This window comes from Benincasa hispida, chromosome 4, assembly GCF_009727055.1.
Source record: "Benincasa hispida cultivar B227 chromosome 4, ASM972705v1, whole genome shotgun sequence".
Taxonomy (NCBI): Eukaryota; Viridiplantae; Streptophyta; class Magnoliopsida; order Cucurbitales; family Cucurbitaceae; genus Benincasa; species Benincasa hispida.
In genome coordinates, this window is record NC_052352.1 from 37,851,546 (window position 1) to 37,973,281 (window position 121,736).

A 121,736-nucleotide genomic window follows, 5' to 3' on the forward strand; every position below is an offset into this window, starting at 1 on the left:
TACATGGTTGTGAATGATTATAGACTAAGAAGATGAAGTACAATTGATGAACAAGAGTTAAAAACAGATATAGAAAGAGTGCCAATGTCTTGACACCGATCTGGATGGAGAGATTGCTTGCCAATGTAGTGGAGTGAATGGAAGGATGAGCTTCCCTCTCAGGGTATGCCCAACCAGTAGAGTTGATCTAGGTACAGAGCTTCACGGCGGATTTGGAATGATTTGCCCTGAGATCACCTCTCGGCCTTACCTTTTTTCTTCTGGATCTTCTCCGATCAACACTCAGATCAGCCTCTCTCTCATAGCCTCGTATCCATTATCCCCCGTTATCAAGTATATCTTTTCAGTGAATTCTCTAATATTTTATAGATGAATGCTCTGACTCTCTGCCGTGTGATCCCCACTTTATTGTTATGGAAATTCCGAAAATGTTAAAAAAATCACCAACAATCAAAATAAGACTGGCAAACAAATAAAAAATATTCCTTTTAGAATGCAAAAAGAAATGTAAAAACACACAAAAAGGGCATACAAATAAAACCCAAACAACAAACACCACCGAATCACCAACAAAAAAAAGAAAAAAAAAAACCCACTGCACTAACAGACCAAAAAAAAAAAAAAAAACACCGACCTACCTTCTGACTAGTCCACTAAACAATATAGGAAGCACAAATTAACGCGAAAAGAAGTTCTTAACAAAAAACAATCCATCCCCAAACGTAAACATAGTTAGAACACACGTAACACTGGCATCCGATTAACACTGCTACCCAAACACTCACACTCGACCCACGTAAAACACGCCAAACCTAAAAAAAACAAAAAACAAAAAACACACCAAAAAAAACACGAGTCCACAGCACCACAACCAGAAACGACCCACCAACACCACACCAACATAAGGATACGCAATGAGAAAAAAAAAAAAAAAGAAAATAAGGCACAAAAAAAAAAAAAACAAAACCCACAAACACAAAAAACCGAAGACAAAAAAAAATCCACAACAAAAAAAAACAAAAATGAACACAACAAAAAACAAACAAACACCAAAAAGCCAGGATAAGCCATATGTTACTATAATGATAACTAAACATTATCAAGCAACTTAATGAATCAAGGATATAGCATAAAGCATCACTAAAGGCACAAACCAATACACAACACAGCACCGACAAAAAAAAATTGACCCACAAATGAGACAATAAACAACACCACCACAAAAAACCACAACAGCCCGACCCTTGATAGACAATCAACCACCATAAGCTCTCTCCCAAGCCAGCCCAACCACCCAACCAACAAAACCACAAACACAACATACCAACACAGACAAAACCCATGCCCAAACAAGATACCCACCCAAACAAACAAAAAATACACATGATCACAAATAACTGAAACCACCCACAGTTGGACCAAATAAAAAAAAAATTATTCATACTCACACCAAAACTGCCCACAAAAAAAACATATAAGCAACACAAACAAAAAATATCCAAGATCCAGAACGATAAGGCAAAATCAGATAGCACACAACCACAAAAAACACCAACAAAACTGCAAAACAACGAAAAACAAAACAAAACCACGAATTTTAACATACCTAGTATATTCTAACATCAATGTAATGCCACAACAACCCAATCAAAAAAAACCCAAAAAAAAAAAACCAAAAAAAACAAAAAAAACCCAAAAAAACAAAAAACCAATCCACCAAACATGACCAACCCCCCCAACAACCAAAACCCCCAAACCAGTCCCCACCCGGTGACCTTATGCAATATCAAAATTCCCTCAGACACAAAACATTATACACTCTAGAACAATACCTCCTACAATTATATTCTACCCCAACCCTACTCCCCCCAAAGAAAAAAAACAAAACACCCAACCCCCCAACAAAAAAAAACAAAACCAAAACGAAAAAAAAAAAAAAACAACATAATTTAGGAAACTATCAAAAACAAACACAAAAAAAAAGATAACACACAAGAATAGAGAAAGCCAGAGAGAAAAAAAACCAAAAAAAAACAAACAAAACAGAAAAAAAAAAAAAACTCACAACCACACAACAAAACCAACCAAAATGACCATTGAACAACACGCAAAAAAAAAACACATATAAAAAAAAAATGACTAACTGAAAAAGTGAAATTGCATTAGCATAAAAATCACACAATATATATCCCCACACCACCAGGAAAAACATAAACAATATAGACAAAAACAACACAAAGAAACCAAAAAGCAAAAAACTCTTTCACTATACTTAAAACACTAACAAAAACAGAAAACCAAAACAAAACCCCAAAAACTTAACAAAGAAAGAGATAACATAACAACCAATATCTAACAAACCTACACGAAAACCAAAAAAACACACACACCAAAATAAAAAAAAAAAAACAACAAAAAAAAAAGACAAAAAAAAAAAAAAAAAGAAAGGAAAAACCCACTACTACAATACACAATCCAAACTAATGAATCCCATATACACTAACATGCGCAGACGCAATACCTATATCCACGCGAACACAGGACAAAACCACCCAAAAAACACAGAACAAAAGATACCACCCTTGAACCAAGGGAAAACAGATACGACCGCAAAAAAAAATTAGAAACAAAAAAAAAAAACAAAACAAAAACACACACACCACAAAATACCAACAGCCAAAATCGCTCGCCACACCATCGCATACCCACAGCAACTCAGCAATCACTAATAACACACCAATCACCACACACCCACCGACACAACTCGACAATATACCCACATTGACAAATTCAATAACAAGGAATACAATTTAAACAACACACACCAAACTCAAAACAAGCCAGACTCAATACCATGATAATTCACACAGGAATCACACAATCCCACCCAACACCAAAAACCCAACCCAACAACCAACGCCAGGCCACCCACACCCCCACCTCCACAAACATATCACACAATAAACAACACCAATCCCCCAAACCCAAAACACAACACACCAAAGCCACTCACCGCCAAACCAGAACCCAAAACACAAACAAAAAACATAAAACAAAACAAAAAAAGAACACAACAGAAAAACCCCAAAACAAAATCACCTAAAAAAAAACAAACACAACCAAACAACAAACAACACAACCAAACAACACCCAAAAACAACCAAACCAACGAAAACACAACAACCACAACAAAAACCAAATAAACAACAACATCCAAAGACAGAAGTAAAGGCCCACACGAAAAAATTAAGCCAAACAAAACAACATAAATCTAGAAACAGATAAACAAAAAACAAAAAAAGATAAAAACAACCCAAGGACAAACCAACCCATTAGCCCATGTAAACAAAAACAACAAAACACCAACAATAAGCACCCAACACCACAACATATTAGAAACCCCAAAACGCACAAACCAGAAACACCCTGAGCCAGCTAAAATATGTACACAAGGGAGAACGTGATAAACGTTAATGGGAAAAAGCTCCGGATTAAGGCAATCAAGAATCCCAAAAGATCGAGAAGAAAGAAGAGAAACCTCCTTGGGCATAAAAAGCCATAGATTGAAAAAAAAAAAAAAAAAAGAATAAGCGGTCTCTACATTGTTATGCGAATCAAACTCATCAGGGACGCAATCTTTTTTTGAAGTATCCTTTTAAATCTTCAGTTCATGAACTCATTCTACCTTTTTATATCCTTTTTTATATTTTGATACCATCATTTCTTAAAAAAAAAAAAAAGAAAAAAAAACTCTGTCTTTTATATTTTTACCCTTCGATGTTCTTTTACAACGATCGTGGTGAACAATTACGGGGGAGCACATGATAACTGAAAAATGCGACTAGTTCATTCCGCCATCGCAATCGAAGAATCGAATCGCCGCAAAAAAAGGATGGGATCCAAAGGATGCGGGCAATAGAAGCAAATTTAGGGGTTGTATCTTTCTTTGACTTTGTTTATTCCAAATTTTTCACTCTTGCATCTCATTCTTAACTTTGATAATTTATCATCGCATCCTCTTTAGTTAGCACAATCATTAAATATAGATTACTTTAGTTAGTCATCACAATATTTCGTACCAATTATGATTTCAATGATGAAACACATGCCTCTATTTCTCATCGCATGTACTAGAATCAACTTAATTTTAGAACAGTCAATTCATGAAATATTTCTAAAAGTTAGTGGTCCACCAGCTTTCTTTCAAACTAACTTTTACGAAACATCCTAAGAGCATCGCATGAATTCTTTCAGTCTCAGCAATGAGGACATTGTTGCATTAAATTTGGGGTGACGGTATTTATTTTCAACCTTGCTAGCCTAGAAATTTCAAAACTAATATAAATCATTTTAAAAAAAAAAAAAACTATAACATAGATATCGGATCCTACTCATAGTTGGATGTCCGCATGACACCCGTGGGGACAAGCCAAAACGAAGGTAGGAATCGTGATCAATGCATAAATAAAGTGATCGCAACTCTGCTGCCAAATGGGATGAGTTTAGACTGAGAAATAGTGCCTTGCTCGTAGTTGGATGCTCACATGACACCCATTGGGGCAAACCAAAACGAAGGCAAGGCACTTGGATCAACACAAGGTCATAAAAAGAATATCTAAACTACACAAGGATAAAAATCATTTGAAAACACCCCAGTTGAAAAAAGTTTTCTTGAAATAAATCATGTGATGTCCTGGAAATAAGTAAAATCTTTTTGAAGGTTAAACTTGCGGTCCCTAAATTTTAGAAATATTTTAAGAAGAGACAAGGATAGAAATTAAGGAGATTTTGGTTCATAGGATTTGAATAAGGCACCTCGAGAAATCTAGGTAAGGAAAAGTGGTTTGACTCTCTAAGGAAAATCTTTAGTTTATGCTTGAGGACAAACATTGTTTTAAATTTGGGGGTGAAAAAAATGGTGCGCCAGGCACATTATTACAACATTAAGATATAAAATAATGTGGGAATGCAATGGTAAAAACATGCAAATCGTGTCCAAAAGCATTAAGTTGAGAACATTGCGATCGCATGCGCCCATCGCATTAAAGCAGCTAATTTACATATTTTGTGCAGGAAAATGCATTGACGCAAAGCAAAATTGCGATCCAAGGAATGTGGTGCCCGAGAACATTAGAAGATTGCGACCGCAGAGCTACGCGATCGTATGCGCTCACAAAGATCTACTCAAGAAGGTGACCGCATAAAGACGGTACATCAAGGTGAAAGCTTAATAAATCATGATGGGACAAAAAGCTGATGACGGTCAAATCCAAATTTAGTTGACAAGCCGTTAACGACACACTATAACAAGTACATTCAACTTTTTGGTGACCATTAATCGGCGCATCAGACAAAGATTTAATGACTTCCCATCATTGCAATCATTTGAGAGAAAAACTCTTCACTCTGAAGCTCTATAAATACTGAAGGCCACCTTCGTTAAAGGAGTTCTAGTTCAGAAGTTCGGAGTTCCAATTTTTGCTAGTTCAAAATATACATAGTTCACCATATACATAAAGATAGATCATAGATAGTTGTTAGTCTGTAATTCATATACTTAGAAGGCGGAGGCGAGCGAAGAGAGAAGACGCTGAAAGATCATTCCTGGTTAACTTGAGAGACTGCTGAGAGGCACTGAGAACGGAGAGAGGGTTGACTCTTGCGAAAGCAAGAACATTCTTTTGGGCAGAGTGGAGTAAAACACAGTGTAAAAGCCTCGGGAAGCAAGACATTGCTACTGGGCTTCTTATCCCTACTTTACATTGTCGTTGTATTCTGATGTTACTTATAAAATGGAATTTGCATCTCTACATCTGTTCAATCTCTTCACATTGCACATGAGTAACTAAATTTCTGAATGGGTTGAGAAGCACTTAGCTAGCATGACCTAAGATCTTCATTTTATGCGATCATCTTGTCTTATGTATGCGTCCATCACCCTTTAGAGATACTTGAAAGAGTAGTCTAAGGAAAGAACCCAGACTTGAGAGAGTTAGGTTAGAATCTAGGCTTGAGAAAGTCAGACTAGAACCACATAAGCAAGAGATAGAAACTTAGAGATAAGTTCTGTTTGCTATCATGCATCGAATGCACCCTAGAAATAGGATACGATAGTATGCGATCGCCTTGTGTATGTGTGTATCATTCATCATCGCTAGACAAGAATAGAGGCTTAGACATAAGTCCTACAGACATTATCGTATACATCGCATGCATCCTAAAATTAGGAACTATGGCATTTGCATTGAGAGATGACATGTTGTTGTGTGTGTGTGTAGCATGATCGCATGACTTGAATGCAATCTTAGAGAATGTTAGTTAAACCCCTTCTTAACCCGTTCCCTCCATACTCATTGTAACTTTCACTGTCATTAACTCTTTAATCAATTCCACTGCATAGGATTTATACTTTACATAACATACCAACCAACTCAATGTTTTTGTCACCGCAAGGGAATCAAAATTTACCGTCGCATGTTGTCTCAGTAGTCCCTATGTTTGACCCTGGACTTACCAGGAAACCTAGTAGGATTTTACTAGGAAAACTTGCATGTGCAATGCATACACCACCGTCGCAATATATACCATCATTTCATCATATTCACAATGCATCAGGTACACCTCAGAAGAATGGTGTAGCAAAGAGGAGAAACATAACCTTGTTCGACATAGTTTGTCGATGATGAGTTACGTTTCCTTACCGGACTCGTTTTGGGGTTTTACAGTGGAGACTGCAGCTTATATCCTCAATTGTGTTCCTTCCAAGAGTGTTGCCAGAACACCTTTGGAGTTGTGGCACCGGCGTAAAGTTAGTTTGCGTCACTTCCGCTTATAGAATTGCCCAACACATGTGCTTGAGGCTAATCCAAAGAAATTGGAACCACGTTCAAGGCTGTGACTGTTTGTAGGCTACCCTAAAGGTACATGAGGGGGTTACTTTAATGATCCTAAGGACAACTGAGTGTTTGTGTTGATAAACGCTACCTTTCTAGAGGAGGATCATATTAGGGAGCACAGTCCACATAGTAGGATCGTGTTGCATGAACTTTCCAATGAAACTACTGAAGCTTCAACAAGAGTTGTTGAATGGCCTGTTCCATCAACAAGAGTTGTTAATGGAAGTTCATCTAGTAGGTCAGTTCCACCTCAAGAGTTGAGGGAACCTCAACGTAGCGAGAGGGTTGCAAACCCACCTGTTCGCTATATGGGTTTCACTGAAATCCTGGCTATGGTAGCCGATAGCGAGGTTGAGGATCCGTTGTCTTATCAGAAGGCAATGAAGAATGTTGACCGGGATGAATGGGTCAAAGCCATGGATCTCGAGATGGAATCTATGTACTTCAACACAGTATGGGATCTTGTAGATCAACCTAATAGGGTAAAACCTATAGGATGTAAATGGATCTACAAGAGGAAATAGGGTGTCGATGGGAAGGTGCAAACCTTCAAGGCTAGACTTGTGGCAAAGGGTTATACCCAAGTGGAGGGAGTCAACTATGAGGAGACTTTCTCGCCTGTTGCCATGTAAAAAGTCTATCTGCATCCTCCTGCCCAGTGCCTCATATTATGATGATGAGATATGGTAAATGGACGTCAAGACTACCTTTCTGAATGGTAATCTTGAAGAGACCATTTATATGGTGCAGCCTATGGATTCATAGACCAAGGTCAAGAGCAAAAGGTTTGCAAACTGAATCGATCCATTTATAGGCTGAAATAGGCGTCTCGATCTTGGAAAATTCAGTTTGATACTGCAATCAAATCGTACGGATTTGACCAAAATGTTGATGAGCCTTGTGTCTACAAGAAAATCATCAACAGTTCAGTAGTTTTTCTACTGTTATATGTAGACGATATCCTACTCACTGGGAATGATGTAGATCTACTGACATCAGTTAAGAACTAGCTAGCAACCCAATTCCAAATAAAAGATTTGGGAGAGGCTTAACTTGTTCTTGGTATTCAGATCTTTCGAGATCGGAAGAACAAAGTGCTAGCGTTGTCTCAGACATCGTACATTGACAAGATGTTGCTCAAGTACTTAATGCAGAACTCCAAAAAGGGCCTACTGCCTTTTCGGCATGGAGTTATATTGTCTAAGAAAATGTGTCCTAAGACACATCAAGAAGTTGAGGAGATGAGACGAGTCCCCTATGCATCTGTCGTTGGCAGTTTGATGTATGCGATGTTGTGTACTAGACCGAACATCTGCTACGTTATGGGGATAGTCAGTAGATATCAGTCTAATCCAGGAAGAGTTACTACGCCGCCGATCCTCAAGTATCTTCAAAGAACGAGGGACTACATGCTCGTTTATGGATCTAAGGATTTTATCCTTACTAAATACACGGACTCTGACTTTCAAATTGATAAGGATTCTCGGAAATCCACTTCAGGCTCAGTGTTCACTGTTAATGGAGGAGTTGTAGTGTGGCGAAGCACTAAGCAGGGGCGTATCCTAACTCCACGATGGAGGCCGAATATGTAGCGGCTTGTGAAGCTACTAAAGAGGTTGTTTGGCTCAGGAAGATCCTGACTGATCTGGAAGTTGTTCCAGACATGTCTAGGCTCATCATCTTTTATTGTGATAATAGTGGTGTTGTGGCAAACTCTAGGGAGCCTAAAAATCACAAGCGTAGCAAACATATAGAGCGAAAGTATCATCACATCCATAAGAGAGTGCATCGAGGGACGTGATAGTCACGAAGATCACTTCGGAGCACAACGTTGCTGACCCGTTTACGAAGGCTCTCACGGTACAGTTTTTTAGGGTCACCTTCAGAGCATGGGTCTATGGAATCGCTTGCGGCTAGACTAGGGTAAGTGGGAGATTTATGTACTGGGCTTTAGTGCCCTAGTTTATTGTTTTGTACTTATTGTTATCTTGTACACCACTCACTTTAGGACAAGTAGGAGATTATTGGGGTTGATACCCTAAATTCTCGTAGGATTCTGTAGTTTGTAAATACCTATATGAACAAATGCTTGTGATGTAATAATATGAGATATTTTCTTCACTGTTATCTATGAAATATGAGATATTTTATTTGCATTTACCACAAACCAATAAACTAAGATCCTTGGTTGTCGTTGTAACTTAAGCATGTATATGGAGACATACAAGTGGATCATGCCTTAAGTAATAACCAAAATGGTCTGTAGTATATGGATATAGGAGGGAGGCCTTATCCTAGTGACACTACGAATGTGACCCGCTTTGTAGATAGTTATAAGTATTGTGACGTGCTACAGATGGTTTGATCCTAATCATTCATGTGTAGACATGCGAGCAGGGGTGTTCTATACAAAGAAGTTTGTATAAGACTGAACCATGAAGTGTTTAGTCTTGTTATATAACGTCGTTCATAACAGAGACTTCATTTCACTAGGATGACTATAGGTAACATGACCTTAATCCTGAGTGAGTTGGGAACTCTTGCCTATGAGGACAGTTCTTTGATTTGCATGGGTGCGAGTGGCCATATTGCCGACTTAAACATACGACTTTGGGGATTCGTCTGATTAGGGAGCTGGGAACTTAGCTACATAAGATGGAATTCACTTCTTCCTCGAAGCAGGGGTAAATAGATAGATTGCTCCCTTAAGGGTTGATTTCGGGGCTTAAACGATGTGGCGCCACACACCTTCTCATGGCCCGAGAGGTGTCTACTCATAGTAGAACTATGATTTATTTTTCATTAGAGAGATTAGTGGTACTTAAAGAGTTATATGTAACTACAGAGGCAAAACAATGAATTGGCCCAACTGTACTTACGAGCTGTGAAGGGTTATCGTATTGTTGACTGGTTATATCCGATGGACACAGAAATATATCTGTAGTAAGAAGGGTTATCGTATTTGCCCAGTAGTTAACAAATGGTGGATCTCGTGACTAAAGAGTTTAGTCAGTTATTCACGTGCTGCTGGAGCTTCAAGTTACAGGTCCATAAGGTCCCCTTGGTAGCTCAATGGATTCAAGTTAAGAATCGATTTTTAGGTCAGTTTAAAGTGTTCAAATTGACAAGAGGGAGTTTGATTATATATGATATGACTAAAATGGTTCAGTTATATATGATATAATTGAAATGATGTATGAGATACATTAATTGGAGGAATTTGATATAAATACGATTTATATCAAGTAGAGGAGAAAATGACTATTGTTTAAATGTTACATATGATGTGATATTAAAACTATAGGTTATAAATATAATATGATAAGTTAGTTATTATATTTATTTATAATTAAAACAATTATGTGATAATTGTAGGTGGTTTCTCCTTAGCCGTGCTTGAAAGTGGGAGGTTATATTCAGTTTTCATAACTGAAGGATAAAATGAAAAATGTTTTCATTTTTTAAAGAATTGCTTCATTAAGTACACAGCTAATTATTTAGCTCACGAGAGATTACATGACAGCCTTCAAGTGTTTGTCTAAACGATCATGTACACGCACCATTCTCTGAACGATCGTGTAACATTTTATTAAATGATCGCGTGGCAAGCGAGATTCACTAAACGACTGTGTAAACGATCAAACCTGTTTTTCCAAATGATCGTGTACCTACTAAGATTTACTAAACGATCAAGCACACAAAGTCTACATGATAGACAGTATCTTTCTTCCACTTGCTTGGTCGTATAGTACGATCGTAGTTTCCTTCAACCCTCTACCAAATTCATAACATAGCCCACACCTCATGATTCTCACTCTGAGAATACCAATGTTACTAAGTGGGGGTGTCCGAGAAGTTACTTGTTCGTGGAGAATTTTGTTCGTGACTATTGGATGATTGGGTAGACGATCTGGGCGAGAGTGAGGTTATTGTTCCATACTCCACGAGAGCGAGAGAAATTCAGAAGATGAGCTCTTCAAATGCATGTATCTCGTTACTTTTGTATTTAATTTCTAATGCATGCCACAATTTTGTTAAAGACGTGTAACTGGCTTGTATATTTGTGAATGCTCGTAATTCTGTCACAATGAATTTGGATCGATCTTGTTTCTGCTCATGGATTCTCTTTGATAAGAGTTCCTTCATGTCGCATGCCAATGCTTGGTTGCTACCCATCAACACAGGCCAACCTCTTTCTAAGTGTCAATTGGCTTGTTTTAGGCCATTTATTTATTATTGAGATATTTTCAAGGCCAATTTGGTACTTTCACAATATTTATGCCTAAATGGAATCAATATGGATAAATTTGGACTTTAAAATAATTGGAATTATTCAAATCGAGTTATAAATTGGAGAATTAGGGATCCAAGTAGAGTCTGGAAAGGCTTGGAGGAAAAGAAATTCTTACCGATGATTATGAGTGGTTTATTTTCAATTGTTTTGAGCTATAATCTATCTATATAGTATTGTAGTATGAATAGTGAAAAAAACCTGATATGATATATTTTATTTGTAATCTTGTAAGTTTGAACTGTTTTGGAATTCTTTTTACTGCTTTATATATGATTTCTATAAAATTAATTGGTTTTCATTGGAATTTCAAAGTTTTGATTCTGATTACGAAAACTCATATTCTTAGTGGTCTTAATGGAAATAGATTTTAAACCATTGGATTATGTACCCGAGTAATGTCAGCGTGTCTTGTGTATATCTGATGGAAAATGTCGACATGTGTACATTAGACAGGTTGCCTTAACACTGTGTATGGGTTTGAGGTTTAATGTGGTTATGTGGAATTGGATGGGATTTATGTTGATTTTATCTCTGGTAAGTTTGAGAAAACTTATGATCATGCCATTGCACTAATTTTTATATGTTCAGAAGTTTATTGACTATGGTTATGGTTTAGAATTCTTTTCATTGTTTAATGCCTTGTAAAGATTTGAGATTGACTTAAATGGCTTTATAAATATTTTTTAAAAGGAAAAACCCTATGTTCATATTAAGATACCACCCACTAGGCTTCCCAACTCAGTATTTCTGTTTTGTCTTCCCTCCAGGTAGTGAAAGAGTTTCAGGTGCTAGATAAACAATGATAGTATCATTGTCTATCCCCAAACTGCATTGGACTTTCCATATAGTTCTAGTACCTCAGATTTCTGTTTGTATAAATAATTGATTATGAGACCTGAAAGATAACTCATATATGGTGGGGTGGATAGACATTAGTTGTGTAACTTGAATTTATATGAGTATTTATGTAAACTTGGGTTGTTAAATCATATTATTGTTAGAATAAATAGAATATGTTGAATATTAGGTTAAGCATATTTAGATGGACAATAAGTATCACAAAAGGGTTGGTATTTACAAATTGTTCATAATATTTCTATCCACTATAACTCAATGGAACAATAAGTTGGAGCCTTGGAAGTGAAAATTTTGGCTAAATGTTGGAAGTGAGAGTTGGATGTATGGCCATTGGAGAAGTGAAAATGTGACTAACTATGCTTTAAAAGGAGTTGAGAAACTTAGGAGAACCTCTAAGTGATGAAATTAGGCGTGCAAAAGTTAGGGAGGAAAGGTTGAATGCATGGTTAAGAAGTATGAACTTGACTAAATGTTGGAAACAAGAAGTTCAACTCGTAGCATAATTGAGTGGAACCCTAAAAGCACTATATTGAACGCATGCTAGGGCAAGAAAGGACCATCTTGGACGCATGCCTGAAACAACCTAGACGATTAGGGTTGAAATGAACGCATGGTGTGTTCGGGATAAGAATTTGGGAATTTGGTTAAGTGTTGGATGGCTCATTGGGCACACACCTTAGTAGGGGCATGTTGGATGTATAGAGGGTAGAAGATGGATTGGTTGAATGCGTGCTTTGAGGAACGAGCACAATAGAACGTATGATGGATGAGGATTGGGTTATGCATGCACTAGTTGGACCAAATTTCTAAGGAGGAGGTGGCTAACTCTGAGGTGGACATCTTAGGAAGTTAAATGGCAACATAGCATGAATTTGACTAAGTGTCAAAGCTAGAGGTGGACATCTTAGGAAGATAAGTGGTAGCATAGCATGAATTTTACTAAGTGTCAAAGCTCGAGGTGACGAATCCTGAGTGAAGTTTCACCTTAGTTGGACACTTAGAAATTTTAAGGTGGAGTTGGCAACCTTCATGGAGAAGAATGCTTGCTCGTGCATGATGAGGCCACTTGGTGTTAAGGTGTCATGCTTGGAGGAAGAGTTGGGATGACAAGAATGGCCTGAAATTGCCTATAAATACCCCAAAGAATCTCATTTCACCTCACAACTCAAAGTTCTTTAAAAAAAGACTAAAAAAGGGGAGTTTTGGAGAGAATTTGGGTTATGAGGGTAGACCATGCATTGGAGTGGACCAACCATGCATTCATAAAGAAGTCCAAGCATTGGGGAGAAGATCCAGGCATCCAACCGAGTCTGAGATGAGCTAAGAAGGAAGCCTATGCATCCAACTGACCTAGGAAGGCAACCACGCATCCAACTGGTGTTGAGGAAGGCTACCTTGCAACCACTACTATCCTATGTTGTTCCAAGGCCTAGTTTCATATCCATTGGAGTTGGTAAGCTAAGTTTAGGGTCAATAAGGTATTCTAGCCCTAAACATGAGTTTCTAAGCTAAAATTGGGCTAATGCAGGCCTGGGATTCAAGAAGGAACTAGGAAACTAGAAGGCTTGAAAAATGGAGAATATCTGCTAGTAAACTATGAGTGGTATTCCTTTAGATATTGTTGTAGATTCCCATACATGTATATGTGAATTTTTATAGGGATAAAGCATACATCGAGCGGATGGTTAGGGGGTCGTAAGGTCTAATTTCTAAGCCTGTGGAAAGAACCTCACGTGGGATGGTCAGAGGATCGACGGGTCTAGTTTATGAACCTATATGAGGTAGAGCTATGTGCACATAAGGAAATATGACTAATTGTCTACCATGTGTGTAGGGATAGTAGGAAACAGATACATTCAAGCCCGAGGTATAAAATAGTAACCTCATTGTGTTGTTATGTTGCCATTGAGTCGTTTGCTCTTAAGGGTTAAAAGAGACTCTATAGTTTGTTTACCACTCATTGGACATTCTTTTCTTTTATGTTTTTCTTCACAAGTAGCGAAAGAGAGGAGTAACAGAATGCTGCTGAGGTCAGGGTCTGTCACACTATAACCACGCTTCTAGATTAAAGTATGCTCTTTATGAATGATGTAACTTAGAAGTTAAAGTTTCTGGAGTTGTATAAACATTATACTGGTTTGTAATAAAATAAGTTAAGCCAAAGGGCTATTGTCATATGTACTTGACTATGAGTTTACTAAGCAGGATAGGTTGAGGTGGGCAGTAGGTACCACAAAATGGTGGTATTTGCCATCATGTCTTCTTTTAGGTGAAAGAGGTAACCTTTGGGGGGGGGGGTAGCCTCCATCACCTCTATTCAAAGAAAAAAAAATGATTTTTCTTTTATCATGAACTAATATATATTTATTAAAGGATTTTTTTTTTAAAACTCACAATTTATCTCTAACTAATATATACTTCACGTTCCTTTAAAAAAAAAAAAAAATTCATGTTAAGCAAATGGATTTTTTAAATCATACTTTATCTCTAACTGATATTTCACGTTAAATAAATGAAATATTAAAAAAAAATATTTTTTTCTTAAGGCATATTGTCTAGTTGAAATAGTTCTTTCAATTTATACGTGTATATTTCATTTTCAACATTGTGAAACATATGCAACACGTAGTTTCGATATTTAAATCGCCATTATTAACCTTCATTATATTTATTATACTTTTCAATGTATTTTCTTCATACAACCATGACATTTATCACAAAAAAGAAAAAAAGAAAAAAAAAAGAAAAGAAAAGAAAAGAGAAACAATGCCATTTATTTGTTAACCCTGGTGATAATTGACGGAGGACAGGCGACAAACCGCCGAAGAAGTAACTTGGTAACAAAAAGCAATAGGTGTCCAATAAAAGTATTCAATATACCTCATTAATAAGATAAGTGATTGAAAATAACAACGGATTCATTCACATCTATATAATTTTATAATATATCTTTTAAAAGACTTTTAGAATCACAATTCACGACATACCACCGAAATTTAGTTATAAAAATAATTTTTTTGGTACAAAAAAAGGTAAGAGAATTTAAACTACAAATTTCTTAAATCATTGAATCATAATTCATATTATACCACCGATTTAAATATAGTCTAGTTATAAAAACAATTTTTTTTAATATAATAGAAGGTAAGATAATTTAAACCACAAACTTCTTGATCACCATATTTGCATGACAATTGAGTTGTGCTTACTCTGACATTATAAAAACAAATTTTGACATTGTAAAAAAATCATATCATACCATGATGAGAGATTAAAATACCATTCTAATCAATGTATTTTGATAATTGTTTACTTTTAGTCCTCATATTGTTAAATGATTAATTTTAGTCAATGTATCGTCAATAAATCATAAATTTGATTCCTACTACTAGTATATTGTTGATTTTTTATAAAAATATTGCATTAAACCATCGTTAGTTAACCTAATTGTAAAAAGGAGACATGGTCTCCATAAATGACTAAGAGGTCGAGGGTTGACCTATTAGCATTACAAATATTATATTACCTATTAGCGTTTTTTACTATAAACTTGGGAATCATATTCACATACACAAATGAGATTATAATTATAATTTTAATATTATTTATACATTTATTTATTATATGATTAATATCACATAGAATATCAGAAAATAAGTAGTCTTGTATACAGGAGAGAATCTGAACCCAATAACTTTACATTGTTTCCTTAAGACAATTTTATTCACTTCAATGTCTGAGTTTTATGAGTAGTTGTCTCATATGGTAGAACATATTACCTTTATTACGGAAGCAACACTTCGTCTACAAGATCCAATAAACTATACTTTGTAGAAAAAGATCGAATTTGAACAAATTTATAAAAGGGAGAAATATTTTATGGAAGAAAAAGTGACTGAAAAAGTTATTAGATGCAATTTGAAGAATAAATATATTTACAATTATTCTTGCCATTTGAATAGTCATATATTTCTTTAAGTTGGTTAATTATAAAAAGAGAGGTTTATTTATAAAACAATGCATCTGTGCACAAATTGTCACATACTATTTATTCCAACATTATTTACTTTAAAATTCATAGAGTAGCGTCGTGGCCAAAACTCATATGTGTGCAAAAATTGGGTCAGAAAAAGATAATGGTTGAGAACAAGACAGATTGTTCGACGGTGGTAGGTTGAAAAAGTACAAATAGAATTATTTCAAAAATTCAAAAATTCAAAATCTACTTTACGTAAAAATCCGTTTGGCGGGGAAGACGCTCCCACGTAGCGCGTGGTGGCATTCAAACGAGTCGTTTTTAAGTAATTAAAAGGAAATAAATTCTTCAACGGAAAATAGAAAGAGGAGAAAATAGAAATGGGAAGAATAAAAGGAGACGTTGAGTGAATCGCCAGCTTAAAAAATAAACAAACAAAATAATGAAAGAAAAGAATCGAGTCCATGTACTGGGAGAGCAGTAGAGGGTGACGTGTCCATTACGGTATAAATATCTCGCCCAGTTTCACAATTTAATTTTTCTGGGTTATTATTTTCTTTTTTGAGAAACTCAAGTCTACACCTGTTAGAGAGCGGGAACCCAAAAGTTTCTCCAAAAACAATGTCTCTGCAAGTCCATTTCTTCTCTGCCTCTGTCTCTATCTTGTCCATTCTCTGTTCTTAGGGTTTCAATTTCAATCTTGCTTTGTTCGAAACCTCTTGATTTTGCTTTCTTTCTGCTCACGGTTCCATTGTAGCAACCAAAAATGAGCCTACGCAAGGGGTCTAAGGTTTGGGTGGAAGATAAAGATTTTGCTTGGGTGGCGGCTGAAGTCCTCGACTTCGTTGGCAAACAAGTTCGAGTTTCAACTGTTACTGGAAAGAAGGTGGTTTCCTTTCCCATCCTTCTATTAGGCGAGTTTTCAGAATTTTAAAGCGATAAGAAGTGATGTTCTTAATTGTATTTCTGCTTTGTCAACTGTAGGTGTTGGCTGTTCCTGAGAAGCTTTTGCCGAGGGACGCGGATGAGGATGACCATGGAGGAGTGGATGACATGACGAAGTTGACCTATTTGAATGAGCCTGGAGTGCTTTATAATCTTCAAAGAAGATATTCTCTCAATGACATATATGTAAGATGTAGTTAAGCTCTACTTTGATAGGTAGATAAATTAATTGTTAGTATGAGTTTTGGCCTTAAGATACTTAATTATGGGTCAAGTATAGTTAACTATAATTTATTGACGATAAGTTAGCTTATTAGTTGTTTTTATCACACGGAGTTATAGTCATAAAGGATTGGATATTGGGGTTCCTTGAGTATTTTGTCTCTGCAGTCTCGTGTCCGGCCTGTGGGTTTGATTTCTGTTTTTATTCGATGACTTAAGACCTCCATAAATGGTATGTTGCTAGTGCTTGAGTTTAACCAGCATTGGACAACTATGCAAGTAGGTATTATTCTATGAGTAAACTTTTACTTTGTTGGCAAAGATAGCTTATTTGCTAAGATGTCGATGGACATGACCGTTTAAATACTCGACCTTTAATAAATTAATTTATAGAGCTCTGTTTCTCTTTATACCACATCGTGATTGAGCATCAACTATTATTCTAAATCTTCATATATAGGACTTTCTACTTGAATCTTCTTTCGGGTTTTGGTTTTAGTTAGAAGTTGACCATACATGTCATGCTCTACTTGATCTTGGTGTTTAAGGAAAGGACCAAGATAAAAGGGCAGGAAAGCCTAAAAGTGAAAGGAAGTTATTTTTTTCAAATATTTGCCCATTGTAGGGTTTTTAACATCATCAATATGATCAAGTCTTGTCAATCCAGAATCATGGCAGAATCTATATTCTGGATAAATTACTCTATCTGCCATTGTAGTTGTTCAGATACCTTGTTTTAATTAATACTTTTTGGCATCACTATAAAACCGTTTGTGAACTTATATATACATGTTTGTTGCCTTTTGGTTTTTATTAGACATATACTGGTAGCATTTTGATTGCCGTTAATCCATTCACAAAGCTTCCCCATCTATACAACGTTCACATGATGGAGCAGTACAAGGGAGCGCCTTTTGGGGAACTGAGCCCTCATGTTTTTGCTGTTGCTGATGCATCATATAGGTAGGTAAAGTTTTAGGAAAATCAATTTAATGGATACCCGGACTACATGTAAATGTTTTTGCAGTTGCTAATGCATCATCTATAGAATTTTCACATGATGTAGCAGTAATGGGGCCCTCATTTATATTCTTTCATTTTTCAGAGCAATGATTAGCGAGGGTCGAAGCCAGTCTATATTGGTCAGTGGAGAGAGTGGGGCAGGGAAAACCGAGACAACAAAATTGATCATGCAGTATCTTACATTTGTTGGAGGTCGAGCATCAGGCAATGACAGAACTGTTGAGCAACAAGTTCTTGAAGTAAGGGTCACTGTCTGTCAGTCCAATTCCATACTGTACCATTTTGGTAAAGATTTATATGTGATCACAATAATTTTACTTTGTTTATTTTTTCTGGAGGTGAAGTTTTATTTAGCTTACGAGTAATTTTTGTTGTGAAGAGGATATGTGAAATATGTTTTGGATGGACGTAGTAAGTCTGATGTTGGAACATTGTTTTTCATTCCAAAAATATAAAATGCACATTTATGTTAAAAATCTAGGTTTTGATATAGTTGCACTGCATTAAGTTTCTATCCTCATCATACAGTAGTATTATTACTCTGTTAGTTATTCCTTATAGTATGAGCACGTTCAATTTTTGCCCCATGCAGTCAAATCCTTTACTGGAAGCATTTGGTAATGCAAGGACTGTTAGAAATGATAATTCAAGGTCGGTAATTTTTTTCTAGAACTTGTTATTATGTACTTTTTTCCAATTATTGTTGCTCTGAGTATCATTTAGCCTAGTTGAAGACGGGCCCTGCTGGTTTGTGAATCTTTACCCTGCTACATCGTTCTAATCTGTCATGAAACCTTGTTAGATTTTCTCCATCATCTACTGTCTTTTTGTTCTTCAAGACAAGGAATTTCATTCTCTTCAATTTCATGCATGAATGAATAGGGACGCAATATTGCTAAATGCCACATCACTAAGTATTTCATAGCAATTATATATTTAGTTATATTGTAAATCATAATGTTGCTTATCTTAAGTTATGATGAAAAATACAGAGTAGAGAAAGAAAAATAGCACACACTAGATTTACGTGGAAAACCCTAATCAGGGAGAAAAAACCACAGGAAGAAGGAATTTTATTATATGATTGATACACAGAATACACAGTGACTGACAGTTTAAATAGAAAAAAAGGAAACCCTAGGGTACAAGTATAAAGACAAAAATGTCCCTAGAGTAAAAAACCCTAATTTCAACACTCCCCCTCAAGTTGGGGCGTAGATGCCAATAAAACCCAACTTGCCTACACACGCGTCAAACAATTGTCTGGGTAGTCCCTTTGTTAGGACATCTGCAATTTGTTAGCTGGAAGGAACATAAGGAACACAGATCTTGCCACCATCAAGTCTCTCCTTGATGAAATGCCGATCAATCTCCACATGTTTTGTTCTGTCATGTTGAACTGGGTTATTTGCTATGCTTATTGCGGCTTTGTTATCACAATAAAGTTTCATTGGACTGGTATGATCTTGGTCAAGGTCTCTTAGAACTTTTTCAAGCCAAATTTCTTCATAGATTCCCAGACTAATGGCCCTGTACTCAGCTTCGGCACTGCTTCTGGCAACAACCCCTTGTTTTTTACTCCTCCATGTGACAAGGTTGCCCCACACAAAGGTACAATACCTTGATGTCGACTTTCTGTCTGCCACAGACCCTGTCCAATCTGCATCTGTGTATGCTTCGATGCATCGCCTTTCAGTTTTCCTGACCATCAAGCCTTTCCCTAGAGAAGTTTTCAGATATCTCAAAATGCACTCTACTGCCCTCATATGTTCTTCGTATGGAGACTACATAAACTAACTTACCATACTCACTGCATATGAAATGTCGGGCCTAGTACGGGAGAGATATATTAATTTCCCAACAAGTCGCTGATATCTTTCTTTGTTAACTGGAACACCTTCACTCATATCACTTAACTTTGCATTCGCTTCTATAGGAGTATCAACAGGTTTGCAGCCTGTCATACCTATTTCCTTAAGCAAGTCCAAAGTATATTTCCGTTAGGAAACTGAAATCCCTTCTCTTGATCGAGCTACCTCCATTCCAAGGAAGTACCTTAGTTTTCCAAGATTCTTGATTTCGAATTTCTCAGCCATCTTTGCCTTTAATCAGTCAATCTTTGAGGTATCATCACCTAAAATGACAATATCATCAACATAAACAATCAAAACAACAATCTTTCTAGATACTGACCTTTTAATGAAGAGAGAGATTTGAATGTCCTTGACTATACCCTTGTGACTTTACAAACAAAGTAAACCTGCCAAATCAGGTCCTTGGGGACGGTTTTAACCCATACAAGGACTTTCTTAGTCTACAAACTCGGTGGTTAAATTGTTTCTCGAATCCCGGGGGAGGACTCATGTAGACTTCTTCCTCCAATTCTTCGTTGAGAAAGGTATTCTTCACATCAAGCTGGTGAAGGGTCAATACTGTATTTAGCTTTGCAACTGGTGAAAAAATCTTGGAATAATCAACCTCGAATGTCTGAGTAAAACCCCTGGCAACCAATCTGGTCTTGTATCTATCAACTGCTCCATCGGGTCTATATTTTACTGGGAACACCCATTTACATCCGACTGCGTTATGACCATTTGGAAGAGTGACTTGGTCCCACGTATGATTTTTCTCGAGTGCCCCCATTTCTTCCATGACTGCGGCTTTCCACTCAGGAATTTCCAGTGCTGTGTGTATACCGGTTGGTATCACCACTGTGTCTAGGTTCGTAGTGAGGGCCTTGAACTCAAGAGACAAGTTACTATAGGACAAGTAACTTTGCAGAGGGTATTTCGTACATGATCTGATACCTTTAGGGCAATCGAGAGGTCAAGAGATGCATCTCTGTCTTTACTTCCTTCGGGTTCCATACTGTATTCACCCTCTTGCTCATACGTTTCATGTTCTGTCATTTTTCCACTTTCAACTGTGTTTTCAGCTGGAATAGGTGACATTTCTTATCCAGATTCAACAATATTCTTTGCTGGAACAAGTGTCTCACAATCATCATTTTCTGCCTCGATGACATCTTTGTTGTTATTGTCTTCCCTAATTTTGCCTTCACCATTTTCAACACAAGCATCAATTTTATCACATTTATTATCATTAGGGATAGAACTATTTATACCTGGAACTGTTCTCCGTTCTGACTCATGGACCGGAGTCGGAGAAATAACAGGCGGCGCCATTTCCTTCCTGAGATTCCTCCTATAGTATGTGATCCATGGGACTTGTTTGGTTGGTAGAATAGATTCATTGGTACTGATGTCAAGGATGGGTTCGGGTTCAGGCAGGACAGCGAGACTCGGACCCCAATTGGTTTCTTCACTAGTATTCTCCCCCTGAAGAGAACCACTGGGAAAGAATGGATGATCTTCGAAGAATGTTACATCCATGGAGACAAAGTATTTTTTGGAAGAGGGATGATAACACTTGTAACCACGTTGATGAAGTGGATGTCCCACAAAGACACATTTCTGAGCCCGAGGAGTAAACTTGGTTTGGTTAGGGCCATAAGTATGGACAAACACAACACAGCCAAAGACACGGAGGGGTACATCAGAAAGAAGTCGGACATTTGGGTATGACTCTTTGAAGGAATCTAAGGGGGTTTGAAACTTTAAAACCCGGGACGACATTCGATTTATCAGATGGGCTGCTGTCAAGACAGTATCACCCCATAAATAGGAAGGAAGGGAAGTTAACAACATAAGAGACCGAGCAACTTCGACTAGGTGACGGTTTTTCCGTTCGGCCACTCCATTTTGTTGAGGGATGTTCGCACAGGAACTCTGATAGACTATTCCTTTCGAGATTAGGAACTCTCTTAAGGAATTATTAAGGTATCCCCTACCATTATCACTCCAGAGAATAACGATTTTGGCATTAAACTGGGTTTTTATAGAGTTATAGAATTGTTGAAAGATCGATGTAACTTCGGATTTGTTGGTCAGAAGGAAAACCCATGTTAACCTAGTATGATCGTCAATAAAGGTTACAAACCATCGCTTTCCAGTGATGGTAGTAACAGGTGTTGGACCCCAAACATCGCATGGAACAAGGTGAATGGTTTCGATGGCTTATAAGGTTGAGACTTGAAAGAAACACGTGGCTGTTTGGCTTGGACACACACATCACATTTTAACTTAGAAATATTAATATTATGGAAAAGATGAGGAAATAAATAATTCATATACTGAAAGTTAGGGTGTCCAAGGCGATAGTGCCACAACATATAATCAGTTTCAGAAACAGAAAAATGAGATGAAAGCAAACTAGTCCTATCACATATCCTAAATGAGGCTTCTTCAGTGGAAATAGAGTCTTCTGTCATGCCGGACAGTGCCAATCGTCATCCTTGAGTTCAGATCCTGAAAAACAACAGCATCAGGTGAGAAGATAACACGACATTTCAAATCCCTTATAATTTTACTAACAGATAAAAGATTGTAAGAAATTTTTGGCACGTGTAACACATCTTGGAGAACTAAACCCTCAAAGGGTGACACCCGTCCTTTTCCAGCAACCGGGGCAAAGGGATCCATCAACAATCCTGATCCTTTCATTTCTAGCACTTGGTTGATAGGTGAGAAATTGGTCTGAGGAACCAATCAAGTGGTCTGTGGCCCCTGAATCTAAAATCTATGATTTATTACCAGTTATACTAACAAAGCCAAAGGAATGAGAAATACCTGATTGAGTGATTGCACTGACTCCTACTGGACCAGTAGTATTCTGACTGTTTTCCTGATTCTGAGGCTGTGTCTCCCCCGTTACCGATTCACTTACCAGTGCTCGGCCTGACTGTCATTTTTTACCATTTGGTGGACGACCATGTAATTTCCAACAATGATCTTTCGTGTGCCAGGGTTTCTTGCAATGTTCACAAACTGGTGGCGGCTTACTGTTCTGTTTATCAGGGCCTGAAGTTTTGAAAGCAGCTGAATCTATTGGGGTCACAATAGTATTATTCATTGCCCTAGGCCTTTCTTCCTCAAGACGTACTTCAGAACAGACCTCCATTAGGGACGGTATCGGATGGGTTCCCAATATACGATTGTGTACTGCATCAAACTTAGAATTCAGTCCGGCAAGGAAGTCGTATACACGATCGGTTTCCTCAGATTGATAGTGCAAAACTCCTCCACAAGGACAATTCCAAATCATCTAATGACACAAGTCCATCTCTTGCCAAAGAAGTGACAATTTATTGAAGCTGTAACATCCATTGCCCCCTGCTTACACTCGTGGACTTCTTACGTAAAGTATATAAACGCGAAGCGTTCTGTCTCCTTGAGTAAAGTTTTTGGACTGCCTCCCAAATATCTTGGGTTGTGGCCGCATATAATAGAGGTTTTCCAATTTGGGGTTCCATACTTCCTACCAGAATAGATCTCAGCAAAGAATTCTTCCCTTTCCAAATTTGTTCTTGGGGATCTCCTGGCCTTGGTTTCGGTATTTCTCTTGTCAGATACCCAAATTTGTGACGACCCTCAAGGGCCATTTTAATAGATTTGGACCAGGAAAAATAATTTTCACCATTTAACTTTTCTCCTATAATAAAGCTAGAAGAATTGCCTATGACTCCAGAGAATAAATTTGAAGAGTACGTAGGGAAAGAAGTTACTGAATTTCCAGGGTAAATCGGTTGATTCTGATTCAGATCTGACTGGACATTGGATACCAATCCCAATGCTTCTCCAATTGCAGCCATTTGTTGTTGGAACATCTTATTCTGCCTCTTAATCTGTAGTTGCAACTGAGTAAACCGGTCTTGGATTATAGTCCTCTGATCTCGACGGTGGGACGATGAATCTCTTCCAAATCCACCAATGATAGGTGATGACTGCCCCAAACTACTATTTGCATCCGGCTGGAAATCTCTGCCTGTACCTGCTTGAGGGATTGGCTGAAACCTACATGCCGAACTTGATGGGTCGATCCGCACAGAAGAGAAACTGCCAGGCTTGACTGGAAGAACAGCGTTACTTGGCTGGAAGTTCTGCAGAAGATCGCTGGTCGGTTGGAAGTTAGACTGGTTTGGTAGAAAGTCGCGGGTAGGCTGGGTCGACTTCATCTCGTGCAGTTCGGCGGCGGTCGACTGCGTCCCCTGAAGCGCGTCGACGGACAGATCTGGAGTGCGGCGCGGCACAGAAGCTATCGACCGGGTCTGCGGAGCTTCGAACTGGAGTTCGGTAGAAAATCGCGAAATCGGACAGACTGGGATGGTTGGATCTATTTGCCGACTGGTCGGATCTTTGAAAGTAGGGAAGAAGATCTTGGAAATATGGTCAATGGCATTTTGGATAATAGTGGCTATTTCTGTGCCAATGGTTTGAGATTCTCCTATTGGGTTTTCCTCAGTTGTGGCCAGGGTTTCGTCTCCATGCTCTAATACCATGATGAAAAATACAGAGTAGAGAAAGAAAAATAGCACACACTAGATTTACGTGGAAAACCCTAATCAGGGAGAAAAAACCATGAGAAGAAGGAATTTATTATATGACTGATACACAGAATACACAGTGACTGCCAGTTTAAATAGAAAAAAGGGAAACCCTAGGGTACAAGTATAAAGACAAAAATGCCCCTAGAGTAAAAAACCCTAATTTCAACAAGTTGTTATATCTAATACTTTTTCTTATTTCTTTTGACAATATATTGCCTTCACTGTCCTGGTGTTTGTTTCTGTTGATTGAAGGCTAACTTTGGATAAAAACTATAATCTTGAAAGATGGGTACATTTGCTCACCTCAAGTTATTTTGGAAAAAGCATATGGTATAGACCCCAATCTTAGTGAACATAATAGCTCGAATTCATGGATAATGCAAATGATCAGAGTCTATCTTTGCAATTATTGTTAGTCTGTCTGTACTGTAATGATGCTATATGTCGATGTGTGTATTTAATTCAACTCAAGATGTTGTTACTTATGGGATTGTTTTGTTCTTTTCTGATTGCAGTCGCTTTGGAAAGTTTGTTGAAATTCAATTTGATACCAATGGTAGAATATCGGGTGCTGCAATTAGAACTTATCTTCTAGAACGTTCTCGTGTTGTACAAATCACGAACCCTGAGAGGAACTATCATTGTTTTTATCAGCTATGTGCATCTGGAAGGGTAACACCTTTCACATTTGCCTTACATCTTACATCTCTTATTATTCTGTTGATTTTAATGTCCGTGCTATTATATATATTTTTTCTTAATGTGACTATTGTATTGACATCATTTCATGCTTTTGATGTTTAGTATGCTCTTCAAGAAGTATATATGTATTTTTTTTTTTTTATAACACTATAATGGTAAAAAAAAAGAAAGTAGTTAAAAGAGAATTTCTAAAATAGATATAAACAATTTTTTTTTTTTTTTGGTGTATTCATGTCTAGGATGCAGAGAAGTACAAGTTAGACCACCCAAGTCATTTTCGCTACTTAAATCAAAGCAAGACGTATGAATTAGATGGAGTGAGCAATGCTGAAGAGTATATTAGGACAAGGAGGGCAATGGACATAGTTGGTATAAGCCATGAGGATCAGGTTTGAGAGTGATATATCAATGAGTTTTCCTAGTCTTTTTACGGTAGATCTTACATGGCACAATCACTTGATGTATTCTGGTTTTATCATCTTATCAGGAAGCTATCTTTCGTACCTTGGCTGCGATTTTGCATCTGGGGAATGTTGAGTTTTCTCCCGGAAAAGAACACGACTCTTCAGTCTTGAAGGATGAAAAGTCTACCATTCATTTAGGGGTGGCTTCTAATCTTCTCATGTAGGTGATTATGGGTAGCCCGAAAAATGCTTTCCACACTTACCATGTTACGATATTTTAAATCGAATTGGTAGTTATTTTGGTGTATCTCTTTTTTTTTTTCTCTCCATAAATATAATATAATTTTTTAAATAAATACATAAAAGAAGTCTTTAATTTCTTGGTGTTCTTTTTGAGTGAATACCTACGCATGGTGCAAGGGGACATATGTCATCCTTGCCCTTAGGTTGTTCCCTTTTTCTCTTCGCATTGCATTCTCGGGTTTCTGTTATGGAAAGAAAAATATACGCATGGTGGAAAATATGTAGTCACGGTTTCAACTCTTCTTCTGATAACTACCCCTTATTTTTTATAATCTACAACTTGAGTTCCTGTGTTTTTTTTTTCTTTTGTGTTTTAGCTTTTGGTTGGTCTTGATTTTTTGTGGTTTCTTTTGTCTGTTTTTAACCTTGGGCAAAGATGGTCATGAACTGCTTTGATTGGGAATGTAATTTCCACTTTTTGAATAGTCTTGTAGACAACCGTCTAAAAGAAAGTAGCGTATATTAGGCAAAAGGATCTTTGACACCTCAATTGCCACGCCCTTTCACACATGCAAATGAAATCTATTTAGCCATTGCTTTGTTTAGGTTCATCAAGAAATTATTGTTTAAACAGAGCCTAGAACAAGCCCACCTTTGAAAGCAAGTGTAAATTGTGTCATAGTCATCATCGGTGTCAAATTAACTTGGTTTCCATCGTAATTTGACATCACATAACCTTCATTTAAGAACTGAGTGTGAAAGTGACGAGATGTAATACTAACCCTTATATATGCTCTATGTTATCCTGATCTCAAATGATGTAGTCAAAATAAGTCAGACTACACACTACGTAGAGATGAAAAACCCAACAACGTCTTGTGTCAGACAACATGGATGATGTAGTTAGAAGACACAACAATAACGTCTGAGTTAGTTATGTTAGACTACAACTAAACTCAAGAGATTAATTTGATGAATTAGAGTATATTTAATGCTATGTAGATATTCTTAATGCTCCCCTCCCTCCTGAGTCCAAATATTAGTGATTCATAAAGCTATGAACTATTAATATCAATTGGGGAGGAAATGATGTCACTAGGATTCAATTTACTACCTTGTAATCTTATACCATATTTAAGTAATTCTAAACTTCAAAACTTAGAGTAGGATGGATTTAATATTTTCTTACATAATCTTCACAAGTCATACTATAAAATAATGTGAAGGCTTATTTATTATTATTAATTGATAGAGAAAGGTTAAGCTACAAGTTTGTTCTTGAACTTTTAGGGTGGTGTCCAATATGTTCCTAAACTTTAAAAGAGTTCAATAAATCTCTAAACTTTCAAATTTGTATCGAATGTCTCTGAATTTTACAAGTTTTTAATAGGTTCCTAAACTTTCAAATCAATATTTAATAAATTTATAGCATATTCGATATATATATATATATATATATTTTAAAATTATCGAGTTGAATTTTGTGTCTAATAGGAACCTAACTTTCTATTTGGTATATAATAGATCTTTAAAATTCTAAAAATGTCAAATAGGTCAAGGACTAGTGGGACAAAAAAATATTGAAAATTCTAGGTACTATAAGACACTAAATTGGAAGTTTAGGGACTTATTAAACACTTAGGGGCCTATTAGGCACAAAATTGAAAACTCAGAGATATATGAGATGCAAACTTGAAAGGTCAAGAACTTAGCTCATCATTGAACCAAAGAGATACCATAACATCGGGCATGTATGCAATACATTTGGCCAGACTCTAATCCCAAGCCACTCTTTCTTTTTCCTACTATCCTTCCCATAACTTAATTCTCAAAAGCACTATGCTTGTCCTAGTCCCAATGTGTGTATTCTGTACTTGTGGTGTGGGAGCTAAGGTCTAAAATTGGAAAATCACGTTGGTTTGCTACTCCACGAGCCTACTTGCTTTTAATTTCTCGATTCCTTGCGCCTGCTTCTTCCAAACATCACCACCAACTTAACTATTGCCATTGCAACCCATTAGCTTTTTGCGCAACCCAAATCCTACTCATCCTTCCAGGTGCTTCAATTTTTGCCATTTTATTTTACAAATGATGAAGCTTTTATTGTTGTGATTAATTGCATGTCTGTATTACGAGTGTTTCTCCAATCACTTTTAGGACTTGCATCAATGAATAGTGTACTACAATCTGTTGTTCCTTTTAAGAATTTTCTGATAACATGAATGACCAATCAACTCACATTGATGTTCACTTTCCATCTTGATGTACTTTCTTTGCCAATCGCTAAATATGCATTCTCACAATTAGGTGTGATTCCAACCTCTTGGTCTCAGCCCTTTGTACTCGCTCAATTCAAACTCGTGAAGGAATTATTGTCAAAGCGCTAGATTGTGAAGGTGCTGTTGCTAGTCGGGATGCATTGGCAAAGACTGTTTATGCTCGTCTGTTTGATTGGTGATGGTCACTGGAACTTCAAATTTTTTGACTTACATTATGGCCACATCACATATTTTTCATGTGTTGTCGTTTCTTTCAGGCTTGTTGATAAGATTAACCGGTCTGTTGGGCAAGATTTGAATTCTCAATTTCAAATTGGGTTACTGGACATTTACGGTTTCGAATGCTTCAAGGACAACAGGTAATCTCCTTCCTCTCAACCTTATTTCTTTACATTTGGAGTTGCATTGTCAGCCTTATGATTTATTTGAAAGTACTGATTTCGTAATGCATTGAATTTGAAATGTAGCAGTTCAATTGTCTCGAGCATTATAAATTCTCATTAGAGCTTAATCGTATTTGCTTTTAGCTTATAATATTTTGTTAGATTCAAATCTCATCGAGTAGGGTATATTGACATTTTAACATTGAGAAGGTTTTTGGCTTGACTAGCTACATTCTCTGCTCTTAATTTGTTTATCTTATTTTATTGAGTGGTATCTTCTACAATTGTAATATATCTAAGTACTGGCATTTGTTTTGTTTTTGTTGTGGAGCTTCTTGATTAAGATTTAGATTTGTATAGTATGATATTGTCAGTGGAAAATGGTGTGAAATATGTTGAGTCGTAGACTTTAGGGAATCTTGGATGAAATAAAGCAATCCTGCTATTTGTGGCTCTGAACGTGGAATTGATATTTATTCCTTTTGATGGGGAACTGAGAATAACTTTTATCAGTTAAGAGCCAAACTTTACAAAAAAGGAGAAATGAGATTGATATTGAAGCTATGAAAAAACATCTGGTATTGTTGGGACTTATATATGTCATTTTGAGGTAGAAACTTAGGCTTATTTGCCTTAGGTTATTGTGATTGATTTGTACCTGGGCATTTTAAGTAGCCTATTGTAGTTCATTTTTCCTTTTTAGAAAGGCTTTTTTGTTGGGTTTGTTGTCTTTATTCTTCAAGTATAGATCTCGAAGTGTTAGATGATATATAATTAAATTTACCTTAACTTATTAGCTTAAGTTTGTGGGTCAATTGGTGATTCAAGATGGTATCAAAGCAAGTGGTTTAGGAAGGTCCTATGTTCAAGCCTCTGCAATGTTGTCTCCCCAATTAATATTCCACTATTGGGCCTTCATATTTCAAGCCCACAAGTGATGGAGAGATGATATATAATTAAATTTACCTTCACGCATTAGCTTAAGCTTGTGGGTCAATTGGTGATTTAAGATTAAGTTTATTTACCGTGCACAACAAATTATATATCTTTAAATACTTGTAGATGGCAATAGATATAGATTTTATCTTGGGTCTTGATGGTAAGTAATCAGTGAGTTTTTCAAAATGTATAATTTTTTGAAGTGGTGAAGTGAAAGTAGACATATGGTGGTCTCTGTAGTTCTATATTATTTCTACAAATGGATGGAAGTTGCTTTTACTTATCTTCAAGAACGTAATAGTAATAGAATGTTTCTCGAGTATTTTCCAGCATGAGAGATCTCGATGCTTGAAGAAATTCTTGTCTTGTTCCCACCTTTGTAATTGAAACTTCACTGTTTATCTGCTATAACTTCGTATTGCTTCTTTTTCGTTTGAATCTAATATTCGTCATGCATCCTTTTAGCTTAGAAAAAGAAATTTTCTAGTTTTCTCACAGTATCAAGTGTCTATCGAACTTGACTACTCAAAATGAATTGTTTTTGTGATCACAAATGATCTTTTGATTTGAATCTTGGCGTACCATCATTGTTGTTCATTGTTTCATTAACACATTCAATTTATACAGTTTTGAGCAGTTTTGCATCAATTTTGCAAATGAAAAGCTTCAGCAACATTTTAATGAGGTGTGCAGCTTTGTAATTTTTATTGTATTTTACTTATGAGGGACTTGTATTTAATCTTTTCTACTTTTTTCAGCATGTCTTTAAGATGGAACAGGAGGAGTATAGCAAAGAGGAAATAAATTGGAGCTACATTGAATTCATTGACAATCAGGATGTGTTGGATTTGATCGAGAAGGTTTTATCCTGTTTTCCTTTGATGCCTATTTTCCTGTTTGGGGGGTGATATCTAGGTTATTTAACTTCAAAAACTTTAGTGTGAGTTTACTTTTTGAGATTTCTTCCTTGGTTGAGGATGGAAACCATGTTCATAACTACGGTTGTGAGAACTGAGAAGTGACATTAAGAACGATGGTGCTCTTGACTTATATTTATCCTAGGGGCAATTGCATATATGGAAATATTACACAAAATAGTAGCACAATCTAGCCCAATCTAAAAGTATTTGCAAATATGACATGATTTGACTTTATCTGTATCTATAACTAATAAAGGTATATAAATGATGGACACAGTCAAATATCTTTCCACAGCCTCAAAGAATAAAGAGGTTTCCTGCCCGCCTGGGCCCACCTCCACCCCGCCGCCCCTCCCCCCCCCACGGGTCACCTTCTCTTCTCCGACAGCACTATGGTCATCATTCTATTCCGTGTTCCATTACTCCTTTATCAAATCTATAAAATGGAAATCCAAAGTTGCAAAGTGAATGGTTCTTTCTTCTGCATATGGTTGGATGAAGGAAACTTGTTTGTGGAAGATGTGGAGTTCAACAAGGTTTTTCCTTTGGCAAAGGCTCACCTAAAATGGTTTGTGGATCAGATTTCGGAATTACTTCAAGGGCAAGTCAATAACTTCTTTATTCGAAAAGCTAAAGGATGACGTGGGAGTTGTAAAACTATCAAAATTTAAAGGTATCTCAAGGTGGGTGATGAGATGTGTTGTTTGGCCTACTTCCGGTGGTCGGTCATTTATTCATGTGTCAATGGGTCTACCGCTTCGGGGTTGGAGGTTGTTCTCTGGTATGCTGAAAGGTTTTTTAACCACATCAGAAGGCGAAATGGTTTCTCCTCTTTAGTTGCCCTTGTTTGTCTTTACATTTTTGTTTCCATGTGTCCTCGAGCACTAGTCTCTTTTCATTCCCATAAGTTATCTTTCTTTCTTTCTTTCTTTTTTTTTTTTTTTTAAAAAACCAAATTGTCTATCAATGATAGATAAAAAGATTGTTTGTTAGTGATAGAAGTACATCAATGATAGACTATTAAAATGGTTGATCAGTGATAGATACCGATAGATTATATAGATGGTATATCGACGATAGATCTGAACATTTAACAAGTTGTCATATTTGTAAATTATTTATTTGTATGACATATTTGTGAATATGTCAACCATTTTTTCTAAGCATTACAATTATTCTTTATCTTATCCACATTTTCATGATCAAAGACTACTTATTGCACTTCTGGTAGTTAGCTCGTGGATGTGTTGCCAAATTGTTGGCTAATTTCCATGTTGATTTAAATCAATATATTTAGTTTAGAGAATCCCTCTCTCTCCCTCTTTCACACAGACGCATACATAAACCCATATTTCCAAGCCCGTGTTAATTGTTTGGGTTTTTTTTTTCCCACTTGCCTATTAACTTATCTCTATGACTTGCAGAAACCTATTGGGATCATTGGTTTGCTGGATGAGGCTTGGTACAGTCTGAGTTATTCCATATCAATTGGTGCGTGTTAGCTATAAGTTACTCTGCTGCACCATATCCTTATCCCTCATTTTTCTTTCCTTGCAGTATGTTCCCAAGATCAACTCATGAAACATTCTCAACCAAATTATTTCAGAATTTTCGTACTCATCCGAGGTTGGAAAGAACAAAATTTTCAGAAACAGATTTCACCCTTTCCCATTATGCTGGAAAGGTGTGTAGTATTTTAATGCAGATGTTTGATCTTATTGTTTGAAATAAATACTATTTACTTCATTTAGCTAAGGTTGCTGTCTTTTCCTCTTTCTGCAGGTCACTTATCATACGGATACCTTTTTAGATAAAAATCGTGATTATGTTGTGGTAGAGCATTGCAATCTATTGGCTTCTTCTAGATGCAATTTTGTTGCTGGCCTTTTCTCTTCCTTACCAGAGGAATCTTCAAGATCATCATATAAATTTTCTTCCGTAGCCTCAAGATTTAAGGTGAGACTCTGAAAAGTATTTTCAATCTATATACCGTGTACCAATTCTCAGTGTTCATAGTGTTGGTAGGTTGAAGCTTTGCTAATGATAATTTGGAGGTATTATATAGGAAAATATTTGTAGTTCTTCCAGGAAAGAGTTTGAAGACGTTTGGATAGTAACCCTTTGCGTGTTTGGATTTATTCAATAGCGTTATTATTTGTCCAAGTTGAGGACAAGAAAACAATGGTGTTCTGGATGAAAGGCGTGTTTTACTATAACTACAATGGTGTACTATTTGGATAGCTTTTTCTTTGAGTACAATTACTTAGATTTTTGTGCCTTTTTATTTAAAGAGCGATGCTCACAAGTCACGACAATGCTATATCTACTCAATAATTTTATTTGTTCTTTTTGCCACCTAATGTTCTGATCTACATTTTCCAAATTGTGGTGCTAATAGCAACAACTTCAAGCACTCATGGAGACACTGAATTCTACTGAGCCCCATTATGTACGCTGTGTGAAGCCAAACTCTCTTAATAGGCCTCAGAAGTTTGAGAACCTAAGCATTCTGCATCAATTACGTTGTGGGGTCAGTTTTCTGGAAATTTGATATCTTTTCTTTTGTCGGAACTTTCAACATGCAGATAGATACGTGATTAACCTTCCTATGCTAACTTGAGTTGCATTTTTGTAACCTATTGGCTGTTTACTTGGTGAGGTTGATTTTAGTTTCCAACTAATGATTTATACATTAAAATGGGATTTTGTTGTTTCCCTGTTTGAACTATGTACGCTTTTGTAAGAATAATTAGATCGTTTTAGGTTTTTGAGTTGCAAGTTCAGTTCACTGATTTATTTTTCTTTTTCTTTTTAATTTTTTGAAATGGAAGCAAAACTTTTCACTGATGAAATGAAAAGAGGCTAATGCTCACTTATTTATTCTTCAAGCTTATAAGACTTTTGAAAGTGGATCATAAGAAACACATCAAGTGTTTTAGGATTGAGCAGGTATATCTAAGGCTTATGATGTTGCATTTGAGTTATTTCTTCACTGCATTAACTCAAACTCATGTTGATGGTAAAAAGTTTGCATTTTTTTTTGGGAAGGAAACAACTTTTCATTGAATTAATGAGTTTGCATTAGTCTCTTTTCATAAATATAATGAAAAGAAAACAAGTCAAGTTTGCATTTTGCACTTGAGTTGTTTCTTCGCTGCATTGACGGAAACTCATATTGACGGCAAAAGGTTTGCATGGGTAAAATGGGTGGCAAAGGTGCACTAGCTTTGCGAAGATCCTGATGTAGGGTTCTTCTTGGGATTTCCCTTAATTGTTTAAAAGGGTTAAAGTCTCCTGTTTTTAAGTTTGATATTTGGGCGGGTTAGGTTATTTTTAAGTTTTAGTTGAATAGTTTTACCTTTAAAGCAAGTTGACGGTCCTTTATCCAGCTCATTTAAGAAGGCTTCTGTATTCAGTTTAGTTTTAATTTTAATGAGATCATTCTTCATGATTCTCCAAGACATTGAGTTTTTCTCAGATCCCCTTTTATCTTTTTAACTACCATGAAATTAAGAAAAATACAAAAGGGTGTAAATATGAATTTCATCTAAACCAAGACCAGAAAAGATTTGAAAAATCTTTCCAATTGGTCATGATGAGGGAATTTCTTATTTTTTTTTTTTTTGAAACGGAGACAAGACTTTATTCATTGAATTAATTAAAGGAGTCTAATGCTCAAATTACAACGAAACAAACAAAGAAATGAGAAAATACAATATTGAAATTGGACCAAACAAGGAAAAAAGAAAGACAAAGGATAACAACCCTTAAGACAACACCCAAAGAATAAAATATGGAACTGCCAAACTACTAGCAAAGTACAAGACTTGAGGCTTGAACAGGAGGCAAAGGACAAAACCACCCACGATAACATAATCTGTTTTAAAACCTCCTGAGTTGCTTTCTCTCTGCTGTGCCGGTCCATTGAGAAATACCTTTCAAGAGGAGAAACAAATGCGCAAGGTGCAACCAATCAAATATAGTTCCATATGCTCTGCGGCTGTTTGAGTTCAAAGCAATCCCTTGGAGAACTCTCAACAACCCAATCAATCAGGCTGACAAACACGTTCAAAAGTTTGTACTGTCCTTCTAATAGAGAATAAAACTTGGAGCATCTTCCAAGATTCAAATAAAATTTAAAACAAACATAAAACCTCCACTAGCTAGAAAGACCTCCAAAATCTCTTGTGCTTCACGGCAGAAACTTTAAAGAGGAAAAGACAAAAATAGCAACTCCAAAATCTCACAAACAGAAAAGGAAAAGACAAAACTTTAAAGGGAGTTTCTTATTTTGAAATCCTTTTTGAAGTGTCTTATAAAGAAAAGGTCATGATGATAAGGGAATAGTCTATAAACACTTTAGAGAGGTAACTCGTAACTGTGAAAGTTTCCTTTGAGAACGACACTGATGTATTTTAATCAATGATTCTTTATTTTCTGTCTTTTAGTTAAGTGCAGCAACCAATTCTTTAGGTTTTTGTCTTTAGATACCAGATTCTTTAAATGTTGACTTTTGTAATCTTGTTTCGTGAAAAGTTACTGTTGGTAACTTCTTAGCATTAGGCTGTACAGATTTTAGTATTTAAACTGAACTCTCCCTTCATTTCAATACAATTTTTCAGAAATATTATTCAGAAACTCTCTCTCTCTCTCTCTCTCTCTCTCTCTCTCAAACTTGTTTTATCAGACACTTTGTTGATCGAGTGGATCATTTTTGTTTGATCATTCTTGTCCCAATCCACTGAATACACATCTCTCTCTCTCAAATTATCCGAGCTGCTAAAATTTAAGAAGTTGAAATCTACGTACTTGGCTGGTAGAGATATATGTCAACATAAGTTTTGATTTACTAGACGTGAGAGAAGCTTTGATCAATAATGCCTGTGGGGTGGGAAAAGGCTACTGGATGTTGTGCTTGGGCCATTCATTTATTCAAAATTATATTTATATGTTTAAATAATATTTTTGTTTTAGTGGGAAGCTTATTAAGAGATTTGTGCATTTTATAGTGTCTGAAATAGTTTACTAGCAGTGTTGAACAGTCTTCAAGAAAGTAGCTTAGAAATCAAATACCAACATCATTTCTATATGCATATTATTTACCATGTGCAGTTGTTCTGGAGACACTAACAAAATATCTTTCCAGGATAATTTGTCGGTTGTGAGTACAAAGATAGAAATAGCAGAGATTGTGAAATGTGATAATGATTAAGAAAATTCTATTATGTAGACATGAACATTGACTTTTTCTATTTGGATCGTTTTCTTTTCTTTTTCTTTTTCTTTTTTTTGAAAGGATACAAAACTTCATTGAAAAAATGAAAAGAGACTAATCCTCAAAATACAAGGAATTTGGGTTCTTTTCTTGATTTGTAGATTTTCTATTTCTGTGTTCTATACATACATGCAGTTTGTTATTTGAGTCAAGTGCAATAATAGCATGTAGTCCTTGTTTTAGTCATATAGGATGCAATGTAATATATATATTTTTTAACTTGTTGAGTGAAGGGTGTTTTGGAGGCTGTTCGAATAAGTCTAGCAGGTTATCCCACCAGAAGAACTTATGCAGAGTTTATTGACCGTTTTGGTTTGTTGGCACCTGATTTATTGGATGGAAGGTTTGTTTTATTTGTATATTCTCTATTTTGATATATTTTGGTCCTATTCTTTTTATAATTATTTTGGTTTTTCTGCTTTCTGTTTCAAAAAAACAAAAACTTGTAATAATTTTTGGTTTTCTATTTGTAAGAACAAAAGAAACAAAACAAAAAAATTCATCTTGTAACTATGGTTCTCCCTCTCCCAACCCTCTCTCTCTTGTCCCATCCGCATTTGCTAACCCTAACTTTTTGACCTAACCCCAACAGCTACCGCCACCGGTCGTACTTTGCTGCCTTTCGTACGCCGGCTCCCTGTCAATTCCAATGTCGGCTCGTTGGTCCTTTTTGCTGATTTTCGTACATCGGCTCCACTCTCTAGTTTTTTAGCTTCTCTTCTTCTATCTCTCATTGTCTTCCTAGCCCTTCCTTGATCATCGGTTTCCCAACCCTCGTTGCGCTGTCCTTTCTTGCTGTAGCCTAACTCGCTATGCTCTGCCATTTTTACTTTGTTTTTCATTTTTTTTTTGGGTTTTTAGTTTTTCCACTGTTCTGCAGTTGTTTCGTGAGTTATTTTTCAAATCTTAGCTTTGCCACCATGAATTTGAAAAGTTGTTGCGGTCTCAACATCTACTACGATATTTGAGGTGCTAATGATCTGTTTTATATGGAAGAGATGGGACAACCAATAAGTTCCTATTTTAGCTTCTCGTTTTTGTTGACTTGAAGGTGCTATGGTTGAATGACTTCAGCTTTCAATTCGTTTTTTCTTTCAGAAGAAACTTAAGGATGATTTCGGTGTCATTCACTTATCTAAATTTAGATCATCTTTTGGATTCACCCATCTTCCCTTCTCGTAAAGTTTTAAGGAGTTGATGCAACTTGTTTTGTCAATTAGAGTTGAATTTTTGTTTCTAATAGAAATTGTCGAAGAAATTTCTTTGGTTTGCTCTTTAATGGGTGGCTTGGCTGGTTTCTTGTTTGCCGTTTTTGGAAGCTTTAAGTGGCGGCAGTTTAATTTTTCTTGTTGGGCTTTGTGTCATGCTCCTGTTGGAAGATTTTAAAGCATTGTGAGATTGTTTCTTTTCAAGTTTCTTGGTACTGGTTCATCAAAGGCTTCTTTCATTGGTCCTTAGTTCGTGCATCGTTGAAGAGTTTTCAGTCTACTCAGTCCACTCTTTGTTGGTTGGTGGTTGTTTTTTGGATTCCTTTGGTAGCTTGGTAGTACCCTTTGTTTTTCTACAGCTGAAGGCGAATTGTCGGTCGTAGTTGTTTGAAAGGTTATGTCTATTTGCTTGTATTTGTTTTTCGTTTTTTTCTCTCCTTGCAAGAGTTTGTATCTCCTAAACTTTTGGTCTTTTTCATTGCATCAATGAGTCGTTTATTGTTTAAAAAAACAAAAGAATCAAACATGTTTGTTTGTTTGTTCTTTGGATTATAATCAATTTTAGTTCAAGTAAAAAAGACTAAAAGAGAAAATATAGAAAGATTAATAAATATATAGAGAGCATAAACGAGAAGCTGCAAATAGAATTTTTTTAGTGAGGATTAGAATTTAGAGAGCGAGAGATGTGTTATATAGAAATTAGCTAGAGAGAGAATGGAGAGAAAGGAATGTGTTATAGTTAGATTAATTAGAGAGAGAGAGAGCGTATTTCTAATAAAGATTTGCTTTATTGGTCTTTCTTTAGGTTGCCTTCATCTTTTGTGGACTCTCTCTCTCTCTCTCTTTTTGGGTATGCCCATGTATTTTTTCATAGCTTGGTTGTTCATAAAGAAAAGAAAAAAGGAGCGAGGGGTGCAGATTCCCTTTGCTTATTCAAAAGGCCCTTTTGTTCATTATATATCCAAATCCTCCAAGGGATTGCTAAGATAAAATCTGCCCAAAGAATTTGAACTCTTTCTATCCCCTCAAAAAATTGGCCCACAGGGCGAGGACAATGCCTTTGGTAGCCAAAATAAGATAAAGAACCCACCTGTCTTTTAGGGATCTCACAACTACTAAATAAAGGATCTATACCATCTTAGCTTTTTCCTACATCGAGGTGACCGCGAATCCCAGTTAGGGCTCAATATGGCGACTGTGATTCTTTTGTGCAAAATATATTAACTTCACCATCACACAAAATGTCATTTTTGTAGAAACTTGAATTCCTGTATCTCTTGGAAACCATTACATGGTACATTTTGCGGAAGAGAGTATTGAAAAAAAAAATTTCCTCATTGCAACGGCCTTCAAGCTTGTACGAAGCACAATCCCTTTGGTTGCTTGTTACATGTGAAGTAAGAAGTTAATTGGGTAATTGGTTTATATTCTAGATTAATTCCTCTTTTACCCCCACTTGTAATAGAGCTCTATAAATAGGAGTCTTCCCCTCTTGTATGAGACAATATCATCACTTCAATAAAAGATGCACCAGATTGATTTTTGGAAGATTATTCCTTGAGAATGCTTAGGCTACATCAATTTGGTACCGAAGCAACTGCTTGGGCCAATGATGACGGTCATTGGTGGAAGACTAGAAAACTCTTGGCGATGCTGATTGCGAGATGGAGCTTAGAGTGTTTGCTCATTACCAAACAACCCACGTATATTTAGGCGGAACCCTTTAAAATTCAAGTCAAAAAAGAAGAAAAATTAAAGAATTATCAAGAATGGATTTTTATATCCTAAGAAGAATGTTCAAGGCCGAAAATTACTCTTTTGGTTATGAAACATGACCAAGAAAGGTTGGTTCCTATTCAAGAAAATCAAATAATCAGCTCTATATCTATTATGAGATGGAAACATACTCAAGAATCCAACAAAATGACTACTTTGATCCTATTGCATTTGAGAATGTAAAGAAAATAGCAAAAGAAATCCAATGTTCATTGGGAAAAGTGACCCAAAGTATAAATCAACTATCAAATCATTTGCAAGAATTCAAGAACAGATTGATTTTGTATATTGAAGAAAAGGAATCTCAGTTGGAAACTTTCCAAATAGAGAACCTTGATGACAATTTTGGTGAAAATCTCGTGGAGATTCATGAAATTGACGAAATTGAAGAAAATGGAAACAATTCAAGTAGAGAAAGTACGATTGAAGAAGTATGCCACCATGGGTGAATGGATTCAGAAAACATCAAAGCCCTAATTTCAGTTGATTGCGTGGAACCCATAAGGAAAGAAATTTTAGTACTTCCGACTTGAAGATTGTGCGACTCAGTCTGAAGGAAGATGAAGAAAATGATATTCATGAAGCCAAACCCATGGTTGAAGGTGATGGGAAGTGCCATCAAGACTTTTCCGACGAACTCTATGTCGTGTGCAACCGATTTCAACACACACTGTACAATTACGATTTCTTTAATGAAGAAAATATCTGCCTGGAAGTTGACCTACTCATTGACAGCTACGCAACTCAACCTAGATGAAACCTTGACCTTTTCATATTTTTGGCTCAATGCATCATGTGACCTGGCTTCAATTTCCAAAATTTTGACCCATTCCCTGTATAATCCGGCCCACAAATTTTATCCTAGCATAGACTCACAATTTTTAAACCAATTTGCAGCCCATTTTCTCAACCCAACCTATTTTGACCCTCATAATTGTCTCAAACCTTTGTTTTATAACAATTTCACATGACCCAAATTCTTTTCCACACATTTTCTTGATGGGTTCTTTAATCAGAATATTTTTGTTTAAGGTATAGGAGGTTGGTTTGGCCATATTCTGTTGAATGAGCTTATTTTATTTCTTGATTTTTTTCATTCTTTTCTTTTTAAAACTCGAGGACGAGTTTTATTTTTATGGAGGTAGCATGATTTAAGAAGAATAGGAGTTAATTGGGTAATTGAGTAATATTTTAGGTTAATTCCATTTTTACCCCACTTGTAATAAAACTCTATAAATTGGGGTCTTCTTCTCTTGTATGAGATAATTATTATCACTTCAATAAAAGATGCACAAGATTCATTCTTGGAAGATTATAACTTGCGAATACATAGGCTACATCAACATGTCTCTTGGGTTTTNCTCTTGTTCTCTTTTGGAATATAATCATTTTGTTTCCTACAAAAAAAGGATCTTGAGAAAAATTCCATTGTATATTAAAAAGATGGAATAATGAATTCCAACAAGCCAAAGCATATACAACTGGTACTACCTTTTAGGCTTAAAAATTAACACCTTGATGTCTTTGTCATTCTCTGTTTTCTTTGTGCGGGTTGTTCTCCCTCCCTCCCTCCCTCCCGGTTGTTTTTGTTTTCTGGGTTACATGATAATGTATTCTGCTCAACTTTGTTTTTGTAGCTACGATGAAAGATTGATTACAGAAAAGATTCTACAGAAGTTGAAGCTAAAAAATTTTCAGGTAAAGTTGTCATATGAATCTGTTCTTTTAATCGTTGCCTATATTGAATGAGTGCATGAATGTGGTGTGAATGTGAAGAAGTGATACATCAAGGAATAATTTGGAAAAATTGAAAGTTGAGATTTGTTCTTGTTCCCTGAGTAATCTGAATAAGATTAGTTTAAAATTCAAGTTTAGTCCTCAAATTTTTAGGGTGGTGTCTGATGATATTTATTAAAATCCGTGAACCTATCAGACAAACAATTTGGATTCAAAATGTAGGGATCTAGTAGACATTTATAAAGTTCAAGAACTTATGGACTAAACATGTAATTTAACCAAAAAATTATTATACTATACAGTTTAATGTTTTCTCTTGGATATTTCTGTGTTATAAATGTGCTTTTGATCGTTGTATCCATTTATGTGGCTGATCTGAAGGTTTTACCTTAAACAAACATGCAGCTGTTGAAATGTGTTCCTATTTTGTAAAATATTACTATATTGTAGTTGGGTAGGACCAAGGTGTTTCTTAGGGCTGGTCAAATTGGTATACTGGATGCTCGAAGAGCTGAAGTATTAGACAATGCTGCGAAGTGCATTCAACGCCGATTACGAACATATCATGCGCGCAGGGATTTTCTATTGATGCGTTCTACTGCAATTGCACTCCAAGCATATTGCAGAGGTCAGTGTACTTGTTTCCATTTTCCAATTTATTTATTCTATGAAGATCATATAATCGGCTGGGCTTCTCTACCCTATTCATATGTTTGTGATTCTTAGCATGGTCATCTCAAGTTTAACTGTTTAAGAGAGTAGCATTCATGGAGTTGAATGTCTTGTGTTGCTATAATTGTTTTGCTTGGTGTCATTAGAATAAGTTGAGTTTACCATGTCTGTCTTCAGCACGTAACAATTACCTAGCAATGCATTTGATGACAGTGGACCCCATAGATATCTTATAATTTCTTTTAGTCACTGAAATCTATTCTCCATTCATGCTCTTTCCTTGTGTCATTACCATAATTTTTTCTGGTTAAATGGGTAGCTTTAGACCATCATAAAGTTTAGCATGCCATACTACATAGAATGAAGACGAGAATAGATAACACATGTTTGGGAAAGAAATTAGAGTACTTAATTATAAAGTCAGAAATTTTAAAACAGCTCCGTATGGAGTTTTACTTTTACCACTAGGCCCTACTCAATATATAATCTGTCAGATAATGTTAGATCTACTTGTTAAAATTCATCTGTGACGAATCTTATTTTCTTGTAAAATTTTAATTTTGTTGCAACTCCAGGTTGCTGAGATGAAAAATGATATAAAAGAATGTGTAAAGTGCACATGTTTTAGAATTGAAATGTGGAGTGGCTCCATGAAAAATTTATTGGTTGATCCATTTGAGGCATTTCATTAAATTTGTTTTACTACTTGTAATGTAGGCATTATTCATTAGTTACTTCTACTGAAAATTTTACGTTTAATAGTAATTGTTTAGTGTCTATTTATGGGAAGGGGCAATAATCTGTATCTTTAAATATTTTAAAATTAGCTATGACTTTACCTACAGTAACTTGTATGTTAACATCATAACTAAATAAGCTACTAAAATGGTCGTGATGGGAACATGGATGATATTTGTGAGTTGTTGGACAACTGCGAGATTTTGGTCATGGGCGTTCTAGTGTGCTTAGTGATAATTTTAGATAGATTTTTATTTTCTCATCTTATTCCAAAAAGGACCCAATAATGGGTGAATGTAATACAAAAGTTCTAACTAAAGAAACTAATTATAAAAGGAAATGAAATCTAAAAATTAGTTAAGAGTTGTAAATTACTGATTAAAATGCAACTATATATACAAATCTACACTTCCCTTCAAGCTGGATTGTATATAGAATACAACCCAAGATTGGAATTAAATTCTTCAAAGCTTCTCCTTGATAAAGCTTTGGTGAGAACATTGGCGATTTGATGGCGAGATGGAACATAGTTTAGTTTCACTTTGTTCTTGTTGATCTTTTTAGATATGAAATGTCGATCTATCTCTATGTGTTTCGTTCTGTCATGTATAGGATTCTTTGCTATGCTGATTGCTGTTTGACTACAACAGAGTATTTAGAATGAACTTTGTGTTTTTATCCCTAGTTCTTCCAAAAGCTTATGAATCCACATCCCTTCACAAATTTCCAAAGTTAGAGCTCAATATTCAGCCTCAACACTACCTCTAGCTACAACTGATTGCTTTTTGCTTCTCCAAGTGACTAAGGTGCCCCATATATAAGAGTAATGTCCAGATGTAGATCTTTGATCAGTTAACTCTCCAACCCAACTAGCAGCAGTATAAAGTTCCATCATTCTGTTTGATGACTTTTTAAATAATAGCTCATGACTTGGAGTACCTTTCAAGTATCTTAAAATCCTATTAACTCCCCTAAGATGGTATTCATTTGGACTATTCATGTGCTGATTAACAATACTCACAAAATATGATATGTTTGGTCTTGTATGTGACAAGTAAATTAACTTTCCCAAAAGCTTTTGATACATGCCCTTGTCAATTGGACTAATCCCTTCACTTTGGTCTTGGTCTAAATTTGGATCCATAGTGTTTCAACAGGTCTACATCCAAGATTTCCATTGTCCTTTAACAAGTCCAGAATATATTTTTGTTGAGAAATGAAAATACCACCTTTAGATCTCGCCGCCTCACTTCCTAAAAAATATCTCAGACTTTCCAAATCCTTGATTTCAAATTCAGTTGCAAGCATCTTTTTCAAATTGAGGATCTTTCTTAGATCATTTCCTGTAATGATGATATCATCTACATATACAATCAAGATTGTTGTTTTGTTGTTAGTAGACTTCACTAATAGAGTATGATCAACTTGGCATTGGTGATAACCATTTTTCATCATAACTTTTCAAACCATTCTTCATCATAACTTTGGCAAACCATTTTTCATCATAACTTTGGCAAATTTGTCTGACCAAACATGAGGTGATTGTTTTAATCCATGTAACGACTTTCTCAACTTGTATACTAAGTTTCTGTTAGACTCATTTTCCATTCCAGGAGGAATGTGCATATAAAATTCTTCGAAATCACCATTCTAAAAGACATTTTTAACATCAAGTTGATGAAAGGGCCAATCTTGATTTACTATTAAAGATAAAAGGATACAAATAGTGTTTAATTTTGCAACAGGAACAAAGTCTCTTCATAAGATACCATATGATTGAGTGAAGTCCTTAGCCACAAGTCTTGCTTTAAATCTTTCAACACTACTATCTGACTTGTATTCAACTGTGAAAATCCATTTGCAGCCGACGAGATTCTTTCCAAGAGGAAGCGTTGTGAGAGTCCATGTTTCATTACTTTCAAGAGCTTTAATTTCCTCACGTACTACCTTTTTCCACTTAGGATCCTTTAGAGCATCTTGACTATTGTGTGGAATTTGAATATTGTCCAACTGAGTTACAAAGGTTCTATAAGACAAATGTAATTTCCCACGTCACATATTTTTCAATTGGATGACTCGTTTCATTGCTTTCAAGAGCTTTAATTTCCTTATGTACAACCTTTTTCCACTTAGGATCCTTTAGAGCATCTGGACTATTGTGTGGAAGTTGAATATTATCCAATTGAGTTACAAAGGATTTATAAGACAAATGTAATTTCCCACGTCACATATTTTTGAATTGGATGACTAGTACAGCTTTTCTAACACCTTTTCACCGAGCAATTTGGTCTTGATGTATCATCAAGACATGTTTTCAGAGGTGGAATTGAAGGAAAATGTGTCTGGTTTAGGTGATTGCCATTCAGAGTCTTGCAAGGTAACTCCTCTCCTTCTCGAGTAAACAATAGGAGTTCGACTTTTTGAGACTAAAGGTTCAAAAAATTGTGAGACTTCAGGTTCGGAAACAATAGGTAGGTCCGACACGGAAATAGGTGGCTCATCTAGAGGAGGAGCTAAAACTTCGGGTATGATGTGAGTAGGACATGTGGGACAAGTAGACTCAACTTTCCATGGCTCAAATTCTCTCACATTCTCCCTTTGAATTTGAGACTTGGTGAAAAAAGGTTGGTTTTCAAAGAAGGTAACATCCATAGAAGTGTACATTTTCCTAGTCATGGGAATAGCATTTATACCCCTTTTGATGTGGTGAATAACCTAGAAAAATGCACTTGATGGATTTTGGATAGAACAAAGTAGGAACATCCAAAACATCAAAGAGGTAATTTGTGGAGAAATTTGTAGTTGGTGTTAAAAGATAGAAAATAGAGAACACTAGGTTTACATTGAAAACCCTAGAATAGGGAGAAAAAACCATGATAGGGTCTCTTTTATTATTTTTAACACACAATGAAAGTTACAATAGAAGTCATATTTATAAGCTCTAGCAAGCCCTAAAATAAAAAAGGAAATAAACCTAGGGTAAAGTAAAATACTAAAATACCCTTGGGGCTATAAACTATCAACAAAGCCCCTTATTTCCAACACTGCCCCTCATGTTTAGGTGTAGATGTCAATCAAACCCAACTTGCTAACACGTGTCAAAATTTTTCCTGAGTAACTCTTTGGTGAGAACATCAACAACTTGTTGACTAGATGGAATATGCGGAATACAGATACTGTCATTGTCTAGTTTTCTTTTATAAAGTGTGTGTCAATCTCCACATGTTTCATTCTATCATGTTGTACAAGATTATTGGCTATGCTTATAACTGCTAATAGCTGCTTTATTATCACAATAGGGCTTCATAGGTAGAACACTATCTTCGGGTAGATCAGACAGAACTTTCTTCAACCAGATTTCTTCACAGATTCCCAAACTCATAGCTCTGTATTCAACTTCAACACTTCTTCTAGCAACAACACTTTGATTCTTATTTCTCCAAGTAACTAGGTTACCCCACACAAAAGTACAATATCGAGAGGTAGACTTTTTGTCAATAACTAATCCTGCCTAATTAGAAGAGAGACTAGAAATGCATTTTTCTAATTCACCATTTAGAAATGCATTTTTCACATCAAGTTGATGGAGAGACCAGTCTTTATTAATTGCAATAGAAAGGACCTAGACCGTGTTTAATTTCAGTACAGGGGAGAAAGTCTCAGAATAAACTATCCCATAAGTTTAAGTAAACCCTGTTGCTACAAGTCTGACCTTGTACCTGTCTAGAGTTCATATGATTTATACTTTAGAGTGAACACCCACTTGCACTCAACTGTTTTTTGCCATTTAGGAAGAGCAACAAGGTCCCACGTATTATTCTTTTCAAGAGCACTCATTTCTTCCATGACGACAGTCTTCCACTTAGGAATTTCCACAACCATATGTATGTTCTTCGGTATTGTTACTATATCAAGCCTGACAGCGAACGCCTTGAACCCAGAAGGCAGATTACTGTAAGACATACAACTATACATAGAGTACTTGGTGCAGGATCTGGTGCCCTTTCTTAATGCAATGAGCATGTCAAGAGAGAGATCATAATCCTCTGGTTTGGCTGATTCCTCATTTGTGATGGGATTTTGATTACATTTTCTAGCTTGATGAAGAATCTCACCCTCTTGTGTTTCTATTGAAGTCTTATCATTGCTTGCGACCCTATTATTCTCTGGAACTAACATATCATTCCTGTCATTCTCAGTTAAATCAACAATATCATCCTCAACACACAAGTTAGTATTATCAAGGCCAGCAGTACCTTGAGCTTGCGTTGGTTCAAATTCATGGACCGGAGTCGGCGGAGCAGTAGAGGACATCATTTCCTTTATGACATTTTTTCTATTGTAGGTTGTCCAAGGGACTTGTTTAGTAGGTAGAACGGTGTCATGGGCATTCAGGATGGGTTCAGGAAGGAGTTTAGGAAGGTTAGTAGGGACTGAAGTTGTAGACTACTTAGTCTCTTCACTAGTACTCTCCCCCTGAAGATGACTAACAGGAAAGAAAGGTCTTTTCTTAAGGAATGTTGCATCCATGGAGATGAAGCATTTCCAGGAAGAAGGGTGGAAGCATTTATAACCTCGCTGGTGAAGGGGATATCCAACGAAGACACATTTCTGAGCACCAGGGGTAAACTTAGTTTGTGTTAAAAATAAAAGAGTAAGGAAGAGAATAACAACACAATTACGTGGAAACCCTAGTACAGGGAGAAAAACCACGATAAACACTGATTTTTATTATTAATTCTGATACACAAAGTTCAAGAGAATAGGCCAAATAAATAGACTTGTGGGAAGCCCTAGGATACACACAATTACTAAAATGCCCCTAAGGTTACAAGCTGCTTTTTCGACACTCCCCCTCAAGTTGGGGTGTAAATATCAATAAGACCCAACTTGCTGGCATAGTAATCAAAGCTTTGTTTCAGTAATCCTTTTGTGAGCACATCTGCTATTTGCTGATTTGAGGGAACATAAGGAATGCATATACTTGTTGTCAAGTCTTTCCTTGATGAAGTGTTGGTCGATCTCAACGTGTTTTGTTCTGTCATGCTGAACAGGATTATTTGCAATACTTATTGCTGCCTTATTGTCACAAAACAGTTTCATTGGGTGCTCATTGTCTTGATGAAGATCTGACAACACTTTCATCAACCAGATCTCTTCACATATCCCTAAACTCATGGCTCGTTACTCAACTTCTGCACTACTTCTGGCCACAACTCCCTGTTTCTTGCTCCTCCAGGTCATAAGATTACCCCAAACAAATGTGCAATACCCTGATGTTGATTTTCTATCAACAACAGACCCTGCCCAATCAGAATCAGTGTAGGCTTCAATGTAGCGTTTATCAGACTTCTTGAACATTAACCCCTTACCTGGTGTACCTTTCAGAATATCAAAGGATGCGTTCAACTACTATCATGTGTTTCACAAGAGCCTGCATAAACTGACTGACGAACACTCACTGCATATAAATATCAGGTCTCGTATGAGATAGTATATCAATTTCCAACTAACCGCTGATACCTTTCTTATTGATCGGAACACTGTTAACTAGTATGTTGGAGTTTTGAATTATTCAACTGGGGTGTCAGCAGGTTTTGCACCCAGTCATTCCTATTTCGTTAGAAGATCAATCGTGTATTTCCGTTGGGACACTGAGATTCCGTCCCTAGACCGGGCTACTTCCATTCCGAGAAAGTATTTTTAACTTCCCAAGGTCTTTAATTTCAAACTCTTTGGCCATCTTTGCTTTGAGTTTTCACAATTTCCAACATCATCATCACCGGAGAGCACAATCGTCAACGTACACAATGAGAACTCTACCTTCCCTGAAGTTGACTTCTTTGTAAAAAAGTGTATGATCTGAGTGCCTTGGGTATACCCTTGTCCTTTGACAAAGGTGACAAATCTGTCAAACCAGGCTCTCGGAGATTGTTTCAACCCATATAGCAACTTTCTCAGCCGGCAGGACTTGCGGTTGAACTGATCTTCAAATCTGGGAGGAGGATTCATGTAGACTTCCTCCTCAAGTTCTCATTGAGAAAGCATTCTTTACATCCAGTTGATGCAAAGGCCAATCTTTGTTAACTGCAACTGATAGCAATACTCGGATAGTATTGAGTTTAGCTACGGGAGAGAATGTCTCGGAGTAATCTACTCCAAAGGTTGAGTAAAACCCTTTGGCAACTAACTGGCTTTGTACCGATCAACAATCCCATCTGACTTGTACTTTATAGTGAAAACTCATTTGCACCGAACGCGTCTTGTGCCCTTTAGGTAGGATCACCTGGTCCCATTGTTCATTTTTCTCCAGAGCTCTCATCTCCTCCATAACAACAGCTTTTCCAAACTTCGGTTCCCATTGCTTCCTGGTATGATAGTCGGTATCACCCCTGCATCCTAAACTAGTGGTAAAGGCCCTAAATCAGATGACAGGTTACTGTATGTCATGTAACTATGCATGGGGTACCTTGTACATGACCGAATACCTTTCCTCAGGGCTATTGGAAGATCAAGAGAAGCATCATATTCCTTCAAACTGTCAGAATTTCCATTGTGATCACTAGTCACCTCTTCCTGTTTCTCATCTTCAGAAATCACACCTTTTTCACCAATTATCTTTAGTATCACTCACATTTTCTAGAGCTGTGATCTAAATCGTCATTCACTGTCGTCTTCCCATCTGCTATGTGGTGCTATCAGCACCTTTCCTCCTTTTTCCCTCTTTGCACTCGTTAGTACAACGTATCAATCTCATTAATTTCAGGAATACAATGTACCTGATTTCGGGTTTGACTCATGGACACGGAGCCGGAGATGCAACAGGTGACGCTGCTTCCTTCCTGAGATTCTTCCTACAGTATGTTATCCATGGGACTTGATTGGTAGAAAGGATAGGACCAACATGTCGGAATAGGGCAGACTCCAAGGGAATTGTATATGTGGACCAGTTAGTCTCTTCACTAGAGGTCTCCCCCGAAGATGGCTAATAGGGAAGAAGGGTTGATCTCAGGAAGAATGATATTTTGGAAATGAAATATTTGCAAGAAGATGGATGGTAACATTTATACCCGCGCTGATGGAGTGGATACCCAACAAAGACGCACTTTTGAGCACGGGGGAAATTTCGTGTGGTTTGGACCATGGGAGTGAACAAAGGAAACACAGCCAAAAACTCGAAGTGGTACATCGGAGACCAAATGAGTCGTAGGGTATGACTCTTTTAAACAGTCTAAGGGGTTTTGAAAATTGAGGACCCGGGAAGGCATTCGGTTGATTAAGTGAGCAGCAGTAAGGATGACATCACCCCATAGGTAAGACGGGAGTGATGTGGATAGCTTTAAGGACCTACCAACTTCCACCAAATGACGATTTTTCCTCTCTGCTACCCCATTTTGTTGGGGAGTTTAGGCACACGAACTTTTGTGGATAATCCATTTGGAAGCAAGAAACTCCTGAAAGGAAGCGTTAAAGAATTCCCGCCCATTGTCACTTCTCAAAATACCAATCCTGGCATTAAACTGGGTTTCCACAGTGGCATAAAATTGCTGGAATACAGATAACACCTCAGACTTATCAGTGAAAAGAAAGACCCAAGTAAGCCGATTGTGGTCGTCTATAAAAGTGACAAACCAGCATTTCCCTGTGGAGGTTGTGGTTGGTGAGGGACCTCACTGTGGACTAAGGTGAAGGGTTTGGATGGTTTATAGGGCTGGGAGTGGAAGGAGACACGACTCTGTTTGGCACGAATACACACTTCACACTTTAAAGAAGACACATTAATATTGCGAAATAAATGTTTCATGTACTGAAAATTCGGATGCCCTAAGCGGTAATGCCATAATAGAAAAACATTCTCGGAGGTAGAAAAATTTAAGGAGACAAGGCTAGTCCTATAATCATTCCTAGAGGAAACATCATCAGTTAGGAAGTAGAGTCCCCCATCGTGTTGGGCAGTGCCAATCGTCGTCCCCAAGCTTAGATCCTAAAATAAAACAGAGTTGGGTGAAAAAACTGCTTGACAATTCAAATCTCTTGTAATCTTACTGATGGCTAACAAATTATATGAAATTTTAGGAACATGCGAAACGTCCCGCAAAACCAAACCCTCAAATGGCGATAAATCCCCTTTTCCTGCAACAGGTGTGAACGACCCATTTGCAATCCTAATTCGTTCGTTACCAGCACTTGGATAATATGAGAGAAACTGATCAGAGGTACCAGTAAGATGATCCGTCGCCCCTAAGTTAATAATCCAAGGTTTTTTACCATTCACACTAATAAGACCAAAAGATTGTATGTTGCCTGACTGGGCGATGGTATTGATTCCAACCGTACTCAGGCTGGTCGTACTGTCAACTGAGGGAAACACAGACAGGATATTTGTAGTAGGTAAAATAGGGAAAGAATTTATCGGGTTTTCATCTGGGTATTGGGTCGAGCCACAACCGGTTGGAAACGGGGCAGCCACTAATGGCTGGAAGGAGATCGACGGCTGGAAGGTAGTCGCCGGCTGGAAGGGGGTCACCGGCGGAAGGTGGTTGTCGGCTTGTTGGTCGAATGCGCCTAGGGCAGAATCGGAAAGGTGTTGTTCTCCTTGCCGGACGTGTGGGTTTGCTGGATTTGACGCGAAAACCCTAGGGTACGCCGGTGCGGTCAAGTTTTTTCTGGTCGATGTCGAAGCTCTAGGCGCGATCGGAAGCTGGATAGACGAACGCCCAGCCTGTTCGTCAAGAATCTATAGGTCGAAGGCGCGATCTGAAGCTGTCGAAGAGACTCTGTCTGCCGAAGGGTTGCTACAGATGCGAACGTCCCCGATTGGAGCCAGATCTGATCCACCTCACGGTGGGTCTGAGGGGTTGCTGCGGCCATACCTGATTTGAGTCGGATCAGTCGACGGTGGCGCGAGATGAGGCAGATCAACTCTGTTAGCGTATTCTTCAGATCTGTCCGTGTGCGGCTCCCATTGACGGCGGCTCTCTGTTGACTGCAACTGGACAGCAGAAATTAATTATGGTAAGACAGCTTGAAAATATTCCTTTACCGCGACCCGAATAGCAGTTTTCATATCAAAACTCGAAGATTCACCAGCTGAAGGCGACTGTGGATGGTTCTCTTCCATAATGGCTAGGGTTTCGTCCCCTTTCTCTAATACCATGTTAAAAATAAAAGAGTAGGGAAGAGAATAACAACACAGTTATGTGGAAACCCTAGTACAGGGAGAAAAATCACGATAGACACTGATTTTTATTATTAATTCTGATACACAAAGTACAAGAGAATAGGCCAAATTAGACTAGTGGGAAGCCCTAGGGTACACACAATTACTAAAATGCCCCTAGGGTTACAAGCTGCTTTTTCAACAGTTTGGTTAGGGCCATTACTATGGACAAAGGCAATGCACCCAAAAACTCGAAGAGGACCATCGGTAATAAGTCGTGTGGTAGGGTATGATTCCCTGAGGCATTCAAGAGGGGTTTGGAGTTGGAGGACACGGGAAGGCATTTGATTAATAAGATGAGTTGTAGTCAGAACTACATCCCCCATAAGTAAGAAAGAACTGAAGTAGACAGCATGAGAGACCGTGCAACCTCAAGAAGGTGACAATTTTTCCTTTCAGCCACCCCATTCTGTTGAGGTGTATAGGCACATGAACTTTGGTGGACAATGCCTTTAGAAGATAGAAAATCACGAAGAGTATTATTAAGGAACTCACGATCAGTATGACTACGAAGATAGCAATTTTGGTGTTGATCTGAGTCTCAACAGTAGTATAAAATTGTTGAAATATCGATTAAACCTCAGATTTATCAGTGAGGAGAAAACCCATGTAAGACGAGTATGATCATCAATAAAGGTCACAAACCAGGTAAGACTCAAGGGACCCAAACATCACTATGAATAAGGGTGAAGAGTTGAGAAGTTTTTAAGATTGAGACGGAAAGGTGACCTTATGCTGTTTTGCGTACACATCACAAGATAGAGAAGAGACATCAACTTTATTGAATAAATGAGGAAATATATATATTTCATATATTTAAAATTTGGATGACCAAGGTAAAAATGCCACAACATACCATCTTTTTCTAAAGTTGAAAAATAAGAAGACAACAAACTAGTCCTATAACAGTTCCTAGAAAAAGCATCATCATCAAGGTCATAGAGTCTCCTTTTGTTCCGGGCAGTGCCAATCGTCTTCCCCGAGCTCAAGTCTTGAAAAAAAAACATTATCTGGTGAGAAAGCAACTTGACAATTTAGATGTCTAGTTATCTTACTAATAAAATAGTAAATTGTAAGATATTTTGGGTACATACAGCACATTCTATAAAGTTAAACCATCAAAAGGAGAAATATGACCCTTGCTTGCAAGAGGAGCAAAGGACCCATATGTAGTTTGAATCGTTTTATTACCAACACTCGGAAGATATGATAGAAAATTATCAGAAGATCCAGTCAAATGATCTGTAGCCCCAAAATCAAGTATCCATGGTTTCTTACCATTTATGCCGAGAAGATTTAAGGATTGAGAAGTACCTGATTGTGCATCATCCCTATGGGAAGAGACACCAACGTCACTTTGGCAATTCACTTGAGGTTGTGACTGGGAGGCCTTTGTAGATTCACTCGTAAGAGCCCGACCAGGATTGGACCTGTCATTTGGAGGACGTCTTCTGCCATTCAGTGGTCTACCATATAACTTCCAGCACTGATCTTTTGTATGCCATGGTTTCTTGCAATGTTAACACACCGGGGTTTGTTTCCCATTTTTCTTGTTACTATCAAAACGAGATAATCTCATTCTAAAAGCAGCAACATCAGTAGTAGATAGAATCATGATGCTCATAGCACTGACTCTATCTTCCTCTAAATGAACCTCAGAACACACTTCCATAAGAGAAGGTATAGGCATCTCTCCCAGTATACTGCCTCGCACTGCGTCGAACTTGGAGTTCAAACCAGCTAGGAAATCATAGAGACGATCGAATTCCTCAATCTTGGAATACTGAATACCTCTACAAGGGAAATCCCAGATAATTTAACGACACATGTCCATCTCATGCCAGATTAAGGACAATTTTTTAAAGTATGAAGTGACATCCATCGTCCCTTATTTGCACTAGTGAGCCTGTTTACCCAGAGTGTAAAGACGAGACCCATTCTACCTCTTAGAATATAATTTTTGAACTGCTTCCCAGATATCTCAAGCAGTCACAACATACAACGGTTTCCTTGTCTGAGGTTCTATACTATTAATTAGCAGTGATCGAAGCAGGGAGTCTTCTCCTTTCCAAATGTGCTCTTGAGGATCCCTTGACCTAGGTCTTGGTATCTCACCAGTTAGATACCCAAACTTGTGATGCCCCTCAAGAGTCATTTTAATGGACTGAGGCCAGGAGAAATAATTCTGACCATTCAACTTTTCTCCTGCGATTAACTCTATGGAATTTCCCATAGATCCAGACAAATAGTTTGCAGTAGTTAAATTAGGGAAAGAGGTTATCGGATTCTCTATATACATCGGTAGACCGAAAGGAATATCAGAATTCACTGTACTAGAATTTAAGTTTGTGAAACACCTAGGGCCACCCCAAGAGCAACGATTTGTTGTGGAAAACATGCCTGAAGATCAGCCAACTGTTGTTGAATCATTACAGGAGATAAACCGATCGAACCTTGATGTTCATAACTAGGCGGCTCATGATGAGGAAGGCCTGGTGGCTGCAGATAGGTTGCTTGCGGCTAAAAGGGAAAGGAGTCGGGGATTCCCGGCATTGTAGCGGTAGGGGATTTACCTCTGTGGTAAAGGTGGACAACTCACCAATTCCGGCTTCAAGGTGTAGGTTTCGGCTATTGGCAGTGAGATTGGAGGGATAGGCAGCGAAAACTCTCGGTAACAAAGGAGGAACGCTGGCAACATTGTGAATAAAGGCGGTGGTGCTAGGGTTTCCATCAAAAGGTTGTGGTGGCGCTAGAGTTGAACAGATATGTAAGGACTGAAGATATCGATTAACCGCGGCTTGGACAACAACAACAATCACAGTATCGGTGGTGGGGGCGGGTGGCATTAGCGTTGGTGGTCAGAATCGGTAGTAGTGGGGCTCAGTGTTTTAAAAAGCCCTCTCGGGCATGTGCCTAGGCCCAAGGCACAAGTCTGGCGCCTTGCCTTCGAAAAGCGAGACTCACAAAATAAGGCACACCTTAGGCGTGCGCCTTTTGTGAAGCCCCAAGGATCAAAGCCTTGGGGGCTTTTCAATTATTTTGAAAAAAAATAGTATTAATTAAGGATTTTCCTTCTTTATTAACTAAAAGGATCAAGTTTTCCATTTCTTGTATTTTGGGTCCATTTTTTCCATATTTCCACTTCAATTATACTCTATCTTTTTAATGTAATATTTTTATATATAGTGCGCCTCACAAAAAAAAGTCTGCGCTTTTTTGTGCGCCTTGTGCCTAGGCTCCAGAGAGCCATTGCGCCTTAAGGCACCTTAGGCATTTAAAAACACTGGTGGGGCTGGTGCAGAACTAAGATTATCTTGCATCGGTTGGTTTTCGCCGATGGTGGCTAGGGTTTCGTCACCACTCTCTGATACTATGTTAGAAGATAAAAAATAAAGAAAACTAATTTTACGTGGAGAACCCTTGAACAAGGAGAAGAAACTGCAATACAATGTCTCTTTTATTATTTTTAATACACAATGAAAATTATAAATAGAAGTCATATTTATAGGCTCTAGCAAGCCCTAAAATTAAAAAGGAAATAAATCTAGGGTAAAGTAAAATATTAAAATACCCTTGGGGTTATAAACTATTAACGAAGCTCTTTATTTCCAATAGTTGGGAATGACTTTGGAGGAAGACATCACAGAGAGATTTGAATTTGAGGATTCAACTAGGCATTCGGTTTATGAGAAATGTTGCAGTAAGAATGGCTTCTTTCCTGAACAAATTAGGAACATCATTGGCAATGATAAGAGAACGAGCAACCTCAAGAAGGTGTCTATTTTACCTTTCAATAATCCCATTTTGTTAAGGATTGTCCACACAAGAACTAATGTGAACAATACCATGAGATGAAAGAAATGACCCAAGAGTGGAGTTGAAATAGTCTCGGCCATTATTTGTTCTAAGAACTTGAATATTCCTTTGAAATCAAGTGAGATCATAGAGCGAAAGGATTGAAAAATACTTGATGTTTCAGATTTGTCGTTGAGTATGATCATCAATAAAGGTTATGAACCAACATGTTCTAGATATATTTTTAACTCTAGAGGGCCCCTAAATATCACCGTGGATCAATGCGAAAGGTTTTGACGATTTGTAAGGCACACTTGGATAGGCATTTCTGGTATGTTCAGAAAGTTGGCAGATTTTGCGCCGAAAGTGACTCGATTTTTTGTTGATAAAGAGAAGGAAATAATGTTTCAAGGTACAAAAAAATTGGATGACCAAGATGAAAGTGCCATAACATAATTTGATTTTGACTGGACAAAGACCTAGAATGGGAAGAGGACTCGGGGATGAAACTAACAGAATTGGAAGAAGACTCACACCTGGGTTTTAAAGACAAACTTGGAACATGTTTTTCTTGGAAAAGATAGAGGCCACCATGCTACTGAGCAACGCAATCACCTTTCTCGAACCCAACTCCTGAAATTCACATAAGTTTGAATAGAATTTAGATATGCAGTTTAAGTCACTTGTAAGTTTACTAATAGACATCAAGTTACAACTCAATTTAGGAACATAAAGAATATTGGAGAGTAAGAGATCATTTGATTGTTTTATCGACCCTGTTTCTGTAACTTTAGAGAGAGACCCGTCTGCAATTAGGACTGAGGAATGACCAAGGTGTGATTTGAACTCGTGGAAAATACTGATGTCACCAGTCATGTGATTTGATGCGTTCAGAGAATTGATTTCAACCCAACGCTGCAACAAATCGACAATGGGATGGCTGATGGCTAACAAAAATTATATATATAGCTAGGTAGCCTTGTCGGAGTTGGTGTTAGTGAGATCTAAAACGCAAGGAGAGGATGGAGAGAAATACACCCATGGTGTGAACATTGAAGAAAGACAACTGAGTACCCTCGACACTGGAGAAAGACACCCACGGTGTGAATACTGAAGATCGATTGGACGAAGGCAATCAAAGCAACCGGATGGATGAAGAACGTGAATCAGTTGACATGGTTGCGAAGGATTGGCTGTTGCACGCGTGGTTGCAAGTTGAAGAATCGCAAAACTCCGATGCGATTGGGTGGTGCGTGTCCGTCGTTTGTGATAGATCGTCAGCATACAACGGTATATCAGTCGGATCTGAGGTGATGGCAGTGGCTGGTGTTGTGAGGAGACGGCGGCATCGGAAGATGAGGGGTGGCGGTGGTGGCAACAACTAGAGTTAGGGTTTTTTTTTTTTTTTTTTTTTTTTTCCAAATTGACCTTTAGGGTTTTAATTTTCCTGCTTTCATATCATGATAATTTTAGAGAGATTTTTATTTACTCATCTTATTCCAGGACCCAGTAATGGATAAATATAATACACAAGTTCTTACGAAGGAAACCAATTATAAAAGGAAATGACATCTAAAAATTTATTAAGAGGTGTAAATGACTAATTAAAATGCAACTATACTATATACAAATCTACACTTAGTACTGGTTGGATGACTGCACAAGTATACTCTTTAAGCCGGCTACCATGTCATTTTTATATGTGTGGTTTCATAATGAAGGACCTAATTCTTTTCTGCTATGGTATATTTTCTTTGTTTTTACTTGCAAACATATTATAGCTATGATGATTTAGTGATGATTTATTATATTTAGGATGCCTTGCCCGAAAGTTTTATGTAGCAAAACGAGAAAGCAGTGCTGCCACTACGATACAGAAATATATTCGCAGGTGGCTCTTCAGGAATATTTATTTGGAGCTCTATTCTGCTGCTTTAACCATTCAGTCCAGTATTCGTGGTTTTGCAACTCGCAATAGGTTTTTACAAGATAGAAGAAATAAAGCAGCGGTGTTAATTCAGGTAAATTAATCGATCTTTTATTCTTTAATGTTAATCAATGATATCTGTATCCCCTTCCCACAGGTTACTACTGATGGCCTTTGTGGGTGTGCTTCCAGAGTAATTTTTGGACCTTTTTTTTTTTAAAAAAAATATATTTTTAATTAATTAATTTTTTTTTTTAATTTTTTTTTTGAAATGGAAACGGGCATCTTCATTGATGTAATGAAATGAGACTAATGCTTAAAATGCAAGAGGATTATACAATGAGCAAAAAAGGCCTATGGATCAGGAGGGCGCACCTGGACATCTCTGTTATAATATGTATTTATATTGTAATTATGATTAGCTGTCCTTTATTGTAATTTTATATCTCCTAGATTAGTGTTTCTTAGTTGCCTATATATATGTGTCTTCAGTCTGATTAAATAATAAGATTATTATTCTCTCCAAAAGTATTGAGAACATGGTATTAGAGCAGTCTAAGGTTATTCGTTCGACGGCCATGGTAAGGTTTATACTTCTCACAAGGTTAGGGTTTGAGTTGAGTCATCAAGTTTGAGTGGTCGTTTGTCTACACCACCCATCCCAAGAGAAGCGCCATCATCGTCCGCTAGAGTCTACAGCCGTTAGTCATCGAAAAAGTCACGCGTGAGGTTCACGTCACGCACCACCACAAAGAGTTTCCTCCGTGCATGGGATCATCGTTCCACGTTTCATCAGTTGGGTTCTTCCCGGTTCATCTTTTCTGATCATTCTGCGCATTTGGTTCCGTTGAAATCTATTCGGTTATGAGTTATTAAAAAAAAAAAAAAAAACCTTTTGTGCTTAGGGTTTGTCGTTGTTTTGTTTCAATTTGGTTCTGTTTGCTCTTTGATTATCTTTAATTTCTATTTTGATTTGTTCTTCCTGCTCGTGAGATCTACAAACCATTTGTTAGCTCATAATGGATGAAGTGAAGCATGTGGTAGTATTTAATGTGATTCCCCTAGTGTCAAAGATAATTGAACACAAATTCAATGGGTCTAATTACTATAATTGGCGTCGGACGATTCAATTTTATTTGCTTAGTACAGATATGGATGACCATGTGACTGAAGAGCCACCAAAAGATAAGGCTTGGTTTTGCGATGACGCTTGACTTTATCATCAAATTAAGAATTTTATTGAAAGTGAGGTTGTTGGATTGGCAGATCATTGTGATTCTGTGAAGAAACTCTTAGAATTCTTAGAATTTCTATACTCTGGAAAAAAACACGTTTGTCGAATGTTTAATGTGGTTTGGTTTTGGTTTCGTTTTCTTTAAAGTTTTTATCTTAATTTGTATTTTGTACTTAGCATTGCAAATCTTGATCAGCGTGTAGACTTTAGTCATATTTATTGTACGCATTAGGTTGTTTTCCTTTCTCTTTATTTTTAATAACAAATTACGCTTTATTTTCAGCTTGGCCTGACCTTTTTACTTTTTTTTTTTTCTGTTTGGTAATGGAAATCTTAGGCTCGATGGAGGACATTCAAAGTCCGTTCTGTTTTCCATCGCCATCAAGCTTCTATTATTGCAATACAATGTCGATGGAGGCAAAAGCTTGCAAAAAGGGAACTTCGAAGACTTAAACAGGTAAGTATTCAGAAAATATTCAACGAGAAATACGAGTATTACAAGAAATGTGGAACTTAAATCATTTTATTTCTTGAATTTCATCATTGCACGTTTTCGTCATCTCTTTGGGCAGGAGGCTAATGAAGCTGGAGCATTGCGTTTAGCTAAAAACAAACTTGAGAAGCAGTTGGAAGATCTTACATGGCGGTTGCATTTGGAGAAAAGATTGCGGGTAATTTTAGTTACCTTGTGTACTTGTTCACTTAGTCTTTTTTCTTTCTTTTTTTTTTTTTCTTTTTAATAATGAAAATATCTAAAAAAAGGATATGTAAATCAGTTTTTGTTTAGTAATGTATATCAGAAGTATGTTATTTATACAGTGTTAAGCAAAGGTTCTCAAAACTGGTGCTTGAACTGCCGAATCATGTCTGTTATACATCTGAAGTGATCTGCTACATTTTTGGTTTGTTTGCTAAATTGGCCTTGACGTGGGATAGATTCTTCTTTCCATATTTCGCCTTTCTAATGTGTTCTCTCCCTCTCTTTATGGATTTATTTGATTTTGCATTCCCCAGCTTTTGGTTAGTTAGTAGTATCTTTCTCTTACAGATCAGTGTTATGGATGCAGGCTTCCAATGAAGAGGCCAAGTCAAATGAAATATTAAAATTGCAAAAGATGCTGCAATCCTTGAGTCTGGAGTTAGATGCAGCCAAATTGGCTGCAATCAACGAGTGCAACAAAAATGCTGTGCTGCAAAACCAAATGGAATTGTTGGCGAAGGAGAAGTATGGTTTTGAAAGAGAAATTGTAGCGGTCGTTGAATTAAGAAAAGAAAATGCTTTTCTCAAGGTGAGTTGTGCAATTGACCTTTCTGGTAATATGGTTCTGTTTGTGTTTCTTTATGTTTTTTGTCTTCTGTCACGATTCTTGGTAATAGTCTTTTTGGTATTTCCACCAATTGCAAACAAGATCGAACAGTTAAAATTTAAATTAATCGAATATGAATGGCAATTCCATTAGTTATGTCTAATCCTTCCACCTTTTTTCTTGTTTCAAGGATTCTTCTTTCTATCTTGCAATTTTGAATAAAGGATTTTTATCTATTATGAGGCCACGGCCGCTTCTTGTTCTCGCCCAGCCGCTAGAGAAACATTTGGAATCCTGTAGGTCGCAACTCTTTGGTCTTCACATTTCATCTTTGGAAGCATTATGATTAATGCTATTGAGGTAGTTAGGGATAATGGGGCATTAAAGATATGTATTTTTGAAATAAGAAACAATCTTTTCTTTTTCTTTTTTGTTAAAATAATGAAATGAGATCGATACACAAATTATAGAAGAATGAAAAGAACAACTAAGAAGGATTACAAAGGTTATAAATTAACAATCCAAATAATACTAACTCCTCGACAAAGGGTAATAATCCAAAAACCAAACGAAACAATCAAAATAGAGGCCAATAACTCTTAACTCTAAACATATTCATACCAAAGATATGGACCAAAAGCCGAACCTCTTAATAACATAATCAAAATCCAAAAAAGAGAACTAGCTAAAAAACACTTGAACACACTCAATTTCAAGCCACCAAAATAAAAGCCACCATAGATTTCCAAAAAACTTCCATAAACCAACCAGCAACCTTCGAACTTCAGAATGAAACTGAAAAAGATCTTCTAGACAACACAATAATAACCACCCCCAAAAACTTTTGAAAACTAAGCATTACTACACAATGCTAAACAACCATAACGTACTAGTGAAACATAATTTTAACTCGTGGTGACTGTGGTGTGAGGTGTGGTTTCTTTCATCTATAGTCCACAAACCTTAGTTAAGGAATGCAATTTTGGAAGAATTGAAGAATAAGAATACCTGACAACATACGTAGTTGATTGCAAAATGTCACCTGGATTTCTTCTATCATCAACCAAAAAAAGACTTTTGAGTACTTTTGCAAAATAGTCTTCAACAAGAAATTCAACAATCTCTATGTTGTCTAAATGTGCTTTGAATTCCTCATTGCTCATACTAACATTCGATGCTTCATCAGAATTGGTATCATGAACAATTGGAAAGAAGATAGGATCCATAGTTGTGGGAGAGCTAATGAGACCTTTGGTTAAAGTAACATTTGATCCCAGAGGAGTGACCGTGGAATGAGTGTATGAGTTGGTAGACTGCTGTAACTTTGGTGAGGAAGGGGGAACCAAACACAAGCTTCTTTCTAAGAGTTGTGGGCTTGCAATCTGGAAAACACAAAAACTGAAATGAAATTCACTGGCTTTCCTTCCAAAGAGAAAGATCACTTTCTTTGGCTTGCGGGGTGTGCACGTTATTGTGGGATCTTTGTGGAGAGAGCAACAATAGAGTGTTTTGTGGTCTGGAGAGAGATCCTAGTGAGGTTTGGTCTTTGGTGAGGTTTCATGTTTCTCTTTGGACTTCGATTTCGAAGATTTTTTTAATTATTCCCTAGGTAATATTTTACTTAGTTGGAAACCATTTCTCTAGGGGTTTTGTGGGTTTCTTTTTTTTTTTAAATCCCCTTGTATTCTTTCATTTTCAATAAAGTAGTTGTTTTTATAAAAAAATAAAAGACAATTGAAATTCATCTCTACTATCTTCGCCTTCCACCTAAGCTGTGCAGGAAAGGCCCAAAGTCAATCCCAGGGAACAGTGAAGCTTCATAGGGTCTTTCTGTCTTAATATCAGGGATTCTGCATCATAGTTATATCCCCTTGACACTGGGATGTGTAATGAATCATCACAGCTTTATCAAGAAAGGGGGTAAGCCTCCGTTATCAAATCGGTTGACATTCCAAATTGTACTTATTCCTTCTATCCATCCCAAAGGATGTCTCCTATATTCGAGTAAGGCGAAACGAAGGGCTAAATAGCGCCAGTGATTCTCTAAGCCGGTCTGGATTTCCAATGCCTCGGGAAACAATCTCAAAAGAATCCTGAGTTGGAATCCCTCTTTTTTCACCCTTAAAAGTTGAAGCATCTAAACTCTTCTTTTATACCACCTCTGTATAACTTTTGAGGAGATGATTATCTTTGACTAGCTCTAACTGCAATATTTCTCATTCTTCAACATGATTTGGAAAAATGAGAGATGGGTGTTAATTTTTCTCAACTCCTTTAGAGAAAATTTCTTTACATTTCCCAAAAACAACCGATCCTTTCTTTTCAACACCAACAATTACTTGTAATATCTCTTTACCTTCTCAAGGTGGCCAATATACACGTTCAAATTTCCAACTTTGGGGAGATCTAAACTTGGCCAAATGGATAAGTCCCAGAAGCCTTTGCAACTTGCTTACCAAAAAAAAAAAAAAAATGTGTGCACTGGATTTAGCAACTATTGAGTTGGAGAATTTTCAGATAAAAGAGAGGAATTTTCAACTTGTTCTTCAAGTCTTCAGGAAAACCCACATCATTTTCATTCCTGATGCAAAAGAATGTTAGAAAACAATTTGAACAAAATAGATTTTTAAGTATCAACAGACGGTCTTTGCTCTTTCTAAGAGGCCAGTTACTCTTCCCCCTCAAACTCAACATTTTAAATACTCTGTTCTCTCTAGTCCTAATTCGAAGGTTCAAATTTTGAGAGGCACACCATGCCTTCCTTCAGATTCTTCTTAAAAAAGGAAGTTTGAATCAGATACTGATTCTCCTATCAGTATTTGCCGTGAGGATTCAGAAGGCTTTGAGAATGGAGTTGATCTTGATGAACCAATGCAAGAGGAAAATCTTGAGGCGGATCTCAATACTTTGTTTTAAAATGAAGTTGATTTAAAAGATAATATATGATGGGTGCTGCTTGTTTCTCTCCAGTACCTCCTTCAGAAATCCCGACACATTTGAAGTCTATTGTTGAAGATCGTGGTTTAATCTTAGGTTGATCCTCCCCTCCTTGTTAGAATTTGTTTGAACTTATTCGCCCAAAATTCAGAAATGATAATTGATTCTTATAATGAAAAAACAAGAAGCCGTAGTGGAAAGTAGTAACAATGGGCCTTTAATGTTAAATGGCAATTGAGTTAGAGTAGCAGTGAAGGTGAGCCAAAAGAAGAGGTTATAGTGCACACAATCATATTGTCAAGTGTCAAATGAACGACAAAAATAGGGAGGTATGATATGGCTGAGACTTAGTTATATGGCTCCTCTGATACATGACCACTTTGCTATTTCATATTGGAATAATTTCACCCTTCCGGTTGTTTCTGGATTACCAATGTTAATCTCAAATTGGTTGCTCATAAATCCTCAGAGTGCTCTGGATGCCATGGAGAAACGGAACTCAGCTCTGGAAGTTAAGCTTGTTGAGGCACAAAAGGATGGTAGCCACACTGTTGAAAAGTTGCTGGATGTTGAACAGAAATGCAATAAGCTTCAACAGAATGTGAAAAGGTGTTGTTAATAGAAATGTTAAATGTTATATTTGCGTATCACTTGAGTTGCATGCTTTCTTCCCTTATTATTGTTTGACTTCTTAAACAATTTTATGGTAGGTTATTTTCTGATTGTATCTATGTTGTGCACCTTATGCTCATTGTGTTCTGTTTTATTTTTTTCTTACCTTACCTTATTTCTTTTTCTACTCTTGTTATAAAATATAGTCTTGAAGATAAACTCTCAGTTCTAGAGGACGAGAATCATGTATTGCGACAGAAAGCCTTAAGTGCAACTCCAAGGAGCATCCGGCCCAATTTTGTAAGGGCACTATCGGAGGTAAGACATTTTGTGAATAATATGTGAATAATCACATGCACTAATTTTGTGTACGTGCGAACTATATGGCTCTTCATTTGATAATATGACTTGTTTCATGACTTCGAATGATCGTTGATTTTTCTATGAAACAGAAATCCTCTAGTGCGCTTGTCCCTAATGCTGATCGGAAAACTTTATTTGTAAGATATTATATATTTATAATAGACTGGTAAATTGTTATGCTGTGTTATCCTTCTAAAAAAAGGAACGTCCTTTTTACAGGAGTCACCAACACCTACAAAATTGGTTGCACCTTTGTCACAAGGCCTTTCTGAATCACGGCGAACAAAATTAACTATAGAGAGACACCAGGTTTTTATACGATTCATTGAATACCGAGCTTTCAATTTAAAATTTCCATCCATGAAAATTCATGGCTAAAATATTTGTGAAAAGTTGTAGTCAAGTTATTTTAAATGTCACATGGTGGAACCTTTTCCATGGATGATAAAGAGCACTTTCTATGCAGGAAAACTATGAAGTCCTTTCTAGGTGCATTAAAGAAAATTTGGGGTTTAAAGGTGGCAAGCCACTGGCTGCTTGCATCATCTACAGATGCCTTCTTAACTGGCATGCCTTTGAATCAGAACGAACAGTTATTTTTGACTATATAATTGAAGGAATCAATGATGCCCTCAAGGTTATTCTCTTGTTTCAGTTTGATGAAATTTCTTAAGTGTCTCCTGTATTTATTCCAACTTGATTTTTTTTTGTTCCATCCTAGCTTTAACTTTTAGTTCTCTAATTTTTCTATAATGGCTCAGACTGGGGACGAGAATATTACCTTGCCATATTGGTTGTCAAATGCATCTGCATTACTATGTCTCTTGCAAAGAAATTTGAAGTCAAATGGTTTTTTGAGCACAGCTTCTCAACGCTCCACTGGTTCCGCTGGCTTAGCTAGCAGGATTTCTCAGGTGAGCTGAGCAATTTATTTTGGAGTTTGTGATTTTGTCTATTGCAAGAGTTAAATGGTTTACACTTTATGTTTTATATTTGTTAAATACGTGGATGCTTTTTGGAGAGCATGTATCTTAAAAGAGCAAAAAGCATGTATCTCAACAGTGGAAGAGATGTGATGCACAATTCAGTTGCAACCAATTATATATATTATCAGAACACGTCTGAGTGATTTTTGGTATAAACCAGAATGCTAATCTCTCAAATAAAAATATAATCATGCCTTCAATAGAATAAGCAACTCATATATATAGTGAAGGGCTAAAAGTACGATGAAGTGACCAATTAATCTAATAACCGAACCGATAATAACAAAATAACTAACTAAACAAACATGTCAAAAGGCCAAAGAGGAGATAAAATAATTTAATGGTCTAAACAGATGACATATGACTACTTCATATTCCACCCTCCTAAGATCAAACTCATCCTCGAGTTTTAAAAAGGACAAACAAATAGGATAAACAAATTACTAGAAAGAAAATAGTCGATGAGTTGACTTGCAACTTTGCTTGAGATTCTAGAAAATGGCGAGTCGGATGTGTTTTCTCAGTCATTTCTTCTTCTTCCTCACACATCTTATCTGTATTTTAGCACGTGAATTTTTCTTCTTTATTCAACTCGACTTCTTATTTCACTTTCAAATTTCTCTTCATCTTGTTCTTCGCGCGATTGGCCTCCCTCGCACAGTTTTTTTTTTCTTCATTTTTGTCGGCTTTTATTATGTGTTCTGTTTTTCGTGTTGATTTCTTTGTCTTCTTCGCTAGATGGATTGAACTCCTATCAATGTCTTCGTTGATAAACCTAGAGGCTTGGTCTTTCTTGAGTGACTAATAGGCAATTCTTGAAGGTTTCTTGATTTTTGAGGTCACGGAGGGTTAGGGTTATGCCTTTCTTGAAGTACCATTTTTTGTTGTGCTCTGTTTTCTTCGGCTGACAGCAAGCATTGAGTTGTTGTCTTCAGGGATAGGGTGGTGGTTTGCTTCACTTCCTTTTTGATGAGGTCATTGCCGCTGGCAAGCTAATCTCTCAAGTAAAAGTCAAATCATGCCTTCAACAGAATAAGCAGTATTATTTAAAGTAAATGGCTCTAATGAAGTGACTGGTTAATCTAATAACTGAACTGGTGATAACAAATTAACTGACTAAACAAACAAGCTAAAAGGCCAAAGAGGATATAAAATAATTAACTAGTCTAAAATGCTGACTTATGACTACATCAGTTTTGCAATAGGAAGAAATTCACCCTTTCTAAATTTCCGAACAATGTTAGAACTCTATTGGAAGAGATGGCATTGAACAAGAATGGAAGTAGAAGGAATGGTTAAAAAAAAACTTGTAAGAAGCGAATAGAATATATTTATTTACAATTGATAGAATCCTAAGGGAATAGGAACTGTGTTCATGAGGGGATTTGGCCCGAGTTAGTTTTGGAATGCCCATAGTCTTGGCACCTTCAAATAGGCATCTTCTGAATGGACCGAGATAGTTTTAGAATGGGCTTCAAATAGGCATCATGACCTCTTCCCTTTATTTAGTCTTTCCTTGCCCCTGAAACCTAAGTTGGTTGCTGTAATAGGTTTGTTTAATTTCTTGAAAGTGTTCATTGGTGGAAAATAGATCTGAACTACCTACCTTGTATAATTAGATGTCTAAACGACACTGCTTTACGTTTTTTGTTTTTTGTTCTGTTTTGTACTTTGGTTTTTTGGGTTTATAGTGGTTAGTCCGCCATATGGGCAGTCTTCTCTTTCCATTGTGGTGATCATGAATTTGTGGAAGGATTGTCGAAAAATGTTGGTGCAAAGAAATTTTCTTCTATATATATTATTATATTATATATGGTAAAAACTATTTAACTAAAAGTTTTATTATCAAATAATGGTTCTTATTTGAACATTGAAGGCATTTCTACTTTTTGATGTCATAGGTTTGGATCCCTCACACTGGGAAAAAATTCCAGTACTACGGGAGTACCAGACTCCCTTTGTTCACTGTAGATTTGTCTAAACTCCATCTTAATGTTAGTGGGTGCTACTCTATTTTTAAAAATCATGGTGACGTGGCACACAATAAATAGAATCTATACTCCCATTGTACTGGAAAATTTTCTCCCGACCTACATGTGATATAATATATGTATATGTATGTATCTATATATGTATATAAAAAGCAACAGTTGAGTCCTGCACCTGTTTCCATAATTATCAATGGTGCAAATCATTTCTTAAATTTAGCATCTTAACCAACATTGTTAAAATCGTACGATACCCAAGTTGTATCGACGATTCAAATCGAAACAAAGGGAAATCGATACAAATCCTGGGTTTGAATAAAAAATAATATGTACCTTTCGATTTGCGATCTTGAATCATGTTAATCATTCATTAATCAAATCGTTCGATTCAAGTAACAAAAAGAGTAAAAATAAAAAAACGAAGACGACAAAAAACCTCGTGGACGGTTGCAATTTTGAGTTTTAGGGTTTATTGTTGCAACATTGCTAGCCGAAGTAGATGACCTTGTGGATAGTTGTCAGTGATTACAAAAACGGAAAGAAACAGGAACTTGCAGCCGAGACTCAAAGAGGGATTGAAATTTGAAGAATGAAGATGAAGAGACTTGCGATTGAGGCAGGAAGAAAGAGATTAAAAGGAGATTAGAAGAAAGGAAATCTGAAAAGATACCTGTGATTTCTAAAATTGTTTAGTATTATTAATCAATTAAAAAATGTCACAATATTTACTTTTAATAAAAATATTTATTAAATCAGTCCTCCCTTTTCTCATGCCTACAACTGTCCCATGATTGTTGTAGTGTGACTTCTCAATTCTTCCAATCCTAACCATTTATTAATTTTTTATTCTTTTTTCGAATACTCTTCTCTCTTCAGTCTTCATGAACGTTTTTAAACTTTTTCTTAATTTTTTAGTATATTGTTTTTATTGTTTTTAAACTTTAAAGTTTCATACTTATTTTGGAGTTGGTTTATGTTTTATTTTCTTGCATATTTAGCAAAGTTGAAACTAAGGGACTTAGTTTGTAGTCTCGGGGGTATGATAGTAATTTATCTTACCCTAATTTTCTTTCCTTTTTTGTATTAAAGCTTGTTGGAGCCTATAAATAAGAACCCTCGTGTATCTTTTATATTATGTTAAAATCTAATAAAAAGGACACTCTTTATCATGATTTTTCCTCCCTGTTCTAGGGTTTTTCACCTAAACCTTGTATCTTCTATTTCTATCTTTTAATATGGTATCAGAGTATGGTGACAAAACCTTAGCCATCGTCGGCAAAAACCAACCGGTGCAAGATAACATTAGGTCTTCACCACCCTTGCTTTCACCACCGTCGCCGTTGATGGAAACTCCTAAACAGCCGCTAGCCGCCAACCGCATACCTGCCGCCGTTGGGATTTCTTTCTCCTACGCCGCCGAGCTATGAACACCAAGGATCAATGGGTCTATCTCCAACAATGGTTCAACAACAGTTGGCTAATCTTAAGGCGAGTTTTCAACAACAAATCGTTGCTCTTGGGGTGGCCCTAGGTTCTCTTACAAATTTAAATTCAAGTGTATTGAATTCAGACGTTCCTTTCGGTCTACCGATGTATCCAGAGAATCTGGTAACCTCTATCCCTGGTTTAACTACTACAAATTATTTGTCTGGATCTATGGAAAATTCCACAGGTTTAATTGTAGGAGAAAAGTTAAATGAATTATTTCTCTTGGTCTCAGTCCATTAAAATGGCTCTTAAGGGGTGTCACAGGTTTGGGTATCTAATTGGTGAGATATCTTGACCTAGACCAGGAGACCCTCAAGAGCGCATTTGGAAAGGAGAAGACTCCTTGCTACGGTCACTGCTGATTAATAGTATGGAGCCTCAGATAGGGAAACCATTGTTGTATGCTGCAACTGCTCGAGATATCTGGGATGTAGTTCATAAATTATATTCTAAGAGGCAAAATGCGTCTTGTCTTTACACTCAACGTAAACAAGTTCACTAGTTCAAACAGGAGACGATGGATGTCACTTCATACTTTAATAAATTGTCTTTAATCTGGCAGGAGATGGATTTGTGTCGTGAAATTATTTGGGATTGCCCTTGTAAAGGTGTCCAGTATTCTAAAATTTAGGAAGTAGATCGTGTATATGATTTTCTAGCTAGTTTGAACTCCAAATTCGATGCAGCGCGAGGCCGTATACTGGGACAAAGACCTATACCCTCTCTTGTAGAAGTGTGTTCTGAGGTTTGCCTTGAGGAGGACAGATCTAGTGCTATGAACATCACAATTGTGTCTGCTACTGATTCATCTGCTTTTAGTGCGAAATTATCTGGTAATGATGGTGACAAGAAAAATGGGAAACAGACTCCGGTGTGTGAACATTGCAAGAAAACCTGAATACAAAGGAACAATGCTGGAAATTACATGGTAGACCACTGAATGGAAGACGACGCCCTCCGAATGACAAACCCAATCCTGGTCAGGCTCTTGTGAGTGAATCTGCAAGTACTTCTCAGCCACAACCTTAGATGAATGGTCAAAATGACTTTGCTATCTCTTCCCTTAGGGCAATAGCTCAATCAGGTACATCACAATCCTTAAGTCTCCTAAGTATAAATGACAATAAACCATGGAGACTTGATCCCAGGGCTACAGATCATTTAATTGGGTCGTGTGATAACTTTTTATCGTATCTACCGTGTGCTGGTAATGAAAAGATTAGAATTCCAGATGGGTCTTTTGCTCCTATTCCGGGCAAGGGTCATATTTCTCCGTTTCATGGTTTAACTTTACAGAATGTGCTGCGTGTACCTAACATATCTTACAATCTCTTATCCATTAGTAAGATAACCAGAGATCTCAATTGTCAAGTTGCCTTCTCACCGGATAATATTTTCTTTCAAGACTTGAGTTCGGGGAGGATAATTGGCACTGCCCGGCACAGTAAGGGACTCTGCTTCCTTGATGGCGATGCTTCTTCTAGGAACAACTATAAGACTAATTTGTTATCTTCTTATTGTGACATTTTTGCCTTGGTCATCCAAATTTCCAATATATGAAATTTTTATTTCCTTATTTATTCAATAAAGTTGATGTCTTTTCTTTGTCTTGTGATGTGTGTATTCGTGTAAAATAGCGTAGGGTCACCTTTCCTTCTCAACCTTACAAACCTTCTCAGCCCTTTACTCATATTCGTAGTGATGTTTGGGGCCCCTTCAGTGTTACCACTTCTTCAGGAAAGTAGTGGTTTGTGACCTTTATCAATGATCATACCCGTCTTACATGGGTCTTTCTATTCATTGACAAATCAGAGATTTCATCGATATTTCAATAATTTTACACTACTATTGAGACTCAATTCAATATCAAAATTGCTATTCTTTAAAGTGACATTGGTCGTGAATTTCTCAATAATACACTTTGTGAATTTTTGTCTTCTAAAGGCATTGTTCACCAAAGTTTGTGTTCCTATACCCCTCAATAGAATGGGGTGGCTGAAAGGAAAAATCGTCATCTCCTCGAGGTTGTTCGGTCTCTCATGCTGTCTACTTCTCTTCCATCTTATTTGTGGGGAGATGCAGTTCTTACTGCAGCTCATCTTATTAATCGAAGCCTTCCTGTGTCCTCCAACTCCAAACTCCTCTTGAATGCCTCAAGGAGTCGTACCCGACCACACAGCTTATTCTTGATGTTCCTCTTTGGGTTTTCAGGTGCTCTGTCTTTGTTCATAGTCATGGCCCTAACCAAACTAAGTTTACCTCTCGTGTTCAAAAGTGTGTCTTCCTTGGATACCTCTTTCACCAGCGAGGTTATAAATGCTTCCATCATTCTTCCCGAAAGTACTTCATCTCCATGGATGTCACATTTCTCGAGGATAAACCCTTTTTCCTTGTTAGTCATCTTCAAAGGAGAGTACTTGTGAAGAGACTAATTGGTCAACATCTTTAGTCCTTATTGATCTTCCTGAACCTATCTTGAGTCCCATGATATTGTTCTTACCTACTAAACAGGTCTCTTGGCTAACATACTATAAGAAGAATCTTAGAAAGGAAATAGTGTCCCCTATCTTGAGTTTCCATGGCACTGTTCTACCTACTAAATAGGTCCCTTGGCTAACATAGTACAGGAAGAATCTCATAAAGGAAATAGTGTCCCTTACTGTTTTGTCGACTCTGGTCCATGAATCCGAACCAACACTCTGGCTGAAAGATGTGATCAGAATCCTACTATAGGTTGGAAAGTAGATAAGAAGTCAGACAACCCTGGGGATTATGATGATTCTCTTGACATGGTCATTGCCTTGAGAAAAGATACGAGGTCTTGCACTGAGTATCCTATGTATAGCTTTCTATCTTACAATAATCTGTCTTTCGAGTTCAAGGCTTTCACTGCCAGTCTTGACACAACAACAATACCAAAAAACATACAGGTGGCTATGGAAATTTCTGAGTGGAAAACTGTCGTTATGGAAGAAATGAGAGCTCTTGAAAAAAAATAATACATGGGACCTTGTTGCTCTTCCAAAAGGGCATAAAATAGTTGGGTGCAATGGGTATTTATTCTGAAGTATAAATCTGATGGAACTCTAGCTAGGTACAAAGCCTATGGGGTAGACTATTCAGAAACTTTCTCTCCAATAGCGAAGTTAAACACGATTAGGGTTCTTCTCTCTATTACAGTAAATAAAGATTGGCCTCTCCACCAACTTGATGTGAAAAATGTTTTTCTAAATGGTGAATTAGAAGAAGAGGTGTATATGAGCTCTCCTTCAGGTTTTGAAGCTCATTTTGATCATCAGGTGTGCAAACTCATGAAGTCTTTGTATGGTTTGATCCAGTCCCCAAGAGCTTGGTTTGACAAGTTTACTACCTTTGTTAAGTTCCGAGGATTCACTCAGGGACACTTTGATCATACATTGTTCACAAAAAGGTCAGTGTTTGGAAAAATTTCTATCCTAATCATATATGTGGATGATATCGTCTTGTCAAGAGATGATATTATTGAGATCACCAGACTGAAAAAGAAAGTGGCAGATGAGTTTGAAATTAAAGACCTTGGGAATCTAAAATATTTCCTTGGAATGGAACTGGCCCAAATCTCTGTCTCACAACGAAAACTAGGGATGGCAACGGGACCAGGGTAGGGCGGGGATGCACTCCCCATCCCTCCTCGTGGGGATTTTAATTCCTGTCCCCGCCCCATTCCTCGTTTTGGGGAGTCGGGTTTGGGGTCAGGGAAAATCCCGTTTGGGGATTCGGGTCCCTATGGGGAAAATCCTCGCTTTTATTCTATTATTTTTATTATTTAAAATTAACTAAATTCATATTTTTATTCTATTACCTTTGTTAAGTTTCGAGGATTCACTCAGGGACACTTTGATCATACATTGTTCACAAAAAGGCTAGTATTTGGAAAAAATTCTATACCTAATAGTATATGTGGATGATATTGTCTTGTCAGGAGATGTATATTGAGATCACCAGACTGAAAAAGAAAGTGGCAGATGAGTTTGAAATTAAAGACCTTGGGAATCTAAAATATTTCCTTGGAATGGAACTGGCTAAATCAAGGGAAGGATCTCTGTCTCACAACGAAAACTAGGGATGGCAACGGCCGGGGTAGGATGGGGATTTTTAATCCTTGTCCCCGCCCCATTCCTCGTTTTTGGGAGTCCGGTTTGGGATTTAGGGGAAACCCCGTTTGGGGATTCGGGTCCCTGCGGGGAAAATCCCCGCTTTTTATTCTATTATTTTTATTATTTAAAATTAACTAAATTTTATATTTATATTGAAATTGTAAACAAGCATGACTGGATGTAGACCTGCTGACACTCCTATAGAATTCGATGTTAAACTGGGAGATTCTGTTAACAAAGTTCCTGTTGATAAAGCGAGGTATCAACATCTAGTAGGAAAGCTAATTTACTTATCACATACTAGATCAAAAATTGCCTATGTTGTTAGCGTAGTCAGTTAGTTTATGCAGGCACCTTATGAAGAACATATAGAAGCTGTGAGTTGAATTCTGAGATATTTGAAAAGCACTCTTGGTAAAGGTCTAATGTTCAGAAAAACCGACAGAAATGCATTGAGACCTATATCGACTCTGACTGGGCAGGATCAGTTATTGACAAAAAGTCTACCTCAGGATACTGTACCTTTGTGTGGGCTAACCTAGTCACTTGGAGAAGTAAGAAGTAAAGTGTTGTTGCTAGAGGCTGAATACAGAGCTATGAGTTTGGAAATCTGTGGAGAAATTTGATTGAAAAAAGTATTGTTTGTTCTTCATCAAGATGGTGTCTTACCGATGAAACTCTATTGTGATAATAAAGCGGCTATAAGCATAGCCAATAATCTAGTACAACATGATCGTACGAAACATGTGGAGATTGACAAATACTTTACAAAAGAAAAACTTGACAATGATAGTACCTGTCTTATGTATATTCTATCAAATCAACAAATTGTTGATGTTCCTACGAAAGGGTTGTTCAGGCAAAATTTTGACTCATGTGTTAGCAAGTTGGGTTTGATTGACATCTATGTCCCAACTTGAGGGGGAGTGTTGAAACTAAGGGACTTAGTTTATAGCTCCGAGGGTATGATGGTAATTTACCTTACCCTAATTTTCTTTCCTTTTTTGTATTAAGGCTTATTGGAGCCTATAAATAAGAACCCTCGTGTATCTTTCATATTATGTTAAAAAATAATAAAAAGGAGACTCTCTATCGTGGTTTTTCCTCCCTGTTCTAGGGTTTTCTATGTAAACCTTGTGTCTTCTATTTCTATCTTGTAACGAGCACTTTTGGAGTTAGCTTATGTAATCATATTTTTTTGGAGTTATTTAATTATTTAACGTTTGGTTGTTTATTTCTCTATTTTAGGCTTTATTATTTATATTTTTTAATGCTATTTATCAAATGGTAACTTATGATACACCATAGTTACGATACAGTATACGATACAATAGAATTTCATTTCGATGTGTTCTATTTAACAAGTTAACCTTGAAAGTCTATTTTCTTCAATTTTGTGGAAGAGCTGTAATTTTGATTTATGTTAATGTGTTTTACTTTTAACTTCTTAATAGTGGAGATACTGCTTGATTTTGTATTCTAGTGGTCGATAAATTAACGTGGTTATCTTTCTGTCACTCTCTTAATAATTACTTGTTCATCTTTGGTGGAAGTATATATGTTTTCAGCTGAAGTTTGCTTGTTTGAATGTCAGGGACTAAAATCACCCTTCAAATATATTGGGTTTGAAGATGGGATTTCTCATCTTGAAGCAAGATATCCAGCAATATTGTTTAAACAGCAATTAACTGCTTGTGTGGAGAAGATTTTCGGCTTGATCCGTGATAATTTGAAGAAAGAGTTATCTCCATTGTTGAGCTCATGTATTCAGGTCATTGTTCTGTTCCTGAATGATAATCATGATAATGCATTAACAGGCTAATGAAAGAATAAGCTAGAGAAGGCTTTATCCGGCTCCTTGGCCTTTTTAGGATCATGAACCCACTCGGTGAAATGTGAACTTGTAGCTAGTTTAAATACTAGTTGAGTTTCAGGTTAACTAAAAAGTGACAACTGGAATTTTTTTATCTTCATCTCATTTATTTCAGGAATTGTGCATGGGTGCCTTGGCTTTTGCTGGTTTTATTTTATGATTAGAACACCATAAGAATAGTTGAAGTATCTTTGCGGTCTTCGGCTCTTTGCCATTGAAAAAGTATACCTGTTATCTCAAATTTATGTGTTCAATTTGTTTGGACGTTTGGACACTTCTTTTGTTTTCAATTGTCCTTTGGAAGTGATGAATGTAACTGTCATGTCATCGTTGACTGCTTTGCTTTTCCTTCAAAGTTAATGCTGCTCATTCTTTTTTTCATGCCCAATTAAAAGTTTTCGAGGAAATGTTTGAGAGTAGATTTGAAATGAATACTTTTCTTACTAGCACAAAGTTTATTGTTAAATGATTCCTAGAAGTTGTTTTATAGTAGTTTTTAAATGCTTAAAAATACTTAACTGGATTTTTTTTCTTTATCCTATATTTATGATATTTTATGCATGCCTATTTTTTGATCTTGCTGCATGGACCCACTTTGTTCGCGTTTCTTTTTATATAGATTCAGTGTGTTCTATGGCATATCCTCTATGGGGATAACCACTTCATATTTTTCATCTCATTTATTCTTGTCTAAATTTTATTGCTTGAATTTTATTTTCAAAGTCATTAGACAAAGGTATTGCATAACATAACATTTTTTTAATGTCAGGCACCAAAAGCTGCACGAGTACATGCTGGGAAGTCCTCTAGATCGCCTGGTGTTCCCCAGCCATCTACAAGTAGTCCATGGGATAACATAATAAAGTTTTTGGATTCTTTGATGAGTCGATTACGTGCGAATCATGTATGTCTTTGAAATAATCCTCATGAGGTTTTTGATTTATTTTAGTTTTGAACCAGAAAAAACTTTTCATCTTAGAAAAAGTTCAAGATAACAAGCAACCAAAACAAAAGGGATAGAATGCCAAGGAGCAGGAAAAAAAAAAAAAAAAAACAAGATTTGAGATTGAAAGAAACTTTTGCCATGTTAATTTTCAGTTTAGCAGATGTAATGTTGAAAACATTACCACTTTTAAAGATGTTCCAACACTTTTTAACAGCATCACTAAAATCTAGCCACTCTGAGATTTTCCATTATCCTCCTGGCTACTCATTAACATATTTCATCTTCAGGAAAGGGTGGTCATAAGTTCAACAAATATTTCTCGAAACATAATGTGCATTGACAAACTTCTACATCCTTCATCTATTGTTCATACACGACCTACAAACAACTCCTTAGAAAAGGAAACCTCCTAGCAATTCACATTCATCTACTGATCTCCCCACCCAACTCCATCCACTGACCTTTTTCTATTTTTTGTCCAACTCCTTCGAAGGTCTTAAGCAATCCTCATGCACCCAATTGTTTTGGTTATTCTGTAACTCTACACGTAGCTCCCTATCAACAGATGCCTATAAACAATTCAGTATATGAGTCTAGTCAGCTCAGCCAGTCTTTCATGCCTCTCTTTTCTTTCTCTTGAAATGCTTACTTCTGCAGAGCTTATCAGTTTTGTTTATAGCATTAATAACAACAAATGTTCAACTTTATATTTAACTTTTTATGTGAGGGAATTGACAAATATGAACGTGTACTAGCCATGAAATTTTTCTTTGTATTATTGGTTGACCTGAAGATTCCTTGTGTCAGGTACCATCTTTCTTCATTCGTAAATTGATTACTCAGGTGTTCTCATTCATCAACATTTCGCTTTTTAATAGGTATGGGGTTGCAGTTTTCTGTCCCTTCGAGGCTGTGATGAAGTTTATTAAATTTGGATGTGATGTTTTGTTTTGTAGCCTTCTACTAAGACGTGAATGTTGTACGTTTTCAAATGGGGAGTACGTGAAATCTGGTCTTGCAGAACTAGAAAAGTGGATTGGCAATGCAACAGATGAGGTAATAAATGTATATCATAGTCGGGTTGATATTACAACTTTTAATCTGAATTTGGATGTAGAACTTATATTTTAAATTGGAAATTTTAGTATTCAGGGACCTCTTGGCACGAGCTAAACTATATAAGGCAAGCTGTCGGGTTTCTGGTATGTATGCTTCCTGAACTCCCCTTCCCCTTTCTACAGTCGTAGGACTGAGGTTAATATCGATGTCATTTTGCATTATATGTAGGTAATACATCAGAAGCGAAAGAAATCACTAGAAGAGATAAGACAGGATCTTTGCCCTGTATGGTCTTTACTCTTTTATTAGTTTGTTTGACTTATTTATTGACTGTTTAAAATTTTTACTTTTGTCCGTTTTCTTGAGGAATCATTTCTATTGGAATTTGGCTTTTCTTATGTTGAGTACTGAACACAGGCATTGACAGTGAGACAAATTTATCGCATCAGTACTATGTATTGGGATGATAAATACGGGACACAGAGTGTGTCGAATGAGGCAAGTTTTATTATTCCCTATTTCTAGTTGCTTGATGAATTTTGTTTCTTGGCCAATTGTGTAATCGATGGCGCATGGTTTAGGTGGTTGCTCAAATGAGGGAAATTCTGAACAAGGACAATCAGAACTTGACCTCAAATTCATTTTTATTGGACGATGATCTAAGGTAACTTTCTTACATCTTCATATCGTGATTGGATAAATTTTAGCCATTGCTTTCCTAAAAGCTTATGAACGAAGTCGGTTGCTCTCCTTTTCCCTTCCCTTTTCACCTTTTTTTCATGTTAATAATTCTTTTAATCATTATATGCTGATTGCAGCATCCCATTCTCTACTGAAGACATTGACATGGCTCTTCCCGCCATTGAACCTTCAGACATTGAACTTCCCACTTTCCTGTCGGAATACCCCTGTGCACAATTTCTGGTCGAGCAGTAAAGTAGTTAGTTAGCTTACAACACGTAAACAAACGATTATTCCGACGGTAACCTGGGATCAACTAATCGATTTGATAGATTCAACTAAATCTTTTTTTTCAATTGGATATGATCTTTCATTATATCATGAAAGCTTCTCTGCATAAGCTTGAAGATATCCGAAACCATGCATACTTCAAATTTGGGGTCGAGATTTGACGATTGAGAAGCAAAGAAAACTGATTTCTTACATTACTCAAACTTTGTGCTGATGATGAGACTGGTCTCATTTCTCCATTCATTCGATTAAAGTAGCTAGTAGTATATAGTGCTTACAAAAATAGGAAGTAGAATAGCTTTGCTAGGAAGGCTTCCATTCATGTGAAGCTGACTCATTTCTTCAATTTGTAAATGATTTCACTTGCAATCCATTCGTTGTAGTAGGATGCTGAGAACAGCAGTTTATGTAAATATGTAAATCTAGGACCTCCCAAAGCTTCAGATGGGACATTGTTAGGACCTAATGTTTGAACATTTGCTTAATGTTCAGTCGATGTAACTTTCTATAACACATTATGCAAATGTTCCTTCAGTTTTTGTGAGAGTTCTTTCTTGCATTTATATTTAAAAAATATATATTTTTCCTTCAATTATAAGGTGGGAGATTAAATCTTCTCTTTTAGAAAAAGTAGTAAATGATGAATAAAATTAGCTGATTCGAAAAAGAAATTTTATATCCTTTCGTAGCCAAGTTTTATTATGAGCCACATCTTTCTAGTTAAGTTCATTTATTATTGAGTTTGTCATGTATCACATCTTGAGATTATGTTAATTTATTAACGGATTTTCATTTTTACAATTGACCGAACTGAATTTTCATTGTAATTTATTTTGAATAGAAGAATGAGAGATATCAATTTTTTCTATATAAAAAAAGTTGTTTCTTGGGTTTTATTTTTGTTTTTTTTTCTATTGAATCACATCCAAAAACTTTAAATCGATCCATTAATCCTTTAATCCTTGTAGTTTATTAAGTGTGTAATCATGTCTTTGTATTAGTTGATCTTCAACTAAAAGCTATGAAGTATAGATACTTCAAAATGTGGAGAGTCGATATTAGATATGTATTTGATATTGATACTTTTAGATATATAGGAGAGATGTGAGATATGTAAAATAGAGTATTTGATTTTATTATTTTAAGACACGCTTATTCCCTTCTAGATTTGTGAAGGGAATACGACAATACACAATTAAAATAATTGGGTTCAATTTCGATCCCACAACCACCAATCCATTTTATTTCATGATTATCAGCAGCCTACAATCCACAAGCCGACTTCATTTCATAATTATTGATTACCAAATAACTAAAAGATATCTTTTAAGGAAAAAAAAAAAAAAGAAGAAGAAAGAAAAACCAGATTTCCCTGATGCATAGCTCACCCCTACGATCTCCTCTTCTTCCCAGTCCCATCCATTCGATTGCTAACCTTAAAATCCGTGAAGCATCTCCTCGTCTTCAATGAGTCATGCCGGATTTCATCTTCTTTCCATTTATTGTACTATCTGCTGCGCCTCACCGATCTCATCTTCTTTGCATGAACGCTCAAGGTTTTTCTAGTTTCTAGTATACTTTGTACTAAGAACTTTGTAATATGTATTTGGAGGATTAAATTTTCTTTAGGTTGTTATTTGGTATTTTATGCTTTGATGGATTATATTTAATATATATATATAAACGTATTCCTAAACATATTCGTATCTTAATTTTTTAGAAATTGATGAATCATTGTATTTTATCATATTCGTGTTTATGCTTCATAGACTAAAAAGAAGCAAATTTGTCATTTACTCAATATTTCTCTCTTAAAAAACCTTACCCACATTGTTCACACAGGGGGACAAGAGATCGGATTTTCCATGGTTGTTTACGACAGCGAGAATGCAATGAAACGGACTGTTCCCTTCTACCACTCGTTCTTTTTGCTGCTTTCCCATGAGATGAAAAACATGGAACACAACTCATTTTTCTCTCTTTTTTTCCACAAATCTCAATTTTGTTTCTATCAACAATATAATAATATCCCCACAATCTCAAAAAATCAATCAAGTAAAACCCAAATGGATTTTTTTTTCCTCTCTTTTTGAGGAAAATTTCACACAAGGATCCAAAAGTAAAAATTTTTCTATGATTGACCTCTTTCTAAAAATTTTATTACCATCTATGAAATACAGATATTTTATCAAAGAATCCGTATCAGACACGTATCAGATACCGATACTTTTGGATATTTATCTGACACATGATTTGACGTATCTATTTTTACTTTTACATTTTTTTTAAAGAAAAAAAGATAAGCAACTTGTTTAGTCTTTCCCAATCTAAAACTAGAATCTATTAAAAAAGCTCACTATTTGAGACAAAAACTAAAAGAAAAAGAAAAATAAAAGACAAAACCTAGAATCATTTAATTTTCATCTTCACATTTGAGTCCCCACAATGTCCACTAAAATATAACCCACTTGATTCAACAATTCAACGAAGTTCTTATACTTCTCCCTCTAATCTTCTTCTTCTTCTCTAATCAATATGAGTCACTTTTTCAATTGTATTTTATTGACTATCTTAGATATAGCTTTTTGTATGGTATTACCGTTGTATTTTATACTATTGTCATTAACTTATATGCTAAGTTTTTCTATATCCTATATTTTTTTTAAGGAAAAAAAATCGTATCTTCGACGTATCAATATCCTAGTTTTTTAGAAATTGGTGTATCGTTATATCCTATCGTATTCATATCTCCGTGTTTGTGCTTCATAGATTGCCATTGACCTTTATGCCATGTGAAATACCATATCTACCCCCAAATTGAAAATCTCTTCTCAACCCACCCACTTTCTTCCTCCTTGGATGATTTCTTCACCGATTTAACAGATGTATTTAATGCAACACCAACATTCCATCAAAATATTTCACTCATACCAACAACATTGAATGTTATTGATATCAAGAATAAAAGATCACTCTCAGTTATTCACTTTCAGTCAAACTTTTGAACTTCTTTTCCCATTGTTCTCTCAGAGTTTCAGTCCAACATTCTCATTGTCGATCGTTTTCTTCTTCGTTTAGTTCATTTTGTCATTGGTTATAGAGCAAGAACATTCATCAAAACTGGAAACGACGAGAATGTAAGCATTTACGTAGTATTTTTCTTCCAAGATCGCTTTCATAAAAATAAGAGATCACCCACCATAATGTAAGTGATCATTTAGTATTATATAAACGACTGCTTATATACAACTAAATGATCACTTACATTAATATGGGCAATCACTTATAATTCATTGGGCAATCACTTATAACTTGTTGGACGATCTATATAACTTGCTAGGTGATCTATTATAACTTGTTGGACGATTGCTTACATTAATAAAAATTCAAATCCAATTATCAATTTTCTAATTGCAGATCAATGACGGTAGTTCGCATTTTTGTACGATTTGATAGGGAATAGAACCAGTCCGGAAGCAATTATGTTGGAGGTCATATGAAAGATCTGAAGGTCAGAAATGTTATAACGTGTAGTGAACTAATGAATATTCTACACCAAAGACTGAATATCGATCCGGATATGTTTTATATACATATCAAATGTTGTTACAATGATCCCAACTAACCCAAATTGGCATAATCGATGATGAAGACCTCAACTTTTTTGTAAAAGGCAGTGATGCATCCCGGATTTCATTTGTATTGAAAAGAACCAATGAAGGTCCTTGAGCGGAACCAAGAATCAAATCCAAATCCCAATTTTGCAGAACATGAAATTTACAGTAACAAAACAAAAACTTTATGCATTAAATTTAAATTACAACATGCTAAATGAAAATAAGAAAAGATATGGGGAAAAAAATACTAACCCTTGAAGATTTAATCTTCTTCATGCAATCCTCTTCTCCAAAATCACGATCAACTGCAACGTGCTCGAAACCCTAGCCACCACCAATCAGAATCTCCTATATTCTCTGGGTTAAGAATCCAATAAGTTGTGGACTCTTGGTATTTTAAAAAAGAGGGATAGAGATTGTAAGAAGAAGGGTTATGGTATCCTGAGAACTTTTCTTAGAGAGATTTTGTGCGTAGATAGGTTTTCACTGATTGCTCTGTCAAAATCTAGAAGAGGAAGAAGATGATCAATTAACCAACCATCTGCACCCCACTTTCACATAGTAGAGAGAAAAAAAGGGGGAGGCAAAATGATTTTTTTAAAAAAATTTACAATAAAATAAATTTATTTAATAAAACAAATAATATATATTTATTTGATAACCATTTTATCATATACTATATATATTAATCTATATGTTATATCAAATATAACATGTAATTTATAGTTTAATATTGTATCAAATACAATATAACTTATAGTTTTTCATTCTCTTATTAATGTACAGTATTTAATATAAATTTCATTTATACTAAATTTCATTATATGAATCCAATTCACATAATTAATATTTGAATCAAATTCAAATATTTATTTCATTTCAAATAAACTTTATATTATAATGCATCAAACACATTATAGTAATTATATCATATATATTAAATTAATTAATTATATCACATGAATAGGGTCTATTTCGGAGGCAAATTCATACCATCCTATAGGATCTGAAAATGGCGGGTCACACTTATAAGAATTACTAAGTTGTTAGTAAAGATCTTGACCAAAAACGATAACTAAACAACTATAGGAATAAGAGTTATTCCAGAGACAGTAGGAATAAGAGTTATTTTGGGAGTAATGTTTGGTCAAAATTGTTTGTTTTAGTGAATAAGTATCTGATTGCCCCTCGGTAACACATATTCTGACTCACTAAAATATTGTTGCAAATAAATAATGGTTATGGGTACATTATTACTTTTTTCTAAAACTTGACTTTGGATTTAGTTACAATATGCTAATTAGAATTTGTTTGAATTTTATCAGCATGTCGAATTCTAGTATACTCGCTTCCGATGTACATAACAGTAAAATCAAATCAACAAACAAATTACTAGCAGTTGATTATACCAAAAGAATTTTAACAGAGAGTTGTCCTTTATCTCCCAACTCATCTAAAATTATGAATTATGTAGATGAGGATGTTGAATTCGAACAACAAGATAAATATGATTTACTTGTTATCGAAGAATGTTTAGTGGAAAACGATAAAATCTGGATAATTGATTCAGGTGCTGCTAATCATGTATGTACTATCTCACAAGAAACAAGTTCCTGGAGACAGTTGATAGATGGTGAAACAATCTTTAAGGTAGGGATCGGGGAGATTGTTTCAGCCAAAGCAGTGGGAGATATAAAGTTATTTATAGGAGATAAGTACATTTATTTGAAAAATGTATATTATATTCCTTTTATGAAAAGGAATCTAATATCTGTTTCCTATGCTAGAACAAAATTATAAAGTTTATTTCGAAAATGGTGAAGTATTCATCAATATGGTAAATAAACAGATCTGCTATGAAAAATTAGAAAATAACTTGTACATGTTAAAACCAACTGAGGTCAAAGCTGTTTTGAGCATAGAGATGTTTAAAACTGCTGGGACTCATAAGAAAATGAAGATTTCTCCAAATGCCTATCTTTGGCACTTGAGATTGGGTCACATAAATCTCAACAGGATTGCGAGATTGGTTAACGATGGTCTTTTAAACAAGTTGGAAGACAATTCATTACCACCATGTGAGTCCTGTCTTGAGGGTAAAATGACAAAAAAATCTTTTTCTGGAAAAGATCTTAGAGCCAAAGAACCCCTAGAGCTGATTCATTCAAACCTTTGTGGGCCTCTAAATGTTAGAGCAAGAGAAGGGTATGAATATTTCATTACTTTTATAGATGATTATTCAAGGTATGGGCATGTTTACCTAATACACTAAAGTCTGAAACTTTTGAAAAGTTCAAAGAGTATAAGGCTGAAGTTGAAAACCAATTAGATAAAAAGATTAAAACACATCAATCGGATCGAGGTGGAGAGTATATGGACATAGAATTCCAGAACTATTTAATAGAACATGGAATTCAATCTCAACTGACAGCCCCTGGCACACCTCAGCAGAACAGTGTGGTAGAGAGGAGAAACAGAACCTTGTTGGACATGGTTCGTTCCATGATGAGTTACGCTTAATTACCAAATCCTTTTTGGGGACACACAGTTGGGACTGTAGTGTATATTTTGAACATGTTTCCCTCGAAAAGTGTTTCTGAAACACCTTATGAGCTCTGGAGAGGACGTAAAGGAAATTTATATCACTTCAGAATTTGGGTTGTCTAGCACATGTGTTGGTGCAAAATCCTTAAAAGTTGGAACACCATTCAAAAGTATGCCTATTTGTAGGCTACTCAAAAGAAACTAAAGGTGGTCTCTTTTATGATCCTCGGGAAGATAAAGTATTTGTATCAATAAATACAACCTTCCTGGAGGAAGATTATATAAAGAACCATCAACCTCGCAGTAAGCTAGTAAAAGAAAAAATGTCCAGAGAAACGAAAAATGTATCAACAAGAGTTGTTGATCGAGTAGGTCCTTCAACAAGAGTTGTTGATAGAGCAGGTCTGTCAACAAGAGTTGCTAATGAAACTAATACTTCACATCCTTCTCAAGAGTTGAGAATGCCTCGTCATAGTGGGAGGGTTGTGCAACAGCCTGACCAGTACATGGGTTTAATTGAAACTCAAGTCATTATACCAGATGATGGTTTAGAGGATTCGTTGTCTTTTAATCAAGCAATGAACGATGTGGACAAAGACCAATGGATTAAAGCCATGGACCTTGAAAGAGAATCTATGTATTGCAATTATGTCTGGGATCTTGTAGATCAACCAGAAGGGGTAAAACCCATCGGTTGCAAATGGATCTACAAGAGAAAATGAGACCAAGCTGGTAAGGTGCATACCTACAAAGCTAGACTTGTGGCAAAAGGTTTTACCCAAAGAGAGGGGTTAGATTTTGAAGAAACCTTCTCTCCAGTTGCCATGATAAAGTCTATTAGAATACTCTTTTCCATAGCCACATTTTATGATTATGAAATATGGAAAATTGATGTCAAGACAGCTTTTCTGAATAGCTATCTTGAAGAGAGTATCTATATGTCTCAACTAGAAGGGTTTATACAGCAGGGTCAAGAGCAAAAAGTTTGCAAGCTTAATCAATCCATTTATGGATTAAAACAAGCTTCTAGATCCTTGAATATGAGATTTGACGCTGCGATCAAATCTTATGGCTTTGAACAAAATATTGACGAACCCTGTGTCTACAAGAAAATCGTCAACAAAACTATCGCTTTTCTAGTGTTGTATGTTGATGATATTCTACTCATTGGGAATGAGGTAGAATATCTAGCTGGCGTTAAGAGATGGTTGGCTTCATAATTCCAAATGAAAGATTTGGGAGAAGCACAGTATGTTTTTGGAATCCAGATAGTTCAGAATCGCAAGAACAGAACATTGACATTATCTCAAGCATCTTATATAGACAAGATGTTGTCTAGGTATAAAATGAAAAATTCCAAGAAAGGATCTTTACCTTTCAGGCATAGAATTCACTTGTCTAAGGAGCAGAGTCCTGAGACACCTCTAGAGGTTGAGGAGATGAATCGAATTCCATATGCATCTGCAGTTGGGAGTTTGATGTATGCAATGTTGTGTACTCGTCCCGACATATGCTATGTAGTAGGAATTATCAGCAGATTTCAATCCAATCCTGGTCATGACCATTGGATTGCTGTTAAAAACACTCTCAAATATCTTCAGAGAACGAGAGATTATATGCTCGTGTATGGTCCTAAGGAGCTTATCCTTATTGGATACACTGATTCTGACTTTCAGACCGATATTGATTCAAGGAAATCAACTTCGGGGTCAATATTCACTCTGAACGGAGGAGCAGTTGTGTGGAGAAGCATCAAGCAAGGTTGTATTACGGACTCCACAATGGAAGTTGAGTATGTTGCTATAAGTGAATCAGCAAAAGAAACATAGCTGATCCATTTACGAAGGCCCTCTCGGCTAAAGTGTTCGTGGGTCACCTAGTAGGACTAGGTCTACGAGTTTTGTATCACTAGGACAAGTGGGAGAATTTATGGGTATTGTAATGCCCTAGTTTATTGTATTTGTACATTTTATTCTCTCCATGTAAACTCAACATTGTATATATTTTCATATATTGATCCACTGGAGTTTTAGTCCAAGTAGGAGTATTGTTGGGTTTTATGTCCTAAAACTCGCAGTTTGTAAAATGATAAACATTTTCTATTATCAATATACTTGTTATTGATCTCATAAATTGTATGAAAGTATAAATCCAATAAACTAAGACCCATGACTATTGTATGAGTACTTGAACTTTATGTGGAGACATAAGAATGGATCGGGTTCGAGTAAATAGTCAAAATGATCTATGGTACATGAATGAGGTTGGGTACCTTATTCTGGTAACACCATTGAATGCGGTCTACTCTGTAGTTGTTACAAAGAGTTGTAAAGTGCTACATACGATGTGATCCTAATTCGTACATGTTATGACATGAGAAATGGGGTCGTCCTATGCAATGAGTTTGCATAAGATCATGACCAAGAAATAAGTCACTCTTACTTTGTAATGCTGTTTACTGTTTAAGACTAACTATTTCACCTAGATGACCTAGGTAACTCGATCTTAATCCTGAGCTAACTATAAACTCCTGTTTATTCGAGATTGTCCTTAGATTTACATAGTTGAGGGTTGGCTCAATAACGCCTGCTCAATAAGGCTCCCATTTCACGGGTAAGACCGGATAGATAGCTGGGGACATAGGGTGCAAGATGAAGTTCACACCTACCCGATTTAGGGATAGGAGAAGGTTTGTTCTCTCAAGTACTGAATCCAGGTCTTGAACAAAGGGTCTCACCCTCTCACTGGGCTGAGAGAGTTTGGTTTGGTGATTGGATCACAAACCAGTTGTTTATTAGAGGATCAGTAAGGACTTGAGAAATGAGACGTAATCTCGAGGATAAAATAGATATTTGACCCAGTCGTTATTACGAACAACCTGTGAAGGGTCGACTTGCTGATTATGGTTAAATCATGTGGACATAATGTATCTACAGTGAGGGGAGTGCAATTATGGGCTTTAATGGAGTGACTCATTAGTTAACGAATGGAGATTAATTTGGTCTAATGAGTTTAGCCAATTAATCTCGGATCGTTGGAGACCATGGTCTGTAGGTCCGCGAGGTCCCCCTACTAGCTCGTAACGGACTAACTCTAGAATAGCGTGATAAGTTAATTTGAAACGTTCAAATTAGAATTAAGGGATTTAGTAATTATATGAGATATAATTATGTTTAATTTTAGAATTAAACGGAATAGGAAAATTTATATATTTAAATATATAAAGATGGTATGTGTTAAAATTAATTTAATATTTGATATTAAATTAATTAATTAATTACTTTATGAAATTAATTAATTTTAATTTTTAAAATCAAATAGATTTTTTAAATCAAAATTTGATTTTTGGATAAAATTGAAAAATTGGAAAACTAAAACACTTAAATGGAAAAATGATTTTTTCCATTATCCATCTTTGAACTAGCTCACACATGAAGCAATATATTTGCTTTGTCTTCTCCAAACATGAGCTGCAACTCATGCAACTCTTCTCTTTGCATGTTGATCTACAATATAATGAGAAGATTGAAGTGAAAATCGGGCATGCAATCTATAGAATTTTGAGAGAAAATTGATTTGAAGAAGGGTTCTTTAACAAAGGTTGCTGCAGTGAGCTTTTCTCCTTTATCCCTTGATTCAAGCTTGTTTTGAGTCCCACAACTCAATCTAGAGCACCAAGAGAATAGTGGGGAAGATCTTAAGGTGGTCTACAACAAGATATGGAGAAAATTGCAGCTGGAGAAGGGGCTTTGAAGAAGTTTTACAAGAGGTATGTCTTGAAACCCATTTTTCTGCAAAAGCATGCTTTATATTTTTCCAAAATTAGTGAATTTGAATGCTTAGATGATCCTTGTGCTTCCGCTGCAATTGATACAATTCTACAGGAATGACAGAAGTGAAGCTTGGATTGGTCACAATATCCAATCTAGATACTCCCCAATTTGATATTGACCATATATACGAACAATCTTCAGAACCACAAACAATTCTAACACCTTCCATTCATATTCTAACCCTACCTGCTCCCATCCCACAAGAGATGATGCCTTCTATTCCAATGCATTCCATTATTGCAACCTAACTATTTGTAGATATATCCATACCATCCAAGGGTCCATCATATGATGACCTTATTACAATACCTCACAATGATCAGAGTGACGATGATATGAAGGTTGGTCAATTTTTTTTTTTTTTTGAAATATAATTTATCAGTTAAATTGCTAATGTTTGCAATAAGAAATAACTTTAACTACCATGTAAAGGAGTCGAAAAAGAGCTTGCTAACTATAGGGTGTTTGTTGGGGGAATGCAAGTGGATGGTTCATGTAAAAAAAATTATAAGGAAGTGATTCCCTCAAAGTGACGAAGTATCGAAGTGTCCATACACGCGCTCTTGAAATGAGAATGGGTAATCATCGACAAGCAAAATTGGACACTTAATCAAGCCCAAATACGATCAAGTTGGTTGAACATACCACCCAAAGGGATATAATTGAAGCTATTCGACGAGATTATGGGGTGAATATAAACTACGAGCGGGCTTATCGTGTAAGAGAGTATGCATTGGTGCACGAGGATCGCTGGAAGGATCATATGCTCTTGTGGCATATAGCGAGATACTGAAGCTTTCAAATTCAGGCACGATCTTTGAGATTGAAGTAGAAGACGAACAATACTTTAAGTACGTCTTAATGGCATTCAATCTGTGTATTAGGAGATTCTTAAACTACATCCACCTATAATCATTGTTGACGAGACCTATTTGCTGAGAAATACAAAGGTATGTTGTTAATAGCAACGTTTATTAATCGCAATAACAACATATATCCTATCGCGTTCAATATTGTAGAGGTGAGAATGATGCACTAGTTCATGACTTATTTGAAGCCTTCGATTGGAGACATTTTGAATTTAGTGATTATATCATATCGTCTCATCTTCATGCGAAAAGTTGTCTCAAGTATATTCCCTGAGGTATTTCATGCCCTATGTATATACCACATTCGAAATAATTTGTTGGATAGATTCAAGAATAAGGACATAATCCCACACTTCTATCTTGTGGCCAAAGCTTATAGGATGTCTGAGTTTCATATATCTTGAGCTAAGCTCCATCAATATCCCAGAGTGACAGCCTATCTTGAGGAAGTTGGATTACAACGATGGGCAAGGTTTACCAAGTTCATTGTAGGTATGACAACATGATGATAAATATAGTAAAATGTCTCAATGGAGTATTAAAAGATGCATGAAAACTTCCAATCACGAAGCTATTGGAGCACATCCATGAGTGGGTACAAGGTTGGTTCTATATCCGACATTATGTGCAATGGCATTCACTAACATTGTAATTGAGTACGCGATGACTGTTCTCAAGGAGGCAGAATTGATGTCTAGAACACATCGTGTTTCTCCGGAAGACTAGCATGTAATTAACATGGATGATGGATATTTAGGGGAGTTTGTTGATCTTCATTCACGGACATGTACTACTATAGAGTTCAATTGCACAGAGATCCCATGCTACCATGCAATAGCTACGATAGCCCTTCGAAACATTAACACTCAAAGATTATGCACAAATTGGTTTATTGTTGAGTGTGTGCTTGATGTTTACACCAAATAGATCTACCTCGTTAGACATAGACAAGAATGGAACTGGAGACAAGAGTTTGAAGACTTTGAAATTCTACCACCATGAAACATACCGAGTGTCGGTCGACGTCAAACAATTAGAATACCTTCTACTGGGGAGGAGCCATAAAAAATCCATAGGTGTATGTGATGTGGTCAGAAAAGAAATAACAAGAAAATGTGCAAACACTGATAACACCTGACATGGATCCATCTAGGTTGTAGGATATGTAGTAGGAGCTAAATGGTCATCCACAGTTGACATGCGATCTCATACATAATATAAGTGATCTCATATTAAATTATGGGCGACTGCCCATCACTAAGTACAAGATCTCCCATCATTGTGTACGAGATCGCTTAACAAATTTGGGCGATCGCCTAACAAATAGTAAATGATCACCCAGTGTTGAACATGTGATCTTGTACTTAATTGTATGCAATCTCGTACTTAATGATGGGTGATCTCATTTCAGTGCTTGTATTTAGTGCTTAATTATATTTTTTTATTATTATTATTCGATTGAACTTAATTACAATGTAATAGTTATAAAATATTGACAATGTAAGTGTAAAATATACAATTTCATTCAACCTAACCACAAAATTACCATAATTTATTTCCACACAACTGGGCAACATATTGTTTCCTAAACAGTTTCATATGATCTTGTTTTAGGCTAGCCCTATCCTTTTTCGTTACAATATATTCAACGAATTTCACACAAAAAATGTCGCAGTCAAGAGATTTGTCCACTTGGAGAGTGACCTTCGATAGCTTCACTTCCCACAACCCATACTTAAACTTCTAATGATGTTTATTATACTCAATGGCTATCAAGATGGATGATATTCATCTGACCACGAGTTGTAGACATTTACGATGTCATCACCAATATAGTTTGGCATGGAGTCGAAAACGTATATCCTGCATGAATATAAGTCAATGGCAGCCATGAGCCAATGTTGTCTGATGTTGATTGGCCCAAATTTGAAGTCTACTTTCATCCATGCATGTTGTCCAAGAACATAGTAAAAAAAGTATTCACCGTCTGTCCACAACTTCATATGTGCTCCCTGGTTTGTCCAGACTGACACTTGTTGCTAAAGCATAAAGAGTAACTCCAATTGCATAATACATACCATGAAGCTCAAATCTACCATAGTGAACCGATATTGGCAAAATTTAGGTCTGGAATGTAGCTTAAGGTGCACATGCAGTAGTAGAATGTCTATATTCCAAGACAAATAATTAACAGACAATATCATTGTAAGTGATCGAGTGTATAAATCATGTATAAAACAATAAACGATCATAGATAATCCTAGATGATCTTTAAATAATCCTCAACGATCGCTTCGATTATCCTCAACAATCATTTAGATAATCATAAACGATCTTTTAAAGAATCCTACACGACCGTCTAGTTAATTCCAAAGATTGTATATATAAAAACTAAATGATCGAGTGTTAAAACATAAACGATCGTTTATGGTTTTTGAAATGACTGCTTATCTTTACATAAGCAATCTATAATTTATATCAAATAAAGGGATTTAGAAATACTTCCATCCCCAATAATCCATGTATTCTTTTCAAGTGTTTGGAAGAACTCCTTGGTCTCATTATAAGAAAAACGCTCTTTGTTGATGCATAAAATCAGCATCGGGAAAAAATAGTTGGGAGAAAGGATTTTTGTCGATGGAGATTTAAGGCATCGGGAGTTTAAATACAACTCCCAACTGAGCCGAATCCAATAGTGTTACCCGGATGAGATATTTAATTTCATCCATATACTTATAGACCATTTAGGCTATATATTATTAACTTGATCCTGTTTATGTCACCACATAAAGTTAAAGTATTCATACTATAGCCACGGATATGTTTATTGGATTTTCATAATAGAATGCAAATCAACAACTTTATTGCTTAAGATACTTAGTAATATTTTATTGATAAATAGAATGTTTAATACAAAATTTACGAACTACGAGTTCTAGGACATTCCCAACAACTTAAACATGTATGTAGAGACTGAAGAAACTCTCATACAAGAGTACCTTTGTATGTAGAGACTGAAGGAACTCTCATACAAGAGTACCTTTGAGCGAAAGCGGGTCTTTCTAAAGACATTGTGACAAATTTACATTCAAACAGACAGATATGCATCATACTACAAAATTACCAGCATGTTTAAAGATTAACAAACAAGAGAACAAGAAAACTTACCAGTTGAAGAACCTTTCTCCACAACAAACTCTTTCTCTCAAAGTGAATTGATGCTCTCGCTCTTACTGAAACGTCAAGTAATCGTTCACCCACACCCGGACATCTACTCACAATCAGTCTCCACACGAACAAAACAAAGATGGAGATGGCACCACCACTTGGAACCCTCGGTATTCTTGGTGTGGGAATCCAAAGAGTGGGCTCTGTTAGAATTTGGTAGAGAGGAGGAGCATCTGAAGATTGTATACAACGATCAAGTGGGAGAAGGGTCGGGTCTATCGTATAGACTATGCTTGATCGTTTAGAAGAATGTACAAAATCGTGTAGTAAATAGGTTGCGATCATTTATATGATTGTTTAGTAAACGCTCGGCGCTAGACGATTGTTGAGAGAAACGTAGGGGATCGTTTAGAAAGATGCGCGCTTGTATACTATCGTGTAGCAACAATGAGCTATCGTATAATCTCTCAATTAGCTAAGCGTGGGCAATATACACTATGCTTGAGCGAATTATGTGATCTTTTGCAAAATGAAAACGAATTTCATTTTATTCTTCAATTACGAAAACTGATTGGAACTTCTCACTATCACACGATTACGAAGAAAATGGCATGCACAATTATCCCATAATTTTCAAATTAAAATAATAAATATAATCATATTATATTTATTAACCTATAGTTTAATATCACATATAAACCATAGTGTTTTCTCCTCCACTAGATATAAATCATATTTATATCCATTTTCCTCTAATTATTGTATATCATACATAAAGTCAATCATATCATATATAATTAACCAGTTCAATCATATCATATATAATCGAACTCCCTCTTGTCAATTTGAATATTTCAAACTGACCCAAAAACTGATTCTCAATTTGAATCCATTGAGTTACCAAGGGGACCTTATGAACTTATGGCTCGAAGCTCCAATAGTACGCGAATAGCTGACTAAACTCTTTAGCCACGAGATCCACCATTCGTTAACTGTCAGGCATTCCACTAAAGACCGACAGCTAAACTCTTCTTACCATAAATATATTTCTGCGTCCATCTGATATAACCTATCAACAGTACGATAACCCTTCACAGATACTTATAAGTATAGTTGGGCCAATTTATCGTTTTTCCCCTGTAGTTACATCTAACTCCTTAAGTACCACTGATTCATCTAATGAATAATACAACATAGTCCTACTATGTATGGACATCTCGCGAGCCATGAGAAGATGTGTGGCGCCACATCGTTCAAGTCCCGAGATCAACCCTTAAGGGAGTAATTTATCTACTTACCCCTGCTTCAGGGACGGAGTGAATTCTATCTTATGTACCTGAGTTCCCAGCTCCCAGATCAGACGAATTCTCAAAGTGGTAGGTTTGAGTCGGCAATCAGGCCACTCGCACCCATGCAAATCAAAGGACCACCCTCAAAGGCAAGAGTTCCCAATTCACTCAAGATTGAGGTCATGTTACCTATGGTCATCCTAATGAAGTGAAGTCTCTGTCATGAACGGCATATATAATGAGATGTTAACACTTCGTGGTCAGGTCTTATACAAACTCTTTATATGAGATGCCCCCGCTCGCACATCCCTGCATGAATTATGAGGATCAAACCATCTGTAGCAAGTCATAACATTTGTAACTATTCTACAAAGAGGACAGCATCCGTAGCATTACCAGGATAAGGTTTCCCTCCTATATTCATATACTATAGACCATTTTGGATATCACTTAAGACATTATCCACTTGTATGTCACCACATACATACTTAAGTTACATAATGACAACCAGGGACTTTAGTTTATTGGTTTGTGGTATAGTAAATAAAACGTCCAATGTTCAAAGACAAGTAGTGAAGAAAATATCATATATTATACATCACAAGCATTCGTACAAACTGTGTTTACAAACTACAGGACACGAGAGTTTAGGGCATCATCCTCAACAAAGACATACAGATCATGTTTAAGTAATAATCTAAATGGCCTATAGTAGATGGATAAGGTTAGGTATCTTATCTTTGTGGTACTACAAATACGACCTGCTTTGTAAATGTTACAATTATTGTAAAGTGCTACAGATGATTTGATCCTAATAGCTCATGTGGAGACATGCAAGTGGAGGTATTCTATACAAAAAGTTTGTATAAGACCGGACCGCGAAATGAATAATCTCTCTATATAACACCATTGCTAGAAGAGACTTAGATTTCACTAGGATGACCATAGGTGACTTGACCTTAATCCTAAGTGAGTTGTGAATTCCTGTCTATGAGGGCAATCCTTTGATTTGTATGGGTGAGAGTGGCCTTCTTAGCTGACTTAACAAGTCAACCATTTTGGGGACTTGTCCGAGTAGGGAGCTAGGAACATAACTACACGAGATGGAATTCACTAGGATGACCATAGGTGACTTGACCTTAATCCTATAGTTGGGTCTTGAACATTGAAGCCTCAACCTCTCACTGGCCTGAGAAGTATTAGTTTATAATTGGACTATAAACTGTTTGTTCATTAGAGGAATTGGTGGTATTTAAGGAGTTAGATGTAACTACAAGGGTAAAACGTTATTTTAACCCAACTATAGTTATGAGCAATTTGTGAAGGGTCGACTCACTGTTGATTTGTTATGTCTGCAGACACATAAATAAATCTATAGTGCAAAGAGTGCAACTATCGATCGTTAATGAAGTGACCGGCAGTTAATGAAAATTGATTAATTTAACCAAAGAGTTTAACTCATTAACTTTATAAAATTGGAGCTTCTAATATGTAGTAGATCCATAAGGTCCCCTTGTTAGCTCACTAAAAAATATATAAGAGGAACGGTTTGAATTGTTCAAATCAATTGCATATTAATGAGACTAATATAATATGGTTAATTATAGGTGTGATCTATAATTAAGAGAGAAAAATATTTGAATAAGATTCAAATATTAAAGAGATGTATACATATAAATATGTGATAATTATATGTTGATTCATTCTATATTAAATATGATTTAATATAGTCGTTTAATTGATTAATTAATGGTTAATTAATTAACTTTTTGTTGGTGTTGACAAAAAGCGGAAGGAATTTAGATCTTAAACACTCTAATTCCATTAATTTTAGCAATCAAGCAAACATGTTCATCAACTTAGAAGTAGGGTTTCAGAAATTACCTTTGAAGAATCCTCCTCCAGCTGCAATTTCGATTGAATTTATTCGCTCCAATGCTTGAATACTACTACTTGATCTTCCCTACTATTCTCGAGGACCTTAGATTGGAAGGTGGATTTCAAAATGAGGTTGAATCAAGGGTATTGGAGAATTTTTCTGGGTTTTTTTTTCTGTCAAGAACTAGAGAGAAATAATTTCTCTCAAAATTCAGATGTTGCATCCATCATCTCATCAGCTCAAGTTTTGTTTTTGTCTTCCTTCATCATGCAACTCAATTGCCCAAGAGGATGACACCCAAGCTTCAATAATTTTGGGTGGAAATGTGAGTGTTAAAAGTGGAATAAACCCACTTAGAGTTTTCTTTAATTGTAATTGATTTTTAACCCAAAAAAAAAATCAATTTCAAATTTTGAAATCCAATTTAAAAAATTATAAAGAAAAAATATAAAATATTAATTCAATAATTAATATTATATAAATTCATTAGCTTTAAACAAAATTAATTCCATAATTAATTTTGTATGAATTTAATTTTTAAATTAATTAACTTAATAATTATATTAATTATATTAATTTAATATCAAATATTAAATTAATTAAACACCAATTCTTCAAACATGAATCCTTATTCATGTTATTGATATTTTAATCATATTTAAATATTATCCAATTCTCAAATTTCGTTTAATTTGTAATTAAACGTTTAATTATATCACATATAATTAATAATTCTCTTAATTCTAGTCTGAACGTTTCAAATTTTCTCATCCCACTAGCTTACAAATGGAATAAACCTTAGGTCAATGGACCTATAGATCACGAGCTCCAATGATCCGAGATTAATTGGCTAAACTTTTTAAACCGAATTAATCACCATTTGTTAACTATTGGATCACTCCACTAAAGCCCAGTAGCTGCACTCTCCTCACTGTAGATATATTTCTTTCCACTTGATTTAACCATGATCAGTAAGTTGACCTTTCACAGGTTGTTCGTATTAACAACTGGACCAATATTACCGTTTTATTTCTGTAATATATCTTGCTCCTTAAGTCCACTAATGAAGAATTGGTTTATTATTCTACCAATAAATCGAAGCTCTCTCAGTCATAGAGAGGTCGGGTCCCTTTGTTCAAGAATAGGAGTTAGTATTTAATGGAACAACCTATCTACTAACCCTAAAGTGGGTAGGAGTGAGTTTCATCTTGTAGGATTATGTCCCCAGCTATCTACTCGGTTTTCCTCCTAAAATGGGAAGCATATTGAGCGGCTCTGTTGAGCCACTCTCACCTATGCAGATTAAAAGATAATCCCGAATAAACAGAAGTTCATAGTTAGCTTAGGATTGAGATCGAGTCATCTTAAGTCATTAGATTGAGATAATCAGTTTTAATAGTAAATGTAGTTATAAAGAAAAAGTGACTATTTTTTTGTCCGTTCTTATGCAACATCTTTTGCATAGGATGCCCTCACTCACGTGTCTATACATGAATGATTTTGGGATCACATCGTTTGTATTAAATATAAAGCAGACCGCATCCATAGTGTCTCCAGGATAAGTTACCCAACCTTGTCCTTATACTTATAGACCATTTTGGTTATATATCCAAACCTGATCATCTTTTATATCTCCACATAAAGTTTAAGTATTCATACTATAGCCAGGTGTTCATTAGTTTATTGAATTTTAGGTTTTGCAAGTGCAATTTACATATTCAATAACATCTTTATTGAATAAACCTCAATAATATCTTTATTGTAAATAGAATATGTTTAATTTTACAAACTACGAGTTTTAGGACATACAACTCAACATTTTTTAGAAGTAGAGATAAATAAACATGTGATGTTTATTTATTTATTTATTATATTAAATTGGATCTAATATATATGGTTATTTAATTATTTGACTAATTACTTAAATAAAAGTTATTTAATTAAATTAGAACTAGAGTAGAAATAGGAAGACTAGGAGAACGGGGTCACCCCTCCTCTCTTATAAATGGGTCTTCTTGGCCCATGTTTGTGACACAGTTGAATTGAGAATTTTGAATCCTAGTCTCTTCTACTTCTCTCAAAATCTCTCTTCTTTTCTCTACTACTTCTTCTTCCTCTTCCAAATCTTGGAGACCACACATCCAATTCTTAGGATCCTAGAGAATAACAAAGTTTCACTTACGGTGGTGTCCCTTGATCATTAAAGAAATGTTTCGGAGAAGACATGGAGGGAATCGTGAAGAATTTGGGAATCTACAAAGGTAAGGTTTAGCTATTTCCTCTTTTCTTCTTTTAAATGCATTCTAATCTTGATTGTTTATCAATTATGTTATTATTCTTTTACCGTATTTTGTTTATGTAAAATCGAAAATGAAATTGCCAGGCAATCACACGCTTCCGTTTGGGATTCGATCCCTTCAGACCCAACGTTAAAATGCGTGGGCAGAAGCTCTGCCGACAGACTTCTGTCCACGTAAGAAAACATTGGCAGAGGCTTTGCCCACGCGTTTCTTAAGATCTATCAAGCATTTTTTTGTGCCGGAAACGACCAAAATTCTTGTAGTGTAGATTAAGATTTCTAATTAAGTCTTAAACTCTTTGTTTGTAGTTCTAGATTGTTTGAACTAAGTTTTGAGGCTCTTGTCAAGGTAAGAACATCTCCTTTTAGCTTGATGAATATCTTGTACTATATATTATGAGTGTTATGTTTTGATTGTGGCAAGGATGAGACTTTTGTTGGGTTGTTAGTAGATAAAAATGTAATATTTCAATATTTTGAATAACATTTGATTATATTCTTTCCAATAAAGAAGTGTGGGTTTTCCTATCTTGTAGAAGTAGGTTTGATATCAATATTTCGAGCAAGATTGATATTTGATGGGTTGGGAAGATAATGAACATTAAGAAGGTATTATACTTTATGGATATTACTATTATTTCTGACATTGATATGTATTGAGTTGAGTTCTAAAATGAATGTTATTTTTTACTAGGTTTTGTGCAAATCCATTGAAGTGAAGGAATTGCCAAGCAAGTTATTTATATATTTGTTCTTTATGTTGGGATAGTACTATCACTTTTTTTTTTTTTTTTTTTTTGCAACATTTGTTGTATTTAGTTTCTTTGTAAATAACTTAACCAAATTTTGGTTACTAGTTTTCTTCTATATAGTTTCTTTGTATAGTTGACTAATCTTATTGTTATATATGAAAGTTAATATTTGTGGTTGCGTACATATTTTTTTTCCAAAATTAGATAAAAACATATGTATAATGATAGGTATAAAGCAAATAGTTATCCATTACTATAAGCATTTTTTTGACAACTAATGTCATAAGATGTATTATATGACATTGATATACTATCATCAATCGAACTTCAATAACTATAAATAAATGTCAATATATGTAATTCAATGAAGTTTAGAAAGTGTCAAAATTAAGGCATTATTGACATTGCATATGTGTCATTATTAATATTTTTGTGACAGATTTTCATTGTTAAGGCAAATGTTTAATCAAGAAAAAAAGTCAACTTTTGGATCTTTTATTTACAATGATAAATTGTCATAGAAAATGTTACCATAATACATAATAAATGTCAATAAATGTTTATCATTGTCTAAATTGAAAAGTCATGAAACAACCAATAATGATAGAATTTTCGTGAGTTATTTATATACTTTTCTTGATGGTGGATTAAAAAACTAAGAAAAAAGAGTCAAGAAATACGGCAATCCTGTTTTGTTGTAGTGAATGCAATGAAGGTTAGGATATAAGTGGAACTTACAAAAGAATATGAGACTAATAGCCTAGAGATAAGTTGTCATGTAACCTTAGACATAGATTGCATGAAGTAATCTAAGTTTCAATTAACTATAGAGATATTGAACTAGCTATTTAGCCTCCTAAAAGAACTTGTGAAACAAAATTGAGTAGGAGTAATTCTCCATTCATAGTTGGTTGACGCAATTAAGATGCGGTCGCATAGCTCAAAGTAAATTGTCAATAGATCGAAACTTAATCTCTAATCCTCATTATCATCTACTATTTTCTTTACTATTAACAACCAACTACAAGTTCACCTATTTTTACTAATTACCCTTGGTTTGCATTGAAAAGTATTGTCTTAAAAAGAATCAAATTGCTTACTAGTCCCGTGGGATATGATACTTGAAATACTCCTAGATTACTACTTGTTATATTATATACTTGCACTAGACCTTACAAATTCATTACCATATCACTCATACACATTTCTGTCATCAATAGTCGACCGAAAACTATTGTCGACAACAATCATGACAATCGATTTGTGAAGAATTTGGCTAGCAACGATTGTCAACAGACACTACATCTAATTATAAGAGGTAGGAGATGAAGATAGAACTTTTCCATACCCTATCATTCATTAAAATCCCATCTTCCAAACCCATGGACTTAGTTTATCATTCCCATGAATTTGATTCTATGTGCCCAACCATGGATTTGACTTCAAAAGCCGAAATCCCCATTTACAAATCTATGAGCCAGATACCTCCTTTAAAAAAAACAAAGATTGGATGAGTGAAATATTTATTATGGATAAGATAAACATAAAGGTAAGAAAATATACCTCAAATCTAAAATTGAATAGTTACAAATATTTGGCCTGAAAATATGATTTTAAAACAATCCATTTAGCTAAATTTTCAATATTTCTATTTCAATCAATCCCTATTGCGATTACACGAAAATGTTTGTTGGTAAACACGTCCTTATTCTCTGCTAACATTCTCTCTAGATATTGCAAAAATATGTTGTGCATTTTCTTGAATGAAAGATTATTATTATTATTATATAACCAATTTTAATAATTTTAACTTTGGATAAGGTCAACAAAATCATTAAACCAGACTCAGATAGAATGAAACTCAAAAATAGATCACAATAATATTTTAACAAAAAAAAATTATTAAAAAAAGGTTGAATTAAAAATTTAATCTATGGAAAAAGTTCAAATATAGCGCACTGGTTTATAATTAGAATAAATGGTGGGAATTATTTATCAAGTGCCCTGGTTTATAATTAGAATAAGTGGTGAAAATTATTTATCAAAGTGTAATGACTGAATTCCGCCTTTTAAAAAATAAGAACTATATTTTAATGGCTAAATTTTTCTGAACTAAATTTATAATTTAATCAAAATAAAATATACATATCTTTTTTTTTTTTCCTTTGGATCCACTGGATGGGTAACCCAAATTTAAGAAGAAAAAGACACTTTTCCTATTTCTTAAAATTGAGTTTTTTTTACTCATGGTTGATGATAGGGATATTCAAATAACCCGACAACCTAAACAATCCGAACTATTCAATCCAAAATATAAAGGTTGGGTTGGATTAAATTTTTTTCTATTTTTATTGGATTGGATCGGATCATGGATTGGCTAAAAAAATTTGGATTAACCTAACTCAACCCAAATTTTATATATATAAATAAAATGTAATATATATTTCTCTTTGTTTAAAATTTAATTATTTTGTATTGATTAATTTGTAAATTTTAAATATTTTTATTTTAAAATTATTATGATATTTGTTTTTATTTGAAGTTTACAATAAATATTTTAGATATAATTGACATTTTAATTTTATGAGATTTTAGTTATTAGTCATGTATATAAATTTATATATTTTTAATTAAAAAGAAAAAAATAAATTATAATCCGACAACCCAACCCAACCCGAATTTTATGGGTTGGATTAGATTAGAGACTTTATTTAAGTTCTTTATATTGTCAATCTAATCAACCGGGTTGGTCCAAAAACCCTCAACCCAACCCAACCCAATCTATGCACCCATAAAATTCGAATGCAATTATCGAAACAAAATCTCATACACGCAAATTAACCCTTTCACTCTCTCGGTCCCTTCCCTCGCTCACGTAAATCGCTCTTTGACTCACGATCTCACTCTTTAACACAAACTGAACAGAGAGAGATCAAATAGGGTAGAGACATGCACTCAAAGAAAGAAGAGGAAAAAGAAACTAAAGGTAATTTTGTAAATTTGGCCAAAAAGTCAAAATTCTTCTTTTCCTTTCATCTATTAAAACAAACGTTTAGTTCTAATTAGATTGAATTGGAAAAATTCTCTTGATGCTTCTAATTCCATTTTAGTCCATTAGGTCCATGTTCTTTACAACGTACCCTATCCATGTTCTTTACAACGTACCCTAAATTGGACCATAATCACTATCTCCACACAATTCCTGAGACCATTGACATTGACACTTCATTATGATTCGTTTTCAACTTTCCCCAAAGTTTCTGCTACACAATAATCTGTATGTTTGCTCGAACTTTATCCGGAAAACAACTCTCGCATCTCTCAATTTGCTAATTCAAATTCTATAAACAAACAGATATCGATTTATTCGATTCGATGGATGAACTGCTATTCTTTTTCTCTTTTCAATTTACATACATACAAAAAGGGAAAAAAAAAAAACAGAATCGCTGCAAAAGGAAGTAAGATCGTGGACAATTTGAAAGAAAATGAGTTATTCGTGAGAAACCAATTTGAAGAAAATCGGTTTCGCAAGGTCAAGTTAGTCTTTGATGGTGATTAGCTTCCATGGAGGCGGCCACGGAAAAACCCTTACCCTACGTTACTGTATATTGGCTAAGGAGTATGATCGCCAAGAGGGGAATTTACAGAGAAGAGGAACTGGAGAACCTGAATTGCTACGAGATGCTCGTCCGTTGGGGTGCAATGGAGGACGAATCGGCGGGGACAATCTTGAGTTCAGATCGTTACTGTTGTGGCTTTCAGAACTGCTCAGGACGACGGCCAACGCTAACGAGCTTCGACTTGAATTAATAATCGGTCGCTTTGATATGCCGCCAGCGATGAGATTAGATGCAAGAAGATTTCTTCGTTTCCGAGAAAAAGCGTTTTCAGGCTTTGCTATGTCTTTAATGGAGGAAGAAGAGGAAGCGTCTGCCAAGCTTGTGAAGGATTTCGATTTTCCGTTGTAAAAATTTGAAATTCCTCTCCTGCATAACATTCACAGGATGATATAATGTGTTAAAATTCAACTGAATCTCGTAATTAAGAACCTTCAGAAACGAAATCGAAAAGCGATGGATCAAGATCAAGTTGCCCTAAATCTAGAAACCATGGAGAAGAAGATTAGGACGAACAAAAATACAAATCACAATCGCTAACCTGATAGGCAAAACTTCTTCCAGCGATTCCATTCCTAGAGGTCCTTTATACGAACTTTCAGCCTCATTATCCTCTCCATTGTCATTATCCGACGATCGTACAGAGAAACCGCTGTTTTCTCCGATCGACGACGATGAAGACGAACTACATCCATCCACCTCTGCCGCCACCGCATCACCAACAGCGGCTGCCTCTTGTCGAACTACCGGAATCCTTCCCGTCGTATTCAAGACGGAGCAGTACGACGGCAAGCCACTTTGCGAGAAAACGGACGGCGGAATCCTGCTATTGCTTTCCAAAGCAATTGACATGATTGTGATTCAAATCCAAAGGGACGAACAAGATAAACCAAAATGATCACGGTTTTTAACTGAAGAGATTGTGCATATAATTTTACATATATATATATATTCACGGAAAATACTAAGTTGAAGGATATGATAATGTAATCAATGGAAGAAGAAGAAGAAGAAGAAGAAGAAGAAGAAGAAGACCGCCATGGGAGTGCAAATCAGAGATTCAATGGAGAGATTGTCTAAAGAAGATCAGGCAACAATTTAAATATAGAAAATTATGGATTTGGAAACAATTAATGAACGAAAACAGTAAAATCATCATCGATGAGAGAGTTAATGAAAGGATAAAGAACTCAGATAAGGAAAGCCGAAGGTCTTATCCTCATCTGCCGGGCTTCCATTCATCACATTATTTTTCATTTTTTCTTGTAATTTTAATATTTTTGGTTTTTGTTCGCTGCCTGTGCTTCCATCGCACTTTCATGTTCCGCTCTCACCTTTATATCCTTTTCCTTAAATTTCTAACCTACTTTTCAATTATTAAACCTAACTTGGCTGAATTTGTCATACCATTTTTAATCTTCTTACTATATGCAAAAATAGCTCTGAGAATATTTGGACCAAGGTTTAAGAGGTTGATGTCAATGTAAATATTGGTGAAATTATTGATAAAATGTCAAATTAGATAGATATTTCTCTAAAATATTGTCAAACAAAAATGTCAACAAAAATATTTAAATTGGTAAAACATTTCACAGTTTTAAAACAATTAAATAAGTTTACTATTGACATTTCTTCGTTTTTTTTATGATATAATAAAAACTTTTAATTACCTCTCATGTCAATTTTGAATTCATGAAAATGTGAAAATATTGATAAATGTCACCATGTTAACAAAAACTTAATACCATAATTTGGACCCAAATTTATATTTTAAAGAAAATATATTTTTATCTACATACAGATGATAATAATAATAATAATTTCTCTTTTTTAAAAAAATTATGGTGAGACTTTCTTATAGGATGTTCGTAGTAGATAGTAAAATAAGGGAAAAATCTGAAAATATATCATATCGTTCAAATATTTGTAAATATAGAAGTGTTGACTATTTAACTTTTGAATTTTTTTTCTAATTTTTAATTTTGTCTTCCCTTATCTTGTCTTATATATTCTTTTTCTCTTAATTTTTTTTATTTTTATTTTTTATTCTCTTTCTTTTCTTCCATTTTTTACTCTTTCTTTTTTTTTCTTTTTTATTTTTTTTTCCTTTCTCCTGTTTTCTTCTTCATTTTCAATTTTTTTTTTCATTTTCTTAATTTTCTTTCGTTTCTCCGATATTTGTTTCTTCCCTTTTTTTATTTTTATTTTTTTATCCGATTTTTGCTTCTATTTTTTATTTTCTTTTCCTTTCTCCAATTTTTGCTTCTTTTTTATTTTTAATTTTCCTTCCTTTCTCTAGTTTTTGCTTCTTCTCTATTTTTTTTTAATTTTCTTTTATTTATCCGTTTTTTACTTCTTCCTTTTTTTTTCATAAGAATTATGAGCTGAGTTTCGTACCCAAGACTTGAAAGTACCAAATTCATAAATGACTTAACATCAACAAAAATAATAATCAAGTTTGATTATTATAACGAAACATTAAATATAAATAAAAAATGAAAACAGATTTGAAAAAAGCTATTTTGTTAGTCTACTAATTTGCACAATTTTTAAAAACATTTCTTAAAATTTTGAAATAAGAAACGAGGATAGTTATTAAACAAGTTTACGTATTAAAATTTGAGAAATGCAAACGATATTAGACAGGCCAATAGTTTTTTTTTTTTCTTTTTATAGGACTTTAAGAGTGTGATGTTTCCCACGAATTAACTTGAAAAAATGGCATATATGGTCCAAAATGAAGGGCATAAATTGAAGTATTTGTGTATTTGCGTACTGTAATATTTGGTTATAAAATCAAACGAAGAAGAAGTTTGGTTTGGTTATTCATTGTTTTTACGAAGGTGTCTTTGAGAGGTATCGAAAAGAAAAGGGACCATACTAATGTTTGTAAAGGACAAAGAAAGGGAAAGTAAGGTATTCAGTAGCTATCATTGATAGAAGATACCGTTGATAGCATATTATCGGTGATAGAAGCTAACATTGATAACATGTTATCGGTGATAGAAGTTGATAACATGTTATCGATGATATAAGCTACCACTAATAACACATTATTAGTGATAAAAGTCATCACTGATAACATGTTATCGATGATAGAGAGCTATCATTGATAACATGATACCAATGAGATCATTGATAACATGATAGTAGTGAAATCATGGATAACATCTTATTAGTGATGTTATCAGTGAAAGAAGCTATCACTGATAACTACAATATGATTGATATTAGTGATATCGGTGATAGAAGTTAGGCAAAATTTGTATATCGAGTTTCTTTGAAAGTTCATAACTAGTTATAAAAGTCTATCATTGCTAGCCTTAAGCGTTAATATTTCAAGGTTGATTCTAATTAATAAAAGTCTATCAGTGATAGCGACTGATAGTTGCTATTAATGATAGCCACAATAGAAAATTATTGGTGATAACTATTGTGTTAATCTTTCAAAGTTGATAATCATTCATGATAATTTATCAGTGATTGCCACTAATAGTTTTTCATCAATGGTATAACTCAATCTTTCAAAGTTGGCTTTCTTTCAATGTTGATAACTACTTATAAAAACTCTATCATTAATAGCCGTTGTTGACCTTAACTATTAATATTTAAATGTTGATTCAAATTAATGAAAATGTATCAATGATAGCCACTGAATAATTAATAGCAAATTAAAAGCTAATATTTTAAGATTGTATCAATATTTCACAAATTGAAAGATACTATTGATAGCAGCTATCAGTGATGACAATTGATAGGAGCTATAAATGATAACAACTGATAGCAGCTATCAGTGCTATCACCGATACCTGCTATCAGTGGTAGCTTTCAATTTGAGAAAATCGAGAAGAAACAAGCAAAATGGTGGTTAGGCATAGGTTATTTAATCTTTTACCATTTTTTATTCTATATATACAATTATTTTATTCTTGTACTATAGATTCTATTATTTTGGATTTGAATTTCATTTGTGCAACTAGCCCTTTTTTATATGGTCATGGAAGAAAAAGATGCTTGTGAAATGGAGACATTTTACAGAATTTAACTTGTGATTAGAAAACTAAAACAATGGAATTAGTAATCTTATTCTTTTCTAGTTCAATTATAACATAATATTTTTAAGAGATGGTATCTCTTAAAGAACAGTATAATACTATTTTATTAAAAATAATAGAATATAATCTACATAAATAAAGAAGAATTAAAATAGTATAAAATTTCAACTTTTTGATTCAAAATCAACCGTTAAAGTATTAAGATAATTTCGGATTGATTAAAAAAGCTCTTGTTTGATTTTAGTAATAAATTGGATTTTTTAAATTTTATCTCCACTCCGTCAAAGAAATATTAAAGAAAGGTGAAAGATATGAAAAATTGTAAGCATGTGATTGGAAGAGAGCAGAAGTATAGGGTGGACCTTTCAGCAGTAGATAATTTAGGTAAAAAAGATAGTGCCACGTAAGCAGGTTGGAAAAATGAACGGTGTAAGAAACAGACACGTTGAGGATCGTGGTCGGTCAGTGTGATAAGAGAGAGAGAGAGAGATAGAGGTTTCTTGAAATTGGATTGGGTGGACTGACGTGGCAATGACCAACTGAAGTAAGTTTCGGTAAGCCTTATCCAAATATGGGAGGGAAATTGTGGGCCCCCCACTCCCTCCTTTCTTCGATGTTCTTTCTTTCCACACGCCCACGATCATCACTGCCAGCTGTCCCTTGCGATTCGGCTCAGCTTCATTCGGCTAGCCCTCCAACTAGTCGGTATATGAATTTAAAATTACACTAGATGCTATCAGACACAACTAAAAATTTTAAAATGTATTCAACAAAAATTTCAGTTTACAACATGGGTGGATTAAGTTGGTAAAAATTATCAACTCAATATTTGACCTATCAATTTTAAATATTTGTATAGTTGAATTGGTTGCTTTTACCAATTTATTAAAACTCCTAACTTTTCCCCCCTCCAATATTTTCAATGGTTTCATGTTTTGGGTATCATCGATCATTATCGTTACCATACTTCAATGACATAAGTCGACAACCAATTCCAATGACCAACTATGGATCTAACGACTACCTCTAATGATTAACTTTAACAATGATCACCTTTGGGCAGCCAGCCTCGACAATCACCTCGAGTGATCAACTTCAAAACTACTAACTCTGTCGTTTATCTCTAGCAACTAAATCTAATAACCAACTTGATTGATAATATATTAAAAGAAAAAAAATCAATTGGCAAAAGTATTTTTAAAATATAAATTTGAAATTATTAGTTTATTGTGTTTAGTAGTCGCCTTTTATAGTAATTAATAATCGTCCTTATATAGACCTACTTGTTACAAATATCTAGAAGATAGACTATTTTTTAACGGTCCTATCACAATCTAAAAAGACATATCGTATGCATCAACTCGGTAGGACTGACTAGCTTGACTATCTTAATTAACAATATATATATATATATAATTGATTAATTGTTGGTTACATAAATAATAGTATTTTGTCTACATTAAGTGCAATTGTTACATGTAACAATTTGTAATATATGTGTTTTTGTATTAAGTTCACATCTCAAACGAGTATTAAGAATTAGTGAGAATATGTGGATAGTTGATTGGTATAACAAAAAGTTAAGAAAAAAAACAAAAACAAAAACAACAACGAAACAGTAACAAACAAAAAAAAGCCCATAAAAATGCATGTTTTTTTTTAGGTTACAAAAAATTACACCATTATAAATCAACTATACACCCAAACACATAGAATTCTAAAACCAACTCTATTCAACTTTACATCCTAAATACGGATAATTATTACCCATAAATAGTCATTATCAACTCAATTAAACCTAACTCTAGACACCAAACATATCCTTCAAAGTTTTATTATTTATTTAATTTGTTTTTGTTATTCATAATAGACACAAATCTTAAATTCATGACCTATTTAAAACCTCAAAGATTTCCAGTCATAACTAATTTTAAACAAATTACTATTTGTTACTAAAAAAGAAAATAATTTTAAAATTTGAAGTAATTTCAAATCCTAATTTTACCTTTTAACAGAAAACCTTTCATGACTATAAATCGAATTTAACAGGAATTTATTGAATCTAGAAATAAATTACTACTATAACATTGTCATAATCTAATCTTCAATTAGTATTTCCAGAGTTAAAAAGCCTATACTAACTAATTCTTAACTTTTTTTTCCTTGATCAGTCGCAATTCGAATTCATAATTTCAAATATATTTAATTCAAACATTTTTTGTTCAAAACAAAGAAATTAATTTAAAATTATTTTTCGTACTTTCTTTTTTTTTGTTTTTTAAATCCGAATGAAGAGTTAATGTTTAAATCGATGAAATCAAATTTTGATTATAGATACAATCTCACAAGCTTAGTTGTTTTTGCCTTTTGTTTATTATTATTATTATTATTTGAAAACATTTTACTTGAGTAGGAAACTTTACGATCTAACCATTTAAAAAGGAAAGGAAAAATATAAGTCTCAATTTGTAAGGGATGGTTTAGTTGAAGATCTTTTTTACAAGAATTGACACAAACATTCAATTCTCATGTTTATTTCATAGTTTTTCAACATTTGTCTGAAATAAGTTATCTCAAGCATTCTCATTTGCCACAGACAAGAGTTTTATATTCCCTTCCAAAATTGTGAGTTTTCTTTTTTTCTTCTTCATTTGTTTTTATTTTATATATAATTTCACCTTGAATATAGTTAATTAGTTAAGTAATTAATATTAATTTAATAAAAATAATATAAATATTTATTTTAATAATTAATGGTAATCTATTAAAATATTTAGTTAACTTATTTTGTTAATAAAATTTTATTAAATGAATGCAATTGCTTTTTTTTACATAAATTAATAATTTATCAGATAATAATATCTTTAATTAGTAAATTAGGATTAGTTAAATTTAATTAGTACAACAATTCTATTTCTATAATAATAGTTTATTACTTTATTTTTTTTAATAACCAAGTAATTATTTATTGAGATTATTTTTAATTTGATCATTTATTATGAACAAGTAATCAATTAATTATTTATTGTTATTAACTTTATTACTTCATTCATTATTAATCTATCATATTAAAAAAAATAGTATTATTATTACTAATCATATTTTTATTTTTATTTTTTACTTTTTATAAAATATTTGGTTTATTAAAATATATCCTTATATTATTTAATTAAAAATTAAAATTACTAATTTTGAAATTAATTATAAAGATGATTAGTTATTAGATTATAATTAGTATGACGTTCATTAAATATATTAATTGGTTAATTTTTAATTATAAATATTTATTTTTCAAATATTTATAATAATTTATTCATAATTAATTAATTTTTATTATCGATACATTGAATATTTTAGTTAATATATTAATCTATTATGATTATAAAATATTTTCATACTTATTTTTATAAATTAAATACAAACATAATTTTTATTCCTATAATTTTGATAATATTTTCATTCACAACCAAATATAACTATATTTAATCCTCAAATATCTTAAGCATGACATCATTTATTCTTAATTATCTACAAAATTTTAAATCAAACCGCTCTAAAGAAAAAAAGTAAAAGGAAAAAGGGAAAGGGAAAGAGAGAGAAAAGAAAAAGGAGGGCGTGGAGCGTGCGGAGTACGTATTTTGAACTGGAAAGGTAGATTGATTGATTTTACATTAATATCCGAATCAAATCCTTCGATTTTGGAAGTGGGCCCATTAATAATGAATTGGACGGACCCAATTTCGTGGATAAAACTTATTGGTCCACGTGTCAAAGCACTTCAGTCTAATCGAATAATTGGGCAGGTTCGATTCCTGGTTTTGCTTTTGCACGGGCTGACCCGTCGCTTTCACCTCCATATAGGAAGTTGTTGGAAAATTATCCAACACCCTAACATTATTATTTTGTATTAATTTAACTGAATAAATAGAACAACTAAAGAAAGGTATACCAACTTTAGGGAAAAAAATCCATTTAAATGATTGCAGAAATTAATATCTTAAAAAAGTTACAGAAGAAGTAGCTAAGCTAATGAAATTTACCAGCTAAAAAGTAAGCTATTATTTCTCACGTCAAATTTAAAAGCAACCTTAGTAGTTCTTAAAATGAGTTGTTTTTCTCGGTTTAAATTAAGTTAGTTCTTAGGATTTATTATTAAATGTGATTTTTGGCAGATAATTGAGCATAAGAAGTCATTGGGATGTGTTATGTGCATTTTGGAGTTGAATGAAGCATTGAGGGGTCAATTAGACCAATGAGGTTAAAAAAATGTGCAAAAAAACCAAAATACCCTAGAAGAATAGAGTCGCAATGCTAGGAAACACTCGTCCACAATGTTGCAAGACAATAACGTGGCGTCGAGACGCTATTGAGAAAATCTTAAGCGCGACGTCACTAGAGACTTTTTTTAGCAGCGTCACAATGCTCTCACACTAGTATTAATGCTTCCTTTTCATTTTTAGGCCAATTATCTCGGGCTTCCATCACTCTCCCTCCACTCTCTTAGCTTTTAAAGTTTTTTCTTTGGGATTTCTTTGTAATCAAGTTGAATGACGCCTGGTCTTAACTTTCACATCATTATAGGTGTTGGGCCTTAAATCTAGTGGGTTCTAATATATAAACGACGATATTTATTTATTTAATAAAAAAAGATGTTTTATTTGATATTTAGAATTGTGTAACTCAATCCAATAAATTAGATTCAGGTTATTTAATATAACTTCATGTATGTGGTTGACATACAAGTGGATCATGCTTAAGTAATGACCTAAATGGTATGTAGTATATGGATAAGGTTGGGTGCCTTATCTTAGTGACACTACAAACACAACTCACTTTGTAATTGTTACAATAGTTGTAAACGATTTGTGCCTTATCGTTCACGTTGAGACAACGATTTGCTCCATCCGATCATAGGGTAAGTAGAGAATTGTTTCCTTAAGGGTTGATTTTGGATATTGAACGATGAGGTACCTCACTCTCTCATTGGCCAGAGAGAGGTCTAGTTTATAGTTGGACTATAACTAATTGTTCATTAGAGAGATCAGTGGTTCTTAAGGAGTTAGATATAACAATAGGGGTACAATGGTAATTTTGACCCAGCTGTAGTTACGAGCGATTCGTGAAGGATCAACTCACTATTGATTGGTTATATCCATGGACATAGAAATATATATACAGTGCGAAGAGTGTAGCTATCGATCTTCAGTGTAGTCACCGACAGTTAATGAATGTTGATTAATTAATTAAAAAGTTTAATTAATTCATCTCGTATCATTGGAACATCTAATCTGTAGGTCCATCAGGTCCCCTTACTAGCTCACTAAAGATAAAATAGTGAATAAATAGTTTTAGAATAATTTGAATTAGGGGTGCTCAAAAAACCTAGTAATCTGACCAACCCGGACCACCCAACCCAAACCGCAAGTGTTGGGTTGGGTTGGATTGGGTTAAAAAGGTTAAATTCAGGTTAGGTCTGGGGTTACCCCATTTTAGGATCGGGTCAACCCGACCCGAATATATATAATAAGTTAAAAAAGTCAAACTAAAAAAAAAAAGAACCGGTGACCTAACCTGAAAATTTTGGTTGGGTTGGGTTGACCATCCAAAAAAGAACTAATAGGGTTCACTATTAGTCAACCCGAATTTTTGGTTGGTCCACAAAAATCTTCCAACCCGGCCCAACTCGGTCTATGTACACCCTAATTTGAATTGTTCAAATTATTTAAGGGAAATTTTATATTAATGTGATTAATATAAAGTATAATGTATATTGATACATTATAATACATAGTTAATTATAAATATGATATATAATTAATATTATGTATTATGGATTAATATAGTGTATATTGACACATTATAATGTATTATGAATATAATTATAATCAATAAGAGAGAAAATATTGAATGAGATTCAAATTGATATAATGTATATTGGTACATTATAATATATAGTTAATTATAAATATGATTTATAATTAATACTATATAATATATGAGTGATATATTTGAACAAGATTCAAATGTTAATTATATGCCATACCATTCATTAAATTAATGAGAAATTCTGATCATCAAATTTGAGACCAACTAGGAGGGTGACATGCCTCCCAAATTGAAGTTGAAGACAAAGTCCAATGACATCACGTGGTTTCATCGTGACCGTTGAATTAGATAAGATTATTTTGGCCCAATTTGATATTATTATTTGGGTTAAAATTCAACTTAGCCCAAAAATAGGTTGAATTGACCCGAATGTTAAATAAGACCCAAATCCAATTAATTAGGCCCAAAGGCCAGGCCCATGGACCAACCAAGCCCAATTTGAGCCCAAACCCATGTAAGACTCATAAGAAACCTCTATAAATAGAGGCCCTACCTCTTCATTTAGGGAGAGGAATTGAAGGCAAAATCTCTCTGAAGATTTGAAGTCTGAAGCTCTAAAGATCTAAAGAATATAACTCCTTCAAAGATTTGAAGATTAGAAGACATTAAAGCTCTAAAGATTAGAAGACATATCAAAGTTTTGAAGACCGAAGTCCTTTGAAGATACAAGCATTCTGACCACGCTTGAAGACTGAAGTCCTTTGAAGATACAAGCATTCTGAAGACCGAAGTCCTTTGGAGATACAAGCATTCTTCCAAGACTTCAACTCCAAGATCATCACGCGATTCGCTTCCTCAAATCAAGCGTACACATTCAACTGAGAGAGAATCGGAGGATCAAGTACTAGAGATCAAACCACATACATCAAATCAACATCAACATCAACACCAACTCAAGTTCAACTCCACGAAACAAGTTTCTCCAGAAGCCCCGTGCGAACACTAATTCTCTAAGAAGATCAACAAGCCCAAAGGCCGATCGTCCAAGAAGATCACAAGCTCAAAGGTCGATCGTTCAAGAAGATCATCAAGCCCAAAGGCTGATCATCCAAGAAGATCAACAAGCCCAAGTCAATAAATTGGCACGCCCAGTGGGATATCTCTACCTCGCATCTCTCTCTCATCATCCAAGTCAATAAATCTACAAATGGCACCAAAGAAACCTGCATCCAAAGTTGCCGTCACTAGTGACACTAACATAAGCTCTGTCATCATGGAAAAGCTAATGGAATCTCCTAAAGGTGGGATCGTTATCAGAGAAAATCCCTTGTTCGACAACTATGTTTCTGCTACTGATCCATCAGATAAAAAATCACACTTGGATGTCGTATCTGTTATGGTGACTGATGTAACGACTGAGTCAACCATGGCAGAGATAGAAAGAAAGATAAATTTCCTAATGAAAGCTATAGAAGAGCGAGATCATGAAATCACTACTTTAAGAGATCAAATACAGGCTTAAGAAACCGCTCAGTCAATCTCCAACTACAAAAGCCAATGATAAAGGAAATACTATTTTGCAGGAAGACTAACCACAACAATCTACCTCTGTTGCCGCCCTGTCAGCTCAACAACTGTAGAATATGATTACAAACTCCATAAGGGCGCAATATGGAGGACCATCACAATCTTCCTTTATGTACTCCAAGTTGTACACTATGACAATCGACAACCTAAGAATGCTAGCTGGGTATCAGCCTCCAAAGTTCCAGCAGTTCGATGGAAAGAGTAATCCGAAACAACATGCTGCTCACTTCATTGAAATATGTGAAAATGTAGGAACTAGAGAAGATCAGTTAATCAAACAGTCCATCCGTACCTTGAAAGGAAACGCTTTCGATTGGTATATTGATTTAGAGCCAGAAGCGATTAACAGGTGAGAACAGTTGGAAAGAGAGTTCCTCAACCGCTTCTATAGCATAAGGTGCACCATTAGCATCATGGAGCTGACGAACACAAAACAGCGGAAGGAAGAGCTGATCATCGGTTACATCAACCGATGGAGAGCTCTAACTCTGGATTGCAAAGATAGACTCATTGAATTATCTGTAGTGGAGATGTGCACCCAAGGCATGCACTAGGAACTTCTCTACATTTTGTAAGGGATAAAGCCTCGTACATTTGAGGAGTTGGCAACACGAGTTCATGATATGGAGCTGAGCATCGCCAACAGAGGAACTAAAGATTTCCTAGTCCCTAAAGAAAGAAAGGATAAGGAAGAAATTAAGGGCACTAAAAAGATCATAAGTAGTGCCGCAAGAGAATCTATGGTCATTCAGATGACCCCACTGAAATTTTCCTCCAAAGGAAAAGAAACAAAGTTTGAAAAAAGCATGATGGTGACCAGAAGTGTCGCCCAACTCTCAAAGAAAGACAAAAGAAGGTTTATCCATTCCCTGACTTTGATATTACCGACATGTTAGAGAAATTATTAGAGAAACAACTTATTCAACTGATGGAATGCAAGCGACCAGAATAAGCAAGAAAAGTAGTGATCCTAACTACCGTAAGTATCGTTGAGTCATTAGTCACTTGAAAGTGCTTCATGTTGAAGGAGCTGATTCTAAAGTTGGCTCGTGAAAAGAAGATTGAGCTGAAGCTTGATGAAATAGCTCAAACAAATCATGCAACAATAGCGATGACTTGAAGTGTCCTAACACCGTCTGTGTCTCATGATCAAAGAGAAAACTTCATCCAGTTTGAGACTTTTGAGCCTATAGTCGTTCGGTTCCAACAAAAGATTCTAACAACATATTTTTGAAGCAAAGATGGTCTTGTTGAAGATGACAATGAAGGGTAGATAGTTGTGACTCATTGAAAAAGAAGACAGCTAAATTCCACCCAGAAAGAGTCACACTCCTACCAAAGCTATAGAAGAAGGAACAAGACTCATAAAAAGAAAGGGAAAAAGGAGGCATGGAAGGCTAAGGAAGAAAAAGAAAACTTTCCTCAACTTCAACGACCGTTGACTTTGTCAGAATTTCTCCCAAAACGCTTTCTCAATAATCATTCAGAGGAAGTATCAGAAGTTATTAGATGTCATGCTGTCAGCATAGTGAAAGTTGATAACAACCATATAACTATTAAAGAAGTCAATGATTCAAAAGAAACCGAGCAAAGAGTTTCTGTCTTGGATCGTATCAAGCCTTCAACTACTCAATCTCCCGTCTTCCAAAGATTGATGGCCACGATAGAAGAAGGAACCAATGTCCAATGTCTACTGCAATTCGAACTTCAGCTTTCAAGAGGCTAAGTATCTTCATATCAAAGAAAGATCGACCTTCAACATCTTCTTTTGATCGTCTTAAGACAACAATCGATCAACATAAAGGAAGGATAAATTTTTTGAAGGCAACATCATTTCATGAAGAAAACAATGACGAAAAGACTCATAGTCGTGTTTCTTCACATATGAAGAGGAAATTTTCTGTTGATATAAATACAAAAGGTTCTTTGATAATGAAGTCAAGACTCATCATATTGACAAATCCTACAAATAAAAAGAATGATCAAAGCCATGATGAAATAATAGCTTCTGAAATTTAAATGTAGAAGCTCCTTATCACAAGAGCCTAAACTGCATGGTGCTCCTGGCCCGCATGAGCTTAAAAGGTGAACGACCCAAAAAAATCTTTTCATTGAACTACGTTATGACTTGATCCCTATCGTTGTAAAGGGAATGTAGATGTAACTTGTAGAAATACAAGTTATTTTGGCTTTTAAGTTGGAACAACTAAGGTTTTTAATGATAAATTCTCTTCATTTTTAGAAGAAACGCATGGAATTACTCAAACATTAGCAAACTCATGCAAAATAATGTTTAATACTTAAATACTGTGGCACTAATGCATTATATTACAGGATTTCAACAAGAGGCTAACGCATGATTAAGAAAGTGTCGCAGGCAAGTTCTAACGCATGGGCCATGCGTCAGAGGGATTTAATGCAAGGAAGATTCATCGATTCAGGCTGTTTGTGTCAAATCACCACTTGCAAGCATGGGCACCTGCAGCAGGAAGCATTTGAAAAGCTTCTGAGTGTCAGGCGGTTGACCAGGGCATGGACTTTAATGCTACCCATCACCAAGCTGGAGATGATCAACGCTTATAAATAGATGAAATCCCTTCAAAGTTCGAAGTTCAGAAAAATTTCAAGTTCTTACTCTCAATATTAGCTTAGTCGTAGTTTTAGATCTTCAGAGCTATACTGTGGTGCCAAGAAGAGCAGAAGGGAAGAGAACCACTACCACAACCGATCAAGGAGTGGAGGAAGCCGAGCTTGAGAGAGACACTTCGTCCAATTCTTATACAAGTGATTGTACACAACTAGAATTGAGCCAAAGAGATACAAGAGATTGCACTCTGCGGCTTGACTCATTTCTTTTCATCTCATTTATCGCTTTCATCATTTCAGCTGATTAAGTATTGCTTTTGTAAAAACAATCTGCTTCTTTATAAATTCATATATTTGATCCATCACACTTTGCCATTGTTTATTCATTGTTTATGTTGAATGCATCTATACTTCATGCAAAATTTCATTTCAAACGCTTAAGCCAACTTGATCAATTGGTAAAAGCATCTTTAGCTTAGACTATTCTAGAGAATAAATAAGCCAACATCGAGTGAGAACACCTAGTACATCTAGAGATAGACTTACTGGTGTTTATTGCATTCTGTGTTTGACGCATACATCCTAGAGATTGGTTTTGTATGTTATTCGCATTGAGAAGTGTCGAATAAGAATTTAATGCATAAACAAAGATAAGCAAGCCATCTCATTCACATCACATTTTAGTTCGTGTACATTCATCTTAGATCGACGCATACCACTGGCATTAAAATCCATTTCCACACGATTCATCATTCTCTACTCAACTCTTTTGTATCTTCTTGTATACACACAACACTTTAATGTAAATAACACATTTCTTCATACATTTTAGGAAATCCCTACAACAGTTACAACACAAGGTCTGCGTTAGCTTAATCTGAATCCCTGAGCTCGACCCTGGACTTACCAGGAACCTATATTGGATTTATACTTGGGTCTGATTTAGGAAAACTTAAATGTCAATAGAGGAGTGTCATGCGTTCTGTTGCACATCTTTAACGCATCAACGCGTTACGAATACATAAATGCATCAACGCATCAACGCATCATTCATACTTAGAACTTATTTTTCCAAATCATTTTATACGATATACTCCTAGCTCAAATCACAATAGCAATGAATAATTTTTTGGTGCCATTGCCGGGGATTCAGTATCAAAACTAACTAGAAATTTTGCTTGTATCTTTTGTAGGAACACTTCAGCCGAGGGAGTATTACGAGCTAAGCCAAAGCTTGTAAACGTTTATGAGCAGGGAGAGCACACTTGAACTTATATACGACCCCAAAGTTGAAAGGACCTTTCGATGTAGAAACCGATCTAATCGTCGTCGTAGGTTGAGGTAACAACTTCTCAGACAACAAAACAGGCAACAGGAAATGGTGAAAACCAGACAAATCAGAACTTAGCTCAACAACTAGCTCACGCTGCGCAAAATCCGATCATAATGGCAAACAGCAATACGCGTTCCATGAGGGAGTATGCGTCTCATGTATTGTATGATTTCTCACCAGGAATCATATACCCAACGCCAGACGGGACAAGATTCGAGATGAAATCCGTGATGCTACAAATGCTCCAAACTGCTGGACAATTTGGGGGTGGTCGTGGAAAAGATCCTCACGCCCACATGAAGCATTTTCTGGAAACGTGTAACTCATTTGTGATTCATGGAATCACCCCAGAAGCGATCAGGCTATCTCTGTTCCCCTATTCTTTGCGTGATGACGCAAAACAATGGGTAAGCTCACTAGAGCCTTGTGAGATCACAACCTGGGAGAAGTTGGTGGAGAAATTCATGCAAAAATACTTCCCACCTACCATCAACGCAAGAAGGCGTCGAGAGATCATGAACATTGAGCAAGAAGAAGTCGAAACCTTAAGCGCCACATGGGAGTGTTTTAAAAGATTGGTAAAAAATTGCCCGAACCATGAATTATCACTAACTATCTAGATGGAGACTTTTTATGGTGGATTGAACAAAGCATCACAGATGATAGCCGACGCAGCTGCAGCTGGTGAAATTATGGATAAATCTTACACTGAAGCTAAGGAGATATTAAACCGCATTGCTAAGCACAACATGGAATGGGTGGACGATACGTATGACACAAGAGCTGACAGGAAGAGGAGATCTCAGAATATTAATTCTATCAATTCCAACGCAATAGCGACACTTTTTGCACAAGTGGCTACTATGACCAACCTTTTGCAGAACATGTCAGTAGGGAACGCATTAAATCAGCAGAAGGTAAATTAGGTAGAAACGTTCGTGCAAGCCATGGTTAGCTTTGTGGGCTGTTCCTATGCTGATTGCCCATAAAATCCGCAATCAGTATGCTTCATTAAAAACAACCTTTCAAATACATATAATTCCGGATGGAGGAACCATCCAAATTTTTATTGGACAGGAAATCAACAGGAGCACCACCTAGGGGCGAACCACCAGCAAAGGCAAGGAACACCGCCTGCATTCCCGCTTGAAAACCTATTAAAGGAGTACATCGCCCAGAATGACGCATTGCTGAAAAGCCAGGCATTATCTATCAGAAACTTGGAGATACAGGTGGGGCAGATAGCGAGTGAGTTGAGTAATAGACAGCCTAGAGTTTTGCCTAGCAACATTGAAACCCCTGAGAATAACAATGGGAAGGAGCAATGTCACGCGGTGACATTGCGAAGTGGCAAAGATTTTGAAGAAAGAACCATGAATCCAAGAAACAACAATCCTTTAGAAGAACGCAACACACGTTCAATGGCATTAGAAGATCAAGAAGAAATAACGCCTGAAACAACAAGCCATTCAGAGCCAAGCACATCTAACGCGGGAAAACCTGTGGTGCCGCTGAATGTACCATTCCCTAGACGCTTGATGAAGAAGAATGATGAACAATAATTTAAGCGTTTTCTTGAACTCCTGAGGCAATTGCATATCAATATTCCACGTTAGATGTGAGACATGCGTTGTGCGATTTGGGAGCAAGCATTAACCTCATGCCACTCTCAGTCTTTAAGAAATTGGAAATAGGTGAAGCACAACCCACTTCTGTTACTCTTCAAGTTACTGACAGAACAATCGACAGAACAATCAAGTACCCTGAAGGAAAGATTGAAGACGTTCTGGTAAAAGTTGACAACTTCATATTCCCAGCAGATTTTATCATCTTAGACTATGAAGCAAATAGGGATGTACCAATTATTCTTGGACGCCCCTTTCTAGCCACTGGAAAAGTTTTAATAGACGTGCATAGGGGAGAATTAACTATGCGCATAGACAATCAAGAAGTGAAGTTTAATGTGTTAAACACATTAAAGTTCTCGGATAGTGAAGAATGTCAACTGAACATAATAGAGTTGCCTAAAGAAAAAGTGACCTAAGTGTGCGAGGTCCTCGCGTTGGAGGAAAACATGAAAGAATCTGAGCCACCAAGTCTGAGTGAGCGGCGGACGAAACCAACGCGTCCATCACTAGAGGAACCACCAGAACTTGAGTTGAAACTGTTACCTAGTGATAAGCGCCCACGATTCTTGTTGGATGCAAAGCTAGAGGTCCTTCTAGGATCCTTGCAAACACTCACAAAGAAAGCTACTTAGATCGAGCTTAGAATCTATGATGGTCACTCTTAGATCCTAAGACAATTCACTCCAGAATTAGTTTGATCAAGACTAATCCAATGAATTGATTTAAATATCAAATCTAAAGAAGGATTTGAAAGAAAAAGACAACACCAAAAGGTTGAATAAGCACAAGCTTTTTACTATTGATAATCTGAGTTTTGAAGAACATTACAAGCCCTTTTATAGGCCAAATAGTCGTGGATGCAAGAAACTCAAAAGTCATTCAAATACAATTAATTGCAAATTGTAGAAAATAACACCTAGAAACTTGAAACTTAATTGCATACTAAATAAGTCCAAATGTAAAACTAGGAATGTAGAAAGTCTTCCAATTGCTTTAAATATCTCCTCTAGAAGGTGGCAAAGTAGATATGCACATTTGACAAGGTTTAACATCACAGTTCCCCATGCAATGCAAACTTGACAATATTTCCTTCACAAAATCTGCACACTTTTTTGACCACCATGTCATCTTCTAAATTATAGGACTTTTCCCATGCCATCTTCATGTCATTCTCTTCTTGACTCATTGAACTAACATTGTATATAACTTTGGTCTCAAAATTATTTGTCGGCTCTTGTGAATTTGCTAGTTTTTGAAGATGTAGTGTGAATGCCTCTTGAATCTTCTTTGCCTTGCTTCTTGAAATTGGTCCTTTAGGTACATGCAATGGTTTAATGGTTGAATTCATATCATCTCCCCTTTATTTAAAAGGATTTGTCCTCAAATCAAGGTCTTCATTTCCTACATCAAAAGGAGTCAAATCAGCCACATTGAAAGTAGAACTTACGTTGTACTCACCTCGAAGATCCAATTTGTAGGCATTATCATTGATCCGCTCTATCACTTGAAATGGACCATCTCCTCTTGGTTGAAGTTTAGACATCCATTGATCTCGACCTTTCTTTTCGTAGATGTACCCAAACCTAATCACCGGGTTTAAAAATCATTTTCTTTCTCCCTTGGTTCTTGCTATTGACAAGATTTTGATTCTTCTTTTCAATCCTTTCTTTGACTTCTTTATGCAAATTTTTTTATGTATTCTGCTTTTGAAACAGCTATATCACTAGTAAACATATTAGGTGTCAAGGGTGACAAATCTAACGGAGTTAATGGATTAAAGCCATACACAACCTCAAAAGGTGAACAATAAGTGGTGCTATGTATTGCTCTATTGTAAGCAAACTCTACAAAAGGTAGAGTATCCTCCCAAGACTTGAGATTTTTAGACTTTAATGACGTAAGCAAAGTTTCCAATGTTCTATTAACCACCTCCATTTGCCCATCGGTTTGTGGGTGACAAGTTGTTGAAAACAATAGCTTAGTTCCCAACTTACCCCACAAAACTTTCCAAAAATGACTTAAAATTTTTGCATCTCTATCACTAACAATGGTCTTAAGAAGAAACGATTAGCTATGTTAGTAGCATCATCCGTTTTATTACATGGTATGAAATGTGCCATTTTAATAAACCTATCAACTACCACAAAAATGCTATCATGATGTCTCCTAGTCTTTGGTAGTCCTAAAACAAAATCCATGCTAATGTCAACCCAAGGTTCACTAGAAACATTTAAAGGTGTGTAAAGACCATGTGGTTGTGTCTTAGACTTAGCCTCCTTACATTTGAAACATTGTTTGCACACTTTATTCACATCCTTTCTCATTTTTAACCAATAAAAATGTTCAGCCAACATGTTATATGTTTTAAATTCCCCAAAATGCCTCATTATTCCTCCCCTATGAGCTTCCTTCACAAGCACCTCTCGAATGGAACACTTAGGGATATAAAGTTTTCCTTTCCTAAAAAGCATTTCATCAAACACAATATAATCATGCACGTTTTTCCCTTCTAAACATTGAATATGCACATCATGAAATCCAGATGTCTCTACTTTGTACAAATCAATCATGTGTTTAAAACCAAGAATTTTTGCACTAAGGGAAGAAAACAATGCATACCTTCTTGATAATGCATCAGCTACCACATTATCCTTACCTTTCTTGTATTGAATGACATATGAAAATGTCTCAATGAACTCTACCCATTTAGCATGCCTCTCTTTTGTTCCCTGCTCAAAACTTGCAATTTAGTTCTCAAATCTCTTTCATAATGTTTTGGAACATACCTCTTTCTCATGGCTTCTTTAAGTTATTCCCAAGTTTCAATGGATCCTCCTCTTTCCTCATTCTCTCGAATTTGAGATGTTGATACCAATTTCCCGCATGGTTAATGAATTCGGCAATGGCAAATCTCATCTTCTTATTCTCACTGAATGTGTTGCAATCAAACACATGTTCTATCTTCCTTTCCCATTCCAAGTATGCCTCTGCATCCGACGTTCACAAAATGGTGGAATTTTGAGCTTGACTCCACTATCTCTATCTTCATGGATTCGTTCTCCTCGTCTAGGGTGCATATTATTTCTTCCTCTTCCTCTCATGTTTCCTCTTCCTCCAATTTGTCTTTCTTGTTCAACTAAGTCAATTACCCCTCATCTTCTTGTAAGACTCTTTGTTGTTTGTGCCCTTCTTTCTTGCCTATCTTCCCTCATCATTTCCATCATGCCTTGAATGGCTTGAAGAATAGCCATATTAGTATCTTGTATTGTGGTACTCCTTCACCCTGTGACATTTTAAAGTTAGTACTAAAAAGGATCTCACCACACTTCTCACCAATTTCACTCAAGAAACACTCGTGTTTATCACTCAAGGGTAGGCTTTTGGTACTAGATCAAAGATGTAGAGTTGACTTATATTTTTGGTGCAATCTCACTAAAAGTTTGATAAAAAACCAATTCAAAATGATCAACTCTCACAAACTAAGACTAGAGTAACTAAACTTAGGCTAAAAATAAACAAATATGAATTTTTTTTTCTCAAATGAATGACAAGAAACTTTAATGTGCTTTGGATCTTTGATTTCTTTTCTTCTTCTTTTTTTTTTTTGTTACTGTTTATTTTTATTTTTTTTTTTTTTGCTAATGTTTTTTTTCCTTTTATTTTTTGCTGACTTTTTTTTTCTTTAAGATCCAAGTTGATTTGAATAAGTTTTGAAGACAAGTTTGTAGTATGTCTTGTTACAAGATGTAAGCAATTGCTATGGAAAAAAAAAAGTGAAATAAAATAAATTGAAACGAAGTAAAGATAACACCTCTAAAGTCGGCCAAGAACGATCAACAATACTCTGATACAAATGATAAGCGCCGAGATGCTTGTTGGATGCAAAGCTAGAGGTCCTTCTAGGATCCTTGCAAACACTCACAAAGAAAGCTACTTAGATCGAACTTAGAATATAGATGGTCACTCTTAGATCCTAAGACAACTCACTCCAGAATTATTTTGATCAAGACTAATCCAATGAATTGATTTAAATATCAAATCTAAAGCAAGATTTGAAAGAAAAAGACAACACC

General features: G+C 35.5%; 2 protein-coding genes across 3 annotated transcripts; one reads left to right on the plus strand and one right to left on the minus strand.

Moving 5' to 3' along the window:
• Window positions 1-16,416: 16,416 nt before the first annotated feature.
• On the plus strand, window positions 16,417-77,324 carry LOC120075266 (myosin-15). Of its 2 annotated transcripts, none has more exons than XM_039028483.1 (39): window positions 16,417-16,528; window positions 16,782-16,910; window positions 17,009-17,155; window positions 18,009-18,154; window positions 18,297-18,453; window positions 18,807-18,865; window positions 25,175-25,331; window positions 25,601-25,750; window positions 25,849-25,985; window positions 28,316-28,462; window positions 28,545-28,646; window positions 30,237-30,294; window positions 30,368-30,469; window positions 31,954-31,991; window positions 32,087-32,213; window positions 32,312-32,485; window positions 32,928-33,059; window positions 36,038-36,147; window positions 40,426-40,486; window positions 40,976-41,153; window positions 56,766-56,971; window positions 58,449-58,568; window positions 58,684-58,782; window positions 59,179-59,400; window positions 62,825-62,964; window positions 63,174-63,285; window positions 63,420-63,467; window positions 63,550-63,639; window positions 63,797-63,967; window positions 64,092-64,244; window positions 73,523-73,699; window positions 74,571-74,705; window positions 75,555-75,625; window positions 75,704-75,803; window positions 75,893-75,949; window positions 76,035-76,091; window positions 76,224-76,304; window positions 76,388-76,470; window positions 76,625-77,324. In XM_039028483.1, the coding sequence occupies exons 2-39, from the start codon at window positions 16,791-16,793 to the stop codon at window positions 76,740-76,742; spliced, it is 4,542 nt and encodes a 1,513-aa protein (XP_038884411.1). In that variant the 5' UTR covers window positions 16,417-16,528; window positions 16,782-16,790; the 3' UTR covers window positions 76,743-77,324. The 2 variants fall into 2 exon arrangements, with proteins under 2 accessions (XP_038884411.1, XP_038884410.1); XM_039028482.1 differs by lacking the exon at window positions 16,417-16,528 and adding an exon at window positions 16,579-16,647.
• Window positions 77,325-100,367: 23,043 nt separating this feature from the next.
• Window positions 100,368-101,938, minus strand: LOC120074946. Its single transcript, XM_039028056.1, has 2 exons — window positions 101,190-101,938; window positions 100,368-101,017 (listed from the first exon to the last, which is right to left on the minus strand). The coding sequence occupies exons 1-2, from the start codon at window positions 101,498-101,500 to the stop codon at window positions 100,630-100,632; spliced, it is 699 nt and encodes a 232-aa protein (XP_038883984.1). The 5' UTR covers window positions 101,501-101,938; the 3' UTR covers window positions 100,368-100,629.
• Between the last annotated feature and the right edge of the window lie 19,798 nt (window positions 101,939-121,736).

Coding starts and splice junctions, on each gene's coding strand:
- LOC120075266 (XM_039028483.1), top strand. CDS start 16,791: ATGAGCCTACGCAAGGGGTCTAAGGTTTGGGTGGAAGATAAAGATTTT. Junction 16,911..17,008: donor CAACTGTTACTGGAAAGAAG/GTGGTTTCCTTT, acceptor TGTCAACTGTAG/GTGTTGGCTGTTCCTGAGAA. Junction 74,706..75,554: donor GTCGATTACGTGCGAATCAT/GTATGTCTTTGA, acceptor TCCTTGTGTCAG/GTACCATCTTTCTTCATTCG.
- LOC120074946 (XM_039028056.1), bottom strand. CDS start 101,500: ATGTCAATTGCTTTGGAAAGCAATAGCAGGATTCCGCCGTCCGTTTTC. Junction 101,018..101,189: donor GAAGAAGTTTTGCCTATCAG/GTTAGCGATTGT, acceptor AATGTTATGCAG/GAGAGGAATTTCAAATTTTT.